General features: G+C 51.7%; 13 protein-coding genes across 25 annotated transcripts; 4 read left to right on the top strand and 9 right to left on the bottom strand.

The window, feature by feature from the left end:
• Positions 1 to 6,078: 6,078 nt before the first annotated feature.
• On the bottom strand, positions 6,079 to 24,899 carry DCTN1 (dynactin subunit 1; the record flags this gene model as incomplete). 8 transcript variants are annotated; one of them, XM_079721150.1, is made up of 32 exons in its annotated part: positions 6,079 to 6,550; positions 6,959 to 7,048; positions 7,595 to 7,674; positions 7,917 to 8,109; positions 8,224 to 8,357; positions 8,539 to 8,553; positions 10,273 to 10,439; positions 10,723 to 10,865; positions 11,104 to 11,229; positions 11,462 to 11,593; positions 11,681 to 11,842; positions 12,004 to 12,153; positions 12,265 to 12,327; positions 12,563 to 12,631; positions 12,899 to 13,067; positions 13,173 to 13,333; positions 13,928 to 14,080; positions 14,327 to 14,443; positions 14,533 to 14,724; positions 14,904 to 15,008; positions 15,120 to 15,279; positions 15,393 to 15,471; positions 15,548 to 15,752; positions 15,900 to 16,097; positions 16,430 to 16,621; positions 17,904 to 17,924; positions 19,307 to 19,324; positions 21,624 to 21,644; positions 22,356 to 22,390; positions 22,587 to 22,665; positions 22,951 to 23,196; positions 24,867 to 24,899. In XM_079721150.1, the coding sequence occupies 32 exons, from the start codon at positions 24,897 to 24,899 to the stop codon at positions 6,413 to 6,415; spliced, it is 3,846 nt and encodes a 1,281-aa protein (XP_079577276.1). In that variant the 3' UTR covers positions 6,079 to 6,412. The 8 variants fall into 8 exon arrangements, with proteins under 8 accessions (XP_079577276.1, XP_079577279.1, XP_079577277.1 ...); XM_079721153.1 differs by lacking the exon at positions 8,539 to 8,553 and having other exon boundaries at positions 10,264 to 10,439; XM_079721151.1 differs by lacking the exon at positions 21,624 to 21,644.
• Positions 24,900 to 56,636: 31,737 nt separating this feature from the next.
• On the bottom strand, positions 56,637 to 61,175 carry LOC307064447 (retinol dehydrogenase 12-like; the record flags this gene model as incomplete). Its single annotated transcript, XM_079720985.1, has 6 exons — positions 56,637 to 56,825; positions 56,901 to 57,007; positions 57,499 to 57,687; positions 60,191 to 60,280; positions 60,574 to 60,813; positions 60,998 to 61,175. The coding sequence occupies 6 exons, from the start codon at positions 61,173 to 61,175 to the stop codon at positions 56,637 to 56,639; spliced, it is 993 nt and encodes a 330-aa protein (XP_079577111.1).
• A 770-nt stretch (positions 61,176 to 61,945) lies between these two features.
• LOC307064412 (uncharacterized protein C2orf81) lies at positions 61,946 to 63,621 on the bottom strand. The gene is made up of 2 exons (XM_079720942.1): positions 63,421 to 63,621; positions 61,946 to 63,265 (listed from the first exon to the last, which is right to left on the bottom strand). Exons 1-2 carry the CDS (start codon positions 63,604 to 63,606, stop codon positions 61,982 to 61,984), a joined length of 1,470 nt encoding a protein of 489 aa, XP_079577068.1. The 5' UTR covers positions 63,607 to 63,621; the 3' UTR covers positions 61,946 to 61,981.
• A 4,002-nt stretch (positions 63,622 to 67,623) lies between these two features.
• Positions 67,624 to 70,794, top strand: WDR54 (WD repeat domain 54; the record flags this gene model as incomplete). Its single annotated transcript, XM_079720894.1, has 9 exons — positions 67,624 to 67,845; positions 68,013 to 68,075; positions 68,418 to 68,484; positions 68,571 to 68,624; positions 68,949 to 69,076; positions 69,958 to 70,058; positions 70,159 to 70,321; positions 70,512 to 70,586; positions 70,663 to 70,794. The coding sequence occupies 9 exons, from the start codon at positions 67,624 to 67,626 to the stop codon at positions 70,792 to 70,794; spliced, it is 1,005 nt and encodes a 334-aa protein (XP_079577020.1).
• Positions 70,795 to 70,980: 186 nt separating this feature from the next.
• RTKN (rhotekin) lies at positions 70,981 to 85,614 on the bottom strand (the record flags this gene model as incomplete). 2 transcript variants are annotated; one of them, XM_079720816.1, is made up of 12 exons in its annotated part: positions 70,981 to 71,658; positions 72,207 to 72,311; positions 72,475 to 72,643; positions 73,292 to 73,420; positions 73,657 to 73,763; positions 73,868 to 73,962; positions 74,665 to 74,874; positions 75,102 to 75,219; positions 75,317 to 75,370; positions 75,468 to 75,529; positions 77,317 to 77,516; positions 85,251 to 85,614. In XM_079720816.1, 12 exons carry the CDS (start codon positions 85,359 to 85,361, stop codon positions 71,324 to 71,326), a joined length of 1,695 nt encoding a protein of 564 aa, XP_079576942.1. In that variant the 3' UTR covers positions 70,981 to 71,323. The 2 variants fall into 2 exon arrangements, with proteins under 2 accessions (XP_079576942.1, XP_079576941.1); XM_079720815.1 differs by lacking the exon at positions 85,251 to 85,614 and adding an exon at positions 83,217 to 83,288.
• A 9,622-nt stretch (positions 85,615 to 95,236) lies between these two features.
• INO80B (INO80 complex subunit B) lies at positions 95,237 to 97,994 on the top strand. Its single transcript, XM_079720764.1, has 5 exons — positions 95,237 to 95,309; positions 95,541 to 95,733; positions 95,950 to 96,068; positions 96,239 to 96,408; positions 97,368 to 97,994. The coding sequence occupies exons 1-5, from the start codon at positions 95,252 to 95,254 to the stop codon at positions 97,902 to 97,904; spliced, it is 1,077 nt and encodes a 358-aa protein (XP_079576890.1). The 5' UTR covers positions 95,237 to 95,251; the 3' UTR covers positions 97,905 to 97,994.
• A 619-nt stretch (positions 97,995 to 98,613) lies between these two features.
• Positions 98,614 to 100,964, top strand: WBP1 (WW domain binding protein 1). Its single transcript, XM_079720594.1, has 4 exons — positions 98,614 to 98,717; positions 99,695 to 99,797; positions 99,917 to 100,093; positions 100,266 to 100,964. The coding sequence occupies exons 1-4, from the start codon at positions 98,649 to 98,651 to the stop codon at positions 100,655 to 100,657; spliced, it is 741 nt and encodes a 246-aa protein (XP_079576720.1). The 5' UTR covers positions 98,614 to 98,648; the 3' UTR covers positions 100,658 to 100,964.
• Positions 100,965 to 101,138: 174 nt separating this feature from the next.
• On the bottom strand, positions 101,139 to 104,707 carry MOGS (mannosyl-oligosaccharide glucosidase; the record flags this gene model as incomplete). The annotated part of the gene is made up of 4 exons (XM_079720489.1): positions 101,139 to 103,050; positions 103,256 to 103,452; positions 103,942 to 104,168; positions 104,356 to 104,707. 4 exons carry the CDS (start codon positions 104,705 to 104,707, stop codon positions 101,307 to 101,309), a joined length of 2,520 nt encoding a protein of 839 aa, XP_079576615.1. The 3' UTR covers positions 101,139 to 101,306.
• A 3,733-nt stretch (positions 104,708 to 108,440) lies between these two features.
• Positions 108,441 to 109,449, bottom strand: MRPL53 (mitochondrial ribosomal protein L53). Of its 2 annotated transcripts, XM_079721148.1 has the most exons (3): positions 109,100 to 109,449; positions 108,888 to 109,000; positions 108,441 to 108,795 (listed from the first exon to the last, which is right to left on the bottom strand). In XM_079721148.1, exons 1-3 carry the CDS (start codon positions 109,189 to 109,191, stop codon positions 108,662 to 108,664), a joined length of 339 nt encoding a protein of 112 aa, XP_079577274.1. In that variant the 5' UTR covers positions 109,192 to 109,449; the 3' UTR covers positions 108,441 to 108,661. The 2 variants fall into 2 exon arrangements, with proteins under 2 accessions (XP_079577274.1, XP_079577273.1); XM_079721147.1 differs by having other exon boundaries at positions 108,888 to 109,449.
• A 782-nt stretch (positions 109,450 to 110,231) lies between these two features.
• Positions 110,232 to 116,548, bottom strand: CCDC142 (coiled-coil domain containing 142; the record flags this gene model as incomplete). Of its 2 annotated transcripts, none has more annotated exons than XM_079721440.1 (9): positions 110,232 to 110,488; positions 110,648 to 110,847; positions 110,973 to 111,150; positions 111,367 to 111,481; positions 114,430 to 114,543; positions 114,617 to 114,747; positions 114,885 to 115,034; positions 115,114 to 115,200; positions 115,486 to 116,548. In XM_079721440.1, the coding sequence occupies 9 exons, from the start codon at positions 116,546 to 116,548 to the stop codon at positions 110,232 to 110,234; spliced, it is 2,295 nt and encodes a 764-aa protein (XP_079577566.1). The 2 variants fall into 2 exon arrangements, with proteins under 2 accessions (XP_079577566.1, XP_079577567.1); XM_079721441.1 differs by having other exon boundaries at positions 114,617 to 114,732.
• A 255-nt stretch (positions 116,549 to 116,803) lies between these two features.
• TTC31 (tetratricopeptide repeat domain 31) lies at positions 116,804 to 123,130 on the top strand (the record flags this gene model as incomplete). Its single annotated transcript, XM_079721490.1, is given in 15 exon segments — positions 116,804 to 116,843; positions 117,003 to 117,091; positions 119,900 to 120,009; positions 120,126 to 120,354; positions 120,494 to 120,597; positions 121,012 to 121,252; positions 121,360 to 121,497; positions 121,501 to 121,554; positions 121,879 to 121,924; positions 121,970 to 122,117; positions 122,188 to 122,329; positions 122,544 to 122,586; positions 122,589 to 122,636; positions 122,639 to 122,643; positions 122,831 to 123,130. Coding segments are annotated over 15 exon segments (1,737 nt in total).
• Positions 123,131 to 127,297: 4,167 nt separating this feature from the next.
• On the bottom strand, positions 127,298 to 128,920 carry LBX2 (ladybird homeobox 2; the record flags this gene model as incomplete). The annotated part of the gene is made up of 2 exons (XM_079721259.1): positions 127,298 to 127,683; positions 128,716 to 128,920. 2 exons carry the CDS (start codon positions 128,918 to 128,920, stop codon positions 127,298 to 127,300), a joined length of 591 nt encoding a protein of 196 aa, XP_079577385.1.
• A 5,686-nt stretch (positions 128,921 to 134,606) lies between these two features.
• On the bottom strand, positions 134,607 to 136,318 carry PCGF1 (polycomb group ring finger 1). 3 transcript variants are annotated; one of them, XM_079721194.1, is made up of 8 exons: positions 136,204 to 136,318; positions 135,894 to 136,046; positions 135,668 to 135,739; positions 135,437 to 135,542; positions 135,222 to 135,255; positions 135,039 to 135,125; positions 134,824 to 134,904; positions 134,607 to 134,720 (listed from the first exon to the last, which is right to left on the bottom strand). In XM_079721194.1, exons 2-8 carry the CDS (start codon positions 135,994 to 135,996, stop codon positions 134,673 to 134,675), a joined length of 531 nt encoding a protein of 176 aa, XP_079577320.1. In that variant the 5' UTR covers positions 135,997 to 136,046; positions 136,204 to 136,318; the 3' UTR covers positions 134,607 to 134,672. The 3 variants fall into 3 exon arrangements, with proteins under 3 accessions (XP_079577320.1, XP_079577321.1, XP_079577319.1); XM_079721195.1 differs by having other exon boundaries at positions 135,039 to 135,255; XM_079721193.1 differs by having other exon boundaries at positions 134,640 to 134,904.
• Positions 136,319 to 136,649: the final 331 nt, after the last annotated feature.

Below are 136,649 nucleotides of genomic sequence, written 5' to 3'. Positions count from 1 at the left end.
TGCTATTATGGACTGAATGTCTGTGTCCCCCAAAATTCATATGTTGAAATCTAATCCCCAATGTGACGTATTTTTCCAAGTAAAAGCTTTGGGAGGTACTTAGGTCAGAAAGGTGGAGCCCTCACGAATGGGATTAATATCCTCATAATAGGCCAGAGAACTAGCTTATTCTCTTTCTGCCATGTGAGGATATGAAGGAGTCAGCTGCCTGCAACCAAAAGGGCACTCTCTCCAGAAGCTGACCGTGCTGACACCCTGATGTCAGACTTCCAGCCTCCAGAACTGAGAAATCAATTTTGGTTGTTGATAAGTGACCCAGTTTATGGTGTTTTGTTATAGCAGCCCAAGCTAAGACAGATGCTTACATTCTGAATGAAGGAAATCCTTATATTTAGTTTCAAAATGTATTATCTCTCCTTGACTTCCATCTTTTATCTCCTAACGACTCTGGGTCCATTTTTTTTTTTCATTGTACTCCCCCTCTGGCAAATCTATTCTTGCAGAGCCATGGCAGGACATCTTTAAATTCGTGTTTTACAAAGAAACACTAAAAGGAAAATCTCTACGATCACTAGTAACTACGTACTGGGAACCCCTGTTCTCAGTCTTCCTCCACGTTGTGTTCTTTGTATTCTCAGGATAACATAAGCTATATTTGAATTGCTGACACACTGAAAATGAAGTTTAAGACATATGCATATAAAGTACATGTTGTATTGGTGCACTAATGGTAATTTAGAATACGGAACTCAACAGACAACTATTTGTAGTATATATCTTTTTCTTGAACCTTACCCGAATACACATACTATAATACAAAACATTTATAAGACAATCAGGGAAGTTTGAACACGGGATATTTGATGAATTTTTTTTAGGTGCCATAATGGTATTGTAGTTTTCTTAAGTGCTCTTTTAGGGCTACTAAAATACTTTTGGATGAAATGATGTCTGGGACTTGCTTCAAAATAATCTGGGGGTAGAGGAGAGTGAAGAAGAGCTACACAGAGGAAACAAGGCGGATCATGAGACAATGAATATGGGCACATGGAGATTCATTACACTCCACTCTCTTCATTTGTATGTTAAAATTTCCCACAATAAGAAGTAACAAAACACAGGGTGACAGACACATATTTACTCCGACGCCAGTTATTTGAGCGAGATGAGTCCAGGTCTCACCCCCGAACTCCCCAGCCTTCTGGAGAGAAATGGAGCCCAAACATCCCAGGCTACCCCCCGAGTACCTCAGCAACAGAGGCTGTCTGTCCCTGGGAGCAGCACTGCCTGATTCCGTTGTCACATGTGGTAGAGATGAAGGAAGCCTGGGTGAATGGACATGCTTCTCGATATACATAGAGGAGGAGAGGGCTACATGGAGTTTAACAGCCACAGGGAGGCAGGAGAGGCTGCTCACCCTCAGATTCCAAGTTCTCTAGGTGTTCTGGGCCTCCCTGACAGGGTTCAAGGTACTTAGTGCTATGAAGCTTCCCCAGTTGGGCACGTGGGGCGGTAGAGCACACAGGCTCCTGGCTCACTTTCAGCTCCAAGGCTGAGTAGGGCAGAATTGGCTCTGGGGCCTTGCACATTTCCTGGGATTAGCCAGCAGAGACTCGGGTCTCTGTATTGCACCCACTCCTCTTCCCACTCCGCGACAGCACAGAAAATGGGAACCACGAAGGTAAATTCAAATTGGGGTGAGGTAGGAGTGACACGAACATTTGACTCCTCCCCAGCCTTGGCCTGCTAACAGTAGGAGGAAACAGTGCCTGGATGGTAGAAAAATAGGATGGTAACCACCCATGAAAACAAGCCAAAAACTGGGGCACTGAGGACTGCCTGTCCTTTGGAGCCAAAGTATGATTTGTGTCGCCAGTGTACGTCTTGGGAATGTGGCTGCTTGCATTTTATTTCCTTTTCATTTGTTCAATATCCTCCTCCCCCAGTATCATTTCTTATTGAGTACCTGTGTCAAACATGCTTTCTCATTTAACCTTTCCCTGAAGATTACCTGAGGAAAAAGTACCACCTGAGGAAGGTGCTATTAGCCTCATATTACAGACACAGAAACTGAGGTTGAGAAGTTAAGCCACTTCCCTTAAGTTCATACAGCTTGTAAGTGTAAGAGCTGGGATATAAGCCTTATACTTACTTCACAAAGTTGTCTCCAGGTTGGGGAAGGTGATGTTGACCCTGGAAATCTGCCCAAGAACCCCAAAAAGAGAGGGGCTCATAGGAGACAAAATTGAGACTGTGTTCTTGTATCACAACTGGCAGTTCTGGGTGTAGATGGATCAAAGGAGACTGTTCCCATGCTATGCACCATCCTTGGTACACACAGTGCCTCACTAGGCCTCCCTCCCCACCACATCCTGTCCGTTTCCAGGAATCTCCTGGGCTCCACGAGCAGCTCCCATCATCATCTACAGGCAATGAGGCCTGCGTCAGCCACCTGCCATCCCCTGGCCACCCAGCTTCCACCACTGACTATGGGGGAACAGTGGTGCACACGTGCTGCCCTCTCCTGCTTCTCGCCACCACGACCCAGTTTCTTTTCCCCCTATTCCACCAGTAGAGGGAGCTCTGAGCAGCTCGCCAGGCATCTCAGAATCATGCCACTTTCTTTCTGAACTCAAGCCCATTTGCCCACTGAGCGATACAAGGAACTCTCAACTACCTCCCCCACATCTCTCTCCTCCTCGGCCCTGTGACCCTTCCTCCGGGGGTCTCTGCTCCAGTGACGATCCCCGGGGCTCTGCTGTGGGTTCTTTACCTCTCAGAACCGCCCAGGGCTCTGCCCTCCTCCTGCCCCATACCCTCTCCTCAGGTGACCTGCAGCCTCACCTGATTCCCAGGCCTCCAGCCGCTTACTCTGTCTTGACCAAGTCCTATAGTCCCAGTGCCCGTCTGTGCACCTCACACTTCAGGACTTGTATGATGTGCCATGCTGCAGGGTGTGGGATCTGGCTTTTCCGGTGGTCAACTAACACAGTCCCAGCAAGTGAAGCGGAGCAAACACCCAACAGGGCAAACTTGGAGCAACAAAGGACAGCAGACAGGAGAGAGAGGAGGTGAATCTGCTGTCTCCATCCCCCCATCAACCCAAACTAGCATTTCTGTATAGTCTATCCAGAGACATCTCACGTGGACAAGTGGCCGGTTGTGTATTTGTGAAGCAGTGGCCCACTCATTAAAACAAACCTTGTGTTTTCTTCTCTTTTCCTGCCTAGCTTTCCTCACCCTCACTGCTTGGGGATTGTATCTACCAATAAAGCACTAGCACTGCAGCTTTGCCTCAGGTTGAGTTTTCTAAGTAACCTGAATTAAGACAATACACCTCATCCCAATCATGTCTTCAACCACCACTGACACACTCCCAACTCATTCCCCAAAGTTGATCTCCAATCCAGACTTCTCTGCTGAGTTGTATACCCGGTTAGTTCCAACTGCCAATGGACATCTCCACTTGGACATTCTCACAGGCACCTCAAACTCATTTCTAAAATGAAACTCACAGTGCTGCTCCCCAAACGTGTGCCCTTCTCCTGTGTTTTGGGGGAGGCAGAGATGAAAGACACCTTAAAGGAACTCTCAGTCTGGCTACAGGAGGAGACAGATGGGTGAACTCACAATTACAATGGAAAGAGACACTTACTGGTATAAAGCGATGCCACAGGGGCATGTACCGAAGAAGAGAAGAAAGGCTGCTGTGGGCTAGGCTTGCATGCGTTCTCTCATTTAGCCTTTACCACAGCCCTGTAAGGTATCATTATGCCTATTTTGCAGTTGAGAAAGCAGACCAGAAATTAGAAACCTCGCCAAGGTCGCAAAGCAACTAAATCCAAGCACACCTGAAAAAAAAAAGGTTCATACTCTTTGCTGCTCCAGAAGAGGACTGGAGATTTCCAAAGGTAGCGGTGCCAGAACTGTCTTAATAAATGAACAGGCTGTCGGCTAAGATGGGGTGGGGCAGGGTGGGGGCAGAGAGGTAGAAAGGAAGGAAGGAGGTAACTGGCATTCTTGGCAGTGCGAAGAGGCCTGAGCAATCACATGGTGGCAAAGAAACTGCAGGGGTTCACTAAGCCTAGACCATAAGGCACAAGAGAGGCTGGAGAGGTGGGCAGGATCCAAATCATGGATGGCCTCGTGCACCATTCTAGTGAATTTCAATTTTAAATTCTAGACACTTGGAGGAACCATTTCAGGATTTTGTTTAACTTTTAAATTCCACTTGAAAGAACCATTTCAGAATTTAAACAGAGAATGACACAGCCCAGTGTGCATTTTGGAAAGGTCTCTCAGGCATCCATGAGAATTGGGTGAGAGAGGCAACAGAGGTAGGATGACCATTTCAACGACTGCTGAAATACCCAGAGTAAGAAATTATACACAAAGTTAGCAGTGGAGGGAGTGGAAAAAAGTGAACAGGTGTGAGAGACAGTAATGAAGGAAAAACTGAACAAGACTGGGTAACTAAATTAGCTAAGGAGAGTGGAGAAGCCATCAGATACCCTGGTTTGTGGCTTGTCATATACAGGACGTGGAAAAGATGCTTTCCGTTTTAGACATGCTGACTTTGAGATAGATACCAACGGGCAATTGAATAAATAAGTATGGTATTCGGAAAGCGGTAATGGTGAGAAACCACTACCAAGGCAAGAACAGAACAAGAAAGCCCTGCCCTCTTCTCGTTCCCCCGGGAGTTGCCCAGTCTCGGCCCTTGGTACCTTAACCACCAATGGGAAGGGAGGTCAGCAGCTTAGGCAGAAAGGACAGGAACACAATCCAATCCCAGGGAAAGAACAGTGTGGTCTGCAACTTCCTCAGCACTAGAGGCCAACTTGGAGAGGTGAGGTAAAGACTGTCTGATATCAAGACACAGCCACCCTCCTCAACCAATTCTGGAAGAATTAAGTCCTAATACCCTAAGGTATCCCTTAGGTATATAAAGAATTGTATCCTATGCATCTAGAATGGTATCAGCTCTGTGTAATCCTCGAGAGTACGGAGGAAAGTCACACAAATCGTCTTCTCTTGGAACCCCAGTTGAAAAAGGCTAAGGTGCAGAGCGGGTATCAAAACACCATAACCCACTGACCTTCCCAGAGGGTGCGCCAGCTGGGAACGCGCCCAGCGCTAACGTGTGCCCTGGGCTCCCAAGCTGGAACCTCCTTGTCCTGTTTGCTCCTTTCCCACAAGCAGAGGACCTGACCTAGCTGGAGCTGCTCCTAAGCACTAGGGGTCTCTCCCTCCAACTGGATCAGAGACCTCTGGCAGCCTGCGTAGGATTTCCCCAAGGAGGGAATAGAAGAGAGTATCAAGGGAATTCCCTGGCAGTCCAGTGGTTAGGATGCCACACTTCCACTGCAGGGGGCGCGGGTAACCGGGGCAGACAAAAAAAAAAAAAAAAAGAGAGAGAGACACACAGTATCAAGGAGTCAGCCAACTGAACTAAACTGGGGTTAAGCTCTAAAATGCCAGGGGGCTGCTCATTGGCCTAACGGGCCCCAAATCTAGAAGTGATTTCAGTAGGGGTGGGCCAAGGCCCAGAAATGTGCAAATTTTTTTCAAAGGAGCTCCCCAGGTGATACTAATTTGTAGTGGGACTTGGGAGCAGCTTTTGCAACTTCTATCCTTTCTTACCGGTCTGTTGCTTTGGTCTTCCCTTGCTTAGTAAATGTTCCCTCTGAGAGGCCCCAGATCTTATGGGGAGACTGTGCCAGTGCATCAGAAAGTTGTCTGGGGTGATGATCATACCATTAGCCCAGCTCCAAACGCTGGCCTGAAGAGCAGTGGAAGATCCAGAAAGCAGAGGCAGGCCTGCTGGCAGAGACTACATACTCCTGGCCTCCTAATTCCATCAATGAACTCAGGAGCTGAGCCCGTGGTCTAGCCCTTTTCCCCTTGCTTCGAGAAACTTACTGCACACAAATTTGAGGAACACGGCATTCTACTGGTCACTACAGAGGGAGACCTTCAAATATGACCCAGCCAAAGCCTCCTCAGCATCCCTTCTCCTCCACTCCTGCTCTGAACCAAATGGCCCAAGTCCCACTCCCAACACCACACAGAGGACACTGAAGCAGAAGTGACTTTAATCAAGGGGTGAAGTCCTCAGTCAGGGAGACCTCACTTGACCTTTGGTGGTGGGGTCTCAGCCTACCTACCCACCACGGCCCCTGAGGCTCCTCAGGAAGGAGGGAGCAATTGAACAGCAAGCTCCAGCAGAGGTCAGGGAATGGAAATAGGGGAACCAGGTCAAGGGGCAGGGCACCGACAGGTGGGAGTGAAGCTGAAAGGGGCAGGAACAGCTCTACACAGGCGGCTCTACCTGGGGGCTACCCGGCGGCTAGGCATCAGGCAGAGTGGCACCAGGAGGGCTGAGTGTAGAAGACAGCGAGGGAAGGAGCACTTAGGAGATGAGGCGACCATGGAGCTGGTGCAGCTGCTCCTGGGTGAGCACCAGCCGGTGTCGCTGTCCAAGGCCAGCAGCACACGAGAAGGTCACTTTGCCCATGTATACAGTGTCGTCCTGCTGCTCCTCCTTGGCCTGGGAGTTGGGAAGGGGAAGAGGCCCCCGGGTCAGGGGCCCACTTGAGCTGTGCGCCACGGACAGGGTCCCCGAGCACCGAGACCCTGGGTGGCTGAGGTTTTGAGGCCGCTAGGCTGTAATGACCACATTTTCCAAATCAGAATTGAGGTGTACAGCCTGACAAGGGAGTTTTGAGCCCCTTCTGATGTCGAAAGTCAAAGAAGATGTTTAACTGCTAAAATACTGGAATTTCAGGAAGCAATGCAAGCACTCTTAAGATACTTGCAAGTAAGACTTGGCCAGATTTCTCAGGATGTTCAGTTGTTGGACCTGAGACCCTAGAAGCCTCTTCAAATTCTGGAGGAGGGGGGAAGGACCCACCTGAGCCCTCCATACTGCCCATCGCCCTCCCCCGCTCCCTCTTACCCTGAGGAAGGCTGATGAAGGGAAGGTGGCAAAGTCGGTGGGGACCGTGGCTCCAGGGCGCTGAGACACAGTCTCCTTAAGGACCTCATCCTGGCAGAGGGGAAAAGGATTCATTTAGGGGACGCCCACAGGCTAGCCCAGTACCTCCCTGGTTCCACAGGAAGGACACTAACACCACAGAAGCAGGGACCAACCCTCTTTATCTAATGCTTCTGCTCTCAGCTCCAATCCCATCCCTACCCAACAGCCTTACTTTACAGATACTCACCCTTTTAAGGCTCAACTCAGATTCTAGGGCTTCTAGGAAGCCATTTCCAACCATTCTACTCTGCAGTGGTATCAGCTCTGAGAGAAGCTGTGCCTGAAACCACACACTCTAAAGAGGATCCTAGCTCAACCCATTCTGTTGATAAGAATCTGTTTTCTGTTGATGAGAATCTGTTTGGGAGTGAGGGCAGGCTCCCAAGGCAGGAATCCCGCCTCCCGTTCCATCTCCTCCCCAGTGTGTCACCTAGCACAGGGCTGGGCCCCCAGGAACCCTGGGAGTCCTTGTGGAAATGACCATGCTAGGGGCTCCACCACGGAATGCTCTGAAGTGGGCCCTGTCGGGTGAGAAAGGGCAGGGTCTAAACTAACCTTGAGCTGCTCGATGGTGTCGCTTAGGGACTTGAGCTGAGCCACTTGCTCCAGGAGCTGGGCCGATGGGCTCTTGGCAGCTGTGGGGAGAGAAGGCTAGTGAGGCCCACCAAGGCCCAGGCAGGCAGCTGTACTGGATTAAGGGTCATTAGTGCAGATACTGGACCAGCTCATGGAGTAGACATGTAAGAGATTAGGTGAATCAAGCAAATTAAACACTGAGGCCAAAGTGCAGTGCTAGGAAGAGCCTCTCGGGCGTGGGAATTGCCTGGGGTATGGGGAAGGGGTGTGCTTTTCATCTCAGGATTTGGCTGGTCCGTACCAGGGCTGGTGCGGGTGATGTCCACAACGTGGGTGTGTGCGCTCAGCTGATTCAACGTCTCCAGCAGCTGGTTAGTCTTACGATACAGCACCCCGGCAGCTAGGTCACTGCCAGGGCCCTCACGGGGTAGGGGAGAGAGCTTTGCCACGTGCAGAGGGGGCAGGGCTGCTAAGGATGCCTTCATCTGGGCTCCCTGCGGGGAAGGGGGAAGAAGCGTCGTGGTAACAAGTGAGAGAAGGCCCTGCCATCTGTCATCAACGAGGCAGTGACACTCCACCTCTACCCATCCTCCCTGCGACCTCCTCACCTTGAGGATGCTGTTCTCATGCTGGAGCTGGGAGATGTGCAGCCTCATGGCAGAGATCTGCTGAAGCAGCAGTGGTGAGTCCTTCACCAGCCCGGGGCCTGGCACAGATCCCGGAGCCTGCCCAGGGGCACCTCCTATGGGCACCATAACAAATGTCACGAGCCCCAGGTGCAGGAGGCTCCACCCCTACTCATCCCCTTTCCTTACCCCCTCCTACCTCCAGTCTTGATTGCTCCCAAGGGGGTAGTCTCACCCTGCTCCCCCAGCCCCAATTCCCACCAGCCCTGTTAACCCCCCACCAGGATGGGTCTCTACCTCGCTGCTGTTCTTCTGTGCTCAGGATAGCCCATGGGGGAGCAGGAAAAGAGGAGAGAGGAATTAGATGATCTGGGAGTGACGGGGACATGCCACAGGAATCCTGGGCATGCAGGAAGACGGCTTTCCTAACCACCAGACCTTCTCTAACAACACCCTGCCGCTACTTCTGGGGAAAGAGCAAATATGTGAGGAAGACAGAAAAGGGGAGCCAGGCCACGACACAGGGTGCAACACGTGAGCAAGAGTGGCAGCGGGAGTGCGCGCGGGGGGCAGCGCTTGAGGCCGTTCCTGCCTCCCTGCCTCAGACCCCAGCTCCCAGAAGGGCAGACGGAACGCTCCTGAAACCCTGCTATGTCTGCACCCTTAGTGCTCCCCAGCAGCAAAGCTTAAGTGGAGGATGTAGACACATTCCCACGTTCCTCAGGTGCCCCAGTGCTGAGACAAAAGTCACCCTTTTTTTGGTGTGAAGTTTCCTGAACTAAGAACCAATATTTGTTTAAAGAGCCTATGCTAAAACAACGCAATGCTGTAACTCTGGAGACGCCCCTCCCAAGGAACACGGAGCCGTCTGCACCACGAGAGTCTAAAGTCAAGAAGACGCTTGGTCATTTTCAGGGTCAAGCGGCACCAGTGACGGGGCCTTTGATGACGACAAGACCCTAGGTGAGGCCGGCTGACGAGGCGAGCGCAGCAGGGGAGATCTACAGATCCCGAGGGTTTAATCCCATTACAAGGAGTTTGTCTTCTGGAGGTGAGAAGGGTAAGGAAGAAACCGAAGAGAGAACAAAAACCAAACTACATGGCAGATGAGAACTAACGTGGTGGTGGCCGCCTCCTTGGTCAGGAAACTAAGGAGACTAGGCCTGGAAGCCAGAAAAGCTCCAGGTAAGGAGCCCTGACCACACTAAGAGACCAGGCAAAGGTCAGAACACAAGCCCCAAGTGAAACTAGGAGAATTCAGCAATGGAAGAGACAACCACTCTATAGGGTGAAGCCACGTGAACTCAGTGGGGAAGAAAAAATGCAGTGCCCAAGCAGAGGAGGGATCAAGGGCAAGCACCATCCCCTGCTGTGGACACCACAGCAGTTAGCCCAGCCTGCTGCAGGCTGAGGACCCTCTGGAATACAGGGCTGGGACAGAAGAGCCAGACTGTAGACCCAGAAGGGACATCTACTAGAGTCCAACTGGCACTGTAATTCTGAGCTTCACCAACAACTGGGTAAGGCCCCACTGCCCCACCTTGGTCAGAACTCTGCACATATCTTCAAGGAGAAGTAAAAACTTGGTGAAAGTTGCCAGAGGGCTTCCTTGGTGGCGCAGTGGTTAAGAATCCACCTGCCAATGCAGGGGACACAGGTTTGAGCCCTGGTCCAAGAGGATCCCACATGCCACGGAACAACTAAGCCCACGCGCCACAACTACTGAGCCTGTGCTCTAGAGCCCACGAGCCACAACTACTGAAGCCCGCGTGCCTAGAGCCCATGCTCCACAAGAGAAGCCACCACTATGAGAAGCCCGCGCGCAGCAAGGAAGACCCAATGCAGCCAAAAATAAATAAATAAATTCATTTTAAAAACAAAAAGTTGCCACAGAGTGAAACTGGGCAAGCATGTTCCTGGTTGAATATCCAGGGGTAAAAGGCAGGGGGCAGAGGTCAAACTGAAGCCAAGGGCAGGAGGGGGACCATCCGACCTCCTCTGGGCTAGTGCTGCCTGTCCTACTGCACTCACCACCGGCAATGCCAGACACCAGGGTAGCAATACCCGAGGGAGGGGGAGCCCGGAGCCCCTCGATCGTGCGCTTGGACTGGCTGTTCAATCGCTGCTTTAACTCTGCTTTCTCTGCCTCCAGCTGGTCGATGTCAGCCTGAAGTGCATCCATCGTCTCCTCGAAATCTCTGTGAAAGAATCTGGGCTCGGACAGGGTCCCTTCCCCGTGGCCCCAGCCCCCCTTCTCAGTCCCAACTGGTCCTTGGAGTAGCCCTACTGCTGAGGAGCCAGGGGCAAAAGAGGCTCAGGTTGGGACGAGATGACGGGGATGTCAGTTGGGAAGGAAGAGCGTGTCTGTCCCCCTGGGGAGTCTCACTACAAGAGGCCCCGGGCTAGGTGGCAGGGAGCTGCTGGCTGCTAGGTGGCAGGAGGGAGGGGTGGAGCGAGCAGGGGCCTGGGAAGCTGCCTGACTTCTCCTTCTTCCGCAGCAGCGCCTGGGTCTCCTCCAGCCGAGTCTGGACCTTCTCGATGCGTTCATCTGCATCCTTGGCTGCACTGTCCAGCTTCTTCTCCAGGAGGCTCAGCCGCACGTTGGCCTCACTGAGCTCTTCCCCCTGGACGAGGGCAGAGAGCGTCTGTGCCCTTACCCCTCCCACGGCCCCCCAGAGACCTGGGGTAGACCACGAGATAGAAAGCTTCGTGAGGGCCCGTGAGAACTCGCGCTGATCACAGCTGCCGCTTGCCCCCACTCAACCCCCAGCCCCCCTCAGTTATGATCACCAACAGTCACTGCTTCCCTGTGCCCCATGCTATTTCCTGGCCCCCCAGATCCAGAGCCTTCCCTATCCTCACCTTGATCTTGAGTGACTTCTTCAACTCCTTAATAACTGTCTCTCGATCTTCAAGCTTCAAGCCCAGGCCTTCAGCATCTGTGATCTCTGCACGGAGGGCTGCAGCCCGCAGCTCAACTGGGGGAGGCTAAGGGCAGGGACAGGGGACAGAGGGCAGGGATAGGGAGAGGAGGTCGTCAAGGCACTCCTTTCAGAGATGCAGCCAAAGGGAAAATCTTCTCCTTGCCTTCTAGGCAGGATGGTGCTCCCCAGACTCCTTCCTGCTGCCGCCCAGCCCCCCTCCCACAATTACCAGCAGCTCTCCAAGTCCTGCTCCTCCAGGCCCCTGGAGCCCCTCTCCAAGGAGCGACCCCACCCACCTTGCTGGGGGGCCGTTCTGCATCATACTCTCCCTCCTGCATGGCTGTGGCCAACTTGTTCATGGTACTGATCAAGATGTTGCACGACTGGCGCAGACACTCATAGGGGCTGCTGGAGGGGGTTCCGTAGATCTGCAGGTGCCAAGGGCAGTAGTGAAAACCCCACACTGGCCACCTGACTGCCCCATTACCACCTTCTGCTCAGCCTTCCCAGCCCACCTGCTCGCCTGCTTTGAAAGCCAGCTCCTCCAGGGCAGCCACAGGCAGGCCTTCATTCTCTGCCAGCGGGGCAATGAGCTGGGCAGCAGCAGCGGCCACCTCCTGCAGCACAGCCACCACCCACGTCAGGTGTTTCCTGCAGTCCAGGAGTGTGTCGGACACCTGTGCAACAGGCCAGAGTCAGGAGCCCACTCTGGGCCCAGCACCACAGCTCCCAGCTACCTCAGAACCATTCTTGTCCCCCGACCACATCCAGATCCTGACGTGGGGGGCCCCTCCTGGTTCTACTTGGCTTCCTTCCCACCCCCCCTCACAGCCCAAACCTGTGGTCCAAAGGCCAGTGCGGCTGGGATCCCAGGAGCATCTGTCCCTGGCATGCGCCTCCGGATCTTCTTGCAGAACTGGCGGATGTCACTGCACGAAGTTTCCAGGTCCCGCAGCAGGAGGGCAATATCTGAAGCCTCCTGCCCACCCTGCTCAGGGAATAGGACACAGACGGAGAGGCAGGTCAGCACCAGGGCTGGGGCGAGGATGTGGGGACGCAAAAGGAAGAGGAGCTCCGACAGACCCAGCTGTGCCCTCACCTGCAGGAAGGCCCGCAGCCGGCCCACCTCCACACTCATGCAGTCCAGGGCACTCTGCGTGAACTGTGAGGACAGAAGCAGGTGGTCGTCAGCCCCCGACGGGAGCCCTTCGCCCCACCGCCATCTCTAGGAAGTCTCCGCCCTCGGCTGGCCCCCATCCGTAAGTGGGTCCTCTGGCTTCCCTGATCTGCCCTTAGTGACCCTGTTCCAGTCTTATGTGACACCCCTTGACGTGTGATCTGCTGTCTTCCATTTCTGATCTCTATAAGGGGCTCAACCACTGGCCCAGACACCTCACCTTAATGTGGTCAGCCAGCTGTATGGTACTGTCCTCCGGTTGTTCAGAGAGGTGGATGCTGTACAGGTGCTGAGGAGGGATGGCAAAGAAACAGACAGTCTTCAGGCCTCGGAAGAATGGAGAACTCTTCCCAAACTGCAATTCGACCCTGTCATCATGGGACTCCAGAGGTATGAGAGCATCCAAAACCCTCAAGGAGCTGCATCCTAAGGTGAGTCCATCTACGAGCCTCAAGCCATCAGCCTGGGACATACAACCTTGGCTACACTGGCAACAGCCTCCAGCAGAAGAAACCCTCCCTCCCTCCTGTGCCAAGGCTGAATTCTCGCCCCAGACCTGGTAGTACTTGATGGCTTTGGTGAGAGGCTCTACGTTGACAGTCTCGTCCAGCTGATCCTTGTGCAGCAGCTCAATGAGAAAATCCAAGGAGCGTTCGTGGGCACTCATCTCAGGGTAGAGGCTGCCCACCTTCTTATACATGTCCACGCTGCACTGAGAGAGGGCACTAGAGACCAGAGAAGGGCCCTGTGAGGCCACGGTCTACCAGGCAATCTCAGTTCCAGCCAATCTGGGACCCGTGGCCCTGGAGTAGAGGTCAGGGGTTACTTACTGCTCATAACGGTGGAGTGTGGCCTGCAGCAAACTCAGCGAATACACCAGCCCAGCAGCAAAGCTGAGCTGCTCCCCCACAGCTCCTCGAAGTCCTGGCCGCTCTGAACAGTTCTCACTTAGTTCAAATTTCTCCTGGGCCTGCTTCCGGATTAGCTCCGCCTGTGGGAAGAAGCACCAGAGACCTGGGGCTCAGAGCAGAGGATGGAGAACGCAGACTCAGGAATATAGCGAGCTGAGCAACTATGCAGGGGGCATGGATACATGGGGGAGAAAGCAGAAACAGCTCTTAGATGGGCAGGGACTATCACATGGGGAAAGGGTAATGATGTGATTACTGGTGGTTATGAAGATTTGAGATGTGGGGATGAAAGGGTGGCAGGACCAGTGGGACCAAGCTCTTTCCCGCCTTAAAGCTGCTGCTCCTGCTGCCTCTCTACCTAGAATGCTACCCTGACAACTACCTCCCCACTAACTCCTGGTCATCTTCTAAGTCTCGCCTCAAATGTCACTCCCTCAGTGACACCCCTCTGTCTGAATCAGCTCTCCGACCGTGCTCTCAAAAACGCCACCTCCCCTTCAGAACACGCCATCTGTAACACACATCCATCTGTGGCGTTGTTGACCGTGTTCCTCCACTACATCATAAACCCTGTGAGCAGGGAGAGTGACTGCTATCTTCACTTGGCATCCTCAATGCCTGGTTCACAGCAAGTTCAGCAGATTCCTGTCGGGCACGTGATTGATAGATCATACCTTGCAAATGAGACGAGGCATGAGCAGCAGCACCAGGACGCAGTCATGGTCCCCGCCTGGCCGAAGGAAGCTGTCAGGCATGAAGGCTGTCAGCAGGGACATGTGCCGGTTGGCCTGTGCCACCTCCATCTGCCTCAATTCCATCTCAATTGCCTGTGAGGTAGACAGGGAGGTGGGCTCTCAGCCAGGCTGCAGAGAGCCTCATAACCACCATGCCATGCTCCACCACGTCCCCCGCTTCTAGGACAGGCCCAGGCCAGAAGTCTTCCAAACCACCACACAAAGCACCCCCCCATCCAGGAAGCTGAAGCCCAGAACCCCACACCAGATCAGCCCACCGCCACACCCAGGCTGGGGTCCCCAACGCTCAGCCCTCTGCGACCCACCCACTTTCCTGACCTTGGCATGGGCCTTAGTCTCAGCAAACTTGATTTTGAAGTCAAAAGTCTCTGGGGGTGGCTGCTGCTGCCTCTCCACAGTTGCTTCCTGCTGGTTTGTCAGTTCCCGGTTCACATCCTGGGAACAGGGACGGACAATGAGGCACAGCTGGGTCCTCAGGGAGCCCCGGGGAGATGGTGGGCAGAGAGTAGCGGGTATGCAGGCACCTGCAGGTGGGCGGTCAGCTGGCGATACTTCTTGATGGTTTGCTGATAGTCTGCCACCGTCTCCTGGGCCGCCTCCACACGCTTCTGGGCCTCTCGCACCCGAGCACCCGCCATATCCAGCTGCTCCCGCAGCTCCAGTTCTGTCTCACGGGCATTCTCCTGCAGCTCATCGTTCATTTCATTCATGGCTTCCTGAGGCCACAGGGGAGTTGAGGCAAAGGAAAGGCAGAGTCAGGGGAGCAGGCCAGGGTGGGTTCACTCACCACGCCTCCTACTCAAAGGTCAGGGGTTACATGTCAGCCCTTGTCTCAGCAAGTCCCTTCCAAATACCCTCCATCAGGGTCATGAGTCAGAGTCTGCTCTTCTCTTACCAAGTCCCCCACGGTTTCTCTCAATTCCCGCACTTTCTCTTCCAGATTCAGGTTCCGGTCTGTCAGCATCTCCACCATCTCCTCGGCACCCAGAGCAGCGTCCACCTGTGTTACAGAGAGGGAACAAGGAGAAGGGCTGAAAGGTGCCTAGAAACAGAAGGCACCAAGAAGCGAGTCAGTGGAGGTGCTCTGGGCAAGGCGCCGGGCTCCCCACACCTGCTCCTTGAGCTCATCAATGGTGCTCTCCGCCTGGCTCAGCTCCTCCTGCAGACGCTCCCGCTGTTGCCTCACAACTTCCAGCTCTTGGTTCTTCTTTTCCATGAGCTTCTGGAGTTTCACGTGCTCCTGCTTCTCGGAGGAAGAAAGATCCCGCATTCTGTGGGAAAATGGGGAGAGAGAAGAGAGAGTGCGTGCGTCGGAGTCACCGGGTGGTGGGCGCTCTAACTCATCTGGAGACAGGAGAGGGAGCCGCGCCGCGAGAGGACCTACCTCACTAGGGCATCCTTTAGGCGGGCGTTCTGCTCCTCAAGCTGCTTGAGCTGATAACTGGACGCAGCGCCATCTGAGCCTGGGGAAAACCATTAATACTTTCAGACAAAGTTCCAACCCCACCATTTGGCCCCCGGCAGCTCCTGGCCCCTTACCCTTCTCTTCAATCTCAGCCTTGAGGATCTCCAAGTCAGTGGTGAGCTCGTCCACACGCTCCTTCAGCGCCTCCACCTCTTGCTGTAGGGACTCAGCCCGCTCTTCGGCCATCTCCTTATCCAAAGTGGCCATCTCGATGGCATCGGCAGTGTCAGCCATCTCCTCCATGTAGCGCTCCTTTGCCTCTAGGGCCTCCTTGGCTTCCTGAAGAGTGGAGGTCGGTTGGGGTACAAGCACAGAGCTGCCTTATGCACCCTTTCTCACAGGACACTCCAGGCTCCAGTTTCAGCTTCCAATACACTTCCTTGGGCCCCGTGCCTCCCCAGACACCCTCTTCATCCCAAGTCCCACCTTCCGAGCCTCCTTGAGGCGCCGTTGCAGGTCTGCCTGCTGCTCCTGCATTTTGCTTTTCCATTCCTGCACCTGCTCCAGCTGAATCTTGTGTTTCTCCAGCTCTTTTAGCTTTGCCTTGTCTTCTGCACGTTTCAGCCGCAGGGTCTCCAGTTTCTCCTCCAGGTCCCGCACTTGCGCCCTCAGCCCCTCCTCCTCCTGCACAGGAGAGACCCTTCAGTCTGTGCACAGCCTCCCCCGTTCCCCCATCAAGACTGAGCTGGAGTGGAGAGGACAGGAATGTGTGCAGACATCATTCCAGGCCCAGGGCCAAAGCAAGTGGCACACAAACACCTGAGAAGAGCCTGATACATAAGGGGAAAGTGTGAAAGGGCAGCTTAGTCAGTGATGCGACACCTGTATGCTGGGTCCCCCACTCTTCTAATCCAAGTTCTGGGTCTCCCCCAACCCTGGGAAACTTCGAAGACCCTGCTAGGGGTCATAGGCCCTTCCGTGTCTTGGATCTTCTTCACTCCAACACCAGACCTTACCTTAGACGGGGAAGGAAGCGGTGGGGCTGCTCCAGGAGAGGTGAGGGCTGGCGTGGGGATGATGGGTGCCGCCAGCGGAGTCTGAGCTGGGGTGCTGGGCTCACTGCTGCTCAGCTCACCTGCTGATGCTGAGCCAGAGGGGCCCAGGGAACTACTGGCCCCAGCTACCCCAGTGCTGGCTGGGCGGGTGGGCTATTCAGACAGGGTAGGGGCAGACCAGAAAAAGTGTAGGGGACAGGGGTGGTGAAAGAGAGTAAGACAGAATATGAGAATACGGTGAGGGAAGTGACGGAAAAGGAACAAGGCAGAGAGTATCAAAGCACAATGCGAACAGAGAAACAGTGATGGGCAGAAGGAAATGACACAGTCAGAGACAGTGACAAAGGACCGGGGCAGAGCGGGGGTGAGAGGATGGCCGGGGAGGAAGGGATGGAAAAAGACATAAGATTACAATGCTCCTCCCTTGGCACCGACTCCACATTCCTCCAAGCTCTGGCACTAACCCTTCAGAGCAGAATCCCTGACTCCCCAGACCATTCCTTTTGTGACCCACTTGTGATCATTCTAGCAATTTCTTAATACTCCCAATCCCATTGTTGCTCTGGGCCTGTGCCTTCCTCCCCCAGAGGGAGAAAGTGCCTCAGTGTCATTCCCAGAGAGAAAGAACAGATTGATCTCTAACTTTCATGTTCCCAGAGAAGGCTGGGCTAAAAGTGGGGGCACTAGGCCCCCCAGCTCTTTAAATCAAGCTGATTCTCCTTCCCTTGATCTACTTCAGGGGACCCTGCAGGTAAAAGAGCCAGGGTGAAAGTTGTCATCCTTGGCTCCCCTCTGAAACAAGGTCAGTACAGCCAACCCATCTGTCACCTCCCGCCCTCCAAGACAGAGGGGCTCTCATCAGATGACACTACCCAGGCCCCTGTGGAGCTGAGGCCCTGGAGCACACAGGCCTGCCCAGTGCTCCTCCCTGCGGGGCTGAGCCCTGAAGCTCTCCCGACGGCTGACACTCAGAGACCACATGCCCAAAGCCTTTCACAGATACACCCACCTCCTTATCTCCTGACATTTACACTGCCAAGTTCTTTTTCACCTTTCCTCCAATCCCCGCCCCTCCCCCAACACACACACACACACACACACACACACACACACACACACACACACACACACACACACACACACACAGCTGGTCTAAATGCCCTTCTTCAAGAAAGCCTACCTTGATTAACTACAACCACTCTAGTTTCTCTTCTGCACTCAAGCTACCGGCTCAGACACCCTCCTAAGAGCCGGAAGTCACTTTCCCCGGAGGGGCCTGTCATTACCCTCAGTCCCCTCACTCCCCTTAAGAGAACCCAGGATACACTGTGACCAACTTATACTTGCTCATACACATGCCCACATACATGCACACGCCTCAACTGAGTGTGTGTACACTCAGCAGTAGCTTGTACAGAGGCCTGCTTTTCCTCACCTTGGGCCGTCGGGTTGTAGTCTGGACAGGCAACAGGAGCCAGAGGAGGAGTAGTCAGGAAAGAAAGGAGAATTGACAGAAAGACAGCAAAAGGGACAGCAATGAGAGCAGGAGCCACAGGACCGAGGCTGCGGGTGGCGGTCCCGCCACTCCTCCCCCATCCCCACCCGCCCCCGTCATCCAGTGAACCACCTCGCTCCCGTCCCAGGAACTCAGGACTCCTAGTTCCCGTTACTTCCCTCTCCCACTTCTGTCCTGCCCTTGCAGACCTCACCCGTTCAGACACCCTGGAAATCCTGGAAGTCCCTGTCTCCTAGGCTGAACCACAGGAGACCAAACTCGGCAGCTGGTGAAGACCACTCCTTCCGCAACAACCTCTCCCGCTCCAGCCCAGAGCCCCGCCCACCCACCACTCCCAAGGACTTTCCAGGTCAGCCCCTTCCTTCACGTGCTAGACTCCACACAGGACTCCCTAGAAATACCACGTGACAAGAATGATGCTAGGAGCCCGAAGTGAGCGATATGAACCCAGCAGAGGGAGATCAGGCCCCCAAGGCAGCACAGCGCCACTGTATACCCCACCCCCACCCCCAGGACCAGTTCCGGTAGCAATTCCCTTCCCCAGGGCAGAGGGCTCAGGTGTCAGGACCATGAATACTGCATGAGCCAGAAGCCCAGAGCTCAGCAAAGCAACCCCACCCAGCTGCAAGAGAAGGGGGGAGGGTGGGCAGCAGCACAGGGAAACTGCTGCCCTAAACCAAACCCAGAAACCCCTCAGGTTACTGCGAGGTGCTACAGATGATCAACTCCACCTCCCAAATAATGTTCCCGACACCCAGTGTCTCACGGCCTGGCAAAGGCACGATGCGGCCTGGGCCCTGCTTCTAGGTCTCCCAAGGAGACCAACGCCCACCTCTGCTACCCTGGGCTAAGCCTCCATAGCTGTGCATCAAAGACTATTCTAGGGAAAGACCCCTGACACAAACCCCAGTGGGCCAGGGATGCTGGTATTACAACCAAGAGTCATTCTAGCAAAGGTTGGGTGAGGTAGGCCTGCTAGAGGCACAAAGACATCTGGACCTGCTTCCCAAGATTCTCGCATAGGAAATGCATCCGGAGCCAGTTTGCAGCAAAAGCTGCCTGAAGCCCAAGCCTGTGAGGCCACTGGGTACAAGGCCCAGAACACAGATTCAAAGCCAAAAGCAGGCAGGCCAGGGAGCAAATGCCCAGGGTGTGGGGCATGGCAGCGACACACACCTCTCCCTGCCCCCCACCTTCATCACCATCCTCTTCCCCCAACCAGGTAGACAGACGAAGTCAATCAGCCCCCACCCCCACCCCAGCAGCCTGCTGCCACCATCACGCTGGCAACCCAGCAGCAGGACCAGAGCAAGCAAGAGTACCTTTCGGGCTGTCGGTGCCTGTCTCATCATTGCAGAAAACCAAAGAAAGCCAGGAGAGGAGAGAAGGAAGGACAGAGGAAGACGGACAAACACCGAGGAAGGACAGACGGAGGGCGGGGGGGAAGAGACCGAACAGAGGGAAAGGCGGCGGAGACAGGAGATTAGTGCATCAAATCCCAACAATGCAGCCTCAGCTTCCCAGGCCAGCAGCTTCCCAGCTGGCAAATGGCTGCAGCTCGGATGCAGAAGCCCCCACAGGGGCGCAGTGGGGACAGCCAGGCTCCGGCAGGCACCGGAGAGGTACCCGGCCTAGTTCGCCAGCTTAGGCTGATGGCAGCCTCAGTGGCCGCAGCAGCAGCTCCACCTGACGTCATGCACCCACCCTCCTCTGCCCCACTAGGGGTGGAGACACTGCTCCTCAGTCACCTAGCAACCACCAGGCTCCGACGGGCCCCTCCTCCTCCTCCTGATTGGACAAAGTCCTCTGCTGAACCCGCCCTGCTTCCTCCTCCAAAGAACAGGTTCTGGCTCCTCCCTCTCCTTCCCTCTCCCCCAGCCCCAAGAATTTGCTCCAAGAAATTGGGCTAGGGGCCATCCCATTTCTGGGATGACCCCTCTGGGACCAGGGTATCACTGCACAGGGACACAGGGCCTCACCGCTTCATCAGGCCTCTCTCATACTCACACTCCCCTCTGTCCACAACCCCATCAACTCTACTGCTGTCTCATACACACGGACAATACCCTTATGGTGGCTCATCGGGCACATGTACCCACGGCACTCCTGCTGCATCAGCTCTGCAGGGCACACTAAGAAACCTGGGGAACGTTCCATCTGGGCTGCAGCAGCTCTAATGACAGTGTTTGGCTCCTCTCCCAACTCTACCCTTGTTGTAGGTTAAAACCCGTCTCTAAAGGGCTTCCAGAAAGGGCTGGGCACCTTGCAGAGACATCTGGGTTCTCTCTTCCACCCTCCTCCTCAAAGTTCCTTCTTTTGTTCTGGTGCTAGCTCCCTGTTCCCTGGGCTAAGTGATGTGCTGTGACAGAAGCACTGGAGAGGAAGACCCAGGGAGGACTTGACTACTTGACTGACACTCTGTGTCATGAGCCAAGAAGGTGCCACATCCCAGCACAGGCAGCCGAGGCTAGGCTCTGCCATATTTCCCTAGGCAGCTGCCAAATCCCCAAGATTTGGGCACGGCTCAGGTCCCTTCTCAGGGTCAAGTCAGACTGCGGCCAGAACTCCTCCACAGATATCAGACTGCAGGTGCATCCTCTTCTCTATTCAGGGGTCTGATGGGAGATGGGAACCCCAACCTGGAGCCAATAATCAAGGGAAGAAGCCAAGTGTCTGGAATGGGTCCGGCATCCTTTTGAGAATTATTTTCCTTTTTATATCTCCATTCCCTCCCAAGCCAGGACCCTAAAGCAAGTATCATCATGTTGTCTCTTCCAAGGCAAAACTCCAAAGTGAGGACCCACCACCAACCAGAAGTCAAAAAAAAGATATTTTACTCTCCCCTCCACTGCCCCAATCTAGTAGCTCTCCATGCAAGGTCAGAAGGGCCTGAAACAGGCTGGTGACAAGGAAATCACAGAATCGTACATACAGCACAGCACATACAGGTCTGACAGGCACATGCAGGTCGGAGACAGCTTGGGCATAGCCCCAAGGCGTGGGCTGGTGTGAGGAAGTGGTCATGGCAGCAACTTAAGACTAAAAGAGTTTCAGGGGTGTGGGAGGTGTGGGAGGTGGGCCTCAGGCACACCACCAGAGGAAGGAAGAGGCAGTGAAAGACTGACAAGAGCACGGTGAGGGTGGGCATCCGTGGCAGCACCCACCGAGACAGGAACGACACAGGCTTTTCAACTCAGGACTGTGCTTCCTGTGCTCTGTTCCCTGACCTCCCACCCCCTAACCTAACCACCTCACTTGGTACTTTCCTCACCTCCAGACCCCCAGTCTCTCCTCCCACTGCCCCCCAAGCTGAGGCTAAGTGAGAACCCACTGTAACCCAGTAAATGCTCTATTCCATGCTGCTACTGTTTACAGTCAAATGCTTGGAGTCTCTGACTAGACGTCCTGAGGCGACGGGCAGGAGTGTGGGAAGGGGTGAGGATCATCCCTAATGAGTACTACCTGAGCTTGATGTCCTTGCACCCCTCAAAGGAACTCTGAAAGCCAAGGCTGCCATGTCCTCTGGCCATCCCAGCCCCAAGGTCACACACACATGCATGCAGCCCAAGGACATGCAGGACAGCTGGGGAGGGGGCTCATGGCCCTAACCCACCCAGGCACAAATAGTAAACACACCACCTTCTTAGGCTTCAGGCCCCGCTGCATGAGGAGTAGGAAAGGGCAGAGTTAGAGAACAGAGTTAAACACCACTGTGCTAGCTGGCCAGATATCTTGGGTGTAGGAATTAAGACCAACTCAGGCATACCCAGGTATGGGGGGAGCCAGGTCACTGTCAAATCCAGGGTAAGTGAGACGAGGGCTCCCTTAAGGATCAGCTTCCAGGAGGTCCACACCCTGACCCAGAGGAGCTGGAGAATCTGGAGCCCCACCTCACACACCCTGCGCTGCGCAGCGGAGGGAGGCTCCAGCAGGCCCTCTGCGTACAGCCTGAAACAGGGGGCAGAGGGTCCAGCTCCTCTCCACCCACTTGTGAAGAAGAAAGCACCTTCTCTCTCCAGTTCTTACCTTACCCCTACCCTACACCCATCAGATGTTGGCAGCCTTGGATACCAAAAGGTAGGGAGTTGGCAACAACACTACTGGGGTCAGACCTGTCCTCCCTTTCACCCCCAGCCTCCGTTCCAATTGATCCAGAACTTCTGGGCCTTAATAGCTTTTTCCCCGATACCACCCTTACACCTAAAGCAGCAACGCATACCCAGAAAGCTTCCTTCTCAGGGCGGATGGAGACTGGAAGGCTAACTCAATTTACTCATCTATTGCTTCTACCTGCCTGGTATTGAGTCTCCCTCCTCCCTTTCTCCTTTCCCTCTTCCCTCTACTATCCCACCCCCACCCGTAACCACTTACCAGTTTGCTGGTCTTTGCATTTGAGTCAGTTCCCTCTGTAGGATGCAAACAGAAACAAAGTGTGTGTTTGCGTAGAGGGGTGGAGGCAGAGAACAGCATGGCAGGTTAGGCAGGATATAACAAGGGAATATGGCGGTGATGGAGACTCTCAGGATCCACTGTGGGCCCTTGTTCTGGGGCGAAGTCCTGGGGACTCCTGGATGTGAGGAGGCAACTTAAGTGGGTGGTTACCTCTTCTGAGGACCTTTGAGGCAGAAGAGTCAGGTGTCTCTGGGGAAGTAGTATCTGCTCCATCTTCAAAAACCTGGATCTGAGGACACAGAATAGACTCAATATAGCTAGATCAAGGCTGGATGTAATATGGGCCCCTCCCCAGGCCTTAAGCAAACCTGGGGTACAGGGCAGCTTCCTTAAGTACAGCTCTTAATCGTCCCTCCCCCATTACCTCCCACTCTACCAACCAGAGACTTACGCTCATGCCCAGGAAAAAGGAGCACCAACACAGCAGCCGCACACGCAACAGAGCATGCACGTACACGTACACACACACACACACACACACACACACACACACACAGCAGCAGGAGGTGCGTACCTGGGACTGGCGCACGAAGATGCCGTGCCCGTCGTCACACGTGAAGTACTTCCTGCCTTGCACAGTCCCATCATTCTTGCCCTTTGCTTCATCCAGGATCACACCTACCCACTTGCCAGTGGCAAACAGCGTGGCTCCAACATAGGCCACAGTGCCACGGTAGCCTTTCCCAATCACCTCCACGCGGGAGCCCACTCGCAGAGGCCGGGCACTTGTCTCTGCACTCATTCTGCTGCCGCTGGGAGTCTGAAAGACACATGCAAACCTACATAGTTAAAAAGCCTCAGGTCAACGGTGTCATCCTAATATATAAGAAAGGCCCCAATCAGGATCCTGGCCTGAAAAAGGATCAAAAGTCACTTCCCTGAACCCCATTCTCAAGGTAAAGTGTCCCCCCGCCACCAAATTCCCTTTTGAAAAAATGTCAGTACTGTGTTCTAAAACTTCTCCAAACGCCTCTGGAATCTGCCAGAATTTTTAAGAGATTATACTTAAATTTAATAAATCAGAATTCATTGCTAGATCTGTGAATGTCACCCCACACAGCTGCTTTCTCAAGGAGCAGTGCCCCCTAGGAGGGGAATGAAGCTCAAACAAATAACTCAGTTTAGACCAGGCTCCCCACAACACAGTGCCTGACTCAAAAGCCTGAGCTGGGAAGACAGGTGAGTCAGCGAGTGACCCCACAGAATCCTGTTCCCTCCCTACTGCTGCCTGCCCTCCCTGAGGGCACACAACTGTGCCTCCTTCCGGCCCTTAAGTCACTACCACTCCTTCCTGACCTGACTCCCCCCAGCACCACCACCAGCAGCACACTCCTAGATGCCTCACCAAGCCCATCCAACGATTTACTCCCTTCTCCCTGGCCTCAGCCCTGTTCTATCAACTCTCTACCCACAAGTTCTGGAGAGCCTTCACTCATGCTATGTCGCTATAAAAAGAAAAATAAAGGCCAGGTAAATCGGGTACCTCAGATCTGTCCCCCATCTGTCCCCCAGACTCTGCCCAGTGGTTCAAATGGATGGCTTATCACCCTATGCATGGTGATAATGGACAAGGCAAGGGAATAGACTAAACACTGTCCTTGGGAAGCTCTCGTCTTCTGACGTACCCGTGATGACAGGACAACATGAAATTAGGCTCCAAATAGGCCCATGGCTTAGAAGAAAATCACACCTAAGCCACTTTTAGCAATAGCAGCTCTATGAACCAGGGGCCTTGCAACAAACAGAGAAGGAAGCTGAAGAAGTGACAGCAAGGCCTTGAGGACTCCACAGGGCCCCCTTCTGATGCCCCCACTTGGCTTCCTAAGAGAGCTCTGCCAGAGCCAGTGACTCCCTAACTCTCTTCCCCAAAGAGCTCATCCAAGAAGGTGAGGGTACCGTTCCCAGGGGCTCCGAGAGGCCAGATCATACCTGGGACAGCCGAGTGGCTCTCACGGACCTGACAATAAAAGGAACTGGCAGTGACATCAGGGCCCCAAACTCAGAGACGCTCGCCAACCTCCTAACCCTATAAGCCTCTCAGAATCAGGTGGACACAACAGTGGCTACAGATTCAATCTCAGTCAGAAGAGCAAGAAAGCGAGTGACAAACAACAAAGCAGCTCTAAAGAAAGACTTCACTGAAAGGCCATTCCAACCCACCAACCCCATCCGTAATCCCCAAGATAGTCTGGCCCCCTCAGGAACCTCTGGCCTGAGGTCCACTTGGAGTCAAAGGTCAGGCCTCACCAGTACCCAGACAGGGCCCAACTCTGGGAAGGGAAGCCTGTGCAGTCCCACACGGCCAGGGCCGCCGCGAGTGGCCCCAGCCTAGCTCCCGCCTGCCTCCCCACCCCCCACAGCAACGTCCACGGCCACCCAAGGCCTTCTGCAGAAGCCCTCCCGTGGCCATCCCAGGTCAGGACCACTTACCCGGCTGTACACGTGCCTCTTGCTCTGGGCCATGTTGCTCAGCCAGCCCGTGCCCCCTCCCCCAGCTGGCCAAAGACAGAGAGAAAAGGCAGAAACCTAGGCAGGAGGGTCAGGGCTCCAGGCCCTCATGGACAAACACAGAAGCCAGCGAGCGTGGCCCTCCCCAGTCCATGGGCCTCCCTGGGTGGCCTACTGGGGTAGGGCTGGGGACAGAGATGGGGGCTGAGGAGCAAGTCCCCTCTGCTGCTGGAGGATTCCTGAACCCAGAGACACCGAAGCCTGCTTGCCAGCTGATGAGTCTCACTCTGCGCTAGTGCTGCTCTAGACTTGTCAGGAATCGAGCTAGCCTCTGGGTCCTAGTGCCCCCTTGCTTCCCCTGGGCCAGTCAGGAGGGACAGCGTATAAGGGACGAGGCCCAGGCCGAAGACCCTCCACACTCACCTCTAGAGTGCGCCGTCCTACGGCGGGGCGCACAGCCCTGCTGGCCCTCCTAACCCGCAGCCCCTCACCGTCACTGCCACCCCTCCCAGCCCCAGGACGTGAGGCCTCAGCAGACCCCCAGCATCAGGTGACACATTCCCACAGCCAAAGTGAGGGTCTCTCGTCCCCCTGTCTGGTGCCCTCCCTCCTGCCTGCCCTTTCTGAACTCTGGAGTCAGGTCCAAACCCACGCGATCAGGGTCTGCATTGCACTCTCACCCTGGGCCGGAGCAGCCAGGCCCCCTGCCCAATACACAGCAAAGGAAGGGCCGCACTGGAGGCAACTTCACACACACACACACACACACACACACACACACACACACACGCACACACACACGCACACGCAGCAAAGCAAGTCAAGTACCGCAGCTCCCTCAGCACTGGCAAAGGTGGCCATGGTCATTCTTCCTCCCTTCTGGTTGCTATAAAGGGCCAGGCTCTGAACCCTAAGGGTATCAGGTTCGGACGGATGAGTGAGGGTGGTGGTCAGGAACAGAGAGTCGCCCTTGCTCCCTACACGTGGGGGCGGTGCCCAGTCCACCTCAGCCACCTGTGCCCTGTCCTCTTGGCCTTGCCTCCTAGGCATCTCCTGAAGAGAAACAAGGAGATGGTTTGTGTTCTATTTTTCACAAAATTTCTTTAATAACCACATTACGTTTATAATTTAAAACGTTTAATTTAATAAGATTATGCATTCTAGTGAGAGGTCTCAAGAGGGCTATGTAACCACTTCATTCACTTATCCATTTCATGGGCTAGAAAGCAACAGTGCCCGCCCCTAAGTAGCTAACAAGGTTGTCCTGGGGTCTGATCTATGGCTCTACCGGGTACAGTGTGGATGTGGATCCCCTGGGCCGAGGGATACCTGTCTTGTCTGCACTGGGCTGCACTGGCTGCACAGGGTCTTCCTCCATTCCACCCTCTTTCTGAGGCAGGCCAGATAGCCTAATAGGAGACTGACAGCCAACAGCCAGATGTGTGGCCCCCAAACACCTCTCCACGTCTCCAATCCTGGCCAGACCCCCCAGGAAACCATTTCTCTCCTCCTCTGCAAAACCTCCACGTTGCACCCTCCCTTCCCTATTCACCATTACACAGGTGGGCAGGGCCGTGCAGCTCCCTGCAGCCTGGATTTCTGCACGTTCGGAACACTTTACAGTCTACACAACACCTTGAAAAACAACTGTATAGTACCATGGTTAAGAATACCGGTTCTAGACTCAGGCTGCTTACATTTAATCCCTGGCTTCACCACTTGGTAGCTACATAAACTTGGTCCAGTTACTTCACGTCTCTGTGCCTCAACTTCCTCATCTATCAACTGGGAACAAAGAACATCTCTGAGAGCTGTTGTGAGGATTAGCTGAGATAATCCATGTAAAACACTTAGGGCATTGCCTGGTATTTAGTAAGTACTCAACAAAGTTAGCTAATAACTTAGTTATCATCATATTTGGACATCAAAAGAACCCCATAAGAGGCAAGCCAGGAACAATGCTGACAAGGAAACAGGGCTTAGAGAACTGAGCGACTTCTCTGAAGTCACACAGAAGACAAGGAGTGGAGCCGTAACTGGAACCCAAGCCTGAACCAGAACCCTCTGCACTTTTTACTCTCCTCACTGATACCACACATATTTCTAGGCTTCCAAAGCCGTGCTCTTCCTCTGGACCACACAACCTTCAAAGACTCAAAAGGGCGCACATCCAGGAACAACATCACAGCTCACCAGCCACACAAGTGTCTATAGTCACCTCACTTCTTAGATGCTGTTTCTTCTATAAAATGGGACGCTCACCTGCCATAGCTACATTAATGCTCAAATAAGATAAAGCACATAAACGTGCTCTGCAAACAAATGCAGAAGCTGTGTAGGTATTAAACTAAAATGTCTAGACGACAAATATTATAAGGAATTACGGAGAGGAAAAAGGTAGCTAAAAAGAAAAGGGATACTTGATCATCCCTTGGATCATGAGGTTTTCATTTGGATATGTGGAGAGGAAAAGCCTACAAACATTGTAATTTGTGAGTACAGTATGAGTAGAGACAGAAATAATTTTGCTTGACTGGGGAAAGTTAAAGATGACTAGCTTGGCTGAATTAGTGAATTCTGATGAGTTCTCCTATCAAACTACAAGCCTTTTAAAGCAGACTCCTCAGCTTTTCCTCTTTATGATCCCATCTTAGCTCATGAAGTCAAATATTTATTGAATGAATTAACACTGATATTGAGATGTATTAGAAGGTAAATATGGATAGTCAGGGAATTTAACATCACGTAGAGACAGATGAATTGGATCCAATAACAACAGGAAGCCCGTCTCTTCCTGAGCAGGAGACTGGCATAATGCAAACTATTTTAGGAAGATCAAACAGGTGGCAGAGAGCAGAATGGAGTGGAGGCAGGAGCAACGTGATAAAGACAGGGAACGCAGCAAGGAGGCTACGGCAGTAATGAGCAAGGGGTGAGGAGGTCTGAGCCAGGCTCATGAGAGAAAAAGAGAGGGAAGAGGAAATGGACCAATTCAGAGGCAGTACCAGAAAGCCCCGAGAAGGCCCTGTGAGAGGTCAGACACGGGGAAAGCAGCAGCAGGCCTGTATGGGCCCTGGAGATGGACAGACCTGGGTACAGCGTTGCTTCTCCTATTTCCTCATGTGTATGAGGTAAGATATTTTCAGAGCCCTGGTTACCTCAACTGAAAAAAGGGGGAAATAATACCTACCTGACAGGGATGTTGTGAGGATTAAATAAGACTGAAGTAAAGCATTTGGTACAGTGCTGAGCACAGAATGTGTGTTCAACAAATTGTAGATATTGTCTTCATCATTACCGAGAGGGTACATCAATGACAACTGCACACGGCAGGAACTCAAACCTAGCATCAATAAATGGGTGGATGAATGAATGCATGGATAAGTAAAGGAATGAATAAACTTGGGAGTTTTCAAGCAGGAATAATGGGAGAGTGATGACTGATAACAACAGAATTGGGACGGGAAACTGAACATGTTGAGAGAGAAAATAAGTCACAGGGCCTTCTCAGAGGCCAATTTAACTGTGACCACTAACACGTGTACTTCACGATCTCCTTCCAAAACGAACCTGTGATGCAGACAACACGGATTCCACTATCTCCATTCTACAGGTGACAGAATTGAGTCTCAGAAGTCCAACAACTCACCTAAGTCTCATAGCCAGCGGGGCCCATGTGAGTAGGAAGGGGGGCACATCTGACCAGCTGTACAGGTAGGTGGTCCTTCAACAGCACCATTGGGCCCCACCCCATGTCACACAGGACAGCTCTGAGTTACATGCTACCTCAGCCAGAAGACAGATACTCCCTGATTTCTAATCCATTTTCCTCCCCAATGATATTAAATACTAATAAAAAGTCTAGGAAAATGCAAAGAGAGGAGGGAAAGAAATCTGTGTCTGATAATAGATCACCAGTGGTCTTGGAGAACATTCAGAAATGACAGGAAAAGAAGTGGATTGTTAGGAATCCAGGAGGAAAAGCCTCCTTGGCACCCAGCCTGCACCATGTCGACCTTGCTTTTACTGGTACCCCAGCAGCCTTTATGCCCCTGACCTCCTCTTGTCTCACCTCACCAAACCTTGATCCTGGGCTAACCCAACTGTTTGCTTTCTCTGATCCCACTTGTAGAGGTTTGAAATCCAGGCAGTCTGACAGCAGGGTCCACACACTTGAACTGAACTGCATTAGGCACGGGGTATTTCGATTTGGTTGCAAAGAGATAAAATGAAACATAAAGGTAATCAGCAAGATACAGATTTTCTTATAACTAGGGTGAAGCTGTACATCTCTAAAAGCACTAGAAGGGGAGGGATATGTGTGGATATAAGTCCCTCAGGAGTCAGGACAGGAGAAGGGAATAGAAGCTCAGCTACTGGAAGCTTGGAAGGCCGGATTCCAGATGTGCACAGGAACCCAGAAAGAAGATCAACAGAGCCTTGTGTTCCGAGGTCGTACTCCGGTATCTGCCTTGCAGATCTCACACAGACAGGACCTAGACCCTAAACAGAATTTGTTTTTACCTCTCCAGCTCTTCATTATCCCCAGAAATTTCTGTAGCCCACTCTCAAACTGAATACAGGTCTACCCCCTCCCAGGATATCCCCCTCCCCTAGGAATACCCAGTGACTACCAGGCCCACCTCCAAAGGGCCCAGACCTCCAAGAGCCAGGAAGGAAAGCTACACAATATGCCTCACTTATCCTCAATGAAGGCACTTCTGCAGGAAGGCAACAAGCACTTGAGTGCAGCCTGGTACTCAAGAATTGCAAGCCGGGACTTCCCTGGTGGCGCAGTGGTTAAGAATCCACCTGCCAACGCAGGGGACACGGGTTTGATCCCTGGTCTAGGAAGATCCCACATGCTGTGGAGCAACTAAGCCCGTTGCCACAACTACTGAAGCCTGCACACCTAGAGCCTGTGCTCCGCAACAAGAGAAGCCACCGCAATGAGAAGCCCGCACAACGGAACAGTAGCCCCCACTCGCCGCAACTAGAGAAAGCCCACGGGCAGCAACAAAGACCCAAAGCAGCCAATAAATAAATAAATAAATGAATAAATAAATGTTCTTTGAAAAGAAAAAGAACTGCAACCCTCCCAGAGCTAGCAGCAGTCCTATTTAATAGCCTACTCGAAGTTCCTGCTGCTTTCTCCCCATGATCAACCAGCAAGTCCCTGGCACTAGGACCCTGCAGACAGGGAACCCTGAGCCTGCGCTCTAAAGAGAGAGATGCACCATTTCACAACTTCAGCAAAAGCCAAAGCAGCCAACAAAGCCACAGCCACCTCGGCTGTGCTGGGCTCTGCCTTTTGGGCAGCTCACCGGCCACTCCCCAAAAGCAGAGCATTCTGTCCTTTCTCTTTTTAAATCCACGTCGTCATCTGATCATAATGGGAATCAGTCTCCTCAAGTCACCACGCAAAGGCGTATCCATGGCAACATCAAGAGGAAGGACACAGAAATGATGCTCCAGTGGCTGCAGCAGGAAAAGGTAAGTCCACTTCTCTTCCACCCATGCCATCTCATCACTCTCCCCTTTCACTCAAGTCAGGTGCGCCCCTTACCTACAAATTCTATCTATCCCACCAACGGGGACAACAAAGGTGAGTGTTAATAATCTATGCGATTACGTAAGGTCATAGGTCTGCCTAGTCCCATAACTGGCACTAAAAATTCTTTTCCTGGCTGACTGAGACAAGACCTCTTTTCTTATTCACCATCTCAGTTGACATGGTCTCAGCCTGCAGTACCTAACAAATCATTATCAGTCACTTGTCTTTCTAGTCAGGTTGCTGGGAAATCACACAAGGATTTCAGAATTCTGTATGTAGTTGTAAAAATACAGCAGCAACACTGACCCCACCACCCTGCTCACCCAGGCCGCTATCATACCCACAGACTGGCCCTCCTTAGCAGCCCTAAACTCCAGCCCCTCAAGGACCAGAAGCTGGGAGTTGGGATTAAATTTCTGCCTTTCTCTGATGCATCAAGGAAGGAATGCCATTTCTGCAGAGGTAAGAGATTCATCAGGCATAAGCTGTACTAAGTGTAAGTAATACTCCATGCCTCAATTTCTCCTTCTGTAAAACATAGATACTAACAATACCTTTCTAACAGGGCTGTTGTCAGAATCACGTGAGAATGCCTGAAAAGCACTTAGAAGAGTGCCTGGTATGAAGCACTCAATAAAAGTCAGCCATAATTATTATGAAGAAGAGGAAAGAGAGGCTACAGTGAAGGACTCAAGCTCGGAGGGCGCTCCATGTTCTGGGAGCATATCTCAAGTCTGCTCTCTTTCCCTTCCCTCTCTGGACAGTTTCAAGTTTCCCTTACCACTGTCAAGTCCCTGCTCCTGTCCGAGCCCACACCAGGACCCCCACCCCTCAGCAGATAACCTTGCTGAGAAAGGAAACTGAACCCATTAGATAAGAATTCCTTTGCAAGTTTAGCTGTATCCATCATTGCCTCTTTCTTCCTACATCCTTTTCCTTTCTTCGGTCATTCCTCTTCAAAAGAAATGATGTCTCCTTCTCAGAGACAGCCCTCCACCCTCCTGTGCAATCATCATTTCCCTTGTGCCTTCAAATGCAACCTCTCTACGGGCTCTGACACATCATCAGATAACCCGTGCTCAAGACTTCTGTTCTAGGAAAATTTGTCTCTAGTCTCTGCTACTCCTCCACAAGCTGCCACCATCTTCCTTCCCAAACTACCCAAAGTGAGGGCATCCTCCCTATCCTCACTTCCCATCCACTCTTCAACCCACCTGGCTCCCATCCAGCCGCTCACACTAAAAAAATAAAAGAGCCCTGGTGACCACAATCTCCTACCTGCCCAATCTCAAAGTACACTTTCCAAGCTCCTCCTACTTGACCTCGCTGTAGCAACAGAGGCTGCTGATTCTCTTCCTGCAGCTTTTTCCTCTGTAGCTCCCTGGACGACATTCTCTCTCACCTTGCCCACCGATCCCTGTCATCTCCTCTGTTATCTTCAGTCTTCTATAAGCATGGCTAGGCTCATCCATCCCAACAGCATCAACTACCACGTACATCTACCACCCCTAGACACAGACTCTCTTCTGAACTCCAGACCCACATTTCCACCTATGTGCTAAGCGCCACAGACGCCCAAATTCAACATGACCCAAAACACACGGAAGCTTCCCCCAGCAAATGTTCCTCGTCTATACTCCGCCTTTACTACTGGTACCACCATCAATCCAAAATAGAAAACTGAGTCATCCTCAACAACTCCCCCTCTGACTTGTTCTCAACGACCAATTAATTAGTCATTACGTCAGGTGAACTCTGTCTCTACAATCCCCAATTTATCCCCTCTGTCCCATCCCCACTAATACTTAATTCAGCCTGAAGCCAAGCCCAGGTTACTACAGGAGTCTCCTGATGTCCTGGATCCAGATTCACCCCTTTCAGTCTATTTCCACAATTAGCTTTCCAAAATATAACCACATCACCTCCCTGCCTAAAAACCTCCAGTGGCTTTCCTCCCACAAAATTGAATCTTAGAACAAAACTACAGGCCATTAAAAACCTGGCCTCATTATGAAGCTAATCTCATCAATCACCTCTCCTTTGATCCCAAAGTTCTCTTAGATTCCAGCCACTTGGATCTATTTATCTTATGCGTCTGCAAATGTTGCAAACGTCACCAAGTCTCTCTCTTCGTCTTCAAGACTCTACTTGTCACCTCTTTCCTGAATGTTCCCCTGATGTCTCCATGTGGAGCTAGTCATTCCCTCCTCTGCCCTCACACACCACTTTGGAAATATCTCTATTACAAGATTGCATTTTACTTACAATATCTCCCTTATCCCATCGTGAATTCCTCCAGGGCACAGAATTTTTAATCATCTCAGTATCCTAAGCACTGAACACAGAAGACACTCCATGTTGAATAGAAGCCTATACCAACACCAGGCTCTAGGGATATAAGTTGGTTCTGACACGTTTCCCAGAGACACCATGGGGGAAGTACAACAGTCAGGCGCACATACACCCCCAGAGATGTAGCTCTTTGCTCACCAGAAAGGAGCCTAAGAAAGTAAAAGTGCAGGGACAGCGGGAGGCGGGGAGGGAGAGAGGGAGAGAGAGAGAGAGAGAGAGAGAGAGAGAGAGAGAGAGAGAGAGAGAGAGAGAGAGAGAGAGAGACACCTCTAGGCTCTAGGGGAAGTGCAGATCTTCTGGGAAAATAGCTTTAGCGTGGCTTCGGGAGTGACAAGGGTCCAGTCTCTGCTTCAGTGAAACCCTCAGTGGATATGTGGGAGCTTGGGGAGGTCAGACTGGCTAGCCAATTTGTCCATCAGCCAAGTACAACTAATATTAGCTGGAACTTCAAAAGAAAAATTATATAAAACAAAATTCAGAGACTCCTGGATGGCAAGGACCCTCAGATAGATTTGAATCAGTCAGTTGCTCAGCCTTTACCTTCTCAGGGGACACTGAGGATCCAGTTCTCAATTCCCTTGGTATGGGACAGCTAACCCAAGGCCCACACACCACCCAGTACCAACGGACAGGCTAAACAACCTAGGAATCCTCTACCACAATCCCTCCCGACCTATAACTCCAAACAGCCACTAACGATGATACACCTGAGCAAGTACAACCTATGGCAGTTGTCGATCGTGTGTTATGATTTTCCCAACTATTCTGACGCCTCCCTGACAACTTCTTTTCCTTTGTACCCTCATGGGCATCCAGGCCCAACTTATCAATTCTTCCTCAGTATTGCCTCCTGCATTCTTCCTTTCTCTTCCATTACCACTGCCATCACTTTGGTTTGCCATGTAACAGCTTTGAGAATTAAGGCAAATCATTTACTCTCTTTGGTGCCTCATCTCTAAAACTGGGTAACAGCTGCCCTGCCTACCTCACAGGAAAGGTTGTCTGTGAAAGGTTCTGTAATCTGTTAAATGTTATACGTAAATAGAAGGCATGACTATCATCATCAACCTAAGCCCTCTGTACTGATATGTGAAGCATATCTGGCTCCCTGCCTCCCTGCTTCCCCATTTCCAACCACATTATACACCACAGTAAGACAACTACACACTCTAAGACACTGCTTTGCCCAAAACCTTTCACTGACATACCATTTCTTATGAAATTTCTTCTGATTCTCCAGAATCAAACAACTCTGGATCTGACGTACGCAGTGTCATCTCTGGACCACTGTCAGCTGCTTAGGACGCTTCCCCTAGTTTTGCAAGCCCCGCCCATCCTTCAAAGTCCAGCTCCAGCCCCACTACACTCCACACAGAAGGACTACATTTAAGAGACAGATTTGAAACAATGTCATGGAAGAATAAAGGATAATTCAGTTTGGGGAAAACTTGGTAGAAACACTGTCATCTCACACTTTAAGAGTCTTTTTTTTTTTTCTTTTTTTTCCCCACCATGCCACGCAGCTTGTGGGATCTGAGTTCCCTGACCAGGGATTGAACCCAGGGCCTGGCAGTGAAAGCACCAAGTCCTAACCACTGGACTGCCAGAGAATTCCCAAGAGTCATCTTTTAAAGAGGGATTATACTTTTTTTTCTGTTTGATTCTAAGAGATAACCTAGGACCAACAGGATGGAAATTATAGAGATGTATTTTAGCACTATGAAAAGCTTCCTTATTGAGCTATCCCACGATGAAATGGGATGCCTTACATGCAGTAAATTCCCCATTACTAGAAATGTTCAAGCTCAAACTGGCCATAGGGCAAGGATATTTTAGATGTAATTCAACTATCACAAGGGTAACTGGACTAGAATCACAACATTTTAGGTCTGAAGGAAACCTGAGAGATCTTCTAGTCCAGTCTCCTATTTTATAGGTCTGGACGGGGGAAGTGATCATTCAAGGCAGCACAGCTTGCTCTGGAGAGCAGGCAACAGAAGCACATGGTCTCTTTCAATCCAGTGAAAACCCTTGCTCCTCGAAGTGTGTGTGGTCCATGGACCGGCAGCATCAGCATCACCCGGGAACTTGTTAAAAATACAGAACTAACCGAAATCTGTACTTTCACAGACTTTGTGTATGTAGCATTAAAGTTCAAAAAGCACTGACCTACACTGCCCCTTCCAAACCTTGAGTTTCTAATTCTGGAACTCCATTTCCCAAACTGTTTCATATGGTACACGGAGGTAACACCCAAGGAAAACAGTATTTTCCATTCAAATTTGGGAAACTCTCCATGCTACACTTCCAGGAGGAAATTCGTGATAAAAATATCAGTAGCATACTTAAAGTTCCAAAATATTCTGTAGGAGAGAAAACTTTTAACCATGAAGTTTCTGAACATATTTGAGCACAAAACGTCTTTGAAAAAAAGTTATCCTTAACTGCTATCGCTAACACCCCCGGGCCTTGGGCTGCGCCCATCCGTTAGCTGAAGAGCTTCCATCTCCGCCTCAGAGCTCCCTGACTCTCAGCACCTTACGCATACTGGGTTAGTAAGTGGTCGCGACGGGCTTGTTGCTCTCCACACTGTAACAAGTGAGGGTCCGTTTCTAAATCACCGCCTCTTAAAAGTAGCGGAGTTCGTCATCTGTGTGATTTCGCGGTGGGGACGCGCAAGATGACTGCTCCGGGGTGAGCCTGCCAGTTAAGGCGGACGCCAGCAACGGGAGACTGACACCAAACGCACATCCAGGCCCCCACCTCGAGTCCGCTTGGTTTTTTGTTTGTTTGTTTGTTTTTCTGTTTGACACAACTTCTCCACCGTGTGCCCCACAGGAAACCTGTAGCTCGGAGTGGGTTCAGGTGTGCCTCGGATGCTCCCAGGAAAGGACGGGAACCCTTGCAGTTCTGGAGGAATTCGGAGACGCCATCACTCGACCCCGGGAGAACACCACACCGGCACGATGAAGAGCTCAGGGGCGTCGGACCAGCCCAGACCCAGGGGGCGCCCACCCCCGCCGCGGCCCACCCCTGCCGACCCCCGCCCCGCCCCGCCCCGCACACCTGGCTCCCGGCCGCGCCCTAGGCGAGCGCCGAGCCCCCAGAGCACAGCCAGGAGCCTCGCGAACACGGTGGGGGAGGAGGCAGTTTCCGGGGTCGCCGCCTCCGTACCTGTCCTGTCAGGGGCTCCGCGCCCGGCTCCGGGCCCCACCGACGACCGACGCCCAAGCCCTAGCAGGGGCCCGCCCCGCCCGTATGGGCTGCCCGCCGTGCCGCCCGACCCCTGTAGGCCCGTCCCAGGCCCTCTAGCCGCTGAGGCCCAGAGGCGCTCTGGGTCGGGGGAACACGCTACTCTTCCCCGAAGGCCAGTCCGGGTTAAATACCGCGCGCTGAGCGCGGCCGAGAAGACTTCAATCAGGCACAAAGCTGGACACCTGGAGCGAAATAGGCGCGTGCGCACTGTACACGGGAAGCCGATTAGGACCACAGGAGAGAGGCGAGCGGTGGCCAGCGACCTCTGCAGGCAGAGGGTAGACAGCCCAGAGAGGAGCCCGAGGATTCCTCTGCGTTGGGCAAAGGGCTCCCCCAGAGGGTGGCTACGCTTTTGAGTGCTAAGCTGTTAATTAAAACAATACTAGTAAACCATCTTTCGTCAGGTAGCTTGAGGAAAAAATTAAAATTTGCTGCCTTTCAGTTTTATCCATCCTATGGGGATTCAGGCATTCTCATGCCCTTATGCAAATTTACGTAATGGACTTTGGCATTCTTTCGTTAAAAGAAAAAGAAAACATGGGTGGTAGGAGTGGCAGCGGCTGAAGTAGCAGATAGATGGGCCCCTGGACTGGACAGCTGGCGCTTGTCAAATGGAGCAAAACTGAAGTTTATCCTCAGCCAGACCAGAATGCAAGGCCCATTTCCCTTCCTTCATTGATATGGAGGGAATGAACTCGCAGTGGGGTATTTGTTGCAGTAAAAATAGAAATGAGACTTTTCTTTTTGGATAAACAAGGAAAAAAAGTAAACAATGAACAGGTTGGGGAAACAGCATAACCAGGCCTGAAAGTGTTAAACAATCTTGGTTATTCTTTAGCTGTTATACTCATAAACACGTGTAGCTAGACTTGTCCTTAGCAAAGTCTCCTGCACACCCTTGCAGCACTTCATTTCAGAAAGAAGGCCACAGCTGATAACTTCAGGGACACCAGACCCGGTTGCTGAGCTGCCTGACGCCAGCTTTGGCCATGAATTTGCAGAAGCAAAGAAATGCGAGACCTTAATTACTTTGAGCCTTATCAGCTACCCCAGACCACGAGCCCCAAGCTATAAAATCCTTTCCCCGTGGAGGTAGGGGGGGCACAGGTCTTGAGACTCTAGCCTGCTGTGTTCCCCCTTTTGCCTAGCAAAGAATAAAGCTACTTTCCTCCTTCCTCCAAAACTCCGTCTCCGTATTTCTTTTTGGCATTGGTGCACAGAAAACCAAGATTTTGGCATCATGGCCAGGCAACCCAGCTTCGCGAAGATTCGTGGCATGCTGTGGCCCGCAGGCACCCAGCACGCGCCCGCCCCGCTGCCAAGGCGCCCAAGAGGAAGGTCAGCTCTGCCGAGGGGGCGGAGAAGGAGGAGCCCAAGAGGAGACCAGCGATGTTGTTGGCTAAAACAGCTTCTGCAAAAGTGGAAACGAAGCCAAAAAGGTGGAAGGAAAGGATAAATCTTCAGGCAAAAAAGTGCAAACAAAGGGGAAAATGGAGCAAAGGGAAAACAGGCTGAAGTGGCTCACCAAGAGACTAAAGAAGGCTTACCTGCAGAAAACAGAGAAAATAAAAATGAGGAGAGGCCAGCCTCTGATGAAGCAGGAAACAAAGAAGCCAAGTCTGATTAATATCAAACACCCGGTCCTATCAGTGGTCCCTGTCTCCCTTCTTGTACAATCCAGAGGAATATTTTTACCAGCTATTGTGTAAATGCAAGTTTTTTAGTAGCTCTAAAAACATTTTTTAAAAGGAGGCAGGGGCTTCCCTGGTGGCGCAGTGGTTGAGAGTCTGCCTGCTAATGCAGGGGACACGGGTTCGAGCCCTGGTCTGGGAGGATCCCATATGCCGCGGAGCAGCTAGGACCGTGAGCCACAACTACTGAGCCTGCGCGTCTGGAGCCTGTGCTCCGCAACAAGAGAAGCTGCGATAGTGAGAGGCCCGCGCACCGCAATGAAGAGGGGCCCCCGCTTGCCACAACTAGAGAAAGCCCTCGCACAGAAATGAAGACCCAACACAGCAAAAATTAATTAATTAATTAATTAAAGCACACCAAAGAAGTTTAAACACAAATGCTCTTACAAAAAAAAAAAAGGAGGGAATCCCACTTCATCTCATTTTTTAAGTGTGTGACAGGTAAGAGCTAAATCGGACTCCACATTGGATCTGTTTCTTTGACTTTAACCTTTGATTTTCGTTGCTTTTGTTACTATAATCATACATAATGGCCTGCCTCAGGAAGCCCTGCCCACCTGTGAATGGCTGCAGGAAAAAAGAAACTAACACATCCCCTCACTGAGGCTGGTCATTCCAGGAGATGTTTTGCAAGACCGATGGCCCTTTTACTTTACTTCCTCACCGCCTCTCCCTCTCTGATTCTATAAAAGAAACTGGCATCCAGACCCAGATAAGATGGTTTATCAGAGACACTAGTCTGCCATCTTCTCGGTCTGCCGGCTTTCCGGATAAAGTCGTATTCCTTACCTCAACACCTCATCTCCGATTCATTGGCCCGTCGTGCGGAGAGCAGAGTGAGCTTGGACTCGGCAACAAATTTAGCGAGCCGACCAGGAGCCTTGCTCGTGTCTAGCCAGCCCTGGTCAGGGAATATTGAGGCAAGGGCCCTGCAGCTGCCAGGACCGTTTGTCCTGAGGATCTTCCCTTCAAAACTCCCTGAAGCGGCACTGGCTACCCCAGCACTTGGCAATTGAAGCAAGGAACCGACAAACTTCAATTTGGTGCTACGAGTCAATGGACTCGATTCGATTTGGAGGGTAAGTCGCTCCGGCGTGCACGCCAGGAACATATTCCCCCCTCAATCTGGGCTTTTCCTTTACAGGACAAGCCAATCTGGTTGGGGTACCCTGCTGGAGGGGGGAATTGTTGTTGGACTCTGCCCGATTCTGGGAACTGGTTCCCTGGGAACTAGTTCATTGGTTTTGTAGGGTAAGTCTACCCGATCTGGGAACTAGTTCGTTGGTTTTTGTCTTGGTTTTGTGTGCATCGATGCTGGAATTTGTGCCTTTTATGTTGGAATTTGTTGGCGTCTTCTGTGTCTTGGTGTCACCAAACTTTTAAAAGTGGAAAATACTCCATCTATCCTAAAGGAGAGCCCTTTGGGGAATATATTATATAAATGGGCAAAACATAGCCGTGAGCCTATGACTAAGAAAGACATGATGTACTATTGTAATAGGGTGTGGACCCAATATATGTTAGGATCAGAAGAACAATGGCCCCTGAATGGCTCACTCAATTATTATACAATCTCGCAGTTAGAAATGTTCTGCAAAAGAGCCGGGAAAAGAGATGAGATTCTATATGCAGGAGCATTTATGCTATTGCATCAGGAGGAAAAGGAGTCAGGGCTGCCACCTTATGGTGCAGCAGTCTGAAAGAAAACCCAAGGGAAAACCTGTTCTACAAGGGAAGAGAAAAGAATGAGAGTGGGGACATGTTATTTCAAAACTTAAACCCCCGTCCAACCTATCCAGCTCCCCCAGTGGCCAAGCAGGCTGAACCAGCAGTTGTTCCAACTGCCCCCCCACCATGCCACCAACATATTCACTGCCTCCTGTTTCCCCTACCCAAGGGGATCAAACAGAAGTTTCTATGGTAACACCCGGGACACAGGGACCTGGTTTAGTATCACCATCTAAGACCCGACAGGGCACCCAATTTGGACTGGGAGCCACTTCTGCAGCAGGGCAATTTCCCTTGTCCCAATATCTTGTAAGAGGCCAGGACACTCCCTTGGACTTGAGGCTTGCAATTCTGATTTCCCCACAGGAGCCCCAGGTAACATTGACAGTGGGGAACAAGTTGATAGATTTTCTAATAAATACGGGTGATCTTAAGAGGCTTGTAAATATTAAACAAAGGGGAAACAAACTCATCCTAGGAGAAACTTGCCTGTATCTTGCCTATATACAAATGTCCTCTCTGGTTTTCTCAAAAACCCTTATCTCTGCCATCTTCTTAAAATGCAAATTTTGAAAAAGAGGGTACAGTAATTTAGAACTTGACTTGTTTTCCATAAATATTAGTAGAAAGGGTTTAGCCAGCTAGACAAGTGAGCTTGATTTGTTCCGTCTGCCAGAAACCCAACTTTAATGCAACCTCTTTTGTAAACTGATGGGTTTTACATTGCTGTACCTGACTCAGGGCTGAACTTTTGAAATGAGAACTATGATGTCTCTCTGTTTTTGTGTTTGTATGTGTTTTTGTCTTTGGATAACACTGCTGAGGTTAATCTGTAAATGAGCCCTATTTAACTGGCATAAAGAAAAGTAAGTGCTTACAAACCAAACAATTCTAAATACAAGAGAAATTAAGCTAAATGAATTTCAGGTTCACATGAACTGGGAAATATTTAGTATGAAATTAATACCTGGTATTAATGTTTAAGTTTGTTGATCTAATTAATACAGACATGTCTTTAGAGCCATCAGCATTATGTATAGTACTTTCACTGCACCTAGGTTTAATAAAAGTTAAATGAAATCTTGTTACATCTGTTGCAAATTTGTCAGCAAGAAAAATAACTTGATATGATGAAATTAAAGTAAATATAAATGAAATAAGATCTTTTAGGTAAGCTATAAGAATAATTATGTCTTAAAAATCATCTAAAATAGCTTCTCCAGATTTTGGTAACTATTACTTGCCTCTTGGTTGTCACTGGAAATTAAGGTTTTTAAGAGTCGGGGATTCTAACTTAAATATATAATTAAAGCTACTGAAAATAATAAAACATTTCAGCATGGTAGAATGTGTGTTTTCAGTTAAGAAGGTATGAGGAATGGAATTACATTTTACTGAGAAAGTTTTATACATGGCCAGGATTAACTAAATTTCGATTGAAGTTACCTAAGTAAGTGGATTTCGTTAAGTAAGCTAATACAAGACTGGAATTTGATCTCTCTCTCTCTGTTAGAAGTGCTCCTTTTGATAACAGATTATATAAGTTTCTGTGCCATTAGGTAATCCGTATTTGTTTTCTTTTAATCGTTTTGTGACTTTGGTTAAATGAATAAGTACTGTTTCTCAGTGACCTATGATCCTGTTGTGTTTTAAAACCTTTTTGATATTTTTAACAAACTTCCTAAATATCAAAATCTGAATAAAGCTTTTTAGCCTCCAACTGACTCTGAGATACTTCAAAAGAACATCTCTGAGACATCTCAGAGAGAGATGTCAAACTAATTTTATTTGGTATGTTAAATTACTTCAAAAATATTGTCAAGTGATTGGAGATGAACCTTAGGTTATGGTGTATGGATAAATGTCATTTTTATAGATATTCCAAAATTTATATGGAATCCCTAACATCTGCTATGTCCTGATATGTTATCAATCATAATACTAGTTATTCTAAAATGTTATATCCAAGTTTCCTGCTAATTACCTTGTACTCAAATCTTTAACCATGCTGTTTTAAGTTTTGTCCTGATGCTTTTACAAAATGAAGATTTTCAAGAAGACTGATAAAAAGGAACTTTTTAAGAAATATAAGTTTCTGATAGCCTTTAGATAATATCACTGGACTGGGTAACATATGACAAAACTAATGGGAAACGTGATTATTTCATCCAGATCAATGGGAATTAATTACATGAGACTGAAAAAATGATAAATATGATTTATGACTTTGGGAAATATACTGACTTTAATCTTTGTTTTTCAGAAAAACCTTTTCTCTTATGCGATGACCTACAGCAAGTTGATAAAGTATGCCTTTGTAAACAAAGGCGAAACATTTATCTTTTTCTCTCTATGTGATCCTGCCAGAATTTTTTGTCTCCAGCTGGCTCTCCTGTGGACTTGATATTATGTTAATCATTGTTTGAATTTGTTCTTTATTTCCAAATTGTTTGTGCTTTGTTTCTCCCTGCAGCACTATGTCTTTGTCAATGCTACTAGCTGCATTACTTATATCCTATTTTATAAGATTGTTGTTGCTTGCAGTACCCAGTGTGTAACCAGGCCTCCAAACAAAACTTCTATGGCTAAACATCTTAAGAAAATAGATCACTTTTATAACATAAAATAATTGTAATAATATGATTCTAGGTATGGGAAGAAGCAACAAGGGAAAATGTCTCCTGGATCACAATTAGAGGATCCAGAGAATCTTTAATTATCAGTAGGGCCTAATCCAAAAATTAGCACCTGGAATGGCATATCAAGAATCTTTGCCTGACCTGGGATGAGCCTCCCTGCACCGTGGACAAAATTTGATAGAGAAATGTCTCCCAAATATTGGTCAGATTCCTGACCAAGAGGAGAGGTTCAGTCATCGGCGATTGCAGCCCTCCAACTTGAGCTAGTGAACCCTGAGGAAACTCAGGAAGGAGAAGAATACCTGCCATCTAGCAGCCATCAGACTGCAGCCACTCCCTATGGTGAGCCCTGAGGACACTCAGGATGTGAAAATACAGGATACAGGCTACAGCTAGGTGTGGTGCAGATCAAAGGGATGATTTCAGTGAGCCCAGACTCTTGCATCTTCCCATACATAGAAAAACGCTCAATTCCTTAACTGGTTATTTGGGGAAAGGTGAGGGGAAAATGGAATTTGAGATGTAACAACATCAAAGGTATGTCCCAGTTCAGTATTTATTTATTTATTTATTTATTTATTTATTTATTTATTTAAGGCTATGTTGGGTCTTCGTTGCTGTGCGCGGGCTTTCTCTAGTTGCGGTGAGTGGGGGCTACTCTTTGTTGCGGTGCACGGGCTTCTCATTGCGGTGGCTTCTCTTGTTGCGGAGCACAGGCTCTAGGCGTGTGGGCTTCAGTAGTTGCAGCTCGCGGGCTCAGTAGTTGTGGCTCGCGGGCTCTAGAGCACAGGCTGAGTAGTTGTGGCGCACGGGCTTAGTTGCTCCGCGGCATGTGGGATCTTCCCAGACCAGGGCTTGAACCTGTGTCCCCTGCATTGGCAGGCGGATTCTTAACCACTGTGCCACCAGGGAAAACCAATTTAAAGGCTTTTAAAGGCACTGTGTAGACACATTTTTTATTGTGGTAAAACATACATAGCATAACATAAAATTTACCATTTTAACCATTTTTAAGTGTACTGTTCAGTGACACTAAGTATATTTACATTATTGTGCAACCATCACCAGTATCCATCTCCAGAATTTTCTCATCTTCCCATATGGAAACTCTGTATCCTTTAAACACTAACCCCCTTTTCTCCCCTCACCCTAGTCCCTGGTAACAATCATTCTACTTTCTGTCTCTATGAATTTGACTATTCTAAGTACCTCATATAAATAGAATCATACAATATTTGTTATTATTATTTTTTTTTTTTATTAGTTTCTGCTTTATAACAAAGTGAATCAGTCATACGTATACATCTGTTCCCACATCCCCTCCCTCATGCATCTCCCTCCCTCCCACCCTCCCCATCCCACCCCTCCAGGCGGTCACAAAGCACCGAGCTGATCTCCCTGTGCTCTGCGGCTGCTTCCCACTATCTATCTACCTTACGTTTGGTAGTGTATATATGTCCATGCCTCTCTTTCCCTTTGTCACAGCTTACCCTTCCCCTTCCCCATATCCTCAAGTCCATTCTCAAGTAGGTCTGTGTCTTTATTCCCGTTTTACCCCTAGGTTCTTCATGACATTTTTTTTTTTTTTAAATTCCATATATATGTGTTAGCATACGGTATTTGTCTTTCTCTTTCTGACTTACTTCACTCTGTATGACAGACTCTAGGTCTATCCACCTCATTACAAATAGCTCAGTTTCGTTTCTTTTTATGGCTGAGTAATATTCCATTGTATATATGTGCCACATCTTCTTTATCCATTCATCCGATGATGGACACTTAGGTTGTTTCCAGCTCCGGGCTATTGTGAATAGAGCTGCAATGAACATTTTGGTACATGTCTCTTTTTGAATTATGGTTTTCTCAGGGTATATGCCTAGTAGTGGGATTGCTGGGTCATATGGTAGTTCTATTTTTAGTTTTTTAAGGAACCTCCATACTGTTCTCCATAGTGGCTGTACCAATTCACATTCCCACCAGCAGTGCAAGAGGGTTCCCTTTTCTCCACACCCTCTCCAGCATTTATTGTTTCTAGATTTTTTCATGATGGCCATTCTAACTGGTGTGAGATGATATCTCATTGTAGTTTTGATTTGCATTTCTCTAATGATTAAAGATGTTGAGCATTCTTTCATGTGTTTGTTGGCAGTCTGTATATCTTCTTTGGAGAAATGCCTATTTAAGTCTTCTGCCCATTTTTGGATTGGGTTGTTTGTTTTTTTGCTATTGAGCTGCATGAGCTGTTTATAAATTTTGGAGATTAATCCTTTGTCAGTTGCTTCATTTGCAAATATTTTCTCCCATTCTGAGGGTTGTCTTTTGGTCTTGTTTATGGTTTCCTTTGCTGTGCAAAAGCTTTGAAGTTTCATTAGGTCCCATTTGTTTATCATTGTTTTTATTTCCATTTCTCTAGGAGGTGGGTCCAAAAGGATCTTGCTGTGATTTATGTCATAGAGTGTTCTACCTATGTTTTCCTCTAAGAGTTTGATAGTTTCTGGCCTTACATTTAGGTCTTTAATCCATTTTGAGCTTATTTTTGTGTATGGTGTTAGGGAATGATCTAATCTCATACTTTTACATGTCCCTGTCCAGTTTTCCCAGCACCACTTATTGAAGAGGCTGTCCTTTCTCCACTGTACATTCCTGCCTCCTTTATCAAAGATAAGTTGGCCATATGTGCGTGGGTTTATCTCTGGGCTTTCTATCCTGATCCACTGATCTATCTTTCTGTTTTTATGCCAGTACCACACTGTCTTAATTACTGTAGCTTTGTAGTATAGTCTGAAGTCAGGGAGCCTGATTCCTCCAGCTCCGTTTTTCGTTCTCAAGATTGCTTTGGCTATTCGGGGTCTTTTGTTTTTCCAAACAAATTTTGAAATTTTTTGTTCTACTTCTGTGAAAAATGCCAGTGGTAGTTTGATAGGGATTGCATTGAATCTGTAGATTGCTTTGGGTAGTAGAGTCATTTTCACAATATTGATTCTTCCAATCCAGGAGCATGGTATATCTCTCCATCTATTTGTATCATCTTTAATTTCTTTCATCAGTGTCTTATAATTTTCTGCATACAGGTCTTTTGTCTCCTTAGGTAGGTTTATTCCTAGATATTTTATTCTTTTTGTTGCAATGGTAAATGGGAGTGTTTTCTTGATTTCATTTTCAGATTTTTCATCATTAGTGTACAGGAATGCCAGAGATTTCTGTGCATTAATTTTGTATCCTGCTACTTTACCAAATTCATTGATTAGCTCTAGTAGTTTTTCGGTAGCATCTTTAGGATTCTCTATGTATAGTATCATGTCATCTGCAAACAGTGACAGCTTTACTTCTTCTTTTCCAATTTGGATTCCTTTTATTTCCTTTTCTTCTCTGATTGCTGTGGCTAAAACTTCCAAAACTATGTTGAATAAGAGTGGTGAGAGTGGGCAGCCTTGTCTTGTTCCTGATCTTAGTGGAAATGGTTTCAGTTTTTCACCATTGAGGACAATGTTGGCTGTGGGTTTGTCATATATGGCCTTTATTATGTTGAGGAAAGTTCCCTCTATGCCTACTTTCTGCAGGGTTTTTATCATAAATGGGTGTTGAATTTTGTCGAAAGCTTTCTCTGCATCTATTGAGATGATCATATGGTTTTTCTCCTTCAACTTGTTAATATGGTGTATCACATTGATTGATTTGCGTATATTGAAGAATCCTTGCATTCCTGGAATAAACCCCACTTGATCATGGTGTATGATCCTTTTAATGTGCTGTTGGATTCTGTTTGCTAGTATTTTGTTGAGGATTTTTGCATCTATGTTCATCAGTGATATTGGCCTGTAGTTTTCTTTCTTTGTGACATCCTTGCCTGGTTTTGGTATCAAGGTGATGGTGGCCTCGTAGAATGAGTTTGGGAGTGTTCCTTCCTCTGATATTGTTTGGAAGAGTTTGAGAAGGATGGGTGTTAGCTCTTCTCTAAATGTTTGATAGAATTCGCCTGTGAAGCCATCTGGTCCTGGGCTTTTGTTTGATGGAAGATTTTTAATCACAGTTTCAATTTCAGTGCTTGTGATTGGTCTATTCATATTTTCTATTTCTTCCTGAGTCAGTCTTGGTAGGTTGTGCATTTCTAAGAATTTGTCCATTTCTTCCAGGTTGTCCATTTTATTGGCATAGAGTTGCTTATAGTAATCTCTCATGATCTTTTGTATTTCTGCAGTGTCAGTTGTTACTTCTCCTTTTTCATTTCTAATTCTACTGATTTGAGTCTTCTCCCTTCTTTTCTTGATGAGTCTGGCTAATGGTTTGTCAATTTTGTTTATCTTCTCAAAGAACCAGCTTTTAGTTTGGTTGATCTTTGCTATCGTTTCCTTCATTTCTTTTTCATTTATTTCTGATCTGATCTTTATGATTTCTTTCCTTCTGCTAACTTTGGGGGTTTTTTGTTCTTCTTTCTCTAATTGCTTTAGGTGCAGGGTCAGGTTGTTTACTCGAAATGTTTCCTGTTTCTTAAGGTGGGATTGTATTGCTATAAACTTCCCCCTTAGAACTGCTTTTGCTGCGTCCCATAGGTTTTGGGTCGTCGTGTCTCCATTGTCATTTGTTTCTAAGTATTTCTTAATTTCCTCTTTGATTTCTTCAGTGATCACTTCGTTATTGAGTAGTGTATTGTTTAGCCTCCATGTGTTTGTATTTTTTACAGATCTTTTCCTGTAATTGATGTCTAGTCTCATAGCATTGTGGTCGGAAAAGATACTTGATACAATTTCAATTTTCTTAAATTTACCAAGGCTTGATTTGTGACCCAAGATATGATCTATCCTGGAGAATGTTCCATGAGCACTTGAGAAAAATGTGTATTCTGTCGTTTTTGGGTGGAATGTCCTATAAATATCAATTAAGTCCATCTTGTTTAATGTATCATTTAAAGCTTGTGTTTCCTTATTTATTTTCATTTTGGATGATCTGTCCATTGGTGAAAGTGGGGTGTTAAAGTCCCCTACTATGATTGTGTTACTGTCGATTTCCCCTTTTATGGCTGTTAGTATTTGCCTTATGTATTGAGGTGCTCCTATGTTGGGTGCATAAATATTTACAATTGTTATATCTTCTTCTTGGATCGATCCCTTTATCGTTATGTAGTGTCCTTCTTTGTCTCTTCTAATAGTCTTTATTTTAAAGTCTATTTTGTCTGATATAAGAATTGCTACTCCAGCTTTCTTTTGATTTCCATTTGCATGGAATATCTTTTTCCATCCCCTTACTTTCAATCTGTATGTGTCTCTAGGTCTGAAGTGGGTCTCTTGTAGACAGCATATATATGGGTCTTGTTTTTGTATCCATTCAGCCACTCTGTGTCTTTTGGTGGGAGCATTTAGTCCATTTACATTTAAGGTAATTATTGATATGTATGTTCCTATTCCCATTTCCTTAATGGCTTTGGGTTCGTTATTGTAGGTATAGTCCTTCTGTTGTGTTTCTTGCCTAGAGAAGTTCCTTTAGCATTTGTTGTAAAGCTGGTTTGGTGGTGCTGAACTCTCTCAGCTTTTGCTTGTCTGTAAACGTTTTAATTTCTCCATCAAATCTGAATGAGATCCTTGCTGGGTAGAGTAATCTTGGTTGCAGGTTTCTCTCCTTCATCACTTTAATTATGTCCTGCCACTCCCTTCTGGCTTGTAGAGTTTCTGCTGAGAGATCAGCTGTTAACCTGATGGGGATTCCCTTGTGTGTTATTTGTTGTTTTTCCCTTGCTGCTTTTAATATGATTTCTTTGTGTTTAATTTTTGACAGTTTGATTAATATGTGTCTTGGCGTATTTCTTCTTGGATTTATTCTGTATGGGACTCTCTGTGCCTCCTGGACTTGATTAACTATTTCCTTTCCCATATTAGGGAAGTTTTCAACTATAATCTCTTCAAATATTTTCTCAGTCCCTTTCTTTTTCTCTTCTTCTTCTGGAACCCCTATAATTCGAATGTTGGTGCGTTTAATGTTGTCCCAGAGGTCTCTGAGACTGTCCTCTGTTCTTTTCATTCTTTTTTCTTTATTTTTCTCTGCATCAGTTATTTCCACTATTTTATCTTCCACCTCACTTATCCGTTCTTCTGCCTCAGTTATTCTGCTATTGATCCCATCTAGAGTATTTTTCATTTCATTTATTGTGTTTTTAATCGATGCTTGATTCATCTTTAGTTCTTCTAGGTCCTTGTTAACTGTTTCTTGCATATTGTCTATTCTATTTCCAAGATTTTGGATCTGGGAAATAGAATCTTGGATCAGCTTTACTATCATTATTCTGAATTCTTTTTCAGGTAGACTGCCTATTACCTCTTCATTTGTTAGGTCTGGTAGGTTTTTATCTTGCTCCTTCACCTGCTGTGTGTTTTTCTGCTTTCTCATTTTGCTTATGTTACTGTGTTTGGGGTCTCCTTTTTGCAGGCTGCAGATTCGTAGTTCCCGTTGTTTTTGGTGTCTGTCCCCCGTGGCTAAGGTTGTTACAGTAGGTTGTGTAGGCTTCCTGGTGGGGGGGACTAATGCCTGTGTTCTGGTGGTTGAAGCTCGATCTTGTCTTTCTGGTGGACAGGTCCACGTCTGGTGGTGTGTTTTGGGGTGCCTGTGGCCTTATTATGTTTTTAGGTATCCTCTCTGCTAATGGGTGGGGTTGTGTTCCTGCCTTGCTAGTTGCTTGGCATAGGGTGACCAGCACTGTAGCTTGCTGGTCGTTGACTGAAGCTGGGTGCTGGTGTTGAGATGGAGATCCCTGGGAGATTTTCGCTGCTTGATATTATGTGGAGCTGGGAGGTCTCTTGTGGACCCGTGTCCTGAAGTTGGCTCTCCCACTTCAGAGGCACAGCACTAACTCCTGGCTGCAGCACCAAGAGCCTTTCATCCACCCGGCTCAGAATAACAGTGAGAAAAAGTAGAAAGAAATAATTCGTAGAAGAAAGAAAGAGAGATTGAAAGAAAGGAAGAAGGGAAGTAAGGAAGGAAGGAAGGAAGAAAGAAAGAAAGGAGGGAGGGAGGAAGGATGGAAAGAACGGAAAGAAAGGAGGGAGGGAGGGAGGAATGAAAGCAAAAGGAAGAGTGAATGGAAGAAGAGAGGGAGGGAGGGAGGAAGGAAAGAAAGAAAGAAAGAAAGGAGGGAGGGAGGGAGGGAGGAAGGAAAGAAAAAGAAAGTGGAAAGAAGAAGGGTGGGAGGGAGGGAGGGATGGAGGAAAGAAAAAGAAAGAAGGAAAGGAGGAGCGGAGGGAGGGAGGGAGGAAGGGAAGGGAGGAAAAAAAGAAAGAGCAGGTAAAGTAAAATAGAATAAAGTATGAAATATAGTAGCGTTATTAAAATTAAAAAGTAATTATTGAAAAAAAACACGGACCGAAAGAACCCTGGGACATATGGTGGAAGCAAAGCTATACAGAGAGAATCTTACACAGAAGATTACACATACACATTCACAAAAAGAGAGCAGGGGGAAAAATCAAAAATCTTGCTCTCCAAGTCCACCTCCTCGATTTGGGATAATTCGTTGTAAAAAGAGGAAAAGGGCGAAAAGTCTGAAATCTTGCTAAGTCCACCTCCTTAATTTGAGATAATTCGTTGTAAAAAGAGGAAAAAAAAGGGGGGGAAAGTCTTAAATCTTGTCCTCAAGGTCCACTTCCTCAATTTGGGATGATTCGCTGTCCATTCATGCACTCCACAGACGCAGGGCACATCAAATGGACCGTGGAGCTTTAATCCGCTGCCTCGGAGGCTGCACAGAGAGATTTCCCTGTCTCTGCTCTCACAGCTCCCGGGTCTCAGCCTTGGACCTGGCCCCGCCTCTGCGCGTAGGTCGCCGGAGGGCGTCCGTTCTTCGCTCAGACAGGACGGGTTTAAAGGAGCCGCTGATTCGGGGGCTCTGGCTCACTCAGGCAGAGGGGAGGGAGGGGAATGCCCTCTCCTCGCGCACCAGGCAACAAAAGGGAAAAAAGTCTCTTGCCTCTCCGGTAGCTCCAGACCCTTTCCCCGGACTCCCTCCGGGCTAGCACTAACCCCTTCAGGGTCTCTTCCTGCCGCCAGCCCCAGACCTCTCCCTGCGCTCCGACTGAAAGCCGATACCCGAGCCTCAGCTCCCAGCCCCGCCCGCCCTGGCGGCCGAGCAGACAAGTCTCTCGGGCTGGTGTGTGCCTGAGGGCACCGATCCTCTGTGCCAAAATCTCTCTGCTTTGCCCTCCACACCCCTGTTGCTGTGCTCTCCTCCGCTACTCCGAAGCTTTCCCCCTCCGCCACCTGCAGTCTCCGCCCTCGAAGGGGCTTGTAGTGTGTAGAAACCTTCCCTCCTTCACGGCTCCCTCCCACTGGTGCAGGTCCTGTCCATATCCTATTGTCTCTGTTTATTCTTTTTTTCTTTTGACCTACCCAGGTATGTGGGGAGTTTCTTGCCTTTTGGGGGGTCTGAGGTCTTCTGTCAGCGTTCAGTAGGTGTTCTGTTGGAGTTGTTCCACGTGTAGATGAATTTCTGATGTATCTGTGGGGAGGAAGGTGATCTCCGCGTCTTACTCTTCCGCCATCTTCCTCCGGCTCTCTAGGCCCCGATTATTTATAGGCAAGTTCTATCAAAGTTTCAGGAGACTCTTTCCAGTCGGGGTCCAGCAAGGGTCCTCCTGTCTGGTTTCACTCGTGCCAGTAGAACGAGACCAAATTTGGTTCAGAAGCAAAGGAAAGTTTTGTTCTTTGATCAAAGAATGGAGAGGTGCAAGCTCTACCCCAGAGCGTTCGCTTTCTCAGACAGGCCGAGGCCGTAGCTGCTTTACGGGGATCCCCCATACAATATTTGTTCTTTTGTGTCTGGCTTATGTCTTCAAAATTCACTCGTGTTGTACCATGTATCAACATGTATCATCATTTCTTTCCTTTTTAAAGCTGAATAACATTCCATTGTATGTATATACCACATTTTGTTTAGCCATTCACCCGTAATGGACATTTGGGTTGTTTCTAGCTTTTGGTTATTGTAAATAAGCACATTTTAAAAAACATAAGTACGTAGCCCATTCATCCCATCCCCAAGATCCCTAACCAAAGCAACTCGATGCCAGTGGTTTTGGTTTGTGGTTCCAGAGCTAGTCTCTGAAAACGTAAGCATTTTAGATGCAAACAGCATCTTCATTTACACACTATTCTGAAACTTGTTTTTTTTTTTTTACTTGAAGTATAGTTGATTTACAGCGTTGTATTAGTTTCTGGTGTACAGCAAAGTGATTCAGATATATGTATATATGTATATATACATATATACATATTCTTTTTCGGATTCTTTTCTGTTACAGGTTAATACAAGATATTGAATATTGAAACCTGGACAGCTACATGTAAAAGAATGAAATTACAACATTCTCTAACACCATATACAAAATAAACTCAAAATGGATTAAATACGTAAATGTAGGGAGTTCCCTGGTGGCCTAGTGGTTAGGATTCCGGGCTTTCATTGCCGTGGACCTGGGTTCGATGATCCATGGTTGGGGAACTGAGATCCCGCAAGTGGTGTGGCAAAACAAAAACAAAACAAAACAAAACCCTAGGTGTAAGGCTGGATACTATAAAACTCCTAGAGGGAAACATAGGCAGAACACTCTTTCACATAAATTGAAGCAATATTTTTTTGGATATATCTCCTAGTAACTGGTAATGGAAACAAAAGCAAAAGTAAACAAATGGGACCTAATTAAACTTAAAAGCTTTTGCACAGCAAAGGAAACCGTGAACAAAACTAAAAGACAACCTACAGAATGGGAGACAATATTTGCAAACAATGGATTAATTCGCAAAATATACAAACAGCTTATATAGCTCAATATCAAAAAAACCAGACAACCCAATCAAAACATGGGCAGAAGACCTAAGTAGACATTTCTCCAAAGAAGACATAGCCAACAGGCATATGAAAAGATACACAATATCACTAATTATTAGAGAAAGGCAAATCAAGACTAGAGTGAGGTATCACCTCACACCAGTCAGAACGGCCATCATCAAAATGTCTACAAATAATAAATGCTGGGGGGAAGTCCCTGGCAGTCCAGTGGTTAGGACTCCACACTTCCACTGCAGGGGGCATGGGTTCGATCCCTGGCTGGGGAACTAAGATCCCACAAGCCACACAGTGTGTCAAAAAAATTAAAAATTAAAAAATAAATGCTGTGGAAGGTGTGGAGAAAAGGGAACCCCCTACACTGTTGGTGGGAATGTAAACTGGTGTAGCCACTATGGAGAACAGAATGGAGGTTTCTTAAAGAACTGAAAACAGAGTTACCATATGATCCAGCAGTCCCACTCCTGGGCATATATCTGGAAAAGATGAAAACTCTAATTTGAAAAGGTACATGCACTCCAATGTTCACTGCAGCACTATTTACAGTAGGCAAGACATGGAAGCAACCTAAGTGTCCATTGACAGATTAACGGATAAAGAAAATGTGGTATATATATACCACAGAATATTACTCAGCCGTAAAAAGGATGAAATAATGCCATTCACACCAACATGGATGGATGCAGAGATTATCATACTAAGTGAAGTAAGTCAGACAGAGGAAGACAAATATCATATGATATCACTTATATGTGGAATCTAAAAAAAATGATACAAATGAACTTATTTACAGAACAGAAACAGACTCACAGACTTCAAAAACAAATTTATGGTTACCAAAGGGGAAAGGTTGGGGGGAGGGAGACAGTAGGAGTTTGGGATTAATGTATACACACGACTGTATATAAAATAGATAATCAAGCAAGACCTACTGTATAGCACAGGGAACTCTACTCAATATTCTGTAATAAATGTTACGGGAAAAGAATCTGAAAAAGAATGGATATATGTATATGTATAGCTGAATCACTTTGTTGTACACCGGAAACTAACACAACATTGTAAATCAACTTTACTCCAATATAAAATAAAAAATTTTTTAATTAAATAGATAAACAGTAAGGACCTACTGTACAGCACAGGGAAATATATTCAACATCTTATAATAATCTATAATGGTAAAGAATTTTAAAAATTATATATATATATATATATATGTGTGTGTGTGTGTGTGTGTATGTAACTGAATCACTTTGCTTTACACCTGAAACATTTTAAATCAACTGTACTTCTACTGAAGTTTAAAAACAATGAAGGTACAATAAAGACATTTCAAACAACACTGAAGAAGTTTGCTATCACTAAATCCTGTATTAGTAGTCTACTGCTGCATAACAAAATTATTACAAACTCATTGGCTTAAAAGAAAACATGTATTATCTCACAGTTTCTATGGGTAACGAGTCTGGGTACAGATTAGCTGGGTCCTCTGCTCAGGATCTCACCAGGCCAAAATCAAGGTGTCACCCAGGGCTGCAATCGCATCTGAGCTCCAGGTCCTCTTCTAAGCTCACTGGTTATTGGCAAAATTCAGCTCCTTTCAACTGTAGAACCGAAGCCTCAACTACTAGAGTCCATGTGGCCTTCTCCACAATGTGGCAGTTTGCTTCTTCATGATAAACAGGAGAATCTCTCTGACTTCTAAGAAGGCCTGAACCCTTTTAAACGGCTCACCTGATTAGGCCAGATCCACCCAAAATAACCTCCCCTTTGATTATCTCAAAGCCAATTGGTTACTTGAGTCTTTAACCCGCCAACCTATCTAAAATTTCAAACTGGGCCCCTTATCATGGCACTCCTTCTTTCCTTTCTTGCTTCACTTGTGTCCATAGCACTCATATGAGTGTTATGTAATTTTACCATATATTTTTGTTTATTATCTCTCTTACTCCACTAGAATATACACTTCTTGAATTCATGGATGTTTATCTGTTTTACTCATCACTGTAGAACAATGCCTAGATCAGTTGACACTCCATTAATTTATTCATTTAATAAATTAAATTCATTAAATTTAAGATCATTTAATGAATAAATTAATGAATGACACAGACCGTGGAAAGCTTTGAGGAACTCAAATGTAGAAAGATGTAATTTAAAGATGTGAAGAAAAGTATGGTAGACGAATAAATATTGTTCAGTCACACGCACACAAAGCCAAATGGTTATAGACTTTAATTACATCAGCAAATCCCATTAACCCAATATATAACATAATCACAGAAGTAAAATTCTATCATGTTCATGAGATCTGCTCACACCCAGGGGGAAGAGATTATAGAGAATGTGTACACAAGTGGGTAGGGATCTTGGGAGCCATCTTAGAATTCTGTCTACCACAAATCCTCGTGAAAGGAACTTCTAAAGGATGTACTTCAGGGTAGAAGGAAAATAATCCCAGATGGAAGATCTGAGACACAAGAAAGAAGAGTGAGCAAAGAAAATACTAAACATATGGAAATACTAAAATACTAAAACATATGGAAATACTAAAATACTAAAACAAAGAAAATACCAAACTAAACACATTTACATACTAAACATAAATCCATACAAATATCAACTATTTAAAATAACAAAATATCTGATTTGTGAAATTAATGAAATAACAATATAATTAAATTATTGGGTTACAAAAGCATATGAATTCAAAGAGAATGAGTAATGTTAAAGAACTCTAAGCTCTATGTATTGTTTGAAAGAAGAATAAAGATATTGATTAAAGCTGTTAAATAAATATGCAGGGACTTCCTTGGTGGTCCAGTGGTTAAGACCCCAGGCTCCCACATGTGGCACGGCCAATAAAATAAAATAAAATAAATAAATATGCAGGTTAAGGGACTTCCCTGGTAGTCCAGTGGTTAAGAATCCGCTTTCCAATGCAGGAGACACGGGTTCGATCCCTGGTTGGGGAACTAAGATCCCACACGACACAGGGCAACTAAGCCCTCACGCTGCAACCACAGAGTCTGTGCTCTACAACTAGAGAAGCCCATGTGCTGCAACAAAAACCCAGCACAGCCAAAAAAAATATATATATATATACAGGTTAAAAATTTTAGACTAACCACTAAAGAACAGAAGTAGATTGTGTATTAGAGAGGGAGTTTAACAATGGAAAACTCGGGACTTCCCTGTGTCCAGTGGTTAAGACTCCACACTTCCACTGTAGGGGCCGCAGGTTTGATTCCTGGTTGGAGTAGCAAGATCCTGTGCACAGCGCAGCCAAAATAAAGGAAAAGTCATCCCACTGCACTCTAAGGTGCTCCCAACCAACCTCCTCTCCTTTATTCAGGGTCAGACCTGTACCACAGTCCAGTGGATCGCCCTGCTTCTTCCCCACTTTCTCTCACAGCCATTTGCCCTAGCGAGTTTCTTGTACCTTTAATCCTCGATTAATTGGCATCTGTTTCTCGTATAATGTCCCTAGACTAACACAAATTCCCAATGTATTTTATAAAATGAATCTATCCATGACAGCAAAACCAGACAATGGCAATATAAATAAGGAAAAGTACAGTACAGGCCAATCTCATTTATGAATAAACAGTTCCAAGCAAAAACATGAGTATACTAAATTTAGCCATGAATACAAAATTAACACTCTGACAAAGTTGGTTTAAATGCAAGTTTGGTTTAATACTAGAAAATCAATTAAGGTCTAAGAAAAGAAATAAAATTTATAATAGTTGAAAGAGAAGAAATAAATGTTATTATTCCCAGATGGTGTGATTTTCTATGTGGAAAAACCAAAAGGCTACAGATAACTTGTCAGAATTAGATAACTTAATAAAGTTGCTTGACGTATGATTAATACACAAATTTTAAAATACCATTTGCAATAGCATAAAAAGTAAGGTATCTGGAATTAAATATAATAAAACTTGTGCAAGATCTTTCTGGGTAAAATTATTCAAAATTTTATAAAGATATTAAGAAGATTTAAATAGACAAAAGTACACTTTGCTCATGTTTAGAACTCATTATCATAAAAATTTCAATCCCCCAAGTAGATGTAGTGCAATCCCAACAAGGTTTGTGTATGTGAAATTTGAAAAGCTGATTCCAAACTTTATGTAGATTTAAAAGAAGCAATGCACTCTCACTCTCAGAATTCACCGACCTTATTGCATGACTCAGCACCCAGGAGCAGCTGGTTGATAGAAAGGTGGAATGGTTACCTGTAGGCTCAGTTACAGTACCAGCTGGGAGACAACACCCTATGAAGTTGGGATGCTGTCCTACAGGATGTGGCATATGCCTTAATCCAGAGGACACTATGTGGTACCGTCTCCCCCAAGGCCAGGAACCAGGAGGTACAGGTAGAAGTTTCCCCTCTTACTGGTACATCTAATACCCACCGAAAGGAGTCTTACTCCCCATCACCACAGCATGGGACTCGGTGGGTTTGGAGATCCTAGTGCCCAAGACATGAATACTTCTATCAAAGTACTAGCAGTAAAGTAGAAGCTGAAACTGTCCTCTGGCTGATCTGAGTTCTCACGCCCCTGAACCAACAGAAAGAGGAAGTGGTCACTATACTGGACAAAGAGATTGATCCTTGGAGCCAGCAAACAGAAGGCATAATCAGAGTGAGGGCTGGGAGTCAAGGAGAGGGTGGCTAGTTAGGGCAGGAGTCACAGAAGTTCAGTCCACCTTGTCTAGGTTTGTTAGTCGGACTGAGGTATTCCAGAGGCTTTGGGCCACATGACAATCCCGAGCAGCTTCAGGGGGAAGAGTTATCACACAGGAACTGTTAAAATGTTTTCCAGAAATGCCATCCAGCTCCTTTGCCAAGCACAGGTAGAGGACTGGGATTGCACCTTGTCTGCTATCCTGTAGAGACACGGGGGAGGACGAGGAGTGAAGGGCCCTCAGCAGCAGAGCCCTGGCCCACCGTCCACTACCCACCTTAAAGAAGAAGCTGAGGAGCCAGAAGAGGATGAGATACGGCCAAGAGAAGTGCCTCATGATCTTCGTGGATACAACACCTGGGTCCACAGAGTTCACAGTCACACCTGGGAGGGCGAGACACGTGTCGTACAAGGGGAAGTGAGAGGAGGATGGTGGGAAGAAGGGGTCAAGTGTGGTCCTGCAATGTGCAGTGCGGGGAGGGGGGGTCCTTCCAGAGCTGTCGGGCAGAGGTGACAAGAGACCTGGGGGTGGTGCCAGGGAAGTCAGCGTTTAGTACCGTACATGAACGGTGATTCCTGAGCCAGTAAGGAGACATAAGTATTTGAAAGTGTTGGGTGAGCTTGAGGGGGAACATGATGGATGATGTTGGAGGAGAGGGAAGTCGTAGGTGATGGGAGAGTTGGAAAAGGACGAAAGGAGATACGAAGATGGGGTGGAGAGAAACACAGGGTGCACAGATGGTAACTGGAGGAGGCTAACAGCTGGCTTGGGGGCTGTTGGGCGTGTTATATGGCCAGAATATATTGGAACGAGATGGGAAGTGTTGCGAGGTAGTGCTGGGAGTGGAGGAGGAGGGCGTGTCAGAGGCACTTACCTGTGCCTTGCAGTCTCTGGGCAAGCTTCCCAGTGAACGAGGCCAAAAGAAGTTTGCTGCAGTCATAGTTCTGGTTGAAGGCCAAAGGTCTACCAGCCCCTATCAGATGTTCCTCATCAACGTACCCATGTGCTTGCCGGAAGGAAGACACATTCACTACCCGGGCTGACCCTGCCCGCCGAAGGGCCTCTGGGTAGAGAGAGGACCACACACCTTCAATCCAAGTCCTAGAGTAAATTCCCATGCCCACTCCCCAACCTGCTTCTCCATGAGACTCCAGGAGGACAGGGACCATCCCAGGCTTTCAGGAGAGAGTCGGTGGGTCCCCATGCAGGCGCCCAGGCGAGGCACGGCGTAATGTGAACTGAGACATCGTTTTTATTAGCTGTTTTCCTAATGCCCTTCCTCTTGTTTTATTTTAGTGGGTTTTTTTTTTTTTTCGCCTAAAGTAAAAGAGGAGTTTTGCCTTTTCTTTCACTTGACAGCTGGAGCTAATTTAATTAATCCTTGTTTATATTTTTATCTTGCTGATGGCTAAGAAGGGGAAGGAGAGGCTGGACATTGCTGTGAAAACTGTCTTTCACACATTCATACATTCATTCTTCTACATATTCATTCCACAGATATCCACTAGGCCCCTGTATTACGGCAGACACCACGCTAGGTGCTAAGGACATATGGGTGCTAGGTTTAGGGGAAAAGAAATGTGTGCAGAAATATTGGGAAGGTGTGTTGTTTTGTTTTTAATTTTAACTATCTTCCAAAAGAGTGAAAGTAAAATTACTATCAATAGAACAGGTACAAGTAAATCTTAAAATAAAAAAGAGTTCCTAACTATCCAAAAAAAAAAGTCTGGATTATACAAAGTATCAAAAGTTGTAGGACTTCCCTGGTGGCGCAGTGGTTAAGAATCCGCCTGCCGATGCAGGGGGACACGGGTTTGAGCCCTGGTCGAGGAAGATCCCACATGCTGCGGAGCAACTAAGCCCATGCGCCACAACTACTGAGCCTACGCTCTAGAGCCTGTGAGCCACAACTACTGAGCCTGTGTGCCACAACTACTGAAGCCCGCGCACCTAGAGCCAGTGCTCCGCAACAAAGAGAAGCCACCGCACTGAGAAGACCATGCATTGCAACGAAGAGCAGCCCCCTCTCACCACAACTAGAGAAAGCCTGTGCGTAGCAATGAAGACCCAATGCAGCCAAAATAAATAAATAAATACAATTATTGAAAAAAATTGTAGTTGTCACATATGAGTTTACTTATTGTTTCAAAATGCTAAAACTATTTTGAGCCTCCGTTTAAATGAAGAATCACAAATGCAAACTAGAGCAGGAGGTATTTAGCCAAAATTTGTTGGAGAGAAGATTATTCTTAAAGAGGACAGCAAACTCCAAACTTGCAGACATAGTGACATGAAGACCAAAGGGGCTCACAACCTAGTTGGAGACTGATCTTCATGCAGCAGCATCAGTGTGGGAACAGAGATGCGTACAGGGACTAAGGGAGTCCTGTAAATGGGGACGGCTGGGGGAGGCAGAGGTGTCGGGGCAGGACCCACAGCACGAGTGATATCTGTGCTGTGTGTTGGCAGCTGAGTTAAGTTAGACAGGCTAACGAGATGGGAAAGGATATTCCAGATAGAGGGAAGTACATGTGCAAAAGCACAGCCAGAATTAAAAAACAGAGTGTGGCCCAAGAGATACAGATTGTCTGGCTGGAGACAAGGGTGTGGGTTTGGGAAAGGCAAAGGTGAGACTCTCAGCCTGCAGAGGGTCTTCTAAGTGGAGAGAAGCAGCTTAGTTTATTATATAAAGGACAGAGTTCCTTCAAAGGATTTGAAGCAAGAAAGTGACATGATGAAAGGTGATTTCCTAGAAGTGGCAGAAGGGAGAACAGATTAGAGGAGGGAAGATGGGAGAGAGGCAGTGGAAGAGACTGTTACTAAGCAAGGTACAGACAGGGTGTTGTAGCATGTTATAATTTTTGGAAAGGGGAGAAATATTTATACTTACAAATGCATAGGCTTTGGCCTTGCTCCTTGTCCACTTTCCAGTTGGGGCTAATTTAATCACCCACTAAAGGGTACATGAGACCTGGCAATAGTAGTTGCCCCCCAGGAGGGGACTGGTTAGCTGATTTTCCAGGAGAGGAGGAGACTTTTTCTTTCTTTCTGTCTGTCTTTTTTGTTTTTCTACTGCATACCCTTTTGTACTTTGGACATGTATTACCTGACCGAAAAATTAATTTTCTTTTAAAGAGGCTATTAGACAAGCCAAAGAAAATGTTAGGGAGAATGTGCCTGTCACCCAGTCCCTCCCCTCCCTAGGAAGAATACAAACCTCCTTAATTCTCGTAGCCTAATACCACCCTCAAGAAGCTTTTGTTGAGATGACTGACTCTACTAGTCTGGCTAGAACTCAGAGTTGGGGGAAAGAGAGGTGGGATGTAGATCTTACATCCTCTTGCTGGTTGTATTTGGGGCTGACTGATTCCATTACCAGCCTCCGAATCCTGACTGTTGCCAGGTGGGTTCCCTGCTGTGTACAGCAAAAATATACTGGGTCATTACTCAGCAAGCATCTGGGTGCCAAGGGAAAGGAGATGACCAAGGGAGACAGTAAGCACAAAAATGCCAGGGGAATGGAAAAGTGGAGGTGGCACAGAAGGTAAGCACCCATCCTTCCTTACCTTGGAGCAGATTTGTGAGCAGAAAGGGCCCAGTGTAGTTGGTGGCAAAGGTGAGATCAAGGCCCTCTGGGGTAAGTGTGGTGGGGAATCCTGGGAGGAGATGAAAATATAGGTGGTGGGTGATGGAGTGAGGACCCTGAGGGAGACAAAGTCTGCAGAGGACATATTGGGTTCCGTAGAAATGCCACAGGAGCATGGATGTGTTGAGATGGGGGCAATGAAGTTTGAGGCTATAACTTAAGGTAGGCTTCTTAGGATAGTGTCTGAATTATAGCGTTTCCATGGTATGTACAGGTTAGGCTTGGAGGATGCCTGTTTTGGGGTCCCTGAGCTAGAAAGGAGGTTCCTGAAATGTGCTTAGGGGAAGCAATCAAGGCACATACCACAGACTGCAGCGTTGTTAACCAGTAGATGTATCTTAGGATACTCCTGCAGAAGCCACTGAGCAAAGCTTCGGATGGAGTTCATAGAGCTCAGGTCCACCTCACCAAGCAGGAGGCGGTTGCTCTTTGACGCTGCTTGTATCTCGGCCAGGGCTCGCTGTCCACGCACTCGGCTACGGCAGGCCAGGATCACACGTGCCCCGCGGCGGGCCAGCTCCTGGGACACGGCCTTCCCGATGCCTGTGGGAGGGCAGCTTCAGAGTATGCCAGTCTGGCGAGTGACTAAAGGGCAATGTGGTGGTGGGGGGTGCAGGGGGAGACAAGTGTTCTGACAGTGGGCGCTGGTCCTCCTCCCTGCCCTCCCTGTTGGGGCTGTTGGAGGCTGAGGCCCTTGGTGAAGTGACAGGGCAGGAGGAGAACTCACCACTGTTGGCCCCAGTCACCACTGCTATCTTCCCAGTCAAATCCGTGGAGCAGCATTGGAGGTCCCAAGGATACAACTTACGCCAGACCTGCACACTTAGTCTAAGCAGGAGGACCAGAATGAGGAACACAGAGCCAGGACCCCAGCCTGGGCTGCTGAGTAGAGACCACAGTGACATAGCAGAGAAGTCTGGTCTGCCGCTGGAAGTGCTGCCCATGGGAGGGCGGGGAGGGACTAGTCAAAGCTGAATAGGACTAGGCACGAGGTTGGTGTGGAGCATAAGGCGCAAAATTTAAGGAGGCACTCACTCGTGGGTGTGCTTGAGCATCCCGTTTGAAACGGAGAGTGAATTCCTCCTTTAACTGTTTTCCCTGGCTATCTGATTGCCTCACCCCATTGCTGGTCCAAGTCAAAGATCAAGAGAGTCCAGGTTTCCCTAAACCCTGCATAGGCTCAAATGTGTCTCCAAGGGAAACTTGGATTTGCACTCTAAGATGAACTGACAGGGCTCCAGGGACTGGAAATGAAACTCCTCATGTCTCAAATCACTCTGCGCTTACGTGGGGCCATCCTCTGCTTCCCCTACTGGAAGGAGACTCTCATAAGTTCTCCAAACTGAGGCAGACCCCACTTGGAACCCTTATGTCTGCTCCTTCGTGGGGATGGGGATGGTTCTCCAGAATGCCTCTGCTGGGGAGCCACCTTGGCCCTAAAGCAGGGTCTCCTAAGGGTGTAATGGGATTACTCCCTGGAGCCAGTGTTCTGTATTCTTCTAGACCACTCCAGTTCACCACAGCACACGCTTGGAAGAAACTGACAGACATCAGGCCAGTACTTAAGGCAACTCAGGTGTTTATTTCTGGCAAGCAGACAGAAGGAAGGTGGGTTTCACACTGCCTGAGGTCCAGGGCTCAGAATGGGGCAGGTGCTTGGAGGGGAGTGACCACATTTGGGGGGTTGAGCTCTTCATTAGCTGTGCCACGGTCACCCGGGGCTTTGGGGCGCCTGTGTGGATGGAGGAGAGGTGCCACCTTCTTTGTCCTCCTTTTGAGGGTCAGCAGAGCTGAGCAGCACCTGGGGGGCTGGGTTCCACATGCTCACACCAGGAGCCAGCTTCAGTGCTTCCGGCAGCAACACGGGCTTCCCCATCACCTGGGACGTGGCCTCGAGAACTCGGGGCACGGGATGAAGCCACTTGTGAGGATCCTGGCTCTCCCTGTCCCCAGGGTCCAGGCCCTGAAGAGGTACGCGGGTGCGGCCAGCCCACAGCTCACCCAGCAACTCGGATCCCCGCTCCCAGCCGCTGGGCCACTTGGCACCCGGCCAGAGTCTGGGGCTGGGGCTGCGGGCCACGTCGGGGCGCGCCGGGTGTGTGGCGAGAAAACGGAGCCCGGGACTGGCGAAGGGCCCCTTTGAACCAAAACCCGGCGACGGTAGGCCTAAACTTAGAGCAGGGAATTGGAGGCTGGGGCCGGGGCCCAAGGCTCGGAAAGGAACGCCAGGCGGGATAGGGAAGAACACTGACGGGGAGACGCGGACGCTGGGGGCGGAGGCTTGCGGTCCGGCTGGGGCCTCGGTCTCCTCGCCCCGCTGGCGCCCGCGGTAGGCTTCCAGGGGGCGCGCCTCGGAGTCTGGGACCAGAACCTCCGCCAGAGGGCGCACCCAGCGGCGCGGCAGCCGCGCTGGGTCCAGGCGCGCCATCGCCGCCTCGCGGCCCATTCTGTAGTGCAGCGCGCTGGACCGCGCATCGGCGCGCCCGGGCTGCTGCGGCTGGAACCCCCCGGAGGGGCTGAGCGTGGTGGGGCCGCCCGCAGAGGGGCCGGACACCGACACGACCGAGGGGGTGCGGGGCACCTTCTCCTCCTTGAGCTCCGGCCGGTCTCCAGCCGCTTGCGGCCGCGGCGGGGAATAGTAGAGGTCCTCGAGCGAGAACTGAGAGCTGAGGGGCTGTGCCCTCTCGACAGAGGCCTGAGGGCTGGCTACCAAGGACAGCTCCAGAGAAGGGTGCGGACTGCCGGCGGGCGCCATCTCTCCCGACGGTTGGCTGCTCGCGTTCAAGGATCCGACTGCAAACAGGTGGCCCCTCGCCTGGTCGTCCAGTTTCTCTAAAGGACCCCTGGGCCCTGTCTCCTGAAACAGGACCGGGGTGGGTAGGGGGCCCGGGGTGACTCTCAGTTCAGGAGGACGCTCCCAAGAGTCCATCCGCTCCTGAGAGCCTGTATCCATCCACAATCTTCCTAAAGGGATCTGGTCCACGTTCTCTTGGTCCTGGGGAAATGCGCCAAGGTGGACGTGAGGGGTGAGTGGGGAGACGTCAGAAAGGGTAGAGAGGAGGTCGGAGCAGTCCCGTGAGGCCCTGAGGAGAGCGAAGACGCGGCGGGGGCGGCGGTGACAGCTGGGAGGTAGCTGGGGGTTGAGCTTACTTCGCCTTGGAAGGTCTCCTCCGGCCCCACCGAGGTCAGCGCGTGCAGCACGGGCACGGATCCCTGAGCCCAGGCGTCCGTCGTGCAAGACAAGGGTTCCTCGTCCTCGCCCCATGTGGGGTCCCCTGCCACTGCAGATTCTCCCTCGTCCCTGGCCAGGAAGCGCCACTCGGTGATCTGCAGCATGGCTTCCCGTGCCTGGCTGATGGTGAATGGAATGCACTGCAGAGGCGAGAAAGGGTCTCAGCCCGGCAGGGAGGGGTCAGGGAGAGGGGAGATGGGTCTGGAGAACAAGGATCCAGGCCCACCTGTTGGGTCAGGTAGACTTTAAAGGCAGAGTCCATGACTCGGGCCAGCAGATCAGCCAAGATGTCCCCCACCACTTCCTCGCCCTCTTCGAGAGCCGTGAGCGCCATCCACTCGGCCTCAGTGAGCCGCCCAGGCACGATGTCCACCTGCGGCACCGGAACCGTAGGCGGCCGCGCCTTTTCCGCCTTGGATCGGGTCACCCCGCGGTCTCGGACCTGCCTCTGTGGGAAAGGAACAGGGCAATCAGGGCGGGAAACCGAGCAGTGGAGAAGCAGTTATGGGCTAGGAGGAAGCTTCCTCAAGTTGTCTAGTAGGAAAGAAAGTGTTGAGAGAGGGATAGTTTACTAAGAGACTACTATGTGACAGATGCTTTTCAGGTGTGTGACCTAGCTAATTTAATTTTCATAACAGCTCACTAAGCCCATTTTACAGACAAAGAAACTGAAACCTGACAGCAGTTTACCTCCACTTGCTTGGGATTACACAGTGAACCCAGGCTATATATAGCTCGAACTGCACAGTCCTTGCTATTTGCACTAGTTCAAAGTGTTCAAAACTCTTGCAAGTTCAAGAACTTGAGAAAGAAAAGTCAACAGGACTTCCCTGGTGGTGCAGTGGTTAAGAATCCACCTGCCAATACAGGGGACATGGGTTCCATCCCATGTGGGAATATCCCACATGCTGAGGAGCAACTAATCCCACGAGCCGCAACTAGAGCCCATGCGCTGCAACTACTGAGCCCATGCGCTGCAACTACTGAGGCCCATACGCCTAGAGCCCATGCTCTGCAACAAGAGAAGCCACCACAATGAGAAGCCCACGCACCACCACGAAGAGTAGCCCCTGCTCGCTGCAACTAGAGGAGAGCCCACACGCAGCAGTGAAGACCCAACACAGCCAAAAATAAATAAAATTAATTTTAAAATGTAGGGGAAGATAGTTTAAATTGTCATATAATCTCTGGGTGAGAAACAGCTGCCTAAGCATAAAAGTAATGTAAGAAATAATAAAGAAATGGGTAGATAAGTATATGTGTGTGTGTATATATATATATATATATATATACATATATATGTCAAATTATCCTCTGCTTATTTTAAAAAACATTCCTAATTAGAAGGTGATAATAGTAGTTTTCATTTACTGGCACTTAAAGTATATCAGTCACATACATGGATTCAATTCCTACATTTTTTAGACTACATACTATTTTTATCCCCATTTTACAGAATTTGCCCAGGACAACAGAGCAAGGAAGTAGTGGAGTCATATTTCATATGCCGGTCTGTCTGACTCCAGAGTTTGACTTTATCCTGCTTCCTAAACAAAAAATGAGCAACAAATTTTAAAAAAGGATAAATATCCCCCAATACATTAAAAATGCATAAAAATTTTTAAAAATCATAAGACCTCCAAGGATAATAAGCAAAGGACATAATATTTCACAAAACTGGAACTGCTGTTGACTAATAAACTTTTGAAAAGCTGTCCAACCTTCAAAAATACCAATTCCAGTTTTATGAACACACACAAAGGCATATTCTGAAATGAAAATAAAAATATATTCTCTAAAATAGTCCCTGTGATGACATTTATAATAGCAGAATATTGAAAACATACATCTAACAAAAAGAGAATAGGTGGCTAATTGTGTGCTACCTATATGATGGACTATTATGAAATGATTAAAGGCAGTCTTTAGGAAGAATTTACAATAGCATAGGAAAATACTTATGATGTAATTTTTAAAAATATATTTATTTATTTTTGGCTACATTGGGTCTTTGTTGCTGTGCACGGGCTTTCTCTATTTGCGGCGAGTGGGGACTACTCTTTGTGGTGGTGCATGTGCTCTCATTGCGGTGGCTTCTCTTATTGTGGAGCATGGGCTCTAGGGGCGTGAGCTTCAGTAGTTGCAGCACGCGGGCTCAGCAGCTGTGGCACACGGGCTCAGTAGTTGTAGCTTGTGGCTCTAGAGCGCAACCTCGGTAGTTGTGGCACACGGGCTTAGTTGCTCCGCGGCATGTGGGATCTTCCCAGACCAGGGCTCAAACCCATGTCCCCTGCACTGGCAGGCGGATTCTCAACCACTGCGCCACCAGGGAAGTCCCATGATGTAATGTTAACCGAAAGAAACAGGATACAAAACTACACATCAAGTATGATCTCAGATATGTAAACCAATGTGTTGAAGAAAAGGAAAGCACAGAAATTGTAACACTGGATGTGTTTCTTTCCTACACTCTTCTCCATTTTATAAGTTCTCTACAGTGACTTTGTGTCCTTTTATAATCAAGAAAATCCACTGAAAAAGAAAAATCCAGTCCCCCCAAAATCCATATTAAGGACATAGGAATTTAGTAGTAGATTCTTGGGAGCTTTCTCATTTCCCCACAACAGTCTCCCTGAACCTGATTCCTTCTAAAATTTACCTCCCAACGTAATCTTCCCAAACCTTTGCCTCCCCATCCCCACCCTTATTGCCTCATACATGGTGTTCCCCCAAGTTCATTCTCCCCCAACTCTGGTGTTTCCTAAACCTCACGCTGAACTCAAAATCCCTTAAGTCTCATTTCCTCTGTCTGCTAGAGAGAACAGTCCTGTTGGCAAGCCCAGGGAATGGCCCACGGCCCAGTCCAGGCTTGGCCAGAGAGGAGAGTTGGTTCCTTAGACTTCCCCACCCAGCGTCTCACGTGACACCCGTGATAATGGCTGTACCTATACGTGGCCGGCGCAGAGGGGCCAGAGACTGTTGCACGAATTCTCTTCAAATCTGTTTATTTTAAAGTTTCCTACCTTTTAAACAATTGACTTTCAAGTGCAGCCTCAGAATTATTGTTTAATCCATTTCTTCCTCCTGAAATTCTCGAAATGTATCATATCTAGCAACACCTCTCCCCAATGCCCGACTAGTTCCGGTTTATCCATTCAAATGGGTACCTCAGTATAAGAAACAGTATTAAACGTGCATTAACTGTTTCCAAAGTCACTTCTTGTTCTTGAGCTCTGCCCCACCCATTTAACCCCTTTCCCTCAGGTTCCAAGTGTGACAGTGCTTGTGAGTGGGCGTGGTGCAGGTGTAGATTTTCTGCCCTAGTGAACCGACATGGCTTCCTTGGTCATCTTGAACGCCCGCATGGAGGGCGGGCGCCGGGTGGCACAGAGCTGGCCCACGGTTCCGGACACCGATCTTAACGGTCTATCCCCGCTCTGGGTCACCCTCAGCTGAGCTAAAGCTCACCGGGCCTTCGTGCGCCATCGCCGCAGCTGTAGCTCCAGCGCCGGGGATCCAGCTGCTTTCCTGTCCCGCCGCCGCTGCTGCTGCCGCCTATCGGTCGCCTCGGCAACCACGCCGCAGGCGGGCTCGCCCCGCCTACAGTTGACCAGGCAGCAGCGCTGCGCGCTGCACGTTTGGGTTGCTCGCCCCACCCAACGGCCGTGCGTACGTGCGTCGTCTCTATGGTAGCGGCGGATTCGGAGGGACGGAACGCTTCTCGTGTCCGGCAAGCTGCTGGTGTGAACTCTGACCTGGTCCGGGGGGCTTCGGGGAGCCAGGGCGAGGGAGGAAGGGCCTGGGGGCCACCCTGCTTCATCCCGCCTTGGCTCGGGCTCTTGGGGGCCACTGAGTCCTGGGCCAGCGCAGTTCCTCCTCTGGGAACCCCTGTCGCCTCATGCCTCAGCCCTAGGGTTCCTCTCGCCTGCTCCACAACCCCCTTCCCGCGCCATGTGATCCCCCATCACCATCCTCGAGGCCCTCATCCGCATCACTGCCCAGTCTCAGGGGTCTCTCCCAGTGCCTCGAGACAGCACCCACTCCCACCTCCCAGCCCCCACAGGTATCTCCGCTGTCGTCTGTCTTCCGCGCGCCTGTGATTCGGACGCCTCTCCCCAAGGATGTTCCGCCGGGAGCGCTCCATCCCCCTTCGAGGCTCAGCCGCCGCCCTGTGCAACAACCTCAGTGTGCTGCAGCTGCCCGTCCGCAACCTCACGCATTTTGGAGTGGTCCATGGACCCAGCGCCCAGCTTCTCAGCGCTGCTCCTGAGGGTGTGCCCTTGGCCCAGCGCCAGCTCCAAGCTAAGGAGGGCGCTGGAGTGAGCCCCCCACTTATCACCCAGGTGAGGCGCGGAGTTAGCAGTGGTGTTGCCGAGCGCAACCCTAAACCAGTCCTTCCTCTCCAAACCTCAAGGCATAGGCCTTCCCTAACCATCTGGATTTCCACACTGTTGAGTCCTCATTCCCCTGCTCTGACCACTTCTTCCTACTCTGATTCATCTCCCTCTAGGTCCACTGGTGCGTCCTCCCTTTCCGAGTCTTGCTGGTACTCACGTCACATCGAGGAATACAAGTAAGAAGAGGACCTTCCTGCCCTCCCCCACTAGGGTCTTCTCAGCTTCTCTCCAAGGCCCCTAGACCTTCCTTATTTCTCATCTTCCTTCCTTGTTTTCCAGTTCTCAGGTGCCATCTCCCATATCTTCCCTTTTGTCAGTTGTATGACCTTGGGCAATTTAGTTAACTTCTCAGAGCCCAGTGTCCTCCTCTGTTAAGTGGAGATAAAAGTAGCGCCTACCTCCCGGGGTGGTTTTGAGGATTAGGTGGGCTGAGGCTAACATGAGTATGTGGAGGAGTCAGCACAGAGCTCAGCGAAGGTCAGCTGCGTCATGACCCCGCCCTTGCCTTGGCCTTCCAGATGTATGAGTCCGATGGCTCCGTCATGGTCTACTGGCATGCACTGGATGCTGGAGATGCCTCTCTAGGTACCTGCGGGACTGAGTGCCTTGGGGGTAGGGAGTGTTTGCTGGGGCTACGGGAGATGCTCTTTCTAATCATTTGCCCCTCTCAGTGCAGGCTGTGTTTGCCCGAGGAATTGCTGCCAGTGGCCGCTTCATCTGTGCGGGTGAGGGGCCGAGGGCAGGGCACGGGGGGGCTGAGGTATAGGGCTGTAGCCTTCGGCCAGGAGGATGCCAAAGGCCTGAGGAAATTGTGGAGTGTTAGAGGGAAGGCTGGGGGTGAACGGGGGTCCGAGAGACTCCAGAAAGCCATGGCGGGGCTCATAGGGGCGGGGTGGGACAGGAAAAGGGTAGTGAATGGAGGGGTGGGGCTGGGGGAGCAGTGAGAGGTGGGTTTGTTCCTAAGGTTTCTGGGATGGAGGGAGGGAGTGCTGAGTGTGGTGGAGATCTGGGGGGATCGGGAAGCCATCAGTGGAGCACTGCTTCTGCAGGAATGTGGTCAGGCCGGGTACTGGTTTTTGACATCCCAGCCAAGGGTCCCAACGTTGTACTGAGTGAAGAGCTGGCTGGGCACCAGACACCAGTCACAGACATTGCCAGCGAGCCTGCCCAGGGACAGGTGAGTGGATTCCCCCTACTGTTCCAGTGAAGCTGGGGGCCTCCCCGCCTTGGGAGGCAGGGGACCTGGGTTCCGGCCGTGGCTCTGCCACTAAGCAGCCGGATGACTTTGGGCAAATTGCTGCCCTTTCCTAGGCTTTAGCAACCTCAGCTCCAGTGATGAAGCCTGAGATACTTTACATTTACGTGGCATTTAATAGTTCACTCCCACTTTACGATACTGGTGTGAATGGAAGAGTTGGGACAGATGGTTCTGAGATACTTTCCAGCTCTGACATGTGTGGCTTCCTTCTCTGAACTTGGGCAAGTTCAGGCCCACCTCCAGTGCTGGCCTCTCCAGGAAGCCTTCCCCCTGTTCCAGCTCCCACTGATCTCCCTTAGCTGAGCCCTGAATTGATACTGCCCTCAGACAACTCTTGTCTCCCCAGCTGGATTGTAAACCTCTTGAAAACAGGGTATGTATCTTCTGATTCCTATGTTACACTGCACCTGGCACAGAGCTGGGCCCATGGGCTATGTTGGCTGCCTGGGTTTAGGGGTTGTCAAGAGGCCCAGAGTCTAGTCATGACTGTGACTGGCTCACTGCAAGACCTCCAGAAGGTCCTAACACTATGGCCTCAGTTTCATCATCCATCCAACGAGGACAATTATATACCCTAACACATGGCGTGTGTGTTGGGGTCAGGGTAGGGAGTAAGACTATAAAGAATACAAGGAAAGCATTTTATGCCTCCAGGGGACCCCTCCAGCCGGTGATGGCTTCACATCCTGCCCTTTCCCTGGAGAGGCCAAGATGCAAATCCTGCCTCCCTTCCCCTGCTGCCCTGTATACAGGACCCAGCGGGGGAGAAAGGGAAGGGCTGATCCTGCCTTTCCCCTCAGGACTGCGTGGCTGACGTGGTGACAGCAGATGACTCAGGCTTGCTGTGTGTCTGGCGGTCAGGGCCCGAATTCAAATTATTGACCCGAATTCCAGGATTCGGGTAGGTGAGGCGGAAGGGGGCCTGAGGCCTTCCTGAGGCAGCTTCCGGGTGGGGAGTAGGCTTGGGTCTGGGAAATCAAAGTAGGGTATCACCCTTGCAGGGTCCCGTGCCCTTCTGTGCAGCTGTGGCAGGGGACCATAGCAGCAGGCTATGGGAACGGGCAACTGCGTCTGTATGAAGCCAGTACAGGAACTCTGCACGTCCAGATCGACGCCCACGCCCGGGCCATCTGTGCCCTGGACCTGGCTCCTGAGGTGGGCAAGGTCAGTCTCCTCCTCTGTCCCTCACACCCTCGTTCCTGGTGCTGGGATGTTGAGAGGAGCTCCACAGGCTTATCTCTGCCACTCAGTGCCGCGCCCTCCTCAGGCCCCAGGACTGGGCTCTACAGCCTATACCAGTCCCCTGTCAGCACGTTCTGACTCCCACTGGTCCTCCCTGGCTTTTTTTTTATAGCTACTCTCTGCGGCTGAGGACACCTTTGTACACATCTGGAAGCTAAGCAGAAGCCCAGAGGGTGGCTACATTGAGGTGTGTCTTGTAAGGGGAGTGGGATGAGGACCCAAGCATGAGGCAGCAGGCCCTGAGCAGCTCTCTTCGCCCCCAGGTGGAGCACTGTCATGGAGAGTGTGTACCCGACACCCAGGTGTGTGGTGCCCGATTCTGTGATCCCGCGGGCAGCTCCTTTGCTGTGACTGGCTATGACCTCGCTGAGATCCTGAGATTCGGCAGCATGTGAGAGAAAAGCAGCCCTCCGTTTCCCCTGTGGTATTTATAAAGTACCCGCCTCCACCCAGCCCTTGTCTGATTACTCAGTATCATAGTCACACTTCACAACTAGTGAACTGAGCTCCAGGGATGAGGGGATGTGGCAGGTCCAGACCAAAGCCAAGAGGCAACCTGTCCTCGAGAACCAGGTGAAGGCTGATGTCAAATAACTTTAATGGTCAATGTGGGAGTCACAAGGGGGGTGCGTTCCCTCCCAGGGCTCTTCAGTGCCATCCTCAAAGCTGGTTAGTGCAGGGAGGTAGGGCAGGGTTGGTTCCAGTTTTCTCCCAGGAAGGGTTTAGGGGGTCCCAGCCAGCCCTCAGCACCATGGCAACCACAGCTTAAAAGGGGCTTCTGCTCCCCCTCCCCAGCCTGTCCCCAGTCCAGCAGAGGACGGGGAGGCCAAGCTGGCCAACCTGCTACAAACAGCGCCGAATCCAGAGCCCAGCGGCACACAGATCATCTCCTCTTCTGACCAGATCCTGTGCCAGCACACCGTCTCACACTGGGGACTGGAGCCAAGTGTGGGGTGGGCCTTTGCTGCAGAGGCCTCTGGACTGTGGGGACCGCTTCGGGGGTAGAGGGGCAACCGAGTGAGAAGCCCCAGGGGAGTGGTCTGGGGGGACAGCATCCAGGGAGAACGTTCGGGGTCTCCCCCAGGGCAGGGAATGGGTCTGGGCTGCGGTTGGGGCCACTGAAGCACGCGAGCAGGGGTCAGGCAGGGCAGGCTGGTCTGTAAACACTGCTAGCCAGGGTGGGGGCGTCTCCAGCCTCGCGCCCTCCCGCTGGGCCAGGATGTCTGTCACCGCTGCGATGTCATCCAGCGGCTCAATAGCTGTGGCACCGGGAAGGGATTGAGGGGAGGGGGCTAGTCAGAGCTTGGGCCCCAGACCTACTCAGCCCTGAGCATCGCCTGTCACTGTAGGAGGAAAGCGAAGCCTGGATCTCAGCTGAGGTTGCGTTAGCATTAGCCTGCAGGAGCAGCCCCTCCCTCGGGCCCCCCGGAGTCACAGGTTCTGACAAGACTGGGATATGGGGGGACAGGGTGGACAGGGAGAGGAGGGTGGGCAGAAGCAGGTGAAGAAGCCAAGAAAGAGGAGGAAAATGAAAGCGGTGCCGGCAAGTGAAGGGTCCGGAAGAGACAGGAATCCGCATGCAGAAAGGGAAACAGGAAAGAAGAAATTACGGGAAGAAAACATCCATGAAATGAATCTGGTTCTATGGGTTCTGTTGTGAACTTCGGTGGAGGTGGTTTTAGGAAGGGTTGGAGAAGGGAGCTCTGCCTTAGCCCAAAGTGTGCTTTCTCTCCGTCTCCATCATCTGGTTCCCTTGAAGCCGCCAACCCAAATTCCCATCAGGACCCCACAGTGCACTTTCACTCACCCATCTCATGGTACAAGGACCCCTGCTTGGCCAGTCCTTGGGGTGGTTTCCGAGGAGCAGGGGTCTCAATTTTCATTATCTCATCGCAGCACTGCTTCCACTGGCCTGCAGGGGGGCGTTGGTGGGGCGGGTAGGGGGAGGGCTGTGAGGGCCAGGCTACCCTCACCCCTGCTACGTCCCTTGACACACATTCTTGAAATAGAGGCCTTTGGTAGAAGTAACGATCCACAGCCCCTCCCGAAGGTTCAATCCAGCCCCCTCCTCTTACTCATGTCAAAGAAAAGCTGCCACAGAGCCTCCATCCAGCTCTGCAGGGCTCCGCGACTCTCTGCCTGAAGGGTGTGTGTCACCTCGTCCTCCGCATGCTGGTTACTGATGCTCAGGGTGAAGGGCCGGCCCACTGCCTGGTCCCGCTCCCCTGCCCGGACTCGAGTGTCCTGTAGGAGAAAGACAGGAGCTGCTTCCACCACCTTCACCTTGGTCACAGAAGTCAGCAGTGACATCCGACAGGCTTGGTCGTCCCTGCCTTAGAAGGAGGAGCCTGTGGGGCTTTCACGAAGCCCTCTCATTTGCCTCCTACTGACCAGAGCGGAAAGAAAGAGCAGGAAAGGAAGGGGATGAGACGGGTCGTCCTTAGTCAGGAAAAGAGGAGCCGACGGAGACGGGGAAGGAGGGGCTCAGTACTTGTATGAAAGTCGGCAGGAATGCTAGCAAAAGGGCTAGGAAACAGAGAGGGTCCTTGGACATGGGTTGGGAGAGAAAACCAGGAAACGGTGAGGGAGATGCAGATCGAGTCTGAGGGGAAGGGTGGAAGGAGGATGAAAAGGCCTAAACTGGCTCTAGAACCTTCTCTGAGGCTTGGCAGGGGCTAAGGTTGCTGAGTAGAAGGGACGATCATTTTCCAGTGATGCTGGCTGGGGAGAATATGGTCCCAACAACCCTGGCCCTGAAGCTGACTGTGGTGCTGTTTGGAACAGGAGGCTAGCTTTGATCTCCTTGAGGTCTGTGCCCACCCTCCCGGGGCCTGATGGAGAGGCTCCCGAGCCCTGCCGCCTGGGTGGCTTCACCACCAGGGATTTCATCACCTTGGTGATCGCGATAGTAAACAGCGGCTCCTCCGCAGTGTCTGTGTCTTCAGGTTGCCGGTAACAGAAGAGGTTTGTGCCTTTCAAGACTCCGTGCACTCGCACCCAGTCCTGCGGCTCCCCAGCTTGCTGCACAAATGACTCAAGGTTTCCTAGGGGAATCACACCCCCAACACCCTTCCTCCCAGCCCCCCACAGAGAACCTGCTCCTTTCAGCCCGCCCTCCTGTCTGATCCTCCCCTCGGCTCGCCACGCCCCTCCTTCCTCCACCCAGATCTCGCTTGTTCGGTAGTTCTCTGGTTCCCGGGTCACCTGGCTCTCCTCGGCCCCCTCCCTGTCCCCGTCCACTCCTCAGGGCCCCTCACCTGCACCCTGAGGACACCACTTGCAGTAGGCTGCGTCATGCAGAAAGGCTGAGCCACCAGACGGCAACACACGCTACCATAAAGGGGCAGCCAGGCGGGGTTCTCCTCTGGGGGAGGAGGAGGTGCAGGGTGAGGGTGGGGAGTGTGAAGGGGACCCGCCAACGGCCCCTCTTCTCACCACCCAGCGTCCCCCACGAACACACATACTCACCGTGACCGGTGAGGGTCAGGTCGTGTGTGCGGAACCCGTCTTGCACTGCTGCCAGGGTGAGCGTGGTGTGAGCCAGGAGGCGGTAACGGGGACCACTGCAGGACACAGAAGTGGGCGGCAGCCGCGTGAGGGGCGCGTCGGACGGCAGGGGCCGTAAGCTGAGCAGGTCTGCCGCACTGTTCAGGCTGCCCCGCAGAAAACTAGCCTGCCTCCCCCACAGGGGTTGGGACATGTACTGCACTCCTGCTAAGTGCCGGGGCCTGTGCTTTAAATATGTTATCCCACTGTGGTCCCACAACAGCCCTGAGGCAGCTTGAGGCTTAAAGAGGTTAAGGTATCTGCCCATAAATATAGCTTAGGCGGTAGAGTTGGAATTTGAATCTATGTCTGTCTCCAAAATAAGCATTCTCTTCATTACCTGGAAGGTTTTCAAACTGCTGCTCAGAGACCCAGTGGTTCCACTAGGTGCCTCCAGGCGCCTGTAGGCAACACCACAGGACCCAGGCCACCCTGCTTCAACCAGGGGCACTCTGTTCTATCCACATGAGATGTATTTGCTGCTGCCAAAAAGCGATGACCCCAGAGCCTAGCTCTTCCTGCATTCCTATTGGTCTTCTCAGTTGGCTCGAGGTACAAGCCCCGAGGTACAGGCCAGAGTGCCTCCCAGCTATGTGACCACTGCTTATTCATATCTGTCTGCATGTCCTGGCAGCAGTGCACAATAGGTTCTGCATGCTCAACACAGCTCAGAGGTCACCTGTGGCCAGCTGAGGGCAGTGGGGGATACACGGCCTTACCCAACAGCCGGGGTGGGGAGCAAGATGGGGCTGCTCCCTGAGCCCCCAGCTGTCTCCAGCGATGCCCGCACACGCCTCCCCGAGGAGCGGCCCAGGGAGCTGCTGAGTTTGGTGGCAAGCCTCTTGGGGGCTCCAGCCAGGGCCCCCTCCTCTTCCACGCAGGCCCCATACAGCTCCAGCCGCAGTTCAAAGTCTGGCCCTGCCTCGGCACTGTAGGAATATGGGAGGAAGAGAGGACAGGAGGGTGGTCTGGGGAAGTCCAGGGAGCGGCGCTGTGGCGGAGGATGGATGCCATGCAAGTACAGGACAGCTCCACAGGGAAGGCCCGTCTCCCTTCCTCCCTCTCCTCTTCCTCCCCTCCCCTGTGGCTACCGCATCCGAGGATTCGCCAGAGTAGAGAAAGGAGGGAGCCACAGGGATGAGGTGCTCGTACTCACAAGAGCACGTTGTTCTGGAAGGAGATGTCTGTGAGGGTCCTGTCCACCAGGACCATCTCCGTGTCCTGAATGTGTTCCCCTATCTGCAGCAGCAAGAACACAGCCCAGCGGTGCAGGTCTGGGGACGGAGAGCAAAACCGGTAAAGACGTGCCCCACAGGGACCTCCAATCTCAGGGTCACTCCCTTAAATCTGTCCCACGTGTGTGGAACTCACCGCCTTTGTTCTTGAAATATTCTGTGTCCTTCCACATGAGTGGAATCCGGAGGTCTGAGGGGCAGAGGGGTAGGAACAGGTGTTGCGACGGGACGGGAGATCCCACCATTGGGCCGAGAATGCCAACAGCGGGGGTAGTGGTGCTTCTTACCGGAAATGCAGACCTGGCCGCGGCAGGGGGAGCGCTCGGCGGGCGGCCCACTGTCAGAAGGCCTGTGGGCAAATCACAACGTCCTAGCCCGGCCTCTTGACACTATTCCCCCTGGCTCTGGTTCCCAAGGGCTCTAGGACCCCCCTGGCCCAGGACCCAGCTGCCAGGTCCCAGCCAAGCTGACGTGGCAGGGCTGAAGGACTGTTAGGGAGAGTTGTCAGTTGAACCCAGGAGGTTGCTGGGCTTGGGAACGTTAGAGGCTCTTAGCTCACACACACAGTACAAGCTCAGGCCGCCCCCCGCGCAAGCACCCTTCCTGACCACCTCCCCAGACTCTTGCCAGGGAGAAGTGGGGCTTGAGGACACAGGCGCCCACAGGGAAAGACTCCCTTTTAAGGACTCTTCTCCATCAACCCCCAGGCTTGGAGGAGTTTGCAGGCTTTCTGTTAACAACAAAGGAGGCTGCTCGTCTCCACCATCTCATCACTGCAGTAAAGGAGGGTACTGGATCAGTCAGAAACTCAGGAACCCAAGTAGGGAACACTTGTGTTCCATTTACTGCAAATCTCTCTCCATCCGCCCCTCAGCTTTGATTTCTCCTCCACCCCTCTGGCTAGATGCGCTGAACCTTCCCAGTGCCCCAAGTTCCCCAGTCCCCCCACTGCAGGGGGGACGTCAGGCTTTCCTCCCCTCCCCGCCCATCATTAGGACTCACCGAGCATGTGTCCCTCTCCTAAGGTGATGGCCAGCTTATCCATACTAATTTATAATTCATTATAATGAAATTAGTGACTTAGCCTTAAACTAAATGATGTGGCATTGATGGCAATGTGCTTAGCTGCCAGGGACTTGGGGTGCACCTCAGATCACACTGTGTGGGCTGTGTGGGGACTTGGGCAGGGCAGAGCCTGTCAATGGCCGCCTCTTAAGAGACAGCAAACTCACAGTAGAAGGTGTCCCCATGCCTGCTTGCTCTTCGTTTAACTTTACGGAGCAGCCTTCCCCTGGTGTCTTCATGGGTGCACTCTGGAGGCCTCCTGGCAGCCTCTCCTTGTGGCAGCCTTCATGGATGAGCTGGGATGACACTATGTCGGTGAGGGGCCTGGACCTCCTCCCCACTCAGCCTTGCGGGATCAAGCAGGTTACTTTGCCAGAAGCCAAGTTTCCAAATGACCAGTTCACCAAAAATGGTCAGTTCTCAGAATGATCAATTTGCCAAATATTTTTTCCCACATTGTAGTTTTACCAGAACATCGCCTCAACCATTTCACTACAGATTTGTCAGATCAGCAGAGTCTAATGCCAGCGTAGGTTGTGTTTCACATCCAAGAGTTGAGTCCTTTTAGTGCACAATCTAATTTACGTGAATGGGTAATTTAAGGCTTAATTTAAGGCTTTCCCTTAAATTTTTTTTTTATTATTCTTTCTTTTCCCAATCCCTGACTCTAATGAGGCAAACCCCAGGTACAAGGAACTATTGTCAGTTACAGTAAATTGGTCATTTAGCAAATTGGCCATTTGGTGAACCAGCTATGAGAAATTTAGCTTTCCAGAAGCCAGCCAGCCAGACTCATCAGATCACAGGCAGGGCTTAGCAAATTAGCACTTTTGCATTACTACTCAGACTGCCAGCCTTTCACCAGATACACTGGCTTTCCTGAGCCAGTGTCTTACAACTCACTAGTGCACCTCTGGGCAGCACACTGCGGTGGTAAAACACCAAGGTGTCTTCTAGGACCCTGGTAAGTCTTCACCAGGAAGTCATCTTCAGGGTGCTCCATACTCCATACTCCATAAACACACACACTGCGCCACTACTCCCATAAAGCCTCGCTTCCCCCTTGCTCACCGCCGGCCTGTCTTGCTCAGCACCTGTGCCTCCTTGCGCCGCTGCAGCTCGCCCATGTAGCTGAGGATGCGGCTGTTGCACACCAGCAGGCTCTTGGTGGCCTCCAGAGCCTGCTCTCGCTGGGAGCAGGCCGCCAGCAGCTTGCAGGCCCCTTCCCTCATCCGGATCTCATGGTCTAGCTTTCTTTGCAACTCTGTGTCCTAGCCGGAGTGGGGATAAGGATGAGAAGGAAATGTCAATTGGGGGACGGGTTGAAGCACCCTTCATTCCCAGGTGGACTGTGGGCCACAAGAAACTGACAAGAAACTTAGGTTTCAGGCAACTAAAGGGCAAGGGTTGAGTCTCAACCTCAGCAGCCCACATGTCACCAGAGAGACCTTGTTAAAATTTCTACTCCCTCTGGGAGTATACATTTTTTCAGCCTCTTTTGAGCGCAACTTGGAAAAATCTGTAAAAACTACAAATTCACATATCCTCTGATCCAGCTATCCAACATCTAGGAGTTTATCCTACAGATATAGTTACACTTGTGGGCAGAGCCATATTCATTGCAGCATCATTCTAAAACACCAAGATTAAAAGTCCTTCAGTAGGGCACTGGTTACATAAGTTATAGCACATCGATACCATGGAATATGGGCTATTGCAGACATAAAAGAGTAAGGTAGACATGTGTGCAAAAATGAAGCAATCTTCAAAATATATGAAGTGAGAAAAGAAAGAACAGTATTACAGCATGCTACCATTTGTGCACCATATATATATATATATATATATATATATATATATATATATATGCATATACATATCCATAGACATGCATGAAATAGTAGTGGCTGTGGGGTTGGGAGCCAGGAATGGAAAATCAATTTATGATACTTTATATATATGCTCCTTTACTACTGTACTATTGGAAATTGTGTTACCTTTTAAAAAATTAAATCTTCTGAGTTAAAAAATAATAATAAATCACGAGACCCCACCTCAGAGTAGCAGAATAAGAATCTCTAAGAGTGGGGCATGTGCATTTTTGGGAAAATTCCCCAAGTGACTCTGAGGTGCAGCCCAGGCTGAGAACTGCCACCTAAAGGGAATGGCCACAGATAGTAAAGGCCATCCTGGCTTACCCCAAAGACTCAAGTGATGAGAGAGGACATTTAGTTGGCAAGGGGTCAGTGGAGAAGGAGCATACCGCCTGCAGTGTTCATCCATGCTGCAGAGAATGCAGTACACACCCCAACTTTGGGAACCTGCCACCTGCTGGCCCTCTGAGTCTGGGAGGTGAGGCCAGAGGCAAGGAATGGGGATGGGAAGACAGGTGGAGCGGGTCGGGAGTGCGTAGGCACTGAGCACAATGCCCAATGCACAGCGTATGGTATGCGTGGGGGCGGGTGCTTATTTTAATGATGCGACTTCAGCCCAGTAGCTTTCACCCAATAACACTGGAGCATCCCTGCGCTGTCCAAAGCTCCATATTTGAAATCCAGCTGGGACGTGAGAGATGCAGACATTAATGGCTGCTCCATAAGTGCCATGTCATGGGACAAACACGCTCACAGGAAACAGACGCTATTTGTTTCTGGCTGAGGTGATGGGGAAGGCTTCAGAGAAGAGGTGGAAGACTAGCCCTGTTACAGCGTACAAAGCGGAAGGCAAGCCAAGTGGAGTGACAGGACTGGAAGAGCAGGGTGAATGTGGCTGCACAGAACCGAAACCCGGCTCTCCCTCACACCGGCTCTCCTCCCTCACACCGGCTCTCCTCCCTCACACCGGCTCTTTTCCACACTCTGTGCCCTTGCTTCTTTCCTGATGACTCCAGACTTCAAGTCTCCAAGACCTCAACACCCTTAATTCTTGCTTCCGGGAACTGCCTTGTCCAGCCTCCCTGCTGATTCTTCCTTCCCTACTTGGGCTGGGCCAGACTTTCATCACGTCTCACCTCATCTCATCACCCTCACTATCCACATTTCCCTTCCTGACCCTTCAGAAATAGGCCAACCGGGTACCTACGCCGCCTCCACCAGGAAGCCCTCTCAGACTACACAGCTGCCCCCACCCCCACCATGACTGCCTGCACCAGGGTCCCGCCTCTGCTACGGTTTGCTGCTTGCCAACCCCCACCCCATTCTGCATCTAGCTTCTACCACAAACACCCCCAAACAGGTGAGGGGGGTGGGGCCTAGCAGCGTCCGCAGGCCCCCTCCTGACTAGCCTTTTGGTCCCGGCTCCAGCACTCACGGATTCTTCGCTAGCGCTGTCCATTGCACGTGCGGCGCAACGCGGGCATTGGGCCCGGTCCGGGGAGCCGCCCCGCCCGCAGCGAGCGCCGATGACATCATCTACCAGCTGCCGCGAGAGCAGCCGAGGGGCTCCGGAACGCAGGCGGCCCCTCAGTCCCTCTGTGCGCTTGGCCCGGTTAGGCTCCGGGTGGTGCTAACCACAGAGACCTAGTCGCGGAGGGACGGTATCTCCGGGAGCACCGGCCTTACTCTAGAAAGGGCTCCAGGTTCCGGAGCTGCCGGAAGCCAGGGGGCCCCTCCGGGTTGCAGTTGCCCTCCAAGGTGACTCCTGGCCCGGGTGCATGCGGGAGGGGGATAGTGTATACATCGGAATAACTGGGGCTGCAGAGAAGTCGCTGTATCCAGCCTGGATGAGTCGGACTGGGGGTGCAGACACCCTGGCTACCACTCTCCCCCCATGCACTCGGGTCCGAACCCATTGTCCCACGGCCCTCGGTGGAGAGTGCCATAGAAATCTCCCACCCTTCAGGCCGAGCATCTCGGGAATCCTGACGCAGGCTCTGGATCCCGGAGCTTCACCCCCACCTCCGTACCTCAGGTATAGCTCCAAGTCGCCCCCCTCCCCACCCACACACCCTCTTTTCCCAAGCCGGCAGTACTTTCACCGGACTCCCCTGGGAAAGAGCCCTAAACTGGACTCCACTCAGGGCGCAAGGGGCTGAAGGAGGAGGAGTCATGGGCAGAAGCCCCAGCACACAGTAGGACATCAGGGACAGCACACAGTAGGCGCTCTCTGGACAGCCTTTCCAGTTCCTCCCACTCCCTTCTGTCTCTGACTTCCCTCTCTGCTTCTCATCACCTTATGTTCCCTTTAGAATCTCCGCCAGGGCTAAGTTCAAATCCTGGCTTGGGAACTTGACTAGCCATGAGAACTTAACCTCTGGAGCCTCTGTTTGTAAACTGGGGGTGGGAGGGCGTGGTAATTCCACCTCCTACTGTTTGAGGATTAAATGGGAAAGTCTAACCCCTACCTGGGCCCAGCACTCCCACCTTCTCTTTAATTTCAGCTTAAATTGCCTCCTCCAGAAAGTCTTCTTCTTGAATTTACACTTCCATGACTACCTCTCTTGCTAATCCCTGAAACATCAATGGTATGGGGGTTGGGGAACTGCTGAGCTTCCTGGAGAAAGAACACAGCACCCTCAACCAACCCAAGACTGAATGAGAGATGACCAAAGGGAAATCTAAGCCCCCTCCTCTTCCCCAGAACTTGGGCAGAGCTCTATGAAGAAAAATTACATGGAGGGGGAGGCACGCAGAATTCGAACATTTAAATACCTAGACCAGCCATGGCCAATAAGATCTTCTGCAATGATGGAAATGTTCAGTAGCCATCTAGCACATGAAATGTGGCTGGAGTAATTAAGGAACTAAATTTTTTATTTTATTCCATTTTAATTAACTAAATTTGAAATTTAAATAGCCACAGGTAACTAGTAACATGGTCAGTGCAGAGGACTGGGGATGGCAAATAGGTTTTATCTCATATGCCAGGACAGGGCAATATGTAGTCTCAGAGTCCCGATGGGAGCCTTGGGCACCGTTCTCCATTTTAGAAAAAGATGATCCTCTCCAGGCAAACAAATTAGATAAAGGTGTCCCCTCCTCACACCGCCACTATGCAGTGCCCTTATGAAGGACACAACCTGCATAATTTATGCCAAGGTTGAGCTGAGAAAGACTGTGAGGCCACGCGTGGATTTGTTGGTGAAGACTGCCATGATTGACCCGTAATGTCTGCCATGATGTAGGGAGTGGGGACCCGGCTGAGGTACAGACACCTGTGCAGTAAACTCCCCTCCTGAGCTGGACTCGCCACTGTCCTGCCCCTGACCTCGCTTAGCAGCGACCCCCTGCCTGGTTCAGGCGGTCACTTCCACAGCTGCCTCTCTCTTCCCCACCTCAGTAAATGACCACATCGCCCAGTTGCTTAGCCACACACCTGAGGATCATCCTGGAGCCCTCTCTTGGCCGCACCCACATGTCCAGTACGTCAGCAAGCCCTGTCAGGTCTACCGCCATCATCTGAAATCCACCCCCGTCTCCCTATCTCCACCATGAGCATTTAATCCATACCACCAGGTTCACTCCCCTAAGGCTATAAGGACCTCCTAGCTGGTGGTCTTCTGCTATTCGTCTGGCCAATCCTTCTCCCTCCCACCCCGCACCCCTGCCTAGCCTATTCCTTTCAAACACAACAGCCATCATTGTAAAACATTAGATAAGTTGTCCCCCTGCTTAAAACCCTTCCACAGCCAACATCACACTTAGAGTGAAATCTAAATGCCTTGTCATGGCCTACAAAGCCCTGAATAATCTGGCTCCCCCCCATCAGCTCGACCCCAGCTATGATGTTCCAGCCCCACTGGCTCTCCTTCTTCCGCAAACGTATCACCATCATCCTCATTTAGGAGCCTTTTGCCCTTACTGTGCCCTCTGTCTGGAAAGCCCTTCCTCCCGTCTTTACATATCTTCATATCCTTCCGGTCACAGCTCAAAGAGCTCACAGAGGCCTTCCCTGACTCCTACATCTAATGCCGCCCCCCTACCCGATTTTTATTACACACCCCCGTTTTCATCATAATTTCACTACGTGAGATTATTTGTTTGCATGCTTCTTGTCTGTTCCCTCAGTAGAATGGACCTTTCCTGTTTTGTTCACTGAGGTATCCCAAGATCTAGAAAGAAGCTGACTTATAGTAGGTGTTCAATAAATGTGATTAAGAATAAATAAATGAGGGACATCCCCGGCAGTCCAGTGGTTAAGACTCTGCCTTCCAATGCAGGAGGCGTGGGTTCGATCCCCGGTCGGGGAACTAAGATCGCACATGCTGTGGGGTGCGGCCAAAAACTAAAAAAAAAGAAGGACTTCCCAGTTGGCGCAGTAGTTAAGAATCCGCCTGCCAACGCAGGGGACACGGGTTCAACCCCTGTTCTGGGAAGATCCCACGTGCCGCAGAGCAACTAAGCCCGTGTGCCACAACTACTGAGCCTGTGCTCTGGAGCCTGCGTGCCACAGCTACTGAAGCCTGCGTGCCTAGAGCCCGTGCTCCGCAACAAGAGAAGCCACAGCACTGAGAAAAGCCTGTGCACTGCAATGCTGAGTAACCCCCGCTCGCCGCAACTAGAGAAAGCCAGCGAGCAGCAACGAAGACCCAATGCAGCCACAAATTAATTAATTAACTAATTTTTAAAAAATAAAATAAATCTATTTTAAAAAAAAAGAATAAACAGCTCCCTGCCATCTTCGGGGCCACAGAATCCTGCCCTAGAGTCCCCTCCCCTTCTCTGGTAAGGCCATCTCCTTCCTGCAAACCTCTCACATTGAACCCTCCTCCTCTTCCCATACCTAAAAGGAGCCCTCAGCCCCGGAACACACAGCCACAGCAAACCACAGAGCTTCCAGAAACAGGTGTGAAGACCCTGTTGCCAACACAGGACTCTAATTGGCAGAACTGAACCTGGGTCCACACGTAGCACCCAACGAAGGGCTTACAGAACCGCCTGTCCGTCTCCCCGCTCGGCCCCAGCACGAAAGGGCAGAGCAGAGCTGGGCCGGGAGGCTGTGGAGGAGGTGCACTCCAGGGGTGGGGGCGTTACCTCCAGGCTGAGCGCCATCTGCCGGATGTAGAGCATATTCAGGTCCTCCAGGATGTGCAATCTGTCCTGCATCTCTGTGCCCCCCAGGTGCCCCTTCCCTTGTTGACCCCTCAGAAGGGTGGGGCGAGCAAGCCCCACGCTGCCCCACAGTTCCTCCCGCTGCTCCCCTGGTCTTGAAAGAGGTGGGCAGTCCTTGGACAGAGGGCAGAGGCAGCCCGTCTCCCCCGTGCGCTCCCGTTAGAGCCCTCTGGCTGCTGTGACAAACTTCCCTTGCCTACCGCTGTTCCAGGGCCCTGATGGGAGCCAGGCATGGAGGGAAAGGAAAGCGAGGTGAGGAGGAGCAGGGTCCCCGGAGAGGAGGCCAGCTGCAGAGGGGACTCTGGGCACAGAGTGTCCAGTGTTGCTTTGCTGGCAGCTGTTCTCCCAGCTGTGGAAGAAAGGGGCTCTTTCCTTCCCACTCTGGCCCCTCCCCAGCCCCCGCCCACAGCCCTGGCCTGGTGGACAGAGAGTCTGTGTGCGGTAGGGTGTGCGGGGAGGCGCAGCTGGAAGGGGGCAGGGAGGGGACACTGCATGCAGGTTCTACAGAGCCGTGGGCTTTGTCAGGAGGTCGCTTTCTGGAAGGGGTTCTGGCTTAGTCTGAGGAAGAAGAAGGATAACGGTGAGGACCCGAGTGAGTGAGCCCAGGGAGCGGGAGCGGTAAATGCGGCCCAACCCCCGGGGCCACCTCTTCCAGCTCGGGGCCCCCATCCAGCCCGCCCCACCCTGGGTGCACAGTTACCTCGCTTTGCCAGCAGAAGGGAGGAGACGGAGGGAGACAGGCGGGGGCGTGCCTAGCTGCTGCGGCCCCCGCTCCCCTCTGCGGGCCCCTTCCCTTCCAGACAGGAAACCAGCCCCGATTCCCAGCCAACTGCAGCTTTGCCACCCCCCTCCACCCCAGGCCCACGGAGTCACACACCGCTCCGCCGGGTCCCAGCGGCTCCGCCCCGGCTCCTCCGCTACGGCCCCCGAAAGGCCGGGCTTATCCCGGGGGCGGCCCCAGCTCACAGGCCCCTCCTCCGGGTCCCTGGCCTCGCCCCTCACTCCCCCACACCGGCCCCACGCGGCGTTGCTTATGCTGGACTCGACAGAGGTCCCCTCCCCGAGGCCCACCAGCTTCTAAGTCAGCGAAGGCCCGGGACGCTGGGACACCGGTGTGAAAGAGCCTTTGTTCTGGGCAGGCCGTAGGGTAAAGTGCAGAAGCCAGGCCTGGAATCCCGGCAGGGAGGGGTGAGGAAGGCCCTCTCACTTAACCCTTTCCAGGCCAAGCAGGGAAGGAGCGCTGACCCTGGGGATAGCCTCTGCTGTGGCTACTCGCCCTCTCAGTCCTAGCTCAGCCCGACGTCGTTCAGAGCCTCCTGAGCCTCTTTAGGGAGTTACGGGTAAGGCTCAGGCCTGAGCAACGTGTGGAGTGGTGGGCCGAGGAGCCAACTGTAGAGGCTGGACTCCTCTTAGGCCCCAGGGAAGGAGGCCGAAAGTTGGGAAATAACCCCAAGTCTTTCATAAGGAGCCCCCTCACTCCCGACTGTCCCAGCCACAGCGGAGCAGCTGGGCAGGGTTTCAGCGAAGGGGGCAGACCTGGCGGAGAAGCCAGGCTTGATGATGCAGGCCGTCCCAGACGGCTGCGACAGGCCGTGGGGCGCGGAAGGAGCCTGTTAGAGCCCGCCTGGGCGCACACCGCCCTTTGCCCCGGGATGCCGGCAAGGACCGGGGTAAGGCACATTTTGGGAATCGAGCCTAGGGCCCCTTAAATTAAAGCCAACCTGAGGTTTTTCCAGGCGGAGGCAAGTCATCCCAACTGGGCCAGGTAATGTCTGGGGCGGCACGGTCCGATTAACGTGCAGTCGGTCCGCGCCTGACTTTTTAAGTCAACAACCACTAGTTTGTACCAGACCCGCGGCGTCTCCGCCCCTCGGCGCGCGCGGGCGGGGCGGGAGGCCCAGGCGGCCCGGGCTGCGGGAGCCCGGGGAGGGGAAGGCAGGGACGCGGGTCTCTCACCTCCGGTGGGTCGCAGAAGAGGCTGAGTCGGAAGCGGCCGCGTTTGAACTCCATCTCCAGGGCGGAGCCCCTGGCCACGGTGACCCGGCTCCGGTGGTTTCGGGAGAACATGCTGGCGGTCCCACGCCTTTGCCTGCCGTCTGCACGCCCCGCGCCGCCCGGCCCGGCCTTGTCTCGTAGGCTTCTGTCCCTCGACTGCCGCCAGCTAGTCCGGCCGGGAATCTCCCACGGCCCGGTTCCCAAACTCCGCCCCCGGAGACGACACCTGGGCCGGGCAGGGCGCGGCACGCTCTCCCTCCACTCCAGCCCCCGGCCCCCGCCAAAGGCCCTGCCCGCCGGGCCAGTCCCGGGCCCCAAGCAGGCCTGGCCCGACAGCCGGGGCACCCTACACCTCGCGAGCGCTGAGGGGGCGCGTCGTCCCTTCCTGCCCGGGTAGCCAGCGCCTCACCTGAGCAAGGGCCGAGCCCAGAGAAGCCCCGCCCCCCGGCCGCCACCACTCGGCTAGCCAGACTCCCTGCGCGCGGAAAATCCCGAGGCCCAGGGATCGCCGAGAGGCACACAGCCCGGCCTTGGGATGGCGCCCAATCTCACCTCTAAGCAGCTTCTGAGGCGACTGTTTCAACTTCCTCCAGTCCCAAATGTCCCACTAAAGCTCCCCTCCGTCCCTAGTGGCCGCAATTCACGTGTCTGGTAACGCTGTTCTGTTATTTACTAACCGTGGGTCCTTGGCTTGGTCACTGAACTTTCTGAGCTTCAGTTTTCTTACTTGTGCAATGGGGATACAGTAATTACCTCCACTCCTCAGGTCGCTACGAGGATCACATATGAGAATGAGTGTAAAATGCCCAGCATAGTTCCTGGCACAAGACAAGCACCCTGTAAGTGCAACTATGAAGAAAAATAATCAGGTGCAGCACCTTTGTGCCCTTGGATGGGGCACCAGCGACCTCAGCTCCCTGGACCCAGACTTTAAGTGCCTTAAGAGGGTGAGGATATCTGTGACCTCAAATGGGCTCTCAGCTGTTTTGCTGGGTGGCTGAAACAGGGTTGAGACTCACAGCTTCTGCAGAAAAAGGGGCCACCCCCAGCCTCCGGGACAGAAGGAAATGGCAGAGGATTAGCTTGCTGACCACACACGAGGAGTTTTCTGGGGACGTATGAACTTACTGGGGAGAACGCGCGAGAGAGTGGGGCTCCTTCACAGCCAGAGCCAGAGAAATACCAGCTTGTAGCTTTAGAGAGCCCAGGTTAGAACTGCTCTGCTATGACAAAATGCTCAACATTCTTTTAGAAAACCTGACTTAAAATTACTTTGGCAAAAGGGGAAATTTATGACTTAAGGAACAATAATGTCCAGGGGTCAGGCTTTAGTTGTGGCTTGACCCAGGCATTCAGCATCACAAGGATTCCGTCCCTCTCCTTCATCTGGCTCTAGTTTCCTCCATGTTAGCTTCACTCTCCACAGCATAACAAGATTGTTGCCAAAAATTCTGGGTCTATCATATTTTCAGACTTAAACTCAGCAGAAAAGGGAGCATCTGTTCCCTGAAGCTCCTACACATGTCTGGGATTCACTATGGGCCATTTGGGATGATTTATCCATCTCAAACCAATCGCTGTAGGCAGAGGGATGGCCAGACCTGAACCAATCACTGTGGCTAAGGAGGATTTTATTTGCCAGTTGGCCAGGCCTAGGTCACTTCCCACTCCTGGAAACCAAATGGAACCCAGTGAGCTGGGAGAGAGATGGGGGAGGGAGATGTGTTTTCTGAAAGACTGTTCCAGGTACTACTACCAGAAGGTGAGGGAATGGACGCTGGACAGGAAAAGCAACAAACATCCTTGACATACAAAACTGTACATGGAGGAGGGAGTTCTTCTGTCGCAGGAAAGGAAGATCAAAAGATTTTATAAATCTGTGGCCTCTGAGATAAACCTCAAAGAGGAGTGAGGGGAAAGGAAAGGCATTGTTTCTGAATTTCTTCAAATATCTATTGTCACTCCTCTAAACTGTAAGCTCCCCAGGGAGGGAGAGTCTGTCTTGTCCACTGCTTTATGCTCAGTGCCTGGCACATAGGAAGTACTCAATAAACCATCACTTGAAGTAAGTGAACAAATGAGATGCCTAAAGAAAGCATACAGATTTGAGAGTGCTTGACTGGGATGAGCCATGCTGTTGGACTAAAATTGTTCATTTCAAATGTTTGGCTTTTAGCAGCAGAATGCTTTTTTCTCCAAATGAAATCTCACCTGCAACGTGTGAAATATAATCAGAGCTGCTGTGATAGAAGCAGGGGCTGGAGCCCCACATCTTGTCCTCTCCAGAGGCCCTCAGCTGCACGCGGACACACACACACACACACACACACCTGTGGGACATGGGCCCTAAAGAAGGGTTTAAAAACCCCTGACAAGAGCTGGAGGAATGGAAGGCATTTGGAAAGGAAGTGGAGCTCAAATCTTGCCAGAGAATTTGCACTCGATGTGACTGAAGATTTTGGGAAAGGAATGACACAACCAAAGTTATATTTTAGGGATCATAGTCTGGCATCCATTTGCATAAATCATTTGGAGGAGGCTGTGACTGGAGTTTGGGAAGTCAGCTTACACTGTTCTCAACCAATGGTAGAGAAACAAAGGCCAAAGTTTCTGTGGAGTTATTATTTTTTAATTAAGTTCTTATTTGAAAACACACATACAGTTTTTAAAAACAATCCTTATTCTACCACTTAAAAAATAATACAAAGTAAAGAATAAATGAACAAAAGCACACTTTCCCCACCATCAGAGAAAAACACTGAGACACAGCCTGGCGCCATGGCATGCTGACGCCTTATATTGGCTCGTGAGAGACAACTGCTGAATTTTCTGGAATTGTGCATTCCAGCTGTTAAACACAGCTTTAATTAATAATTGAATCATAAAAACTCACAACTAAATAAATTATATTAAAGCAAAGGTGATAAGACTCAAAATTCATCACTTCCTAATTATTTTACTGCATTTTCCCATTATCCCTTGAGGTTGTTTACATCTATAGTGTCCGTATGGTTGAAATGCTATGTCATGGTGTGCTACTACATGTCTTGCCAACTCTGTGCTCAGTAATGAAATTGGCCATGGTGGGAGTTTTACACAACAGAAATAGGCGAACACTGTAAACCAGGGCTACTTTGTTTCCCCTGGGGAGATTTCGTTAAATATTTACCCACATACCACTTGTTCACTGCATAATATTTCCAAATTTTTCCTTTTCTTACATCTGTATCTCCGTCTCCCCAACTATGAAGTAGATATTTGGGAAGGGCTTATTAGCCACCCAGTATTCAAATTATCTTTCTATTGCTACACAGACCCCTACTGTGGACAACTCTGGTAGGCTGAGGCTCTACCCTCTTTTTGGCAGCTGGAGAAGGACATTCATCCTTCCTCCCACTTCTTCACAGTCCAGGGGTAGGCAGTTGGCCTAAGGCAACCAACTGGAATGCTACCAACTGGACTTTGAATCTTGAAAGAGTGAGAACAAGACACAGGGATAATTCATGAGGAGTGGTTGGCTCTGCTAGCAGGGAAATCCTCATCAGCAGGTTCCTGTGGTGAGACTTTGGTGTGGCCTCAGCATAACCTCAGCCATATGTCCCTAATGCTTGGTCTCCCAAGGGTTCCCACCCCTTATCCAGGGAGAATACAAGGTGAACCCGAAACATTTTGTAGTGCTGGGAAGTAAAAAAGTGCTAAAGGAATGATGGAGATGTATCAGAAGGACACAGAAGTCATCTTAAAGACATGCCTACTGACCAAATCTGGGACAAGTTTAAGCATCAAAATAAATAATAGATTACAACTCATTGAATGAAACAGGAATCTATACCGATACAAATAAATACATATGAAACTGAATGTAAGAAGAAAAGAAAGCTCCACTTCACCATAGAATGCCAACTAACACATGTAGATGGAATAACGGGAGTAGAATACCACTTGGCAATTATTAAGGTAGAACTGATTCATACAATATTCATCAATGGCTATTTTGCCTGGTGGGTGGAAGTTTCATATAGGGGACAGGATATCAGAGTAGTTTCAGAGTATTTCTCCAGAAAATACTCATTAACTACAAAGTTGAAAATGGTGATTTTGTCTAGTGGTTAGGACTTGGCGCTTTCATTGCTGGGGCCTGAGTTTGATCCCTGGTTGGGGAACTAAGATCCTGAAAGCCACACAACATGGCCAAATTAAAAAATTAAAAAACAACTTAGAAAAAAAGAAATGGTGACTTTACGCTGGAGAAAACTGGCAGACACCACCTTGAGCAGGTGATCAAGGTTAGCATCATCAGTGGTGGGATAAACTGACGTCATGTGCCCCCTGATGTGATACACTGAGAAGAACACAGCATAATAATTTTTGAGTAGTACTCCTGACAAGAATTTAAGAGTCTTGACTTGAAGAACAACCAGATGGATCCAGGTTGAGGGACACACTACAGAATCAAAGGCCTATACTTTTTTTTTTTTTGCGGTACCCGGGCCTCTCACTGTTGTGGCCTCTCCCGTTGTGGAGCACAGGCTCCGGATGCGCAGGCTCAGCGGCCATGGCTCACAGGTCTAGCTGCTCCGCGGCATGTGGGATCTTCCCGGACCAGGGCACGAACCCGTGTCCCCTGCATCGGCAGGCGGACTCTTAACCACTGCGCCACCAGGGAAGCCCCGAAGGGCCTATACTTTTTAAAATTGTAAAGGTCACAAAGGTTAGGGAAAGAGTGAGGAAGTGTTCTAGCAGATTAAAGCAGATCAAAGAGATATGATGAGGAAATGTAATGCATGATCCTGGATTTGAATCCTGGCCTAGAAAGGAAAGGGAGACATTGGGAAGTGGGTGAAATTTGAATGGGATCTGTGGATAGGATGATAGTATTGTATCAGTGTTAATTTCCTGATTGGGAGGGTTGCACAAAGGTTATAGAATTGTGTACTTGTTTTGTTTTGTTTTTGTTTTTGTTTGCAGTACGTGGGCCTCTCACTGTCGTGGCTTCTCCCGTTGCGGAGCACAGGCTCCGGATGCGCAGGCTCAGCGGCCATGGCTCACGGGCCCAGCCGCTCCGCGGCATGTGGGATCTTCCCGGACCGGGGCACGAACCCGTGTCCCCTGCATCGGCAGGCGGACTCTCAACCACTACGCCACCAGGGAAGCCCGTGTACTTGTCTTTGAGGAAATACGCAGTGAACTCTTTAGGGGTGAAGTGGCATCATGTGTGCAACTTGCTCTCAGAATGATCAGAATAGGAATAATGATAATGGAGAGGAAGGGGAGGAAATAGTAAATGTTAGTAATTGTAGAACCTGATTTAAGGAGCTAAGAGAGTTCTATGTACTCTTCTTGCAACTTTTCTGTAAGTTTGAAATTATTTCCTCAAAAATTATATTTAAAAAATAAGCTAAGAACTTTTTCAGAAGGACAAAATTCTTCCTTTCAGGCTACAAACCTCTCTGACACTAAACAAAGCAAAACTGAAAACAAAACAAAATAATGGGGCTTCCCTGGTGGTGCAGTGGTTGAGAGTCCGCCTGTTGCTCCAGGGGACACGGGTTCGTGCCCCGGTCCGGGAGGATCCCACATGCCGTGGAGCGGCTGGGCCCGTGAGCCATGGCCGCTGACCCTGCACGTCCGGAGCCTGTGCTCCGCAACGGGAGAGGCCAAGACAGTGAAAGGCCCGCGTACGGCAAAAAAAAAAAAAAAAAAAAGAAAGAAAAAGAAAAATGAAGCCCATGCCTACTTACTTACTGTCACCACTTCCTCCCTGCTGGGCATCAGGATGTTGAGGAAACACCACTGGGTCTAGTGTCAGGAAGTCTCCGTTTGATGCTGGTTCTGCCACTCCCTAACTGTGTGGCTTTGGCCAAATCATTTAACCTCTCTCAGCCTCAGTTTCCTCATGAGGCAACAATAGCATCTCCCATATGGAGTTGCCATGGGGATCAAGGGAGGGAAGGGATATGAAAGCAGGTTATAAACTCTAATATGTTTGACAAATACTAGCTGCAGGTGATCCCTCACTTTAACTCCTGGTGATAGAGAACTATTGCCTTCACTCCCTGCTAGAATGCATACTCTGCTTGGAGCTCAACCTAGCCTTCGCAGAAGTGTACACAGTTCATCATAGCCTTCGTCTGCTGATAATCTCTGCCCTTGGGTACCTTTATTGCCTCTTCTGATCTCTTCCCAACCCTGCCTGCCCCTCTGCCTGCCTGTTCAGGACTGGTGTCCACTTGGGTTTGTTCCTGGTCCTTTCCTCTTCATCTGCTTGATCATTCTGGAGTGTCTCATCTATTCCCATCCCTTGAGGGGGACCTCCATTTTTATGCTGATGATGATGCCCCAAATCATACCTTCTGCATTGGCTTCTCCTTCAGTATTCCATCTCCATCTGGGCATTCCCACATGCACTTTATTTTATTTTATTTTTATTAGTTTTTATTAGAGTATAGTTGCTTTACCATGTTGTGTTAGTTGCTGCTGTGCAGCAAAGTGAATCGGTTATATGTATATATATATATATATATATATATATATATATATATATCTCCACTCTTTTTTAGATTTTCTTCCCATTTAGGTCACCACAGAGCACTGAATAGAGTTCCCTGTGCTATACAGTAGGTTCTCATTATTTATGTATTTTACACATAGTAGTGTATATATGTCAATCCCAATCTCCTAATTTATCTCACCCCCCGTTTCCCCCTTGGTAACCATAAGTTTGTTCTCTACATCTGTGACTCTATTTCTGCTTTGCAAAGAAGTTCATCTGTATTATTTTTTCTAGATTCCACATATAAGCAATGTTATACGATATTTGTTTTTCTCTTTCTGACTTACCTCACTCTGTGTGATAATCTCTAGGTCCATCCACATCTCTGCAAATGGCATTGTTTCATTCCTTTTTATGGCTGAGCAATATTCCATTGTATATATGTACCACATCTTCTTTATCCATTCTTCTGTCGATGGACATTTAGGTTGCTCTCATATCCTGGCTATTGTAAACAGTGCTGCAATGAGTATCAGGGTGCATGCATCCTTTCAAATTCTGGTTTTCTCCAGATACATGCCCAGGAGTAAGATTGCTGGATCATATCGTAGCTCTATTTTTAGTTTTTAAGGAACCTCCATATTGTTCTCCATAGTGGCTGTACCAATTTACATTGCCACCAATTGTGAAAGAGGGTTCCCTTTTCTCCACACCCCTTCCAGCATTTACTGTTTGTAGATTTTTTGATGATGGCCATTCTGACAGGTGTGAGGTGATACCTCATTGTAGTTTTGATTTCCCACATGCACTTTAAATTCACCTTGGGTAACACTAAATGATATTCTTCTTACTTGCTTCTCTTCCTATGTTCTAATCTTTACTTAAAACACTATGGGGACTTCCCTGGTGGTGCAGTGGTTAAGAATCTGCCTGCCAACGCAGGGGACACGGGTTTGAGCCCTGGTCCGGGAAGATCCCACATGCCATGGTGCACGAGCCACAACTACTGAGCCTGTGTACCACAACTACTGAAGCCCGCGTGCCTAGAGCCCGTGCTCCACAACAAGAGAAGCCACCACAATGAGAAGCCCGCGCACCACAACAAAGAGTAGCCGCCGCTCACGGCAACTAGAGAAAGCCCGTGCACAGCAACAAAGAACCAACGCAGCCAAAAATAAATAAATAAATTTATTTAAAAAAAACCAACAAACAAAACACTATGTTCTCTCTAATACTTGGGCTAGAAATATAAAAGTCATTTTTTTAATTTTTATTTATTTATTTATTTATTTTAGCTGAGCTGGGTCCTAGTTGTGGCTGTGGAATTTTTAGTTGTGGCAGGCGGACTTTTTAGTTGTGGCATGCGGACTCTTTTTTTTTAAAAATATTTATTTATTTATTTATTTGGCTGTGCTGGACCTTAGTTGCGGCATGTGAACTCCTAGTTGCTGCATGTGGGATCTAGTTCCCTGACCAGGGATCGAACCTGGGCCCCTTGCATTGGGAGGGCAGAGTCTTACCTGCTGGACTACCAAAGAAGTCCCTAGAAGTCATTTATTATTGTTGCTGTTTGTTTTTTGAACATCTACTATGTGCCAGATACTACCCTAGGTACTTTGCATTCTTGATTTGCTTTATTCCTTGAAAGAATCCTATACAGGAGACACTACTTCATTCCATTTTACAGAGCTGGAATATGAGGTTCAGAGAGCTTAAATAACTGTGAACCTAAGGTTACATAGCCAGTAAACTGGAATTTGATAATAGGCTTCTCCGGCTCCAAAGTTCATTCTCTTAATCTTAATCACTATACTACATTGACTTCTTCCTGAATTCTCATATGTAATTGTTCATCAATTCCTTTAAATTTCATCAATGAAATGTCTCTTGAATCAGTTCTTCCCTTACTATGTTCACTATTGCTACCTTGTTCAGACATGTATCCCATATATATTATATACAGGGCTTTTTTCTAATTATAAATGTGATATATAGGCTGTAAGAAAATTCATTACAAAAAATACTAAGCAATATTTTTAAATGAAAGAGAGAGAGAGAGAGAGAGAGAGAGGGAGAGAGAGAGAAAAGGAAAGGAAAGGAAAGGAAAGGAAATTCACTACAGATCTAGATAGTGAAAGTTCCCCAACCCCAGCTTCCAAAGATAATCACCGTTAACGGTATAGTATACATTCCTTAATGTTTTTTCTGTGAATGTAGTAGCATATTATACCTTTTTAAATGGGATCACCACAGGACTTCCTTGGTGGCGCAGTGGTTAAGAATCCGCCTTCCAATACAGGGGACACAAGTCTGACTCCCGGTCCCAGAAGATCCCACATGCTTCAGAGCAACTAAGCTGGGGCGCCACAACTACTGAGCCTGCATGCCACAACTACTGAAGCCCGTGTGCCTAGAGTCCATGCTCCGCAACTAGGGAAAGCCCTTGGGCAGCAAAGAAGACCCAGTGCAGCCAAAAATAAACCAATTAATTAATTTTTAAAAGTTAAAAAATAAATGGGATCACCTCATCTTGAAACCTGCCTTTCTTATTTCATATGTGAGCACATACAGATCTACCTGGTTCCTTTTTTTTTAAATTAGGTAAAACATACATGTTTTAGACAAAGTACAATAGGCACAAAAGGGTATATTATGAAGAATAAGTCTCCCTTCACCCTCGTTCTCCCAACTATCCATTGGAATTGATGTCACCAGTTTCTTGGGTAGCCTTCTGGGGCCTCATTTCTTTTAATGGCAGCATAGCTTCCCACTGTATGGATGTATCAAATCCCTGTACCAAATTAGTTTGGTTTTTCTTTAGAGGCACACTTAGATTGTTTCCAATGCTATTACCCACTTGGATATAAACTCCATGTCAATCTTATCAATTACTTATCAGCTCTTAGCTTTTGTGTTCCAGATTGGATAGATGCACCATAAGTCATTTATCCATTTCTCTACTGATATAGAATTTAGGCTTAAGTATCATTTGCCCTGCTGGTAGGGCACTTGTGCTGTTAAGCCCTTCTGCCATTTTGCCGGCAATACGGTTTCTTACGTACTCCACCAAATTGTAAGCTCCTCAAAGGCAGAGAGACGTGTTCATATTCATCTTTGTATTCTCATAGCCTAGCCCCAAATTTGGTCTGCAATATACGTTCATCATGCTTGAGTGTAGTAATAATTGAATCGCCCGCGCTGAGTTCTGATCTCGATTGTGTGGATGCGGAGCCAGCAGAAAGCCGTGGCCCTCGAACCGCTCCCGGTCTCAAAGAGCCCGGAACCCTTGTTGGAAGGAGCATTGTTTCTGCCGGAGGCTTTTTAAACTGCAAAGCTTGCCCCGCACAAGCATGGTTGCTATGCACCGGAAGTACCCGGTTATTTGCTGGGATAAGTTGTTCCGTGGGGCGGAAAAGGTATGTCTGCTTGTGTTCCGATTATTTTCAGCCCCTTTTCCTTGCCGGACCCCATGAGTAAGCTGTGGCGGCGCGGGAGCACCTCTGGGGCTATGGAGGCCCCTGAGCCGGGTAAGCGCGGATCGATAAAGCAACTTAGGCCTTCGCAGAAAAGGAGTCCCTTTCTTGCTCCTCCGAGCTTCCTGGGTACTTCGCCACAGGTGGGAAAGACAAAGGCGGGGCTGTTGTTATGGTAACAGCGAATACCGCGGGAAGAGTAGGACCCCTCAGGGGTATTGGGTTCTTCCGGGATTTCCCTGAGCCGCTCCTGATGTACACCGTTGACAGGCTCTCCTTCTGCAGGGGAAGCCCTGGAGTTGAGTTTGGCGGGTGCCCACGGCCACGGAGTGCACAAGAAAAAGCACAAGAAGCACAAGAAGAAACACAAGAAGAAACACTACCAGGAAGAGGAGGCTGGGCCCACGCAGCCGTCTCCTGCCAAGCCCCAGCTCAAACTCAAAATCAAGTTGGGCGGGCAGGTCCTGGGCACCAAAAGGTGAGGCCAAGAGAGCCGAGGTTTTACTTGGGGGACTTCAGGAGCAGGTAGAGATAGAAGCAGAAGCTGGCTGCGCTTTTCAGAAGACAGAGAATGGACGCTGTGACTTCAGGGCCCAGGTTAATGCAGCAAGAACCCAGGAGGGTGAGGGAAGGCTGGATGTACTGAGCAGGAGGAGACAGTTGCTCAGCTTACAGAGTGGTTGCTTCTCCGCAGTGTTCCTACCTTCACTGTGATCCCTGAGGGTCCTCGCTCACCCTCTCCCCTTATGGTTGTGGACAATGAAGAGGAACCCGTGGAAGGAGTCCCCCTTGAGCAGTACCGTGCCTGGCTGGGTGAGAAGGGTCTGGAGGTGGGGAAACTGGGTTTCTCATTATACCTGGTTAAGGGAAGAGGGTTCGTTCTGAGGAAGGTGAGAATTTTGCGTGTCCCAGTATTAACTTGGCCAAATTAGGGTTCCCCATCTGAACAATTCCACTTCTAGCTCTCCAACTTTCCTTTCCAGATGAAGACAGTAATCTGTCCCCCTCCCCACTGCGGGACTTGTCCGGGGCCTTAGGGGGTCAGGAGGAAGAGGAAGAACAAAGGTGGCTGGATGCCTTGGAGAAGGGGGAGCTGGATGACAACGGAGATCTCAAGAAGGAGATCAATGAACGGCTGCTCACTGCTCGACAGGTGAGTTAGTTCATTCTTTACTTGCTCGCCAAATTTATATTGAGAACTTTCCATGTCCCAAGAAGTGTGCTAGGCAGCAGGGACATCAGCAGTGGAGAAAAGACAGACAAGGTTTCTGTTCTTATGGAGCTGGTATTCTTGTGCAGTAAATAAATAATTTCGAAAAACCGTAAGGTTTATAACAAAAATAGGGTGATGAAATAGAAAGAAGTAGAAAAGAAACAACATTAGTTAGGGTAGTCTGGAAAGACCTCTCTAAAGAGATAACATTTACAATACCAGAGGAGCTTTCCCGGCAGAGAGACCAGCAGGGGCAAAGACCCTGAGAGCGGAACATGCCTAATCATGGTCAAGGAGAAGAATAAGTGTGACTACCACAAAAGGGTTGTTTACAGAGAAGTGATGTATTTGATTTATATTTCAGTAGATTTCTTTGGTCTCTTAGTGGTGGTAAGGGATAGACGCAAGACCAGGTAGGACGCTGTTGAAGTAGGTCAGAGATGGTGGTGGCTTGAACCAAGGTGAAATGGTAGAGATGGAGAAAATCAGATGGATTCTGGATATATTTAGGAAACAGACACTTGTTGGGGCAAGGAGAGGAATCAAGGATAGCCGTTAGTTTTTGGCTTGAGCAGTTATCCAGTTGATGCTGTCCACTGAGATTAAAAGATTTAACACAACAACAGAAAAGCCTCCAGAGAGCTGGTACAGAGTTTCGGTACGCAAGGCAGGAAGGTAACATTACCAATACTTTTCCCCTTGAGAGTCAAGGATCCAAAGCTGGAAGTCCGGAGACCTGAGAGGAGGCAGTATTAAGGGCTCCTGGAGAGGGTGCTCATTTCACCCCTTCCCTCAGGCCCGTTCTCCTCAAGACCCTGCTTTCCGTGTCCCCTGTTCCCCGTCCCCCGTTCAGGCAGACCTCACTTCTCTATTTTGACGTCTCTCCCGTCTCTCCCTAGCGAGCTCTGCTGCAGAAGGCTCGAAGTCAGCCTTCCCCGATTCTGTCACTACCTGTGGCTGGGGGCTGCCCGGCCCCCGCTCTCACCGAGGAGATGCTGTTGAAGCGTGAGGAGCGGGCACGGAAGAGGCGGCTGCAGGCGGCTCGGCGGGCGGAGGAGCACAAGAACCAGACTATCGAGCGCCTCACCAAGACTGTGGCGCCCAGCGGGCGGGGAGGCCGAGGGGCCGCGCGGGGCGAGAGGCGGGGAGGGCGGGCCGCGGCCCCGGCCCCGGCCCCCATGGTGCGCTACAGCAGCGGGGCACAAGGCTCCACCCTCTCCTTCCCACCCGGCGTCCCCGCCCCCGCGCCTGTGTCGCAGCGGCCGTCCCCAGCTGCCCCTGCTCCTCGGTGCTCCGTCCCCGGCTGTCCACATCCGCGCCGCTATGCCTGCTCCCGCACAGGCCAGGCGCTCTGCAGCCTGCAGTGCTACCGCATCAACCTGCAGATGCGGCTGGGTGGGCCCGAGGGCCCCGGATCCCCACTTCTGGCTTCCTGAGGCCCTCCCCCAATCTGGACTCCGTGCCGTCTCCTCTGTCCCGGTTTTCAGTGTCTTCCCCACCCTATTAAATTTCATCCAGTGCCTTGACTTGTACAGAATTGGGGTAATGGGGTATGGGTAGGCCAATGCCGCGTACACACATCTTGCCCCCACCGGAGCTTGCGTCGACGCCTGGGAAACGTCCACCGGGCCCAAGGACAGTAGCCAGCCCGCGCCCAGACTCCAGCCGACATTCGTGACCCTGCGTCTTCCAGGGGGATTACCTGGCGTGGTTAAGCGTTTGGCGTCATCTGGAAAATAGGGCTCAAGCCAATCAGCGGGAACTTTGCTGTTCTGGACGGCCGTTCATTGGTTGGTAACGCAAAGCCTGTTCTGTTGTCCGTATTGGCTGTTGTCGCTGTCAGTCGGGGCCATGGGTCGAACCTTACCCCACTCTTTGTCTGTGCAAGCTCTTGTTGTCTGGGAGAGTGGCGGAGGCGCCGCTGTAGATTGGTCACAGGGAGAAGCCTGTGATCTTTCCTATTGGCCCATCTGTCGGAGGGTGATGTGGATTGGTAGGACGGAACAACCTGGGTGCTAGTTGGCAGAGCTCTGGCTGGACGGAAGGTCCGGTCGCGAAGTGATGGTGGAGGCAGCGAAGATGGGCCGGGCAGGGACCATGGCGGTGGCGGCAGAGGTGGCGGGGGCGGGGTGGCTGGCGGTAGAGGAGACTGTGGTCTTCAGGGGGCTGTAGGCGGAGGCATGGCTCGGGCCAGCGGCGGGAACGGCAGCGAGGAGGACTGGGGGGCACTTCGGGTGCCGCAACAGCAGGTATCCCAACAGCTCCAAAAGCCTATCACGACAGCCATTTATTTCTCGTTCCCCTTTCCTTGTCCCTGCCCTTTGGGGGGTGGGGGAGGAACTCGCGGAGACAAAGGTACTGCAAAGTTCCTAGATATGTTCCTTGCACTCTTTGTCTAAACTTTGTAATGTACTGTAGATGCAGTTGACTTTTGCCTGCAGCTTCATAGGCCCCCATCCCGTGGCTGCAGTGGAAGCTTGCAGTGGCTCTCCAGTGACCAGAGGCATAGCGAGGCCCCAGGGAGGCTCCCTCTGTTTTGCAACTGTTATTTGTGATGTTTTTCTATGTGCCTATTGTCACGACCGAGTCTGGCAGCGTCTTCTCTTGAGGGAGCAATTTGGAGAAGAGCTGGAACCCAGACTCGCGCCTTGGATGCCATCCTTTAGCATCCGCAGCAATCCCATCTGGTTGGGAGCCCTGCTCTGGGTCTCACACTGACCCTCCTCTACCCTAGGAAGCCTGAGACCCAGGGGTGGAAAGATCCAGCTTGGGAGTGGGGATTGGCAGACCACGGGGAATGATGATGAAAACAGCTTTGGAAATTACCTTAAACTCCTTACCCATTGTCTGAGACTTTGAGATAGCTCAGACTGTCTTCTGGCTTCTGCCAAAATACTCCCTTAACAGAAAACACCCTGGGGAGCCAGACCTGAGTATGAGAGCAGTCTCTTATATGCAGAGCTGAAATCCGCCTCTTTGTATGTCCACACCTTGCATCTTAATCTTGGTCTCTAGACTGGTTCTTGCTATTCCAAACCCTCTTCCATGCTGGCAGCCCTTCAGATATTTGAACACTCCTCTCAGCATCACTCTTCCCTCTCCCATAGATTCCTGTGAGCTAAACTTGGTTCACAGGGTGGGACTGTGTATGTGTATGCAGGGGTTGGGGATGGACAGTGCCTTGGGCTGGAACCCCCCTTGGTTCTAAGTGCCTCCTTGCTCCCAGCTTCGAGAGCTGTGCCCAGGCGTGAACAACCAGCCTTACCTCTGTGAGAGTGGTCACTGCTGCGGGGAGACGGGCTGCTGCACCTACTACTATGAGCTCTGGTGTGAGTCTTCAAGAGGGCTCTTCTGGGGTCCTTCTGCCCACCTGCCTTTGGACCTCCGCCTTCAAGGACCCTTCTCTGCCTGGGAGGTATCTAAGACTCTCCCTCCTCACTTCCTGCAGGGTTCTGGCTGCTCTGGACTGTCCTCATTCTCTTTAGCTGCTGTTGCGCCTTCCGCCATCGACGAGCTAAACTCCGGCTGCAGCAACAGCAGCGGCAGCGTGAGATCAACTTGTTGGCCTACCACGGGGCATGCCATGGGGCTGGCCCTGTCCCTCCCGGTTCACTGCTTGATCTTCGTGAGTGACTTGAGGCTCTGGGCTCACTACCAGTGGTCCCTCCCACAACAGGACCCCGATTCATCCCACACTCCCTTTTCAAACACTTCAAAGCACACTTTTTGCTATTAGGAAAGAGACCACCGCCCCACCCCTTGTTGCCTTCCACCGACCATGCCATTCTCTCCCGCAGGCCTCCTCAGCACCTTCAAACCCCCGGCCTATGAGGACGTGGTTCACCGCCCAGGCACGCCGCCGCCTCCTTACGCCGCAGCCTCAGGCTGCCCCTCGCCTGCCTCCAGTGAGCGCACCTCTGCGTCTAGCTGCCCGGCCCACCAAGAGGGAACAAATGCGGCAGACGTTTCCTCCCGCCAGGGCGACCCCCCTCATCGGGAGGGTGAGCCCGGGCCAGGGGTGAGCCCTGCCCCCACACCCCCCTTCCGCCGCTGTCGCCGCCTGACGGGGGACTCAGGTATTGAGCTCTCCCCTTGTCCTGACTCCGGTGAGGGGGAGCCGGTCAAGGAGGCTAGGGCTGGTGCCGCCCCACCAGACGTGGAGGGCCAGTCCCCTGTGCACGGCCCCTAAGTCCTGTGCCCCAGGTCTCTCCTGTGGGGCTGGCTTCCAAGGAAGGGGACGTCCCGTAAGCAGTTTGGGGAGGGTGGGTGGCTTACTCGCCCACCAGAAACAGCCGTGCCCCCAACTCCCCGAGTTCTCCTCGGCCTCTCCCTGCCCTCCTAGAATCGGTCTGAAAGGGCTGGAGTCCTGAGGAGAAAGGCCGTGTTTGGGGGACTGTGCTAGCTCCATCTCCTAAGACGTACACAGGAGCCTCTGATCTCATTAAAGAGATGTGAACCAGCTGCTTGTGGATTTGGGTGGACTGGTGCTCAACTTACTGCATTGCTCTTGATTGGAGGGAACAGTCGATGGCCACTTTTTCCACCTCCTCTGAAGGACAGCAGGCAGCCCTAAGGCCTGGACCGAGCTAAGACCTCTTGGTGAGGCAAAGTTGGCAAAAGCAATAGCGTTTGGCATGGTTTTCCCATTTATTTAGAAAAATAGACTCTGAATTCACATTCACTCCGGGGCTGTGTGGGATGTCAGCAAGGAGACACCTGAGATGAGCTGAGGAGGGTTTGAAGCACGGGTACCTGAGGGCTGGGGGCAGAAGTGAGAGACCTTGTCCCTCGGCTCCAGAGTGGCATCAGGGGCCTGGCTCCCCTCCCAAGTTCCCCCTTCAATAGTCTTCAGCCATGGCCAGTAGGACAAGGCTGGTCCAGCCCTGGAAAGGGCGGCAGCCCGTGCCTCGCCCGTCCTGGTCACTGTACTGTTCCCACAGGAAGCCCGTGGCCTGGTACTGCCGCCTCACATTGCTCACCAGATTGGTACGGAGGTCTCTGTGGAGCTTGGCAGCGCGGGCCTGGTAGGGACCCTCCAGATGCCCATAGTAGTGAAGAGCCCCCAGTGCCAGGTAGTTGACATTGAGCCACACAGCACCTCGCCAGTAGGGAGGATCATGCTCTGAATTGCGCTGGCTGTAAAAGGGGCTGGTTGCTGCAAGGGAGCGCAAACCAAAGGGGCTCCAGAGCTGGCGGCTATCAGCTAGAACATCCAGCAGGGGTCCAAGGCGGGATGAGTTGGGGTCCAGCAGCCTCAGCAGGAAGGGGAAAAGACTGACATAGCCCAAGGCATCCACATATTGTAAGCGAGGGTTGGGCCGGCCCACCACTCGCACCAGCCCCTGAGGGGGTCTAGGCTTCAGCTGCACTGCCTTTGTGTGATTCCCAAAGTCTGCAAACACTCCTAGCTCTGGGGCCCAATGCAGCTCATCCAGGCTGTCCTCTGCTTCCAGGGAGGCAGCCAGGGGGCCCAGCTCTTCAGCTGCCTCAGCCTCTCCCAGCTGCTCCGCTAGCCGCATCAGCACACGGGCACCCAGTGCCACCCAGCACCGCAGGTCCAGGTGCCGCTCAGCGGGTGAAGGGTGTGAAGCCCGGGGATAGTCATCCAACCCTGAAGGCAGCGTCTTGGGGTTCAGTAGGGTTGGCAAGGCTGGGTCCCGGCCCCGCCAGCGGTAAGATAGTGGCACTGGCCCTGCCTGGCTCTGATGAAGCCAGGAGAACCAGGCACGCAGGCGGGGGAAGGCCCTGCGGAGGAAGGCATAGTCGGCAGGGTCACCGCCCTCTAGCATGTGGGCTACAGGCAAAAGCAGAGTTGGCGGGTTGGCGTGGGCTGTCCGTTGCACCAGGAACTCTGAGGGCACCCGGGCTCGGGCCTCATCCCCCAGCACCTGCTCCCGCCCAATCCAGCCGTCAGCATTTAGCAGCCCCAGCCAGTGGCCTATGGCCTCCCGGGTGAGCCGGGGATCCCACCGCTGGATCACCAGCTGGTGAAAGCCCTCGTCCCACAGGAAACCTCGAGGGAAGAATGACCGGGAGGGCACTGCTGTGAAAAGAGGGACAGGTGGAAAGAGGACTGGGTCCACCTTCTGCTTAGACCCCTCAACCTCCGTGTCTGGCAACACCAGACCCTGTCCATAGAAGTAGCCAACACCACCAAGAAGCCCACTGAGGGCAACCTGACCCAAAGCCTGCTCCTCAGGGCTCAGGCCCTTCTCCTGCAGCCGGAAGGTCTTCTCAAAGCGCGCTCTAAAGGCTTCAGCATGGCTTTCCAGGGCCTGGGTCAGCAGGCTGCCTGCCAGCTGCTCTAGGGCTTGGCTTCCTCCTGCCTGGGCACTGCCTGATTCAAACACCAACTCCACAGAAAAGGGGACTTTCAGTGTCACCTGTTGTGCCAAAAATTGCCCTTGTCCCTGTCCTTGCCCACGTGGGCCTCTGTCCTCCCACTTCAGAGATCCTGGCAAGCCGAGGTAGCGTTCAGGGGGAGCCCCTGGGGGCCGATGCTGAAACCAGTTACTTAGGCGGCTCTTCACCATCTCCGTCAGCAAGGGAAGTCCTGGGTTGGAGGACCAGAAGACATTGTAGCTTGAAAGGAAAAAGATAAACAGGAAATATCACTCAGGAGGAAGTGGTGGGGATTCTAAAGCGAAAACATGAGGTGATCAGGAGTCAGGATGGGAGAGTCTTGGCAATGCAGGGAACATGGTGGAAAGAGGGTAGAATGGGGGAGATGGAACTCGGGCTAAGTCAGCATCCATACCACCACCCCACACTCTCTTCCCCCAGTTACCTGCCATACTTGGGGGCTGCATCTCCCGGACTGGTTGGTGGCATAAGTGTAAAGCGGAAGTCACCAAGTTCACTGGTGTGTCCACTGATGAACTTCAACTGCCCCTTAGCCCCAACCTCTGGCACTAGGACTTCTGTGCCATCTGTTACCACATAGAAGAACAAGGACACCAAAGGGAGAGCAGAGGTACCTGAGGCCTGGGAGACCAATGAGGACATAAAAGCACAGCGTTAGGTCGGCAGCCTCTCCCCTGAGAACCAGCCTTAGGGAAAGGGACACCAGGTGAGAGCAACGTAGTGAACACCACACATCTAGCAGTGCTGAGGGTCGCTGAAAGTAAGCACCAGTGGGATGAGAGAAAGAGCTCTGCACAGGGTTCTCTGGGAAATAATAGGACTTTTGTCCCATGTACTATGCTAACAACTCTACATATTATTTCCTTTAATTCTTACAATTCTGAGTTAGGTACTTTTTAATTTCCATTTTACAGACAAGAACACCAAGGCTTAGAGATAGTAAAAAAGAGGTGGTCATACAGGCAAGTGTTTAAGGCAGGCAGCAGATTCAAACCAGGCAGCCAGGCTCAGAGTCCCTGCTATTAACCCCACTTTATCCTGCATTTGCACGCAGCAAAGGAAGGGTGGAGGAAGTCTGGGCTAGGGGAAGGGTGTCCTGAGGGCCCTGACCTGAGGCTCTACAGTCACTCTCCAGCTCCAGTTCCCTCCGTGTTGACCCCCAGGCCTCTTGACGAACTCAGTGGTGAGCCTTATGGCCCCATCCTGGATGTGTTGCCGCCCGAAGGAGAGACCGTCGTGGAACTCCCAGCCATAGGGACCCACGCCGTCTCCCTGCTCACACGTGTGCCTGAGCTTAGGGGTCCCCGGGGTGGTGCCTTGCTGCGCCCACATCAGTCCTGGGGGTAGAATGGCCAGGTAAGTCAAAGAGAGAGCAGGGGACCTGTCCCTCTGGGTCGCCGAGAACTTCAGGGTCATCCCTCTTAATAACTCTCCTGATCCACTCCTCACCACCCTTGATCTGGCGCGAAGCTGGGGCGCCCAGATTAAGTGCCCGCCTGCCTGCCCGCCCCGCGTCCAGGTTACCGGTGAGGAGGGGCTGCGGACTGCGGGTCTTCATGCCGAAGTAAACGTGAGGGCGGTAGGTGCCCCAGAAGAGGTCCGGGGCCACGGCGGGGCTGGAAGAGTCGGGAGGCAGCGCCGGGGGCGCGGGGTGCAGCGTGACAGCCCGCCGCGCACGGTGCCAAGCCAGCAGCCAGCATCCCGACAGGCCCAGGGCCAGAGACAGGACCACGACGGCCAGAGCGGCTCCCGCCGCCGCGCCCCGGGCCCGGCCGCCCCGGCCTTCCCGTCGCGCGGGGCCACCCCGAGCCGCCCTCTCAGCGGTCCGCGCTCCGTCTGCCGGCGCTCCGCGGCGCCGCCGCTCGCCCCGAGCCATCCTTGCACGGAAGTCGGCGTCGCGGGGACCCGGAGAGATGGCAACAGAGCCCGGGTCCCTGCTCGCGCGCAGCACCTGGAACACCACTGATGTGTCAGCCGCACCCACTGGCCCGTGCCTCCCCCCCCCCCGCTTCCGCCGGAAGTCCCGCCCCTCCACGTCAGGTTAAGCCCCAGAGCATCACAGCGCGGCGTGGCGTAGGGCTGGTCCCTGGGGTTGGCCCTCTGGGCCGCGTCCACTGGATCGGCGTTTATTTCGCGTTCTCACGCAGTTGACAGCCTAGTAGGAAAAACCAATCACATTTGTCTTTTTCTTTCTTTTAATAACTACTGTATATTAAGAGCATGAGACGCTGTCCTAAGTGTTTTACATTTAACCACTCCCCACATCGCCCCAATCAGGTGCCTGAAAACCGTGGCCTAGAAAGTTCAAGTAACTTGGCCCTGGCTACAGAGCCAGGAAGCAGCTACCTTGGAACCCAGGTGTATCTGAATCATATCGTCCACACCTATGCCTTCTTTCCTAGTGAAATGGAGTGGATCCAAGAGGATCTGTGATTTTAGATGTCATACTTCCACTCAGTCTAGGATTCCTTATCTAGATAAACCCTAAAAGGACCATAATGGTGGTGGCTGTACTTTTTTTTTTTTTTCCCTTTTCTACAACCCAAGAGGCAAAGGCGCTTAGGGGAAAGATTGCTTATGTCCAGGTCAGGGAAGGCTGTAGGAAAGAGGTAGCATCTGCACCTGATGTTGTCCTAGAAGAGCCAAGATTACATTTGATGATGGTTCAGAAATGCAACTTAGGGCTTCCCTGGTGGCGCAGTGGTTGAGAGTCCGCCTGCCGATGCAGGGGACACGGGTTCGTGCCCCGGTCTGGGAAGATCCCACATGCTGCAGAGCGGCTGGGCCCGTGAGCCATGGCCGCTGAGCCTGCACGTCCCGAGCCTGTGCTCCACAACGGGAGAGGCCACAACAGTGAGAAGCCTGCGTACCGCAAAAAAAAAAAAAAAAAAAAAAAAAAAAAATGCAACTTAGATTCATAGTTACTTCTCTCCAACAGCTCAGCATAAAAGGTGTTTTCATAAAGTACAAATCTCTATCATCCTCTAAAAAAACCCCTACTCCACACCCTTATGCTATTCTAGCTATTATCACACCTCCCATCCAAACTCTAATTACATAAAACTACTACTTTATGCTGCACACCCACTTCGTCTTTCACTATATTCTGACTTCTGGCCCCACCCTCCACTGGTAGACTTTTTACTCATTTAACAATCACCTTCTGACCAAACCCAATGGTCAGTCCTTTCTTGCTCTCACTGCACCTGGTCCACACCTATTCAATATATTGTAGCACTTAGTACACACACCCGAGTTTCACCATTCATCTTTGTATCTCAGTACTAATCAGTTGAAGTCACAAGGTTGATGCCAAATATTGGTAAATTCAACAAAAGTTTATTGCACACTCTGTATCAGGCACTATGCAAGGTGCGGGGGACACAGAGAAAACAGCCCCAACCTCAAGTTCACAATCTATAAGCGCAGTGCCAGCACTCAATCCGTGTTTACAGCAGTGTTTGAACCATCCCTGTTTTTACAGATGAGAGTAGTTAATCTGGCCAAGGATAATAGCCAGTTAACCATGGACCTGAAGAACTCAAATCTAGGTTGTATCCTTTCGTCACTGAAGAGGCCTATAACATACGGCCTCTTAGATACTATGCTATGCTCACTCAATATTCTAGGCAGTTTACAGATATCAATTGATTGATTGATTGATTGATCTTTGGCCACGCTGCATGCAGGGATCTTAGTTCTCTGACCAGGTACTGAACCCGTGCCCCCTGCAGTGGAAAAGCAGAGTCTTAACCACTGGACCACCAGGGAAGTCCCAGATATCAATTCATTTAATCTCTCAACAGTTCTATGAGGTAGGTACTATTATCCCCATTTTACGAATGAAGAAACAGGCACTGAGAGACTAAGTAATGTGTCCAAAGTTACACAGGTACTTAAGGGAAAGGCTAGGATTTCAATCCCAGGCTTTCTGGCTTTTTACTACACTATACTGTCTCCTGATCGTTTTCTTTCTTTTAAGGGAGGGGGGGAAAACCAGTGCTTTGAAGATATCACCGTTTTAAGAGAGAAGCAGTAATGGGATAGGAGGAAATATATTTGGCGAAGTACACAGCAGCCAGTGTCCAGAGATTCTTGATTGCCTAGCTGAACATTCTGCAGTTTTTCTCTAAACCAGTGGTTATCAAGCATTTTTTCCTACAACCTGCGGTAAGAAATAATTCTATACTGCAACCAAGTACACACAGATAGACACACATACACATACTTTGTATAATACCTGTATCTATACTCATGATTATATGCTTAAAACTTACGTTTCTTAAAGAATACTTCCCAGTCCATGTGCCATCTACTGATACTTTTTATTCTATTTTACTTTGTTTTTTAAAGGCTGATTTAACCCCCTAAATTGACTTCATGATCCACATTAATGGGTGGTAACCTCGTATGAAAAACACTTTAGGGCTTCCCTGGTGGCGCAGTGGTTGAGAGTCCGCCTGCCGATGCAGGGGACACGGGTTCGTGCCCCGGTCCGGGAAGATCCCACATGCCGCGGAGCGGCTGGGCCCGTGAGCCATGGCTGCTGAGCCTGCACGTCCGGAGCCTGTGCTCCGCAACGGGACAGGCCACAACGGTGAGAGGCCCGCGTACCGCAAAAAAAAAAAAAACAACAACAAAAAACAAAAACACTTTAGGCAGGGTGCCTAAAAAGTACTTTAGGCACTGTTCTCTGAAACAAGTTGTGATAATAAAACCAATGATATGCTTTGGAAAGATAAAGTAAGCAGCAGCAAAAACGGTTAGCAAAAAGGAGACCAGGTGGGAGAATGCAACAATAATACAGGAGAGTGAATGGAAAGGTAGAGAACACTTCAGGAGCTTTTGTTTAAGACAGAACATTATGAACTTACTGACTGGATCTGCAGAGAGCGGGCAGAACCAGAGATAATGCTGCGGTTTCCAGCTCAGAAGGCGGAGCAGGTGATGTGCCTTTTAAAGGAAGAGGAAGTCAGGGAGGACGCAAGTACAGCCGACCCTTAAACAGTGGGGGTGGGGATGGGAGTTCGGGGCCTAACCGCTCCACGGAGTTGAGAACGGAGGGATAGCTTTACAGTCAGCACCCACAGTTCCACAACCGCAGGTTCAAACAACCACGGATCGTGTAGTACTTGTACTATGTATTTAGTTGAAAAGCAGGCATGTAAGAGGACCTCTGCAGCTCAAACCTGCATTGTTCAAGGGTCAACTTTAGAGAGTATGTAAGATTACCGGGTTAGGGTTAGACAAAGAGTGTTGGTGGGATTTGGAGAAAATTGGTAGTAAGTACCCTGACTATAGCACAGAATTTGAGATTGGAGCCAAACAGAAATGTAGGGTTTAACCCAAGAGGGTAGTTCAAGTCATGACAGAATATGAGATGCCCCAAAAATAAAAGAGAGAAGAGAAAGAAGGAGCGTAGTATGTCTTTATGGTTAAAAGAAGAAAACGGACCTGAGCGGAAAAGAAGTTACACAAGGGAGGGAATAGAGCGTGGCAGGTGCTACTGAAATGGGAAAATGAGGACTGAGAAAACAGCACGTCTAATAAGAGTAAGAGGCACCTTGAGTCGTGCTGGAAGAAGCCAAATTCAAAGGGTTAAGCGTTGAGTGATGGTAAGAAAGTGAAATAAATTCAAATTTGTCCAGACCCCTCCCCATCTTGTCTCGTCCCAGAAACACCGGTTGCATTTGTGGTCACGGGGCTCTTTCTTTTCTCTTTTGCGCTCTGTGGTCTTCTAGGTAGTGATTTGAGTCATTAAGTCAAGCTCTTCTTAGGTGTGTCCTTAGCAGTCTTAGGTGAAACCTGCTTGTTGGTCTCTTCCGCGCTGTCAGCGCCCGGTACTGGCGCCCGGCTTGTCCCCGCTCCCCGCCGCACCCCTGGCCTGGATGTGGGAGGCGAAGGCGGTGAGCATTTCCTGGGCGGTGAGGTGCGCGCCGCGCATCATCAGGCGATGCCCGTCTCCTGGGGAAGAAACCAACGAGTCAGGCACCGGGAGGACGGCGGGGCCGGCGCCGAGGGCTAGCGACTCCCTCCCGACTCCCAACCAGACCCACCGAACAGCACGTCCACGCAGGGCTCGGAGCCGTCGTGTCTCACGTCCGCTATCACCGAGCAGTTGAGGTTGGTGCTGCGAACTTTCTCGCTGCTCACAGCCTGGAGGAAGGTCCTGCGGTGAGAAAACGGCGTGAGCGCCCGGCAGAGGGGGCTAGACCCCCGGCGGGAGGAAGGCGCGCCCCTCCGCGTCCGCACTCCTTCCCCCTCGTACCTTGTCGACTCCACGTTCTTCTCGAAAGGGCAGAATTGAACCCGAACCTGCTTGACAGAGCGGAGTCCGAGCCGAGCCAAGGCCGCTGCCATGGTGACCCCCACCCCGGAAGGACTCGTGCGGGCGGAAGTGTCGCTAGTGCGAGACGCTGTGGACTGCTACGCGCTTCCGCAGTCCCCCGACCTCCGCCTCGTGCGGCTTCTCTGCCACGGTCGGTGGTGCTGGTCCCCAGGCCGCCGCCCTGGGCTCCCCAGCCGAGAAGAGGAGGAAGGCCAGGAGGGAGCCAGATGATTTCGGCACAGGGTATGGGGCGCCCAAAGTACGCGGTCAGCAAACACTACCTGTCATTAAAAGCCCCCGTTACCACGGTGAAGACAATCAATAGTGCAAACGTCGTTTGCACCTGGCTCCGATACCACGTCTTTTGCAGCCGTCACTCCTCTGTGCCCTGCTGTGCCAGATCTACGTTAACGCCGTCTTAAGTGCTGGTCCCTTCCAAGGCGAGGGCACCACCACGTCAGGGATTATAAACCTACCAGAGGGTAGACTCCACTCAGGTAGTTTAAGATTAAACACGTGGAACTCTGGAGTAGCGAAGCTTACACGTGAAGGTCCTACAGCCCCACTTGAGTCTTAAATGACTAAAAATAGTGATGGGGAGGGGAGTGCAGGGTACTATTATATAGTATACGCCGTGGGACTGGTTTAGGTGTAGAAATTCCTATTCCACCTCTGTGGTTCCTGAGGAATTGACTTTGTAGTAGTGTCCCGGACTTCCAGTGTTTGGCCTGTGGCTCCTGGGGCTTAAGAGGAAGCGGCATCTAGGCTCCCTGCTTTCTGTTGCTTTTTCTCTTTCCCTTTCCCCTGGGATCCAACCCTAAAGCCTTACTCCCAGCATCTAGCCCCTTACTGCTAGTGTCTAGCTCTGAGATGTCTTCACTGACGGGGAACTAAGCCCAAGCCTCCCAAGGATGCGGACCTCCGGGTTTCTAAGTCCAGGCTCTGTGTAGCTTGTGGTTCTCAGGTATGCTTTCTTCCAAGCTCCCAATTAGGCTCTTTTAATATGCATTTCTAAATGTCTGGGCTTTTTCAGACAGAGATAGGGAGTTCTGACGGGCTCTGATGAGGGTCCTTAGGATTCAGAACTGGTCCTCAGGCAGGAAAGAAAAGGTAAGTGCCTGCGGGGATGCTGGTGCTGCCTCAGGGCAAGCCAGGCCTGCTGATTTCCTACCAGGTAAGCCTCAGGGCTAGGTCCTTCTCCCCACAGTGTGCTTAGCAGCTGAGCTGTCTGGGCTGGGAGTGCTCCAGGTCGAAGAGGGGGCTCCAAGCTCTGCAGGCTGTTGAGGCTGCTGCTGGGCAATTCCGTGGTCTGGACCTCATTACATGCACCTGGTAAGGCGGGAGTGGAAGGCAGGTGGCTGGCGGTGTGTGGGGGGGTAGGAGGGCACACGCAGAAGCCCGATCAGTGATGAGGATGGGGGATGCGGCACATAAAGTTGTGAGCTGGGGGCAAAGAGAGCCTGGAGTTGGGGAGGGAGAGTGACTCACAGCAACAGGGAGGCCCCCTGTGGACTTGAGTCTTGGGCAGGGGCTGCTGCAACAGACACAGCAGGGCCCCGTCCAGCCGCTGGAAGATGCTGAGCGTGAACAGAGTCTGGCGAAGTTCTGGGGACAGGCCCCACTGCTCCTCCTGCAGCAGCTCCCTGACCACTCCGAAGTCTTGTCTGAGCTGCAGCGCCCCCTGCAGGCTGAAGGCCAAGGTACAGTGTGGCCACCTGACCCTCCCGCCTCTCCGAACGGCTCCGCCCCACCCATCCCCTCCCTTTTTTTCAGTTCCATTCATCCCCCTGCCATGGCCTCCTTTTCTCCCCACCTGAACCGGATCCTGTGGGTGAGGATGTGGTCAAGCCAGGCACCCAGGATGGCAGTCAGCGCCTGGCTGAGGGCAGGGGCCTGGGCTTGGTGTGGCAGTCCTTGCAGTCCTTGCAACACAGGCTCCAGTACCCTGCGGACCACCAACCCAGCATACTCACTAGGAATGCTGGGAAGTTCTGGAGTGAGAGAAGAGAAAGGACAGGATATGAGGCTAGGGAGATCCATCAAGCCCCTAATGGAGCATTTGGGGGAAGAGGGTAGGATTTCAGGGTGAGAGGACACAGAAGGTGAGGACAGGATGGAGACAGAGGGGTGGAGCCAGGATTTGGAGGGGCCAGGACACTGTTACCCGCTGAGAAGCCTTGAAAGGGAACGCTGTGATGAGGACTTACCAGGACAGAGGCGATGCCGCCAGTACCGACCCCGTGGCATGTGGAGTTCGAAGTCCTGTGTGGCTCGTTTATGACATTCTTGAAAAAAGAGACTTAGTGACTCTTCAGGCAGGAGCTGTGGGGATAGGGAGAAAGTAAAGGGGGCTTATCTCTGAGGCACTTGTCAAGTTATATGCTCTTCTAAATCTGAGGTGTTTAACCTGGTATCCATAAAGCCCCAGAACAGAAGTGTATGCATAATCGTATGGGCTTGGGCATTTTCTGAGGAGAGATACTATAGCTTTTATTGGATTTTCCAAGAGGTCTGGACCGAGAAAAGATTATGGACAGTTGCCCTAAGATTACCCTCCTCTCCTCAGCTTGGTTCAGAGGATGGAAATCCTCCATGTTAATTTTGTTCTATAGGAACGTTAATAGGAAAAAAAAAAAGGGAGACACCCTCACCACCGCCAGTGTTCAAAAGCAGATTCCAGAGAGAGGTCTGCATGATCTGCAGACAGGCAGAGGCTGGAGAAAGAAAAGGGAATTGTACGATCTTCTGTCTGTCATCTATAAAAGGAAGGCAAGAACTGTGTGTAGACCAGGAGCAATGAATATAACTTTCTAAGATTCAGGAACCTTTGGAATGTCCTCACACTGAGTATTCTTTATAGCCACTTCCATTTCTCCAGAGCATTGTAACCCACAAAGCAAGAAAGGGCCCGTGTGCTGGTTTGGTTTCTTTGGTTTGATAGGTTTTGTTTTTGGAGGGGGAGAAGACAGCAAAAAGGAGGGGTCTCTACAGCCCATCTAAGAGGAGAACCCAAGAAGAGGGCTGTGTAGTGGCAGGTCTAAGGCAAAGGTGACTGTATGCCTGAGAACCTGAGGAGGAGAGGACCTGGCGGGGGCCGGTCTTGGTGGGAGAGAGTCCACGTGGCTCCCGATACCTGGGCTCTCTCCCACCAAGTCCAAATCTAAACTCTTCTTCTCTTATCCCAAACACCAGAACCCGCTTCTTCCTTATAGATAACAAAGAAAGTACCCTTTTGTCAACTGACATTTGTTAGGAAATTCTGCACTCAACACTCGGAAAATACAGGGTCACACTATGGGACAGTTTTGTTTTTGTTTTTGTTTTTTTTTGCGGTACGCGGGCCTCGCACTGCTGTGGCCTCTCCCGTTGCGGAGCACAGGCTCCGGACGCGCAGGCTCAGCGGCCACGGCTCACGGGCCCAGCCGCTCCGCGGCATGTGGGATCTTCCCGGACCGGGGCACGAACCCGTGTCCCCTGCATCGGCAGGCGGACTCCCAACCACTGCGCCACCAGCGAAGCCCTATGGGACAGTTTTTTCTGTGGGACATTACAGTCCTGCTGAGGAGAAAAACTCACATCTGATTCTTCTTTTTCATCCCAGTGCTGTATGTGGTAGAGTGCCCAGAGCAGATGCCCAGTAGTGCAGTCACCAGGCAGAGAAGCGAGGCATGAAACTGCTTTGGACAGTGTTTGGTGCACGTGATGAGCACACTGTCCCTGGCCCTTTTGCTCTGTTCTCACGGCAACTACCAGGAGCCGGACCCTTCTCATATTATGTCTCCCCACCTCGCTTCTATCCTGACCACTGTAGCTGGATCAGACTCTATCACCGTCTTCACTGTTCCCCTCCCGCTCTTACAACGGCTCCCTATCACTTAGGAGATAAAGTCCAGAATCTGTGGGCGGGTGTTCAGCGCCCCCCACAACTTGATGACAACCTACTGCTTCACAGTCCTCCACCCCCACCCTGGAGATGCACACGCGAGGGCAAGTGTATGCTCATGTACACACACACACACACACACACACACACGGAGCTTCTGCTTTGGTCAGACCATCTCGCCAGTACTCCCCCAACGAGCTATGAACTACCCACATCCAGCAACCCCTGCTGCTCCTCTGAGGCTGCCCAGCCACCAGCTTGAGCCATAGACCCTGTAAGGAGCTTCTGTTACCATGTGTCCACCAAGGCCTTCCCTGCCCAGAGCTCCCACAACCGTCACTGTCCACCCTACTCATGAAAAGCCTGTCCTGGGACATGTTGAGTTGAAAGAGGCAGCAGTAATTTGAGGTATAAATGCCCAACAGGCAGATGCAGATGGTGGATTAGGGCTAAACTGGGGGGGGTGGGGGGTCTACAGCCCCAAGGCGCTGTGGAATGCAGAGAGAACAGGAGCAGGGGGACAGGGACTGACCTCCACAGCCACGCCCCTGTCCAGAGCAAAGAGCAGACATGTGGGCAGGAAGAGAACACAAAGCAGAGAGACATCGTCCGTGGTAGGAACCGGTACTGTGTAAAATGGGGAAAAGTTAGACGTATAATAGTTTAATTCATAAATTTAGAAGAAAATAAGAAAATATTAGAAGAAACAGCCAAGCGTGCATGGAAGTTACCACTGTGGAGCAAGGATCAGAAGTCGAAGTTGGAGAGGGGCAGTTAAAGTGCTATGTTCTCACTAGAAGCCTTCTAAAATAATATTTTATTTCAGTTTTAATAAAAATACAAATTATACTTTTAGAAAACAGGAGAAACGTATCAAAAACTAGTAAATAAAAGGAAAAGTCAATCATTTATCTTGCTTTTTCTCTACAAATTATACCTCAAAGTAACCAAGTAATTTATGAGGGCAAGTTTCACTTGATAAGAGTAATGCAACTAATAATGAAGAAGGAATGATAGAATTGGGATGTCACCACCTTGCACCCTCTAATGAAATAAGGGATACAGACAATGATCATCAATCATCAGTGGCTGTTAACATCACAAAAATGAGAGCCTGACATGGGAGTTGGGGGCGGGATATATAAGTGAGATAAAATTGACCATGAGTTGATGAGTATTAAAGCCTCAGTGGTAGGAAGATGGGGATCCATTATACTCTTCTCTCTACTTTTGTATTGTTTTGAAATTTTCCACAATGAAGAGAGGACAAGAAGTGAAGAGCAAGAAAAGACACATTGAGCGGCGATTCCAAGGCACTGAATCTACCACCACCACGACCTCCCCACCGACCCCAAAGCTGGCCCGTCAGGTCGCCTGCCCTCCTTACCTGGATCTGTGCAGTCAGCTTCTGGATCTCCAGGCCCAGCTGCTGCTCCACCTCCAGGGCCAAGCTGTCCTCTGAGGCCAGGCTAGACAAAGCTTCTGCCTCATATAACAGAGGCTTTGGCAGAAACGGGGAGTGAGATCCGAGCCCAGCCCAGGATGCTCCCCGTCCCCATTCCCCAGCTACTCACAGGTAAATCCTTCTGGACCAGGAGCAGGAAGGAACCTGGGGCCCACGCTGCCAGATGCTGCTGAGTTCTGCCCCCAAACCAGAGCAAGGTGGTCTGCAGGGTACAGAGCCCCAGGGCTAGGGGGGCAGGACCTGGGGAGAGGAGGGTCAGAGTATGTGAAGGGCCACGGAACACCTTTGGGAGGAGGCAGGCTTCACAACCGAGTAAGGAGTAAAAGAGAGACCCTCAGCTGTCCTCTTATCCCCCCGTCCCCCATACCTCGTCTCACCTGGAGGCCGGCAGAGGAGCAGTCCTGACCTGGGTTCTCGAAGGGCGTCCGAGAGAGGAGGGAAGAGCTGTTGCAGAAGTTCAGCGGTACGAGAGGACGAGGGAAGGCTGCTCTGACTTCCACTAGCAGATGCCAAGGCCTGGCAGAAGCCTGAAGATGAGGGGGTATGGTTGGATAAGGAAGGAGCAGTCTGGGGCTTGTGTCACTGCCATTGCCGCTTCCTTCTCACCTTGATCCCAGCTCCAGATAAGAGACTGATGAATTAGGTTGTGACACAAAGAAGCCAGCTCCTTCTCACACTCCTGAGGCAGTGATGCTAGTGGGAGAAATGACTGGAGCCTGAAAACAGGGTCCCTCTTTTGCCCAACCCTGCCCCCACTCAATGATGGGGGAAGAGGGGAGGCTTCCCCCAAGACTCAAGGCTGGCACGGAAAGCAAGGCTTTGCCTTGAAAGCCCAGAAGCTATAGCCTGAGTCCCCGGGGGTGGGGTGGGGTATGTTCATTCTAAAGAGCCTGTTTTTGTAGTCAGGTGGCAAGTGAGTGAGGTGAATACAGAAGAGATCCCGGCCTTCCCGAACACCCACCCAGGCCCATCACTCACCCTGACCCAGTGCCTGACTCAGCTGTTGTGCCGCTGCCCTGGGGTCCCTCCAGGGTCCTAGACTTAGGTCCAGACTCTGAGCACAGGCTTCCCACAGCATGGCCCAGCACTGGCTCCACAGGGCCCCAGCCCCTCCAAGCCCCAGTCCACTGCTGGCTGAACCCGTCACGCCCCCCATCAGGCCCAGTAGCCCTGGCAGCAGCTCCCACTCCTCTTGGCACCGCCTGCGGAGCTGGTCCCTCAAGTCAGATCCCCTGAGCGCCTCATCCAGCCAACCTGCCACCTGGCAACCCCGCTCCCCCGTCAGGAGGCGGAGCACACGGGCCGGGGGATAAGGGCGCGCTGCCCCTGGAACGTAGCTCAAGGCTTTTCCCTGCAGCTGGTGGTAGGCGGGAAGTGCCAGCAGCAGGTCGGCGATTTGGGACGATAGGCCCGGGCTGGCGGGCGCCTGGCCCAGAGCCCGAAGCTGCATCTCGATAGTAGCATCCAGGCGCTGGGCGGCTAGTCCGACGGATCGTGCCAGGAGTAGCGGCTCGGGCGTCTTCTGAAGGCCGCTTCGCAGGACCGCGCCTCCGGAAGGGTGCCCCAGCAGGTCGCGGCACAGCTGAGGCAAGTGGCCGGGGTATGGAGCGCCGGGACTCAGGATCCTCAGGAGGCGCACGGTCGCCTGTAGGTGGCGGGCGCAGTCCTGGGCGTGGAGGAGCTCCTGCCGCTCGTGGTGCAGCCGCAGCAACACCGCCCGGAGGCGCTGCAGCGCTGGAGGGGTCGGGCCGCCAGCTGCCGGCTCCCGCCCCCAGTCCACAGCGCCAGCCTCACGGTGCTCTCCTGCGTCCGCCGCCACCGCCCACCACGGCTGCCCTCTCGGAGCTCCGCCGGGCCGTGGGTCCAGGCAGGGGATGCTTCGGGCAACCGGCAGCCGCAGCCAGCCACGGACGTCCCGGCGGAGAGCGCCTGCCCGCTTTTTCTGCCACTGCTCCTCCTCAGCGCCCCCGGGCTGCGCCCGTAACGGCGGCACGGTAGCCAGCGGAGGCAGAAGGCCACCAGAGCGAGACGCTTGGGCCATGGGACAGCTTGTCCGGAACGAGGCTAACGATTCCCGCCTCCCCGTACTGCCCAACGCCTGCCACAGCCGGGGCTCCGCCCCGTCCCCGGAGCCGTCATCTCTGGCCCGGGAGCCGCCGGGACCGTCGTGCACTCTCTCGCGCTCCGTAAGCGGAGGCTTCTGCCCCCAACAAAGATGGCTGCCTACTCCGTCCTGCTCGGCCCCTCGGCCGGTGTCGAATGCCAGACTTTCACTTTCGGGTCACTGTTGACGGGGATGGAGCCGATTCCGAAGACTGTGGGGCTGGTCAAGCTAGGTAAGCAGGTGAGACAAGACCGGAGGGGGTCCAGGAGGCCTGGGGCAGCCCCAATTAGACCTGTTTTCAGTAGGATTTTGTGCTTCACGCGATGGGCAGAGGGCTCCAGCTCACCCACCCCGAGGCCCCCGGACGCGCCGCCGCCTTCCTTTCCTATAGACTGTCCTCTGCGGCCCGGATGCCCGCTGGGCGTCGCTGCTTTCCCCAAACTCTGCAAGGAATTCGGTCCTGAGGACTACGGCGACGAGGTAAAAAGGACTCCTTGAGAATTTCTTGGTGATCCAGGGGTCAGGACTCCGCGCTTTCACTGCCGAGGCCAGGGATCAGTACCTGGTCTGGGAACCAAGATCCCGCAAGCCTCGCGGCGCGGCCAAAAAAACAAAGCAGAACATAACTCTTCGCTGCTCTTCGGCCCGTTCCCTTTACGGTCACGCCTCTTTTCAACCTTCTGTGTTGAGCCCTGCCCCGGCCCGCCGCCGCGCGGGGCTCCGCCAGGGCTTTGGAGAGGCGTAACTGTGGGCCCTACTGCCAAGAAACGCAACGCAAGTGGAGGGGGCGGGGACGACTCAACGGTGATAAATGCCTGACGTGGGCAGGATCGGGCAGACGAGGGTCTCTTAGCTGAGGATTGGGGAGCGGGTAGGAGTTGCTTGGGGAAAGATATTACGAACAGAGGGGACAGTGTGTGCAAAGACACTAAAGCAAGGAAACGTTAAGAGAACGTCACTGAAGTGAGACCTTCGTTATGGGTTTGAGAGAAGAGGCGAGCAAGAGGACAGCAAGCGGTTTGAAAGTCCTGGTCTGGCACATGGGTTTGGATGTCCTGAAGGAGGTGGTAGGGTTATAGAGGGAGGGAGAGGATCAGATTTGGGAGCACTGAAAAGCTATCCTTCCAACTGCTACCACCAACTCAACAAGTCCAGAAGTTAATTCATCATCTTTGCAGATTCTTTGCGTTTCGTCTCATCTTGCTCTTGGTTGATAACACAAACTTCCATCCAGTTGCTTAATTCAGAAGTCTGAGAATCATTCTACACGTTCCTCCCCTTTCCTTTACCTCACCTGTGTAGCCAGTCACCAAATCTACTTCTGAAGCGTCTCTTCTATCAAATCCATTACTTCCATTCCTACTTCTGCTGCCACTACCTTAGTTCAAGAACTCATTCTTTCTGGCCTGAACAGTTCTAATGACCTGCTAACTAAACATTTCACCCCTAGACTCATCTCTTTCCCCAGTGCAATTTCATCTGAGCATTTCGCTTCCCAGATTAGATCCACTCCCACCACTAACAGGACAAAGTGCAAACTCGCTGGATCACACAATGTTCTTCCGGCACAGCTCCCGGCTGCGTCTCTATCACAATAGCCTCCTCACCCACCTGTCTGCCTTTGCTCATTCAGCACACACTTACTGAGCACCAACTATGTACTGAACACTGTTTTAGGCACTGGGAAGAAAGCAGTAAACCAAACAGACACAAATCCCTATAGTCAGTGAATTAGCAGTGTCTAGTGGGGGCAGCCAGTCAACAAATAAACGATATAGTATGTCAAATATGAGAAGTGCAGAGAGAAGTAAAGCCAGGAGGAGGATAGGGAACACTGACTGGAACTGAGAGGTTTTGCTTTTTGAAGGGAGTGGTCAGAGAAGTCCTCCCGCAGAAGATTTAAGCAGGGATCTGAAGGGGTGAAGGAATGAGCCACTCACTGGGGAAAGAGCATTCCAGGCAGAGGAAGTAACAAACACAAAAGCCCTGAAATGGGAGCACCCTTGGCGCATCGTAGGAACTTCAGAGGAGACCACTGCAGTTGGAGGAGGGCGAGAGGGTAGGAGATGATTTCATGAAGAGATTTGGTGGCCAGATCATGTGTGGCCAGGTAGTGAATTAAGAGAGTAGTATAGACTGTGTTTTGGGGAGAGATAGGAGGTCAAGGCGGTCCTTTCTTTGTTTGTCTTTAAAGATGGCTTTACACCAACTAGGGAAACAATCCTCGTTAGAACCACAGAATGTACAGGCCAAGCCATGAAGATCTTGCCTCATTTTGTGAATGAGGAAGCTGAGGTCCGGAGAGGTTAAATGACTTGTCCAGAATCAAACAGCCCAGTAGTGGCAGAGCCAGAACGAAGATGCAAGCAGCTGTGCTCCAGCACAGTGTTCCCTCCGGTTCTATGCTCCCTGGCTAATTAAGAGAGCAATAAAAAGCAATGAATAATCAGGTTTTAAATTATATAACATAGGCTATGTTAATGCACCTTGGTTGAGTGAGGGCAGAGATAACTGGAAATGAAAGGGTCTGGGAAAGCTTTGTGGGGAGATGGAATTTGAACTCTTGAAGGCGAGGCAAGTTGTGGTGAGAGAGAAGCTCAGAGCCAGGAGGGATTTGAGGACAGCTGGGGGAAGACCCCAAGGCTGGAAGGAGCCTGGTGGCAGAGGGAGGACGGCAGCTAAGTAGGAGAGCATTGCAAGGGAAGACTGGAAAGGTCAGCCAGGGAGCTTTTTGGAAGGCTCCGAATCCCAGGCTAGACTCAGTCCTGCCTGTGGCCCTGGCAGTGGGGGATTACTGGAAAATTCTGAGTAGGGGAGTAATTGCTGAGAGCTTGGTTTGGGGGAGAAACAGATGAAGTGCAGGGGAGAGGCCAGCCAGGAACTGTGGCACTCATTTAGGCATTGAGGTAGCTCCAGGGTGGATTATATGGGGGTGTTCATATTCAAGGATATGGCAGGGGACACGGCTGGAAGAGCAGGTAAGAGGGTTCCATGTCAGGGGCATCAGTGTGGCTGACCTAATGGCAGGGTGTCAGAGAAGCCTGGACTGAATGCCACCCTCAGCTCTCGGGAAGGTAGGAGAGTTAGTGAAGGCAGGTGATACACGTGAAAGTCAGGAGCAGCGTGTTTTGAGGTGCTGAGCAGGGAGAGGTCGGCCAGTAAGGTTTTCCAGGCTGGGTGGCTGGTTAGTGGTTGCCGTGGTGGAGCGGTCAACCCAGCCAAGCTCCTTGCTGTCTCCCAGAGTTCCCCACAACACCAACCTAATCTCCCCTCCCCGCCCCCTCCCAAGACATAGTGGATTTTTTTCGACGGCTTGTGGAGAATGATCCCCAGGGCCTGCGTCGGATCCGTGTGGGTGGGAGCGCCAGGCGGCTGCAGCTGTGGCACCGTGGTGGGGAGTGCAGGGGCCGGGCCCAGGGATTAAGGCTGGTACCCTGGGGGGTGGGGGGGCTGGCTTTCAGATGCTCCTCCCTCTCATGTTCTTTCTTTCCCTTCTCTTTCTCCCTCCTGACAGATTCCCTCTGGACCGTTTCTGTTACGAGGGGGAAACTACTGGACAGGATGACAAGGCCAAGGAGGCTGAGAGCCTGGGCGCCTACCGTGGTCTCCAAAAGTCCTCCCTATACCCTCCGCGAGGGTCTCAGCCCTGCCCTCAAAGCCCTTCTGCCTCAGCATCCTGCCTCAGTGACTCAGACAACCTGCTTCAGGTGGCCATGCCGCAGAGGCTCCTGCTGACGGAACAGGTGGGACTCTGGTTCTCCCAGTCCCCAGATTCCCATGTCTGTATTCTCTCCTAATCTGGATCTTTCAAGATTCGTTCATACTGCTGACCTCCCTTTCACTTTCTCTCTCTTTTCCTGCCACGTGCCCTTCCTCCTCCAGGAAGCCAGCCGTCTGGCTGAGGAGCTGGTGTCTGAGCAGGAGCGCATGAAACGGAAAGCAGAGAAGAAACGACTCAAAGAGAAGGCAGCTGGAGGGCAGAAGGAGTGGGGGCCCAGAGGGACTTGGGGGAGGGAAGAGGGGAGAACTCTAGGTGGCCAGGGGGTCCCACGGGGCTCAGGGACTGGAGGGTCTCCTGGAGGCCATTTGGTGCAGTGGTTCTGGAGTCACACTATGCTGTCTGGGCTGGAATCTGCCTCCTTACTATGAGCCCTCTGCCTGGTGACTGTCTTACCTGCTTTTTCACCTGTAAAATGAGGATGACAACAAAACCTACCTCATAGAGCTGCAAGGGTTAAATGCGATAGTGTATGCAAAGCTCCTAGTACGGTACCATGGCATGTAATATATATTGTCCACGTGAAGAATTGGTCTCAGGGTACAAATGGTGTGTGTTGGGGGGGGTGTTTAAGTATAGTGCTCAAACTACATCTTCCTCTTCCGCGTCACTGTCATTACAGCGTCATGACAAAAGGATCGGAAGCGAAGGGAGCGTTGGAGCAGGATGGCGGGGAGTCCAACGCGAATGTCCACAGGCAGGTACTAAGAGCACCAGGTACCAGGAGGTGGGTGCTGGAGAAGCAGGCGACCCCAGCACTGCACCTGTTCACCTCCCCTCCAGGCCGAGGCACTGCAGATGGGGATGGGAGCCCCCCGTCCAGCTCTGGGAGCCCAGCTCAGGGACAGTGTCGCCTGGGAGAGGTCAGGGCCCCCTTCCTTCCCTCTGTGGTCCCTGCCCACCCTCTCCTCCCACTTTTCTAGGACATGCCTCAGCCCTGCGCCTCCTTAACTTGCCTTTCTGCTCACAGGACTCACTGGATCTATCTAGTACCTTTGTGTCTCTGGCTTTGTGCAAGGTTGGGGACTGGCCCCCCAGTGCCTGCAGAGAAAAGGGACTGAGTCAGGAGCCCCAAGGCGGGAGCTTGGGTCCCCAAGAGAAGGTGAGTTAGGGGGAAGGAAGCACTCCAGAAGAAGAGAGCCCCAGGCAGAGTCATAAGGCAGAGGTGAGGAGGAGGCAGAAGAAGCTCAGCTGGAACCAGCGGGAGGGGCGCCAGAGGGCTCTGGGAAGTTACGCAGTCTAAGGGTAGAGGGCAGTGACCAGCAGAAGGAGTTCTCTGGCCCTAGGCTTAAGAGACCTGGGATCAAGCTCCATCACTGTCACCCTGACCCGGGGTAGTTTTCCTCTGCAAGAAAGCAGGGCTGATGCCATCTTGCAGACCCGTCACGAGGATTACATGAGTTGCCTGATACAAACTGTTTAAACAAAGGAGAAGGATTTGGGAAGGCTGAGGCCTTGAGTCCTGCTTGACTTTGCTCCCCATTCCCAGGCATCTCCAGGATTGCTGGCAGCTGCCGTACAGCAGGGCCAGGACTGAGATTCTTTCTCTCCCCTGCCTCACCCATCCCTCCCTGCGGTAGCCCCGTCTGAACCTTCCTACCCTCTCTCCTCCCCAGAGTTTGGTACCAGCTTTGCCCAAAATGGCTTCCACCACAAGGCCATGGTCCTCTTCACCCAGGCCTCGAAGCTTGACCCCCGGGACCACCGGGAGGTGGGGGCTTGGCCCCTGTGCTGGGACGTCAGGGCAAGCCGGGCGCCGAGGGAGGACCTGGACTTGTGGCCACTTGGTCTTTATCAGGTTATCTGGAAGTCGCTCATTCTGCCGTGAACGGCCGGGTCAGCCAGTGTGGGCCCTGGCTGATGCCCAGGTAGCCCTTACTTTGCGGCCTGGCTGGCCCCGGGGCCTCTTCCACCTGGGCAAAGGCTTGATGGGACTGCAGGTAAGGGGTCTGTGGTTGGAAGCAGAAGAGGAATTTGAGTGGAATCGGGTGGGGATCAGGTCTACACTGACATTTTCTAGTTAAGCTACTACCACAATGTCACAATGTTAGTGGTACTGGGAACTAGAGCCAGTTTGGGAACGGGGGCAGTTTTCAGTTCCCTGACCCCACTGACACCTAAACTTTCCTCTTTCTCGTTCCTCTGGGACCGAAGCGTTTCAAAGAGGCAGCTGCCGTGTTCCAAGAGACGCTGAGAGGCGATCCCAGCCTGACGCAGCCTGCGGGCCCCACCCCTGCCTTCTACAGCTGCTCTGGTAAGGGGACCAGACCCACTCTCATGCTGCGGGGGAAACAGAGAGAACTGGCCGGGACTGCAACACCAAGTGGTGCTGCTTTCTGCCTCAGGCAAATAAGGGGGATGGGCAGGAATGCATGGGATGAGGGGCGCACAGGCAGCACTGCTGGAAGGAGTATCAGGTGCCCCTCCCTCTTCTTTCTCAGCAGGACCAGCGAGGAGGAAGCCCTGGGCCACCCCTGTCAACTGGACTCCCCTATGCATTGCCCCATGTTGAGCTGGGGCCTTCAGGCCTCCTCCCCCTCAGTTGCCCTGGAAGCGCTGCTCCGAGGGCCCCTGGCCTTCTGTCTCCACGCTTGCATTATCCCCCACATCACCTGAGCCACTCCAGCTGGTCCCTCCCCCATACTCAGAGCAGAAGACCCTGTCCTCTCCATTTCCAGGACTCCTCAGAGGGCTGGGGCATGCTGGGACTTGGGCCCCAGCACCTACCTCACACCAGATGAAGGAGGACCTGTCCCTAATAAGGCAAGGCCATGTGTGCATGGTTGGGAACATCCCTGGCAGTCATGCCTCTTGCCACAGAGACCTTCTGATGCGAGAAAGGAGCCCTACCTCCTCTGAAATAGGCTTTCTTTGGTTCTTAAGCAGATGGCTTCTTCTGGGAGCAGTACGGAAAAGTAAAACCCCCCAAGGCTCAAGAAGGGGTCTGTACAAAAGGTCAGGTCTTCAGACTGTAACAGACCTGGCAGCGGGGGCATTCGAGGCTTGCCCTGCTTCTTGGCCCTGGGGGACTCACTCACCGGCCAGAGCTCTGTGCTCAGGATGGGGTCACAGTAATGAATAAGGCCCAAGTCTCGCCCTTCAGCTTGACAGATGCTCACGTCTTCCTAATCCCAGTTCTTGCCCCGTTTTCTCAAGCCTGAGCTCCTCATGCTGTTTCCTGTCCACCCTTCCATGCATATTCTGACCTCTGCTTTGCCCAGTGGTCTGATGCTCACCTCCTCCCACTGCTAGAAGGTTCACCAAGGGTTTGTATTTACCAGCTTACCAGCTCCTGCCTGGAGCTGGCAGAGCCCATATCTCCACGTACCTGCACTGCTGGCTCTCCCACGGATGGGGCCTTAGCAGGTACCCAGGCTTCTGCTACTTTGGTCATGGTCTTTCTCCACTCCAGCACTGGGCATTGTAACCAGCCTTTCCCCCATGTGAATTGACTTAATTTTTCCCACCCAGGGTCACTGCCCCTGAAGAAGGCTAAAATCCTCTACTTTCTGTATAAGAATCATGACCTCCTTCTGGTTTCTCCTCGAAGATCCTGGCAGCTGCTCCTGACTGGTTCCTCCCTAGCTCTGCCTGGGACTCTCAGCTCATTTAAATGTGGATCTGCAGGGGACTTTCAGGCCTCCAGAAGGCCTTTCCTAGAGGAACCATTCATCAGGATGAATGACTCTTGCTGCCCTATGGGTCTTATTCAACACCATTTGCACCTTGCGATAGGAGATGCTGAAGCACCTCTTTATTTAAGGCTGTCCCAAATTCTTTTACTGTTTATGGTTTCAGGCCCCTTAAATACTGTATGACAGATTGAAGTCTGCCATTACTAGTTGGGTCAGATTTCTTAACACCTGTGCTTCAGTTTCCTCATCTGTAAAACGTGGGCAATCCCTACCTCACAGGGCTGTTGTGAGGCCTGAAAGTGTGAGAACCTACCTGCCGAAAGCCTGGTACACAGTGGGTGTGAAATAAACTGATTTTTATCTGCAATTGTCCTACGTATTCATGATTCCAACACTGGGAAGAGGAGTGTGAGTGAATTGCGGCTTATTTCACAAAATACAGAGTTTGTGGGACTGTGGTTCTCAAAGCGTGGTCCCTGGGCCCCCAGCATCAGTGTCACCTGGGAATTTTTTACAAATACAAATCCTCAGGCCCCCTCTTCTAAATCAGAAACTGAAAGAGTGGGCCCAACAGCTTGTGTTTCAGTAAGCCCTCCCGGTGATCCTCAGGCACCTGACGTTTGGGAAGTTCTGCTCTAGGACCTAGCAGAGGAGACACCCATCCAGGAGGCCATTTTGGTGGGACAGGTTTGAGTTTTGTTTATCCAAGCCTTGATTATAAGAGGTGGTAGCACTGGGCTAGAATTTAGGAAGCCCTAAGTAGCAGAGGGTTACGGCTCAGAGCCAGTTAACTTGCCTGAACCGTACCTTCCTGACTAGAATTATTTGCCCTGGGAGTTCTTTGCTCATGCCTGGCTGGCAGGGGGGTGGGGTTCGGGAGAGGTAGCTGTGTTTGTTTAAGGGGTGATTATATCACAGTGCCTCCATACCAGGCCTGCTCATGTGGCCCTCTTGTTCTGGACTGGGGCTAGGAAGGTGGGACTTACATGCTTTGGGGACTCCACTAGGGCTCCTGGCCCCTCAAAGAAGGGCCACCCACCACTACTGTATGGCATCTTTGCTTTCAGGCTGAGCTGCTCCTTGCTCTTCCAGCCCCTCAAAGAAATGTCCCCGCCCCAGTACCTCTTAGACTGTCCTGGACTTGAATCTTTCCCAAGAGCCGTAGGACTCCTGACACCTTGCCTCCACTTTGTCCCACACTCACACTGCTAACTGGTAGGGTTCTGACCCAGCAGCCTGAGTTCTGAATCCCCAGGGCTGGAAAGCAGAATGACCAAACATCCTGGTTTTCCTGGGACTGAGGGATTTCCAAGAGCTTTCAGTGGTAAAACTGGGAAAGCCCTGGGCGAACAGGAATGAATTGGTCACCCCCATCTAAAGGTTCCAGAGAGGCAGTCTTTAGAGGTGATGAAGGGAATACTGATGGAGCCCTGAACAGGAGCCAGGGGAGGTACGTGTGTGTCGTATATGTGTACTGTAGAGGCAACACAGGTGCAAAGAATACTTTTCGTATATAATAGGTGACAGGTTCTTAGCTCTGTACTAGTAGTCATTATCTGTTCCTGTCAATGATGTCATTTTCCTTCCAGTTGCCCAGGGTTTCCAGGTTGTCTTTGACTCCTCCAATCTTTGGTCACTGGAGAAATTACACTGATTCCTGTTTCATAACAACCTTCCTCCCCACTCCGAGTCTGGCCCTGAGTTCTCTCTGCTCTTACTTTTTGCAGTGGCCAGAGCTACACTCCATCAGGTCTGTGCCAGGCACCCTGCACATGCAGCCGATGAGCGTGCCCTAAACACTGCTCTTATACCTCTCCCCGCTAAAGCCTCCAAGAGCCATGACATGCTCTGTCTACAGTACAACGCCTAAATTCCTACCTTTGGCGCTTCCCTCTCTCTGCTCTGTGAACACTTCTTTCGGTTAGTAGTGCCAGCCCCCACTTACAAGCTTCATGACATGATCATGGGCTTCTGTGATTTCATTCTCCTTATCCTTAAAATGAAATTAAAGTCTCATCTCATGGGATTTATTGTTAAAGATTAATCCATGCAAAGCATTCGGAACTGTGTCTGAAAATGCCAGGTTCCTTTCTGCCTTCCAGCCTCGTTCACTTCCCTGAAATATCCTTTTCTGGGACTTCTACCTGCAGCTGAGGCCCTAGCTGACACACACCCCTCCCCCACCCCCAGCGCTGGCTGGATTATTCCCAGGGCATCCTGAGAGTGGGACTGTGGCACCTGAGCATGGGAAGGTCTGAGGAGGGAGGAAGGACTGCTGAGGAGGGACTCCTAAAGATGAACAGGGATGACCGGGCGTGGGGGAAGACCTGCATCACGGGGAGTGTTCCTTTTCCCTCCCCATCACATGCAGGAGGATGATTAATTACCAGCGTTAGAAATTAATCTCAGAAATGTCTGCTGGAGGAGGTGGGCTGGGCTCTCTGCCCTGCAAGCAGCTACTCTAAGCTCAGCCTCAGCAAGTAGGACCAGTCCTTCCCACCCTCCCGCCACCACCATCATCCTGGTGGTGACATTTTCCGCCCAAGTGTGGGGTGGGATGGAGGTCCCAGAAGCAGGGGTATGTCCTCTCTCCCAGAGCTCATCACTTTGCCTGTGTCTCAGCGTAGGATTCTCTCTGTGGGGGCGAGGAGAGGGGTCGGGACTCTATTAACAAATGACCTCAGGGTGGGGAAAAAGGAGAGTCAGGCAGGACGCTGTCACTCTGGGGCCAGTCTATTAGTTAGGTGCAAGGTCTCCCAGGTGGCAGCTGATCAAACGCCGGGTGGAGACCTGGAACTAAGGCGGCCAGGAGAGGAGGCGTACGCGCCCGCAGCTACCAGGGTCCCGTGCTCTTCCCTCATCCCGCAGTCTCCAGAGCATAAAGCTGACAAGCACCAGCTCTGAAGGCTGGTTGGATGCCTGGGTCCACATCCTGACCTAGGGGTTGTTCTTTTATAAAATGGGCATAATTATATCACCTACCTTATAGGGTTGCGTGAGGGTTAAAGGAAACATCGGATTTAAAGCGCTCGGCACGGTGCCAAGCACGGAATCTTCGCAATAATCAGCAGATTTTGCTCTTCCTGCTGGGAGCGCCAGGATTGAGGCGTGCTGCGGCGGAGTCTCGACTTTATTCTCAACAACTGGGAAAGGTGGGCGTCTGGACTGTGAGCCGAAGGGGCCCGGGTCGACACCCTCCCTTTACCCCGGAGCCCAGACAGGACGCGGAGGCGCGGAGCCCTGGGCCCCAGAGCCCTGGAGATGGCTTTGCCTTCAATCTTCCACCTGTATCTCTTCATCTGACAATTGGGACCCAGAGTCAGGCCGGGCGGGGCCAGGGCAGAGGCCTGGGGCGCCGTCAGGCAGCGCGGGGCGGCACTGGATTTCGGGGGACAGCGAGCGCAGCGAGGCCAGGTCGGCGCGCAGCTCCTCCACGTCGCGCTTGAGCTTGGCTCGCCGGTTCTGGAACCACGTGACGACCTGCGCGTTGGCCAAGCCGAGCCTCGCCGCCAGCCCGTCGCGCTCGGACGGTGCCAGGTACTTCTGGAAGACAAAGCGCCGCTCCAGCTCCAGCACCTGCTGCGCGGTGAACGCCGTGCGTGACTTCCGCCGTCTGCGGCCGGCCCGGCCAGGGCCCAGCGCGCCTGGGTCCGCGCGGCCTGCGGGGACAGGGCGGGGGTCAGCCTTCTTCTAGCTTGCGGGAATCAGGCTTCGGGCCGGGCGGAAAAGCGGGGGTGGGGTCAAGCCAGCGAGGGGGGCGTTGGTGCGGAGCGAAAAGACGGACGGGAGCCGGAACCGCCGCCCCTTCCCGAACTTTGCGAGGGGGGAGGGTGGTATTTCAGCCCGGGGGTGGGGCACAAAGTGGAACCGGCCACTGGGGTACTGGAGGCAGGAGGCTGAGGGTATCTTGCGGGGACCGGGGAGTGGGAGGAGGGCGGGACAAGCCAGAGAACTGGTGCGCGGTCAGGCGGTCTAGGGCGGGGCCTTTGAGGCCTTCCGGAGCCCCTGGTGGAGCGGGCTTGCAGGTCTGGGCCAGCACCAGAGGCAGGGGCCCACCATGGTCAGAGTAGGCGCAGCCAGCCGGAATGGCGAGTGTAAGAGAGCCTGCACCGTGCCCTTCTTCAGACTCGTGGGTGTCGGGCACTCTCGGCTTATTCTGTTTGGGTGACACGGGCGCCCCCACCTCGAGCCCAAAAGGGAGAGAGTGGGGGTGCAAAGGGCGAGGAGAGGCGGAGTCCAGAGTCCCGCGGCCCCTGAGGCTCCGAGGAACTTCTGCTCCTTGCGCCCTCTCGAGAGGGGACCGGCTTGGAGCGGAGCTCGGTCACCGGAGAGGCCGAGCCTCGCCTGCCCGCGCTTCCAGCGCCGCCCGTGCCCTGGCGCGCTCATCTGCAGCCTCCGGGCCAGGCCCTTTGTCTCCGCTCTGGCCTTTCTCTGTCGCGATTGCCCCGCGCAGTTCTCGACAGACTGGCCCTTCCCCTCGGCGCTGGCAGCCTCCAGGAGCGGGCGCGGAGCCTGGGAACTGACGGAGGGGAGGGGAGAGGAGGGAGAGGCAAGGCCCGGCACGTGGGCTGAGGGCAGGGTGTGCGGATTAGGGTAGCGGCCAGGGTGAACGAAGGTTCGAGACCGGGAACCTGGAGGAAAGAAATGGGGAGAAGGCCAAGTCACAGTGAGCGGCCTCGCCGGCGCTGTACCTTCAGGGGGCTGCGGAGCGTGCCCGTCCAGTACGCGGAAAGCTTTACTGGTCAGCTCCTCCAGCGCGCACAGCGGCGACGTGGGACCTTGGCTCGACTCTGGAAGCTGCGACGCAGAGGGTCCTCGGGGAACCATGTGCGGGCCTAGGATGTCTGCGATGCTGAAGGGTGTCCGGGGTGTCCGGGGCTCGGATCCCGAGCTCATGGCCAGCCGGGCTGTGGCGGTCCCGCCGCCCGCCGCGCTCGGCTCCGCAGCTGCCTGGGCCCCAGCGCGGCTCCCGATCTGGGCCCCCAGCCTCGGACCCGCCCCCCGCGCTGGGCCCGAGCCTCGAGTGCCCCTCCTCCTGCGCCCCCACCCCCCAACCCGGCCGGGTCGGCGGTGGGTCTGGAGCTGGTAGACGTCCCGGCAGCGGTATTTCTACAGGGTGGGGAGGTGTGGAGAGAAACCGGAGAAACAAGCCGCCAGGCCGGGCCGCAGGGCTGCTCTGCGCTGCCGGACGCGGCGCAGTGCACACTCGGGCTGGACCCTTCCTGGGCGGCCCCCAGATTCTGTATACCACAGACTCCCCGCCTAGCCGCAGCTCTGGCTCATAAACTCGTCGGCAATAAAATTGCTTTCCCTGGCCCCAGCGGCTGGGGAGTCGCAAAATTCCGAAAAGGGAGAGCAGGGCTGGCAGTGGCAGGATACGCAGCCTCACCTAGTAGGGACCCCTGTCTCCTGACCCGGCCCCTCGTTCCGCCCCATCCCTGCGGAACGCTCTTAAAGAGGTCGGGCGGCTGGAAGTTATTAGCGCGGTGCTGGGGGCTGGGGGACTCGCAACTTGGAAGGACCTGGCCGGGCGGAGCGACTGTAACCGGGAATGCTGGGGATGCCGTGGGGAAGCAAGTGCAGGTGAGTGGACTCTGCCGGCTCTCTGGCTGGACCCAAGGCTGTCCCGCTGCGGCTCAGAGGCCCTGAGGAAGTCAAAACACATGGAGAAGGGGCCGGAGACCTGGGCCTCAGGAGAGAGGACCCAGCAAACCAGAGCTAGTGTTACCGCCCAGGAGGGGTCTTTGCCAGTGAAGCCTGGGCTTCCTGGTTACTCTTCCCATCTATCCGTCGATCTGTCTGTCTTTGTCTTCTTCTTAAGCTCCTGTCGTTGGAGTAGAGGTCCTTCAGCCTGGAGAGGCCCAGAAACCACCCAGCAGCGTCTACAACAGTGGAGGCGGCCACTGGTCACTGCCCAGGAGCATCAGGGTCACTCGCTATAGAAGAGTGACTTGAAGCGCAGACTTCATCTACTCAACCAGATCCTGGGACAGAACCCCTGCCAACCCAGGGGCAGATTCTAAGGCCTGGGATATTCATTCCTATTTTATCTGGGTTCTGTCTTTCTCACTTCTCTCCCACAGCTAGCCCTGGGCTTATACCACAGCCCTCCTTTGTAGGAAGAAGACGGCTCTGGGACAGCACTGCTCACCAGTGGAGGCCCAACAGGGCAAGGGTTTTGTTCACGTATCACATCCCAGAGGCAGAGAAGCCCCACCACTCCTGAGGAACTCACCACTCCTAAGGGACTCGCTGCTATGATTTCTTCTGTTTTTTTCGAACAGTGCCATGAAGAAGTGGACCAGTCCCTCCTGGATTGTCCATTACGTCACCTTCTCTGTAGACTTCTGTACCTCCCACCATTTGTGCAGTGATACTCTGAGTCCACCTGTCTATTCTCTGGGGCAAGTGGAGCCTGCAGTTGGGGTGCCCTGAACAGAGCTTGGGAGATCCAAGACACCTGGGTCAAAGACCCTTGACAAGGACAGGAAAACACTTTGATAATGGGGGGCAGGGAACCTCATGTAACCTGAGGCAGTGACATAGCCCACACCCAACAAAGAGTATTCTTGGTAAAGGGCTCCCTCCCAAGGCACCCCCCATCCCCTAAGACTCACAGAGGCACTCACGTAGTACCTCCATGGCAGCCTAAGCAATAAACTCAGCCCAGTGGGCCACTGTTGGATCAGAGAGCAGACAGTGGAAAGCTGAGATGCCAGGACCTTGTTAATTGGTTATTAATGGTGGCAGGTGGAGGAAGGCCAGGAGAGATCCTCTTAGCTGGAGGCCTCAGCCCCCTGAACCATCCTGGGGGGTTCACTTAATCTGCAATTAAAGAAGGTCTCAGGAGGCTGCAGGAACTGCCTAGCCTGTGTCCCAGGCCTGTCACCAAACAGACACTCCAGCCTTCACTCATGCATCTTCTTATGTAGCTTTTATGTCATCTCTTCTGCTGTCATTACTCCCGTGTGTCGGTGTGGGGCTCTCCTGAAGGGCCTTTGCTTTCCTCCCTTCTGTCTCTCCAACATTTTCCCCCTTGCAACCGGGCTTAGGAACGGGGTTGGACAATGGGGTTGGGCAGTCCCCAGATGTGGGTTTGGGGGAGGAGAGGGAAGGAGAGACTAGTAAATGGAAGAGGCCACTTACAGCAGAGCCCAGCTAAGGTCATCTCAGCAGCCAGGGACTTGTCCAGACAATTGTGGGGCCACAGGAGGGGACTTTTCCCAGCAAAGCCCCTGGAACCTGAGCTGGGGAGAAACCAGATCCTCCGAGGGGGGTAGGAGGAAGGGAATGATTAATGAGGGAGATTAAGAGATTAAACCTGGGTTCTGGGCTGAGGAGGGGGGCGCTTAGCTGTCTCACAGGCTTCCCCCAGCCCCAGCTTGGCAGCGCTGCTGCTCTCCAGTGCACCTCTTCCCACCATACCTCCCACCCCCGTGGTCCAGCCCTCTCTGCCTTGGGTCCTCCCCAGAGCCATCCAAAGACGTGAGCCTACATTGCTGCCTGCCACCCCCGCTTCTGCAACAGACTCTCCCCATTGTCCCTGCAGACATTTGGGGGTCCTCTGCTCGCTCCTCTAGCAGAGATCCCATTTCTCACTTTCCCTCCAGAAGGCACCTCCATTCCCACTTAAGGGTGCCTTCTCAGCCGCCCGCAACACCCTCTTTCACAATTCCCTTTCCTCATCACCCCCATCTTATTTCTCATTCCCTGACGCTGCGCCTCTGACCCGTCTTGCCCTCCTCAGCCTCTCAGCTTGCAGATCCCTCTACCCAGGGCTGCCCCAGATGTACCCCTCTTCTCGGCATCCATATCTGCTCAATAAATGACCTTTAGTCCCCTGGATTTTCCACCCCACGCACTTCTCTGAATTCTGTGAGTGTTAAAGGGGGGCGGAATCCTCAGAACAACCCCCTTGGGTTGGTGGACGGCCGAGGACAGTCCCAAGAGATGTGCTTGTGCTCCTCCCGCCCCCACCAGGGGAAATCCCTTAACCAGAGTGCGAGGGAAGTGGGCATTTTAGAGAAGAAACTCCAGGCAGAGGAGCTGGGGTGGGGAGTCCACACATCTCACACATTTCTGGGATGGTTTTCTCTTTCAGAAAACGTTAATGCAGATATAACCGATGCAGACATAAATTTTAGTTTCCTCACTTCTAGGGCCTCAGGTCTGTGAGTTCTTTCAGGCCTTTACGCTGGCTCACGAAAAGCTCTGCGCAGTTGCCGCCCAGCAGGGGTGTGCGGGCCGGGGTGCGGGAGCGGCGGGATGCTCAGACACTCCCCCACACCCCTACACCGCTGTACCCCTTGGGACTCCTTGTGGCAGGGAAGTCCCTTTTCCCTCTCTCCTCACCCCCCGCCCACCCCCAGGTCCTGGGAGAGGCTGGCCAGGCTGAGAGAGACGGTCCTCCCCCGTGCCAAAGGCCAGAGCCAATCTCGGTGCCCCCTCCCTCAGGTGAGCGTGGACCACGAAAGGGGTTTGGTGAGAAAGGGCATCGGGCAAGGGCGAGCTTGGCCCTGCAGGTGAGGACCGACGCCCCCGGCGCCCCGCGAGGTCCCGCGCGCCTGAGGGAGGGCTGCGTGCTGGGAAGGCCCCGCGGCCGCTTCTCTGAGCGCAGCGCGGGCGTTCTAGGTCCCCAAGCCCCAGAGAACCGTGGGCTTGATTTGCCCGCTGTGGCGCAGATCGGGACCCGAGTGAGCCCGAGGGTCAGGATCTGCGTGGGGCAGGCCAGGGACGGAAGTAATGGACCCACAGACGGAGGGAGAACGGCGCGGTCGCCCGCAGCTGGTCTGCATCGGCCACTTCGGGAGACGCACGGCGGCTACCGCCACCACTGCCACCCCGGCTGACAGACACACAGAAAAAGGCTCCACTGAGCCGGGGGCGAGGCGGGGAGCCGCTCCAACCCAGATCCAGGCCTGAGCACCTTCCGCTGCTTCTTGGCCGCAAGGCATGTGTCATCAAAGGCCTCATCCCGAGGCTCGGTTCTCAGGTCTCCCGTCTCCAGCAGCCTTATCTTCTGACCGGGCCTGCTAGATGTCAAGCTGCCGCCAAGCCCCTACTGGACTGCTCTGCAGGGGCGTTTCCTTTCTCCTTACCTCCACTACCGCGCGCCCCCGCCCCCGGAAATGCCCTTTCACACACAAATGCCTTGAGAACCTTCTAAGTGCTGCGTGCTTGAGTGGGCCTGGGAGTACCCAAGCTTAAATTCAGGGTGAAGAGAATGGGGAACCCTGGGATAGATATAATTCATCAAAACCCTCCAGATATATGCTGGCATAGAGGCAGGCCAAAGACACTGAAGAAGGCCCTGATTGTGGCTGAGGGAAGGTTTTCTGGAGGAGGTGACACTGAGGCTTTCGAGGACAGCTGGTGGGGGCGGTGGGCGCGTTCCAGGCCTGAGGCCTGAAACATGTGAGGCTCGGGAACCTTGGAGGTGGTGCCAGGAAGGCACTGGGCCTGGGCCGGTGGCCCTGCAGTGTCCCTGCTGCGTGCCCAGAGTTCACCAAGGGCTCTGCCTTGCTGTCTGCAGTGTCTCCACATGTGCCTTCCTCTTGGCCTACAAAAGCTTCATCCATGGGGAGGGAAGCCCACGCCTACTGTGCCCTGGGAGCGAGCTCAGGTTTTTGCCCCCGAGCCTCTGGCTCTTTCAGCCAGTTCAGGCCACCTTCACTATGGCCCTCCCCTGGGCCCTCTGCCACCCAAGCTCCATCTGGGGAAGCTCAGGCACCTTCAGCCCTCACAAGCTATACCCAATAGGCCCCTTGAATTCATGGAGTCAGACTGGCCAGCGCCAGATTCAGGCTTTAAAATCAGGTTTAACATTTATGCTGCCTATGCCATCCAGTTTGTCTCAGATTCCACAGCAGCCCATTAGCTTCCTTCAGGAACTCCTTGCTTTGGCCTCCAGTCCCCTCCTCTGTTACTGTCTGGCTCAAACAGACAAGGAATGCTTGTTGAATTACTCAGTGGAGTTCTCGCCTTGTTGCCTCCCTCTTGTTCCTAAAAAGTGCCTCTTCTGAGCACCAGTTCCCTCTTTTCAACTACCCTCTCCACACCCTGGCTTCACCTAGCCCAGGTACCTGAAGGCCCACTGAATCTCCTGTGGACAGCGAGGTTTCCAGCTGTGACTATCCCCATGTGTTCTTGCATCCCGATTTTTTTAAGGCTCCTCCCATAGTGCAATTCTTTCTATTTTCTTTCAAATGTCACTCTTCTTCAGTCCTGCAGTGGCCACTGTCAAACCCTAGCCCCATTCTCACCACTATTGAATGAGGATACCTCCAAGTCAGGCCTGCATTGCATGTGGCAACATTCAAGGACGGTGAGAGCTCCCCGTCCCTTCACCAAAAAGAGCTGCTATGAATGGCCTGGCTTCACTTAGGTCACCTTCAGAGTTTTACCTATGTAGGGTCCTCTACGGCTTTCCTCTGGCAATTCACTGAGGGAACACCAACATAGAGAGGCCCTCCTTCCTGATGAAACTCAAGAGGGAAGCAGGACACAGGACAAAGCATGAGTGTGTGGCAGGAAAAAAGGGGAAAAGATGCCTTTTTTTGAAGTTTTTATTTCAAAAAATAAAGCCAAGGTTAATTTCACATAAATATCTGGGGCGGGAAGGGCCGAGGGATAGGTGGGGGCTTGGTCCCTACCTCCTCTTCTCTTTCACACTGTATTGTAAGAGCAAAGGGGATGGCTGAGGAGAGAACCAAGGGAAGAAGTGGTCAGTGGGAACATTCCTACCCAAGAGGCCCCCTCGGCCTGCCCCTGCCCTGGAGGCTGCCTGGGCACTGGCTCACCTTGCCGAACCAGCGGGAGAGCCATATCTGCTTCATGGTCATGTGATCAGGGAGAACTTCATTGTCAAAAAGGAGCTGCACCTAGGAGGGAGATGGGGCACGGTTTTAAGAACTATCCTCTTGCACAGGTCAAGAACTACCCTGGTCTACCCTATACCCTGTTCCTCCTTTCTTAGCCAACCCCCCCCCAAAAAAACTTACTATGGGATACTCACATGCTGGGGATTTAGCATCAAGCGGTGACAGAGAACCCTCCGGAGATGGCGAACTTCAGCTCTAACGGAACATCGGACGTATTTGTTCTGGGGGTGGGGAGGGCAAGGAAGAGAACAGGTGCGTGAGGGAAGGGCCGTGGGGAGGTGAGTCTCCTTCAAGAGGCCCCCCTCAGCCCCTCTCACCTGCAGGACGCTTTTATTCTTGTCTTTGCCAGAACTGGGGGGGAAACAGACACAGGTTAGGGAGCTCTGTCTTTCCCCCGTCCCCTGCCCAGAGCCATGATATACTCTCTTCAAGTGAACAGACACTCCCTTACGGCTCGCCCACTCCCTGAGCCCCTCCCTGCCTCTGGGTCATTGTCACTGTCACTTCAGATAGCCCATGACCTGTCCTTCACCTCAGCCGCTCCAGGCATAGGCTCAGCTGCTCATCATAGCGATAGTAGTGGGCTTTTGAGTGGTCGAAGCTGCTGAAGGGGAGGCCAAGGTTGCTCAGGGCTGGCTCTGAGAAAGACAGAGTGATGAGGAGAGTGGCACAGGTTCCAGACGCCTGTTCCCCGGGGAGCAAAGCTGGGCAGGAGGAACGCTCTGGGAGTTTTTCCTTAGCCTCCTGCTACCAAGAGACATACCTTCCCCGCTGGGCTGGGTGACCCGGTCCAAGCCTCGGGACTGGTAGAATTCTCGGATCCGTTTCTCTTCACCTAGAAGGGAGCGGCGTACAGGAAGTCAAATATAAGCCCTCCCTCATTCTTTGTCCCTCTAGCTGTCAAGCTCTTTCCCAAAGCCCTTGTCATCTCAAGCTGTCACCCAGCATCAGTCCTCTAGAGGCCCCTCAAAGTCAGGTTGGTTACTCACTGTCTTGCAAGCCTGGCACTAGCTTGTACACGATGTCCTGCATGACCCGGTCCAGTTTGAGGTTGAGCAGTGGCTGTGTCTCGTGGATCTTGATGTTGCACATGGGGCAGTACTTGCTGGTTTGGAGGTACTTCACAATACAACTCTTGCAGACTGCAAGAAGAGAAAAGCAAACTCTCGGGCCCTCTGGAAATCGGGTTCATGGGCTGGGTGGGTCGCCTGGGTGGTTGGGGCAAGCAGCCGAGAGGCTGGCAGCCGGCTTAGTGGGAAGTGGGGCCTGGAAGAAACAGCCAGGGTCCTGGGCACTCACACGTATGAAGACACTCTGTTATGGTGGTGGCATCCACGAAGTACCCTGCGCACAGGCAACAGACGATGTGCTCATTCAAGTCTTTGATCTTTACTCGGACCTCCTCCTGCGGACACACCCTCCGTCAACGACCACTCTCCCAACCCCAACCCATGTGCCTTCACAACTTGGAAGTCGCCTCTCATCAGACCCCAAGGCCAACACGGCACCCTGCGCCGTCAGCCGATTAGCTCCCGGGGATTGACACTCTCCCTCCGCCCAGCAGAGGGCTCCGCGCACAGCGGGGTCTCCCTCCAAGCCAACTCGCCCCACCTTCCTTTCCCAAGGGAGACTACAAAGCGGGAGCGGCACAATGCGCAGGCGTCCTAGCCTGCAGTTTGGCAACCCGACCGCAATCGCGCAGGCGCATTGGGCACCCTGTCTCTGCGCAGGCGCACTGGCGCCCG

This window comes from Hyperoodon ampullatus (assembly GCF_949752795.1).
Source record: "Hyperoodon ampullatus genome assembly, chromosome: 15".
Taxonomy (NCBI): Eukaryota; Metazoa; Chordata; class Mammalia; order Artiodactyla; family Ziphiidae; genus Hyperoodon; species Hyperoodon ampullatus.
This window is presented reverse-complemented; position numbering and strand designations above follow the sequence as displayed.

Excerpts from the sequence above, each read along its gene's own strand:
- LOC307064412 (XM_079720942.1), bottom strand. The coding sequence starts at position 63,606 with ATGCTGCAGATCACCGAGTGGCGCTTCCTGGCCAGGGACGAGGGAGAA. Across the intron at positions 63,266-63,420 it reads AGGAGACCTTCCAAGGCGAA|GACCAAGAGAACGTGGACCA; the intron begins GTAAGCTCAACC and ends GCATTTCCCCAG.
- INO80B (XM_079720764.1), top strand. The coding sequence starts at position 95,252 with ATGAGTAAGCTGTGGCGGCGCGGGAGCACCTCTGGGGCTATGGAGGCC. Across the intron at positions 95,310-95,540 it reads TATGGAGGCCCCTGAGCCGG|GGGAAGCCCTGGAGTTGAGT; the intron begins GTAAGCGCGGAT and ends CTCCTTCTGCAG. Across the intron at positions 96,409-97,367 it reads GGCTGCTCACTGCTCGACAG|CGAGCTCTGCTGCAGAAGGC; the intron begins GTGAGTTAGTTC and ends GTCTCTCCCTAG.
- WBP1 (XM_079720594.1), top strand. The coding sequence starts at position 98,649 with ATGGCTCGGGCCAGCGGCGGGAACGGCAGCGAGGAGGACTGGGGGGCA. Across the intron at positions 98,718-99,694 it reads TTCGGGTGCCGCAACAGCAG|CTTCGAGAGCTGTGCCCAGG; the intron begins GTATCCCAACAG and ends CCTTGCTCCCAG. Across the intron at positions 99,798-99,916 it reads CTACTACTATGAGCTCTGGT|GGTTCTGGCTGCTCTGGACT; the intron begins GTGAGTCTTCAA and ends CACTTCCTGCAG.
- MRPL53 (XM_079721147.1), bottom strand. The coding sequence starts at position 109,191 with ATGGCAGCGGCCTTGGCTCGGCTCGGACTCCGCTCTGTCAAGCAGGTT. Across the intron at positions 108,796-108,887 it reads CTGCGTGGACGTGCTGTTCG|GAGACGGGCATCGCCTGATG; the intron begins GTGGGTCTGGTT and ends TTTCTTCCCCAG.
- PCGF1 (XM_079721195.1), bottom strand. The coding sequence starts at position 135,996 with ATGTGCAACATCAAGATCCACGAGACACAGCCACTGCTCAACCTCAAA. Across the intron at positions 135,256-135,436 it reads CTATGCCTGGAGCGGCTGAG|TTCTGGCAAAGACAAGAATA; the intron begins GTGAAGGACAGG and ends TTTCCCCCCCAG. Across the intron at positions 134,905-135,038 it reads TGATGCTAAATCCCCAGCAT|GTGCAGCTCCTTTTTGACAA; the intron begins GTGAGTATCCCA and ends TCTCCCTCCTAG.